Source organism: Vidua macroura, chromosome Z, assembly GCF_024509145.1.
Source record: "Vidua macroura isolate BioBank_ID:100142 chromosome Z, ASM2450914v1, whole genome shotgun sequence".
Classification (NCBI taxonomy): domain Eukaryota; kingdom Metazoa; phylum Chordata; class Aves; order Passeriformes; family Viduidae; genus Vidua; species Vidua macroura.
Genome location: NC_071611.1, coordinates 55,596,167 through 55,740,345, shown reverse-complemented (window position 1 = coordinate 55,740,345; position 144,179 = coordinate 55,596,167). Strand labels below are relative to the sequence as shown.

Genomic DNA, 144,179 nt, shown 5'->3' with positions numbered 1-144,179 from the left:
CCTCACTTCTGCCCAGGCCCCCGCCCTGCCGCTGCCCCTGCCGACCTGCCTCCGGCCGCGGCCCCCACCGCCCACCTCTGCTTCGGCTACTCGGTGCTTCCCTCACGGAGAGCAGGGGGCTTCTGCTGCCAAGAGAAGTTCAAAACTCTTTTCTCCAAGTACCGCCGTTTTCCCTTATTTTACCCTCTTCTTGTGCTGCCAGGGAAATTATTCTCACCTTACCTCTTTCCAGTTTCGCTGGGGTATGTGTGCGTGGGTGTGTGTGTCTTCGCCTTAGACTTTGAGTGGATTAATAACGACCCATTTTTTTTGTTTGGCCTCTTTCCGAGGCTTCACTCAGTTTCAGTTTCCGAATCTTGTAGGAACTTATTTGTCTCTGAGGTTTCTTGCAAGGGAGCCGACGCAGTGCTGGTCTGCGGCGGCTGCTGGGACCTGCTGGGAAAGAAGCACGAGAAGACATGAGAAACACTTATGTGTTCATTCGTTGTAGTGGGAGCCTTTTTGGCACGTTGTTATGGTCACGTTCCACCTACGTGTCTTGCCAGTATCTTCTGGAAGAACTTGATTCTTATTGTGCATAGATTTATAAAGCAAATTGTTCTGTTCCTCTTTTCCTGAAGAGTTTTCTGTCCCTGACTTTTACAGAAATAGTATTGGTGCATATTTCTTTGATTTTACTCTGGCTGTTGTCTATCCTTAACAAAAAACCCTGCAGTATACAAAAAGGGTTTTGTATTTGTCCTGTTCAGGGCAAGTCTGGGGAAAGAATTCCGTCCTACCCTAGGACAACATGTATTTTAAAGTCACTTTTCTCAAGCTACTTTCTTTTTTTCTTTTTATAGATGTGTAATCTGTGCATTGGTAGGAAAAGATCTGTGGAAAAAATGCACTGAAGGAATAAGAAATTATGTGAATCTGCACTTGAGAAGAATTGCATGAGTAGACTTCTGTGCATCTCTGTGTTACACGTTATATATTACTGGAGTCTTTTTCAGTGCACAGAGAAAGGCTGCAGTGTAACACAAACAATGTTTTTATTGATGTTGTCTGGAACTAAAACTGCAGGAGATAAGATAGATGTAGTGTCCAAATCACAATTACCATGAGATAAAAAAGTTACTGAAACTCCTCTAACTGCAAACATTGGCAAAGAAATGGGCCTTGTATCAATTGCTGACAATTCCACTGTGCTGCTTTGTTTGTGTACACTGTTTGGGATAGAGTCTCTGAGTGGAAAGGGGAAGCCTTGTTGCTTAAAGAGAAGCTTAAAAGCTGTGTCAGTAAGCTTTTTCTGACATCAGCATTTAGGGCACTGCCTTAATCTTGTGATTTTCTTGCAGATTTGGAAGAAAGAGGTAATGAAAATTGACTTTGGACTTCTTACTAGCTTGAATATAAATTGGTGGATTCAGTGTATAGAGTACCATAGTCCAGAGAAAAATGATTGTCTGATGATGCAGGCCTAGTTAAACTTTTGTCTTGAGTGTTACTTTAATCTAGTAAATATTCACGGACAAACTGATTATAAATGGCAGTGGGAGTTGTATAGTAAGAACAGAATAGTGTCACACTTTTTGTAGTTAATAATGTATTTGGTTGCTGATACCAGAAGTGAGAGTGTAGCAAAAGACACTGTGGTCCAAACCCAACTTACTTGAGAGCTTTGGTACTTTGAAAGGGTTCCCAACTGGTTTATCTTGGAGCTGTCTGTTTGCTTTTAGCATGATTAATTTCAGTTCCTTCCTATTTTATCTTGCTTTCATTCTCTTGGCAGTTCACAAAACGCGTGCTGCGCCTTTCCTGTCTAGAATTCTATTGTAGAGTGGAAAAGCTGTGTGTTTTCTAATGCATCTTTCAAATACCTTCCCTATTAACAAAGTTTCCATTTGGAAAACACAGGCTAAATTGCCTTTGAAAAAAATATGCATTCAGTGTAAATTGTGAATGGCAAATATGTAGCATTTATGTACAGAGGCTTAGTTACTTCAGTGGATTCGAATGGAGAATATTTTCTCTGTGCATGTTGTAAAAAAGTTAATGTCTTGAATTTAACACTCCCAATTATAGAAAATAAAACATTAGAAGGATCTCACTGGGGTGTAACAACTGGGATTTCTGGGGTGCACTGGAAACACGTTTTAGGACTTGAAAATTGGCTATATGGCAGAGAATGAGAACTCTTCCTTCCTGTGGTCTTAGGACTCCAATGAGCTGGGAACGAGGTTGGGCAGCAGCTTGTCTGAGCTGGTGGGATGCTGATTTTATTGTCAGATATCCGCAGTGCTTATGAGTAGTAGAATGAGAATGATTATTTTGTTTTCATTGTGCCAGCTGTATTGTGAGTGTGGACAACTGCCTCTCTTACATTCAAGGTTACTGAGAGGTTTTCCTTTAGCTGCCAGAGTAGCTTTCATTAGTGAAAACAGCCAGGATGAATCATGTAAATGGTTTAAGCCAAAATTGCATTTGCAGTGATAATCTGTAGTGAGTCCCATGTGAATAATATTGCTGGTTATTATATATATGTGCAGGTTGGCATCTGCACTGCTCTCATAGGTATCAGGTTTTTGTAGCTCGGTGTCTTCCTGAGGTCTAGGTAGACTTATCTACTTGCTAAAATTTCAAGTGCATGGATTTTGGTGGGGTTTTGTTTTGGTGTTTTTGTGGTTTTGGTGTTGGTTTTTTTTGGTGTGGTTTTTGTTTTTGGGGTTTTTTTTGGGTGTTTTGTTTTTTAGTTGGGTTTGGTTTTGTTTTTGTTTGGTTTTTTTTTTTTTGTGATGTGGTGTTTTTGTTTTTTGGTTGTTGTTTAGTTTTGTTTTTATTAAAGGGTGTCCATGATTTGCACAGCAAGAAGTTCTGGAAGTTACTTGTGATTTATGAGAAGAATCACTCCCTATTATAAGTTTAATCAACAAACTGCTAATTTGCTGTCTGTGTACTCTGCTCCCATTAGAAGGGTCCACAAACAATTGCATGATAGTCAAATTTGGTGACATATGTGTAAGATATACATTAGATTTTCTGAAAAAATGGTCACTGCTACTCTCTTTTCACCATTTCTACCTTCTTTGTCCTTCATGCACCAGTCTGTGTCTTTGTAATCTTCCTTTTTTATATGTTGCACCATTTCTTATTTCATTTTCCCTAAACTTCTCACTTATCTCTGTATTGCCAGTCTGTCTTTCATGAAGGTGCCATGTGAACACAGGAACCTAGGCTGCCATCTACTCATTAAAACATACATTTGCATTCCCATACTTCCGTTTGTTGGTGGGTTTTTTTAATGGAAAAATACATGGAGGAACTTGAAAATAATCAGTAAGCAGTAGATGTGGTAATTTATCAAGGACTGTCATTTAGGGCAGGATGTGTAATAATCTCATTGCCAGTTGATGAGTTTATGTTAAAGATCTGCAGTATCTATTTGGTTTTTGTACATGAAGCAAAGCACTAGATAGCCACAGAAGTCCAGATGGCTTTATTAATATCCACTCAGTTTAACAGTGGCCATTACTGTGGAAGCAGTAACGCTCCCACTGGAATATCAGACAGGAAAGCACTAAGTCCTTCAATACTGTACTATACCTTTGCAGAAAGCTAGGTATGTATCCAAGATTGATTGGTGTAATTCTGCTGAAAATGTGTGTCTCTTTGCTTGATCTTAAATCCAGGCTGTAATGGAAGTTTGTGGAAATTCATTCCAATGTGGCTGCTTGTATCATCTTTCTGCTACAAATGACACTGTCCTGCCATTGAGTTTATTATCTCTGCCCACACTGTGATTTGTGAGCTCCAGTAACCCTGTTTCAGACAGTGAGCTGGGTTAACCTAAACAACTACAATATTATGATGGCCACCTTTTGTCATGCCTCTGTGTTTTGACTGAGGGGAGCTAGGAGGGGCTCATGCAAGCAGGACTAGTTTGGTGGGTACCCTACTATTAAGAGAAAGGAGGATGTCCTAATGTCTAGAGCTATAATTTCAGCCAGCAGAAAATGCAAGATCTTGTTCTTGTTTCTTCATAAGTTAGAGCTGTAAAATACTTGGTTATTGCCTCCAGGTTTAATGGACAATAAAAGAACAGAAAATAGAGCTTGTTATTGACATTGTAAACTGGAATAGGCCCATGAGCATCTTACCAGAAACTTGTTCTCAAGAAAAACATGGGAGGATCCTGACTGTCCTGCATACCTGGATGTCCTGGCCATTGAGAATCTCGATTATTGGAGGCTTCACCAAACCTTCAGCTCAGGACTTGTTCAGAAATTTCACAGCTATGTACCTTTCAGGAAATGGATGTGTTTGTGACATTTTGTGAATCCTTGGCATTGAGTAAGTTTAAAGTTTCTAAATGGCTGTGCTATTTGTCTGAGCCATGAGGTTTTTGTTAGTCTCATCTCCATGTCTTGTCTGATAAAGAGATTTTTACTGCATTAACTACTGACTCCTTCGACAGGCATTTTCATTGGCCATTTTAGCTGTATTTTGTAGAGATAAAGAAGCAAAGCTGGGGTCCTGTCTTCTAGCTCTCATCCATAGAAGACTGTAACTGAAACAGCTTAATATATTGTTCGCAGACATTGGTGCTTTTTTTGGTTTTTGAGAGGCTGGATGGCACTTTCTGACCCACTGGCTGTGCAAAATAATCAAGTTATTAGAAATTATTGACTCAGTTTTTGATACCTAAGGGTTGTGCCTTGCTGGGTTTTTGTAGTTCCCTGAGAACTATGCCCATTTTGAAGAGAAGAAACTATACTTAATTTGAAAACTCTTAAACAAGCTGATGCAGTGTTCAGACCATGAATAATTTTTAAGATGCTTCTACACATTGTCTTTTTCTTATAAAGTCACAACTCTTAGTGAATATATTTAATCCCATTCTTAATTCATCTTGTCTGAGAACACAGCTGTTTAAAAGACCAAAGACCTGCAGAAAGATTAATAGACAAGTAGGGACCTTATTCACCTGTCAGCTTGTTGAAGTTTATTTCTGTCTGGCATTCATGACTCCCCCTGGCATGGGAGAGAAGAATTGGAAAGGAAAAAATGAGAAGACTAGTGGACAGAGATGAAGAGAATTTAACAGGTAGAATAAAAGTTGCATTTATTCACCTCTTCCATGGGCAGGCTTGTGCTTAGCCATCTCCAGGAAGAGAGAAGTGTAATGGTGACTTAGACAAATGTTCTAACTCCAGGTATCCTTTCCGTCCTTCTTCGCCATAGCTTTGCTGAGCATGGTTATGGTATGGAATATCCATCTGGTCAGCTTTGCTCTTCAGATTTCTGAGGTTCCCATAAGGTCTGTTTAAGTCTTCACTGTTTGCAAATATTCTCATGTGGAGTTTGGAGAGAGCTGCCTGTAACTGCTCTACTAACTACAGCTATGAAGCCTGGTATCCAGTGCAGAAATACTGGCTTTAACTGTGCCATTGGACAGGATCTTTCCCGGCTCGGTAACAGAAAGAGATTTGGTGGCATGTATTTATAGCCATTCTTAGAGGAATTTCTATCTTTATCTACAGTGGGAATACCTCTGTATTGACCTTTGGTTAACTTGTAACTTTAGGCATGCAGATATTTTCCATGGGTTGATCAGATTTAAGTGTTCAAAGTGAATTTTGTGTCTGATTGAACAGTTTTGTGATTAGAAGCCAGGTATAGTCAAAAATAATCATTAGTAACTGAAATAGCTACTTCCAATAAAACTAAGATAGACTGAGTGAATAGCTTGAAGGTATAAGCATTCTCCAAGGGCTCTCTTCCACCATTCATTAAGCAAGAGCATAATTAAGTGATAAAGCAGAAAGCTCTCTGCTTTATGTGCTATAAAGGTTCAGGAAGGCTTTTCTTCGCTATGTCTGTTTTTCATGGCAATGACTTGACAAGCACAAACCTACATGCATTCTGCGTCTGTGGCAATGTGGGATTCCCACTGTGTCCTAAAACTCCAGTCTATCAAAATGTAAATGGATTGCTGTTCAAAGCTGAATAGCAGCAAAACTGGTTTGGAATGAGTACCTATGATGTTTCAGTGAAGAACTGCTTTTGCTGATAAAACTTTTAGACTCTTGAACCTCAAGCATTGAGAAATCAAGTATTTCCATGCTTTTCTGTTCTAGCTGGAATGCAAGGTTTTGAACTTGCCCTTCTACACAGCACTGGTGGGAGAGACAGAACATTTCTTCTGAAGTATGCTACTTCTGAGTTGTGAAATTGCTTAAAACCTTCGGCTGTTAGGTGTAACACATACTTATTTGTGGACCAGTTTCAATATTGCTTTAGTTTTCCTTAGTGTCTTCAACAGGGCAAGTTCTAGTCTTCAGTGAATTAAAAATTTGTATCTGTGGCAAGCCCAGCTTCCATGTACAATACATTGTGATCCTCTGATCCTCTGTGGCAGTAATCCTATTGCATAGCTAACAAAATTTCTCACAAAATTCTCGCAGAAAAGGTCCAAGCAGCCTTTAATTGTTTGGGTGGCATTAATACGTTCTTTTCAATCACAGAGCACTTGGAGATTTCTTGATTGATTTTAGGCTATGTACAAATCCAGATTTAAATCCAAGCCTTCCCAGGAGGAACATAATAATCAAATTACATTTGGCATTAGTAATAAACTCATTCTAGATCATTCTGTAGCAGCTTTTGTTTCACATTAATTAAACCTGAAGAAACTGTTGACTGTTTTTTCTCTCAAACAAAGAAATTAAGAGCTGTTGACTAGCTCATATCTTTTATTTGTTGTTTCTATGCTAGGGATGGGAAATGGAAATAGCTGACAGAGTTCCCTTTCTGTACATCTTCTTTTGTTTCTTTGCAATGAAACAATGTTGCAATAATTCTTATATACTGACACATGGCAACTGGTTCTCTGGTTCTCTTATAATTACTGCACTTTTTTTTTTTTTTTTTAAACACAGTCAAGTCCTTCGTCTCCAGAGCCAGCAAGTCTTCCTGCAGAAGACCTCAGCACAAACTCCAATGGTCCAAAGCCAGCAGAAATCATGCTGGATGGTGACAGAGAAGACCTCTTTGCTGGTAATGATTATTTTCTTGTAGCATGCCTTCACAAACCCTTTCATCCTTGGACTGAAAGAAGTGTGCTTTTCTGAGAGGGAGAATTGAAACCTTATAAGTAGTTTGACAGTGTTGTACAGGTTTTTTCTTGTGAAGAATGTTGTTAGTTGAGTTTGTTTATAAGTTTCTCTGTGGTGTGTAGTGTGGGAGCATTAAGCTGGTCACTAACATGTTCTGCTGACAGTAAGAATAGTCTTTATAATTTTGTCATTCAAAATATTCAAATCTGTTTGTGTGGAAATGCATGACTTAAGTTAGTTTCTTGTTTTCTACTTAATAATCATGCATAAGCTGTCCCAATCTTTTTTCCTGTTCTAAAGAGAGATAATTCAGATTCTATTGCAAGTATTTCCTTCTTAATACTCTTGTTTTAATGGAAAGGTAACAAACTGGCACATAGGACCAGTCCTGTCACTTCACTAGTGCATGGTTGTGTCTCTGACAGTTGACAGTATTACATGCTTAGAAAAAGATGTGAAAGTTCTGATAAGTGATCTGTTAATAGACAGAATGTTTCTAAAGGTCCATAAATCAGTTGCTACTTCAGTGTCAGTTTTCAACTATCCTAACATGGGCTATTGTTGCTATCAATTACAGTTGTAGGAGCATTACCTATTCAAGAAAGGAGCTGGAATATTTGGAATATATTATGTGCAAAGATGATTCTGAATATTACATCTCAATGCTATCGTTTTCCCTATTACTTCATATTGAGTTAGTCAGCTGACAGTCTGCTTTGAATACAGTCATCTCATCCTCATTGATTACCTGATGTAATCATTCCAAAAGAAACTTTATAATCTTTAGTTCTGGGTTATTTTGTATAAATGCATATATACACAAGATATGTTCTTCAGGCACTTCGGAACAGAAAAGCTTCTAGGTGATGGTGTCTGTCAGACCGTTGTCATGTAATGTGTCTGATATGAAGAGGTTGTGCAAATGCTTGCTGCTTTTTAGAATCTGCTTGTTCAGTTATTTTGCAAGAAATAAATGCATGAAAGCATGTGAACCTACAGTTTTGAAGTCAGAAGGTGGTCATATTAATGTGTAACTGTTGCATTAAAACTACATCTGTTCTCATTAAGGTTATGTTTAGTACTTCTGATATAATAATAAGGACCATGGGCTATGACTTTGGTGTAGTAATTTTTAGAGTCAGTTCAGTTCAGTAAAGTCTCTGAAATACTGCAGTGCCCAGAGAAGCCTTTTTTAATAGCTTGTCCTATGTTCTACATAACAGCTTCTGCTTAAGTTTACTTCCAATTTTATGTGTACACATGGACAAATTTTCAAAGATAATAAGCCAATTTAATCATTCAAGCTATGTCAGAATGTTAAAGGTCTGACATTTGGAAGTGTGACTAGTAAAAATAACTTGTGGCCAAAGTGAGATGCTAATGAAGAATTACAAACTTGCATTTTCTAAGATGATATTTCACAAAAACTGCTGGTGAAAAATAAAGAAACAAGCTCTGTGTATTGCTGAGATTAAGGCCTGTGCTTGAGTGTTGATAGAAACTTGTTGTGGTTGGCTGTAGAATGTTAATTAAGCATATGTAGTTGTCTCCTACAGCAGAAAGACCTATCTTCATGTTCTTTTGGAGTTAAGCAACTTGACAGTGATCCCTAACAAAGACTGTTTATAGATTGTAAAGTATGTATTTAGGTCTAGCAAGCTCCAAATAGAATGGAGATAGACTAAAGATAATGTCTCACCTGCTAATACTGCTTCTTTACAGTTAGTGGGGTACTTGGCAGGGGTGGGGGTGTGTAACTTCAATTGTTATATGGCTTAGTTACCATCCTATATGACTAAATCAGCTGTTGTTCAGAGTGCAAAACAGGTGATGAAAAAGTGCTGCTCCTGTGGTAAAAAAAATTAATTAACAAAATGTCATACAGAAATAAATTATTTGTAGCTTGTGACTGCTTTAAAATACTCTTACTGAACAGTATACAAAAAAAAAGGCAATATTAGTCTTAATTTAACCCATTCTGCATTACAAGCCCAAATGCCATATCTGTTTTTAGCTATATATTGAAAAACATTATCCTTCACAAATGGGTGCTATTTATTTTGTCATCATTCTGTATCATGCATGTTTGTTGTCTTTGTGATGCATATCCAATTGTGTTGCACAGGAAATTTATTGCTAACTCAATATGTTTATCTAGAAGCAACAGAAGAAGTTTCATTGGACAGTCCGGAGAGGGATCCAATACTTTCACCAGAATCTACTCCTGCAGTCACTCCTGTAACACCTACCACATTGATAGCTCCCAGAATGGAATCGAAAAGCGTAACATCCCCAGTGATTTTTGATAGATCCAGAGAAGAGGTATGCTGTAAACTCTAAACTAGGGAAATGTTTCATTTGGATTTTTAAGTTTTACCTTGTTTTAAAATGCCCGTTCCTAAATGTTGGCACATGGCATTATACCTTGCCTTGTTTTGCAAAAGAAGTTTAGTGTGAATTTGAACAATTCACTACTGAGGTGATTATATTTGAGATATGTAGTCTTAGGAGAACAAAGTTCTATTCCTTCAGAATAGGTACTTTAAAAGTGTGTGTAGGAGTAAGCTGTGAACTTGATACAAGGAAATTATATCAATGTAAAATAACATGTTACAGTTTCACCTTGTATTTCTGAAGCTGTTCCTAATGGGGAAATTGAACAAGCAGTTTTTAGCATTATCTTGCATGTAACAAACAGCTGAGGGTAATTGTAGTCTTAACATTTCTATTTACTTTTGATGTTCCAGTCAAAGCATGGACATTGCTGAATGCCATTCATTCTAGTGAGTTCTCTAACCAGACAGTGACTTTGCAAACAAGACTTACCTGTGACTCAAAGATGCTTGCTTCCCTAGATACCACATGATGGCATTTGATTCTGATTTTGCCCCCTTCAGCCCTGGTATTGTCCCTTCTACCACGGCATTTCTTAAGATCTCTCTTTTTAGGTATAGTACGTGAAGGATTATGAAATTCTGGAAGAACAGAACTCAGAGAAGTATCAGAAATTTTTTTATCTACTGCTTTTCCCTTCCCAAGCTCTTCCGCTACAGATACTGTTAATGAAAAGGAATGTCTGTTCTTTGATTACAGACACATGGAAGCATTGCAAATGAGAATTGTTGGGAACCACAATGCCTGCTGGCATTGTAGGTGATACAATGAACAGACCCCTAAGTTTCCTGTACTGAGAGGTTTTGCAGGAAGTCTTAAAACTGAAATCACAGGACCATTTAGTTTGGAAAAGACCTTTAGGATCATTTGAATCCAGCTGTAGACTTAGCACTACCAGGTTTACCCTAAGAACTTTGATTGCAGTCACAGTCAGTGTTGGAAAGTATATTAACATTGGGGACTGGAAATGTTTCATAATTACACAAACATACTGACTTTTTCTCCTCCTTCCTCTATATCCTTATCCTTGTACCCATAGGTAATATGGATGTCCATTACCTTGTTAAATGTGGTATATATTTTTTTCCTAGATTGAAGAGGAAGCAAATGGAGATTTGTTTGATATAGAAATCAATGTATCAGACCCAGAGAAAGTAGGTAAGTTCCTTAAGCCTAAAAATTCAGATTGTAGACTGTCTTATTCCTTGAAGACTATTCCTAGATTTTAGCATGATTTCCTCTTTAGTATTCCTTTGGCAATTTTTAGTATCTAAATGGAAATCTATTTAATGTATTTTTTGGACTAAAAAGTGTATGGCAGGATTACACTACCTTGCCCTGGAATAAGTATTTTAATTTTCTTACAGGAGATGGCATGAATGCTTATATGGCATACAGAGTAACAACAAAGGTAGGCAGTGCAACAAAAATTTGTCAATACTTTGTATTGTAGCTGTGATGGGTCAGTAATTTTATTTTTTTTTAGACATCACTTTCAGTATTCCACAAAAATGAATTCTCTGTGAAAAGAAGATTCAGTGATTTTCTTGGCCTGCACAGCAAATTAGCAACAAAATACATGCATATTGGTTGTATTGTGCCTCCAGCTCCAGAAAAAAGTATTGTAGGTAAGTGCAGTTCCAGTAAGGTGACATTTAAGTAACTGAATACAAATTACTCTGCTGCATAAATACTGCTTTTTTCTCAGGTGGTCCAAATATTCTTCATGTTCTATATTTTCCAAAAGTTCATGTTAAATTGGAAAGATATGTATTGGCCTCTTCCAAACTCAGACTAGTGTTGATAATGAGAAGGATGTCTCTTAATGCGTGGCCTTGTGTTTCTTATCTGTGATTCCTTCTTTGCTGTTGCCTTTCAAGAGCTGATTAACCTACCAAAACATGGATGTTAAAAGAAAGTTTATTTTTAAGTTGATCTGTTATCAATTGCTTGCCAATTGAGCTTCATATACACTTCATATATATAGAGCTTCATACATACTTCAGATCTCTGATACTTCTTTTTGTTTCTTTTGATCATGGTGAATGCAAAATCTCTCATAAATTTTGCAAGGTTTTAATGCAAAAAACGACTTCTGGGTTGAATACCTTAAAGGATCAGATCCTTTCTCCATGAGCTAAGAAGCATGCCTGATACATTAATACAGTCTTCAGTTTTGTGATCTCTAAGCAGGAGAGGTTCTTTCAAAATAGGTAAATATTTAAAACAGTAAAGCCTGTTAAAGACTTTTGTGTTATTCATATAAATAAGTGATTTGAATCTAGAATGTTGTTTGATATGGAGGCAATAGCAGAACTTCTTTTCAGTAGTTTAGTCCGTAAAGATAATCAGAGCAGCAGTTTTTCATGTAAGTAGGAGTAGGCAGATTGAGTAGACGTAGGCAGCCAGAGGCTTGGAAAATTCATGATTTTACTTCTGTGGAAAAGCACTGTGCTTTTAAGCCTGTGAGACTGAAAAGTTGACCTGAATTTTTGGTAGTTCTTGAAATTTATGGGTAATTCCATAATAATCAGTTTTTCCTGTAACAAAAATAAGTTTAATTCCAAATGCTAACAGGGCTTATGGAAATGGAATGAGGTTTCTGATCATGTCCTTTGGATTATACAACATTTAAGGGATTTATGACAGTGTGCATTTACATGAAAATGTAGTAGTTGCACCACAGTCGAATTCAGCTTAGACTGGATTTCAGCTACCACTTGAATAAAGCCAGCATAAAAATTGATATACCTGGAAGACGGTAAAATGGCGGGACATACTGTAGCACAAGCAAGCACTGGCTAGCGCTTCAAAGCCTTGTGTAGAGACTTTAAGCTACAGGTAGGTTGGGAAAACTCAAACTATAGAATATTTTCAAAAGAGCATGAAACTCCCTCTTTAAAGTTGAACTTCACAGGTGTTACTTAGTTCAAGAGCATATAGTCAGTACATTTCCAGTTCTGGAGAAAAGAAGGAGTTGATTCTGGTGTTTTTTGAAATAATGCATCTTAAAGCAGAGAGCTGACAAAACAGCTGAAAGTAAGATTATAGTCTTTACATTATGCATGTTTATATTTAAAGTCTTAATACATAATGTCATACATTCAGTGTTATGCAGTGTGTGTTGTAACGAAGTCCATGTCTGTTCATTCTGTTATACTGTTGGTAACACCTGGAGTTTAAAGCTACAGTTTTATTGTGGTGATGAGTGGTAGGGGCTGGAATTTTAGATCTTAGCTACAAATTCAAGTCCATCATTACTGACTGTGGAACAAAAGGAGAAAAATTAATCAATTGTGAACTGGAATTGGACATTCATTAAGGTACCTCACTATTTACGTAAGTGTGTATGAAAATCACATTTTCTAAAGAAAATAATCTGTTATGTCATGAATTTTTTCCTGTGAAGAAATAGTGCTTGGTCTACAGGAACAGTCTTTACACTGGCATTTAAATAGGCTTATATTAGCAGAGAAAGAAATGTGGCAAGATGTTTAGAAACAACTGTCATTTTTACAGGGTAGGAATTCCTCATATGGGTCATTTGTTTGTGTATTCAGTTTTTCCCTATGAACTTCTGTTCAAAGTTCATCTATGAAGGCTCTTTTGTATTAAGCCACAGGATTTCCTTCTTTCTACAATAAAATATTATTGTATAGTAATACTGTAATGTAAAAAGATGAGGCATATGAATTACCTCAGTTTCTCTTGAATACTTTAATCATTTCTATTTGCAGACATACTCAATTTTACTGACAAATTTATGGGTTTTTTACATTGCACTGTGTAGAATACTTTTGGAAAAAAAATCTTTATCAGATTTATTTTCATCATGTTGCAGAGTAGGGAAAAAACTAAGGCTGAGAGGTTAAGGGTTCCTTCTTGTTCCTGTAAGGCTTTGCTGTTTGTCTCCTCCAGGGGTTACTATGTGAAACTTAAATCCGGAAGGGAGATTGGGTGAGGAACTTAGCGAACTGTTGACCTGACAGATCAGTGGGTACATCATCAGAATCTCAAAACTTAGCTAAAGAGACACAAAAGTAACGGATAAGAAATATACTAAAGCTAGAAATCAGACAGCTATCTGGACTGTATAATAAAATACCTTTCCTGTTTTTCAGGAAATAATAATAATTATTGATGGCCAGTGTTTCATGGTGTTTTTGATGGGACTCAGATTGCCAAACTCCAAGTTTAGATCTTTAGCATAACAAATAGTGAGTTCAGTCTGACTGTTTTAGAGCTCTTCTGTTGCTGAGGTTGAATTTATTTCCTGTGCTATGGCACATCAATAACTGGTTGCTACTCTTGTCTTGGTCAGAGAAAGCACTGTAAGGCTACATATATTTTATTCTGCTGATTCTGTTCTCCATGCAGTTCAGTTCAGAATTTTCAGAACTTGTTAGTTTGCATTAGTTAATTAAAAAACGATTAGTTTTAGAAATTAAAAGAAAAAATAGTAGAATGAAAATAATGGTAATAAGCTTACCAGTGACTAGGCTTATAATCTGAGAACATTTTTGTATTCTACTTTATATGGCTAACTGTTTTCTTTTTCTGGATGTGAGTTGCCAGTCAGACTCTGATCAGCATTTACATTGTTTTCATAAATGCAACTTGAGCTAGTTTTGCTTACCTATTAGTCGCAATTAATATGTCACAGGAAATTGATTATTTCACAGAGCTACTTCCACAAAACCATGCAGCATGTAGTTGATTTTTTTTATGTTCCTATGTAGTGTTTTTCACTGTAATTTGATTTAAATATGTAAACTTAGGTGAGCCTTATATTCTAATCACATCAGTTATGTTAATGATTTATCTGTGATAAAATAAAATCAATATGATGCTGTTTCCTTCAAGGCATGACCAAGGTTAAAGTAGGCAAAGAAGATTCTTCATCTACTGAATTTGTGGAGAAAAGAAGAGCAGCTCTAGAAAGGTAATGTGTGTATCTAAAATTTATTTAGGCTCAGAATTGCTTGTACTACACTATATGGGTTCTGTAATTGCAGCACTGGTGATCTGTACTTACGTGAATTCTGGAGACTGTATACAACTGTCAAATTTTTGTGTAGAAATTGACTAATTCCCATTAATAACAGGAAGAGTAGCCTTATTCATAAAAATGATTACAGATGACTTGTTTCAGGCTTAAAATTAAGATTGCAGAGGTTCAGTAAGTAAAACTACCATTACCAGCTTCTGTAAACATTTTGGGTTGAAAGAATTAAGACAATTACAGTAATATATTTATTCCATAGCCAATCAGCTGTTGGGCAGGAAGGCAGGTGAAGAGGCCTTCAATCACTTGAAAGTAAAATGGGCTTCTGATGATGTGCATTGATGATATTGATGTGACTTGCTGAATTTTGGCATAAGAGATACTGGATCTCTGTCACCCAGTACTGATACACAGCTGATGCTGTCCAAGTATCTTTGTCGGGGAAAGGTCCTATCCCTGGTAGAGTGCCACCTTAACCTTAACTTGTACTTCATACAGAGTATGGAACAAGGAAAAAAAGTTGAGCAATCTAATGTGTAAAATAGTTTAATTGCAATCCTTACCTTCTTCAGGAAAAAACAGATGAGGATCTGGTGGTCGTACCTAATGAAGGGTGGATAAAAAATTGCACTTGAGGTCTAAGCAGAAGTGCAGAAAAATAAAAGGAATGTGTTACATTCAATTGTACTTGTGCATGTATGACAACTAAATGGATTGAAGACTCTCATCTATCCAGCACATAAATAGTTTATACCTAGACCAGAATCAACTAACTTGTCCAAGATTTCCTATAACTCTAAAATAAATCAGCCAGAATTACCTATAACAAGAAGCCTTTCCAGTGCAGTTTACAAAAATGTTTAAAGTTCATTTTTTTTCTGGCATAAACTGTTTAATAAAGGAGTCTTCACTCAGCTGTTTGAAGTAAGACGCGTATTATTTTACCACTGTGCAACATACAGATATGGCAGTCCCCACATTAAGTAGTTTCTGGTGTAAATAAACTGTGCTGTGAAAACTTTACCAAACTTTGAAAACTACCCAAACTTTAGTATGTTATGTTGTAGTATGGAGTGCATGGCACTGCATTATGTGCAGTCAGGGACATTAAATCTGTTCTATTTCCTGATATTTTAATTTTTAAAATCATAGGTATCTACAACGAACAGTAAAGCACCCAACCTTGCTACAGGATCCAGATTTGAGACAGTTCTTGGAAAGTTCTGAGGTATTTATGTTCTTTTAACTTCTCTTATTTATTTCTACATATGATAACCTACCAAGCAATATATTCACTTTGTATTGAGACCTAATCCCCTGAATTAATATGAAGTCAAGTGGACCATACCCTTCATGGGCTATAACGGCAGAGGCTACTTAGGTAATGGTGTGCCTCAGGCTCTGGTAAAACTTAAAATGGTAGTGACAAAAAGCTATTTGCTGTATAGTGACTTTTCAAGTGAGTAGGTCTTTTCAGTTCTGATGTTACTGCTTGTTAAGTAAGATCTAAAATTAAACTGGCTTGGAAGCAGCTCTCTTGCCTCTAGGAATTCAGCTTGAGGTATATTGGTATGATAATGTGAAAATGCTGGCAGTGCTGCTGACCAGGCTAGGTATTTTTGTGAATAAGGATTTCAGTCGCCTGTACTATTCTGGTACCTTTCACAATATTAAATACATTGTTAAAGATACAACGTATCTCTTTATAAATGTGCATAATGGTTTCACTCTAATACTGAATTATGTTTTGGCTAATGTCAGTATTTTAGTAATACTAATAAGTCACAGAGGCCTCTGTACTGACAAAAGCATCAATAGATAACTTACAGTAGGTTTGTCAATGCTGCTGACAGACAAAACATCACATGAAGGGTAAATGGTCTGACATATGGGCCACCTTGTATAGCATATTCAATCTAACCTGAATAATAATATCAATTAAATTTAAAGCTTGTTAATTTAACTCCAAGGGCTTCTCAATACCTAAGCAGATAACATGTTCTCTTGATACTTGAGGTACATTTATAATCTTATATTGAAAAGCAAAAAGTCATCAACCTTTTATTATCAGCATGCAGTGTATGTGTTGCATTACAATTAAATGTGTAACAGAATTTCCTTTGTCTAATCTGTTATAAATATAAGCTTTTCTGTTCCTGTAGTGGCAGTTTGTTCATTGTAGCATATAGGTGGCCATTTAGGACATTTGGCTAGTTCATAACAGCTTTGGACAAGTGGTTTGTTTGTTCCATTTAAATGTAAAGATGTAGAAGAAAAGTAAATAGTCTATATTTTTAAGTTTTCCTCTTGAGAATGTAGAAGTAGTAAATTTGAGAAATTAGATTCCACTATATTGAAACACATAGGACAAAAGAAAACACTATATCCTTTTCTTTCCCCTTGTGCCCCGTTAAACCTCCATCCTTTTAACCAGTCTTTTTGCCCTTATTTGTCATTCAATTCCAGCTGCCGAGAGCAGTTAACACCCAGGCTCTGAGTGGAGCAGGAATATTGAGAATGGTGAACAAGGCTGCCGACGCTGTCAACAAAATGACAATCAAGATGAATGAATCGGATGCAGTAAGAGCTGATTTTTCAGCTTGAATAATGCGATGAATTAATGAGCCTCAACAATTGCATTTTAAAGCTGTAGAAGTGAAAATGGGTTATTAATTTCCTTATTGGCTTGAATTCTTAGCTGTATCAGTTGACCACCCTGGAAGCACCTGGATAATTTGCTTCTTTAGAACCAGAAATGTTGTTGGTAATCTAATTTGTAATGCTTGACTCCTTCATCTTTTGTCAGTGGTTTGAAGAAAAACAGCAGCAATTTGAGAATCTGGATCAGCAACTTAGGAAGCTTCATGCCAGTGTTGAAGCATTAGTCTGCCACAGAAAAGGTAACTTTACTTTTACATGAACCTTAGGACATAATGATGAGACAAGAGCTCAGCATGTCAGAACTCTTAACTAAAATAGTTACACAATGTATTTTAGTGCAAGAATTTTTTAGTTGTATCTTCTATTTTAAACTGCTCTCGTATTTTTGTATACCTGCCTTTAATTTTAAATTTAACCCGGGTATCTGTCATTCCTAGAGTCACTAGGATGATCCAGCATATTTTTTTTTCCCTTGCACAGTTTCTTTATCACACCTAGCAAGTGATTCTACTACAGTAGACATCCATAAATTTATCTTTAGGTCTCATGGCAAGAGTAATATTTTCTGAACAAAAAGTGACTGCATAAATCCATTTAAACATCTTTTGGTTCAGTATTGCTCTGTTAACTGAGTTTAAGTGCTTACACAGGATTTTCTTATTCTTAATTTAGTCTGCATAATGATATACCCTCAAGCTACTGTTAAGGTAAACTTTTCTGGGAAGATAAGTAGTCACAGAATATCAGCTTTTTGTTTGCTTATTTTAGATATAAGCAAAACCTGTACATTTATATTGTAATAACCTGTGCTGCTCTTTGTCAGATGGATTTCTATCAGATTATTAAAAAAACCAAGCATAATAAAAAACATACCAAACCAGACAAAACTCCAGACAAACCACAATTTTGAATTTGTAGCTCAAGAAGACCATTAAGTGTGCTGATAATATTGTACTATGCTAAAATATGGTGTCACCTCTGAGTGTTTCCAAAAGTGCATGAAAATGTCGTAAGTTGCTTTCTCATAATTCTAATCAAAATTTTCTTTCTGCAGTAAAAATATCTTTAGCCACCTATCCTCAAGGCTAAGGAGTATTTAAGAAGTAATGGAAAATGGAAATCTTTATTTACGGTTGATTTGACATCTTACAGATTTGAAGAAGTACTGATTCATTGGGTTTTTTCTAAGAGTTGTGTTTAAATTGTAAAAGTTTTAAATATCTGAAGACAGCTTCCTTCTGTAATCACTTCTGGTGTTCTGATGGTTCTGCAGGAGCAGCAAAATTGCAAACTAACCTGAAGTAATTTGGACCAAACATTTGTTCAAAGGTCCTTCATGGAACTAAACTTTGTACATTACTTACATGGAATTTGAGACAATTGCACCAGTATTTGTTAATAAATAAGCTCAAAACTTCACTTCCACAGATGTTGATGATATGTGAGCTTTGGTTGTTTTTTATTTTAAAGGCATAGCAGAATATGACAATTCATTACAGTATGCACATATAAAAGTTACTTAAAGTCAGTAAAACAGCCCAACAGAAATAAATTCCACTCATGGGAGTGGTGATTTTGTGAAAGGTGATTTTTCCTTTTGTTTTGTGGGTTTGCATTTTCTCTAAAGTAGGCAACTGGATAATACTGAAGTGACTTTTTTCATATTTTTGCTGAACAGAGTAAGCATGACATTAACAGACTTGGCAAAGCATTTACTGATTGAGACTTTTTTTGCACAGGAGTCTTTCTCTTAAATGTGGTTTCATTATGATGTCCTTGTGTATCGTACTGTGATCTTTACCTTATTTTCAGTTGGTGAAGTTAAACCTCTACTCCACTGATTAAATTAACTAAATCATGCTGAACATTACTCCTGTGTTTCAGAGCTTTCAGCCAACACCGCTGCCTTTGCTAAAAGTGCTGCCATGTTAGGTAACTCGGAGGACCACACTGCTCTATCTAGAGCTTTGTCTCAGCTTGCAGAGGTTGAGGAGAAGATAGACCAGTTGCATCAAGAACAAGCTTTTGCTGATTTCTATGTGTTCTCAGAACTGCTTGGTGATTACATTCGTCTGATTGCTGCAGTAAAAGTGAGTACTACTAGGAAAAATACTGATTTAGCATTTAAAGTCACATTCTTCAGCATATAGGTTTAGGGTAAATGAATGTGTGCATTTGCTCATATAACACAATTAGGTTTTTGCCTGATCTAGCAGGGTAAAGTGAAAGCATTCATGAGTTACTCCAATTATATAAATGGTTGTGATCAAAGATGTGAATGGAGTGGTTAGATCCGGAGAAAATGCAAATCTACTTTGAGCAATATTGATTGTGTACAGTATTTGGCATACATAAAGCATACAGCATACATAAATGTAGAAGAACATAATTTGGTATTCTATATTTAGTAGACAGCTGGTAATGTCTTTAAATAAGAAAAAAACTCAATTTGTGGATCTGTATCTCATTAAAGAAAATATTCAATTTAAGTGTAAGCTATGCTGCACAGCATGATTAGGTTTAGACATGAGAACAGGTATCTGTGAATTCTGTCCAGAAATACCTTTGAACTTATCAGGTTGTTGGAAGTACATATTTTTCTTTTGACTTTTTTTTTTTTTTTTGATATGTGTACTTCACTTCTGCTGCCTCAGTTCATTGCTAACATAAACGTGTTGCTGAAAATGCATGCAATACATATGCATGAACAGTTTGCTAGTATCTGCAGTTAGAGAATTGTCTGCATGATAGAGCACTTCATTGTGGTTGTTTTGGTAGTGTTTTGATAAAACGAGGGGCATAAAATGATTTGGAGCACTGAAGTGTGTGCCTCTGAAAAGGGTTCTTGAACAGCCTATAATTTGTGTAAGGTGTTGAACTGTGCAAGCATGATGTCAAGCGAAATGCAATACATGGTAGTGCAATACTTGTTTCAGCTTTATCCTAGGATTATTTTTTCCTACTGGGACTTTAGATAGCTCTAACAATTCCAGTTGTTTATAAGTTTGTCTATTCTCACAGGGTGTATTTGACCATCGAATGAAATGCTGGCAGAAGTGGCAAGATGCTCAGGTCACTTTACAAAAAAAACGTGAAGCTGAAGCAAAGCTCCAACTAGCCAACAAACCTGATAAATTACAGCAAGCTAAAGATGAGATAAAAGAGGTAATGTTATTAAACATTATTTTGGAGGTCAGACTTTCTGCATTGGCTCATTCGTTCTGCATTAATGCTGCTTTATACCATTTTTGTTTACAAATCACTTACTTGCTGTTTCCCATATTTACTGAAATTTTTTAGGAATTTACTTAAAACACTACATGTGTGCAATTTTTACTCATTGTAAGATCAGTAAGACAGTTAATACTGTCTCTACAGAGTCTGGGAGATGGGAGGGAGGGAACATGGACAAGTTAATGCTTTTAACTGCTAACAGCTCACTTGGATAGGCAGAGGAGCATTTCTTGGTTTCTAAAGCTAAGATGACTTGGGTAAATCCAGCAAAGACAACTAACAGAGAGCTACTCTCATGTTTTGCTTAAATATGCAGCTTTTCTACCCATATATATGTGCATGTATATATGGTGTAATTTCAGTAAAAATAAATCTAACATTTTGAAGTGTCATAATTTATACACTTTCTCTATCATGCTTCACTAAGGAAATTGAAGAGGTAGGACAACTTAATTATTTAACACTAATGCATTCTGAATATGCTCTAGTGCTCTCCCATTAAATAATGGAAGAATGTTATTGCAGATTTCAAGCTCTTTTACCCAATTGCTTTGTTTGGCTTCCTCATTGGTCACTAACCACATGCTCCTTTGGTTTTTTTTTTTTTTTTTTTTGCCCTTTGATATATTTCACATGCAGTATTTAAATTACTCATTAACTTGATTTTCTTTTCCTTAAAGAAGTCCTTTGTTTACTGAGAAAACCTACCATTACTCTTGTGTGACCACATTATTGTTGATTGCCTCTACTGATGTCAGCATGCACAATAAATTTCCTGGTTACTGGTAGTGGGAAATAGTGGTCCTTTCCCAGTCCCAATATTAAAGCAATTGCTTTCTTCTCAAGGAATTCTTTTTCCTGCATTATTGGATAACTAGACAACATTTTTAGTAAACCCACAGTTTAAGTGTGCCAATTGAAAATTCTCACTGCCACTGAAATGTGTTCGGAGCTGCTGAAATCTGTAATAGTGGACCCTCTGGCAGAGGAATTGCGAAGTGGAAGCCTAAGCAGCTTGAGCATCATCCATGACTTGGTTGTTTTTTGTGGATAAGGGGACAATGGACTGTCCTAGAGATACCTTATTGAATGAGGAAATTTCTCCTTGTTAGATACTATAAAATGGCAAACTGTTACCCAATGATAATTCACATAGGACCTGGGCATGATGAAACTGAAATGTTGAATTCATTAGGCCTGTAGAAGCTTTTGCAGATATCTCAGACACCTCTGTTTGATGTGGTAGGAAGGTATGGGCAATCCTAATCTTCCTTAGCCGTGTTTTATAATATTTCAGTTATTAGCTAACTGTTCAGGCTGATCTTCCATGAAGAAGATACTATTATGACTTAATAAAAAGCTTCATAATGTAAATCTGAAAGGGCAGTCAGGGAACTGTGAATAAATATATACTAAAAATATAAATATGGAGATGTTTATTGGAACATAGATGATGTTTATCTCATACCACAGTAGAAACTTGACATTGCATCACAAAATGCTTTTGTGAAATAAGTAGGACCTCTGGATTGCCAACAGCAAGATGTTATATTGAAGCATGTTGCTTCCCTGCTGATTTTTTCTGAGGAAGATAAATGTTACTGAATGTATTTGTTCTCAGTTAATATGTTGATATGAACAGATACAGTTGCATTTCAAAGAACTGCTAGCCTTCTGTGGTTCTCTCAGTTTATCTACACAACTACCTTAATTTTAATAATGTAATAGGTGTGTAAAAGCAGTTACAGGGCAAGGTAGATACTGATGATCCCTTCTTGTCTAGCTGGATGTCTTTTCAGAGAAACTAAGGAGAATATTGTTACACGAATGCAATGCTCCCAATATGGCATAACCCCATAAGAAACATCTCTTTCTCTGAATTTTCCTCTAGTAACCTCTTAGTCCAGCTTTCTGTGAAAACAGTTGCCACTGAAAAAGAAGGCTTGTGCTTTGGAAAGCAGATAAACAAATCCTCGGTAGCTTGTCATTTGCAACAGAAATATGATAGCAATAATCAAATACTTGACCAGAGGCAGAGATGAAGGTCTACTTATCTCTTCTGGAATTAGGAAAGTATGGGGAACTAACTTGAGACTCTTCCAAGCTTGATTGAACAGGTTTAGGTTCCTTTTTATGGAGTTTGTAAAGGGAATAGTAAGTAAAGCCTTTGAGATCCATTTTGTTTTCTAAAGAATATTTTTAAATGTTGTTAAATATTCTTAATAGTAGTACTAAGATACTTTTACATTTTATCTACAGATAGCATTGCCTTAAAAATACCTTTGTTGTAATTGATCTGATGACATCCTATAACACAAATTTGAAATTGTTATTGTAAGATTTTCTTTTAAATAGGCCAAAACAATCAAATAGGTCCTTTTAGCTCTTAAGTGACTATCAATGTGCTAAAAAAATTCAGATACAGATAGACTGAGTGGACAACACAAAATCTTACCTCTGTATATTTTTCCTTTGCCAGTGGGAGACAAAAGTTCAGCAAGGGGAAAAAGATTTTGAACAGATCTCCAAAACCATTCGCAAGGAAGTGGGAAGATTTGAGGCATGTATAATTTTTTCCAAGTAAATGACAGTTCTATTGTACATAATATTGACATTATAAGTAAAATTTGTGAAGAAGTTAATATGCCATAATTTATTTATTAACAGAAGGAACGAGTGAAAGACTTTAAAACTGTTATTATCGAGTACTTAGAGTCGTTAGTGCAAACACAACAGCAGGTAAGATAAATATTAAGCTTTGAAGAAGTTAATAAATAATACATTCCGTACTAGGTTACTTAGAAAAATATGGGCTTTAAGCACAGCTGTTTCTAAAGTATAAAGAGCTGCTAGTCCGTGCTGTATTGGTGAATGACATGATGACTGCAGTTTCCCAGCCCATGCAGAACTGTAATTCAGGGAAGCAACGGAGAAGTTCCCTTAGGGATATGGGCAAGCAGAGGGTCTTGTTATCTTCTCAAACTGAATGAGTACTTTCACTTAGAGATTAGAGTAAATTGTAATCAGTATGTACTTACACTTACTGAAGAGACTTGGATTCTTAAATGTTTGTTGCTCTTTTTAAAAAGTACAGAATATTATTGAATACTGGAAAGCAGTAAAACAGTATTCAGTGTCTGAGAAGTAGGTCTTGTTACTAGAAAAAGTCTGGGATCTTTCCTCTGCTAATGGCAGGAATAGAACCCTCTAGCTTTGTTTAATTTAAAAAATCCGAAAAAACAGTATCTTTAGTGGTAAGAGTAAGTGACTGATCTTTAAAAAAATCTGTATCATTTTATTCTATAACATTGTGTTCAACTTATGGCAAGATATCTATAGTTATGAGCAGATTTGTGTATTTATTACTTGCGTTTTTTTCTTGCACTATCTAAAAATATTAATGAATAAGTACCTACATTCTTACTTTGAATAAGTACCTACATTCTTACTTGTGGAGGCAAGTTTACTGCAAGAGGAGGTAGGTATGCATTATGGTTTTCAACATTTAGTACCTAATGAGTGATTTTTCTCTTCTCTTCAAGCTAATAAAATACTGGGAGGCATTCCTACCTGAAGCCAAAGCCATTGCCTAGAAGAAGAATATTCCAAATGACAAGACACTCTGGATGTTTGTCCTGGATAAAACTAAATTCCACAGTGAAATCACTTTAAATCATCCAAATAAACCACTATATATTTTATGAATTAACATGTGGCTTTTTTTATATACCACAGCATTTTATTAACAAGCTGCATGTCCTGACCCTCTTTTAAGTGGACTGTGGCATGATGTTCTGGAATACATTGCTGAATTAAACACTATTGTGTCTTAATACTTGCACTAAAACGTGCGCTGCAAGGTCAGAAAGCTGATATTTTTGTTCTCTACAACACGATGTTCTGTAGTATGTTTACCTGATCTTTATGAAACAAATTTAATTGCATTGATTAATGTTCACTTAAACATTCCTGTACAAAATCATGTTTTTGTGATTATAATAATAAAGGGGTGTACCTTGTGAAACATAAAACACTCTGGGCTTGTGTCTGTCGATACTTACTGATGTTCTTAGGAGTACTGTTTAGAACAAACTAAGATGTATCCAGGGCAAACCCAACATTTTGTGAAGAGTGCTGGAGAAGGTGTTAAAGATCCACAAACAATTATCTGTGGTAACTGTTATGGTTTCCAATTCTGAATCTCTTCATTACAGGTGTTCTTTTCACTTGAAGTTATCACTGCCTTGGCAAAGTCTACTGTGTTAGTACTTACAGGGTCAAAAGACATGCTTGGGCAACAGACAGATGTAAACTGAAATCTTCAAGTTTTTACAAAGCTTCTGCAGAATTAAAATCATCTGCATGGTCAAATACTGATGTCCTACTGGACTGACACATTGCATCAGTTGTATTCAGTGGTCTCGGGATACAGAAATAAAAAAAAATCTTGCAGTAATTCTGGTAATAGTTGGGGAAGAAAAGTGGGTAATTCAGCTCAGTGCTTGTTGTAAGAGCTAGTATTCTGTTTGTATTTTCTTCAGTAGAAAATACATTTGAAAGGACTGGTTATACCTTTTGCAGGAAGTCAGAGCATGTAAACATTTTTCTGAAATACACAAGATTAACATGTGTTGTCCTATCATTTTAGTGACATACTGTTTGTTGATATATTAGTATTAATGGAAAGTATTAATGTTAACACATTTTAGGCAAATATTAATCACATAAAAAAGCAAGAGAAGCTGTTGCTTTCAGCTAATCATAAGACTGCAGGATAAACCCATGAATTTGTATTGTTTGGGGTCAAATCTAAAAGAGCACATAATACCATTTCTGAAGAGAATGGAAACCTCCATTCAATTGGAAGGTCATACTCTATTTTTACTACAAAGTTAGTGTAAACTTGACAGATTAGTGTTTGCTATTGTTTCTCTACATACCTCTCTTAACTCAGTATTTGTAGTAGTTTTCAAGGAAATTAGACCAGAAAAACAATCACCAAAGTTTATCAAGCCAAATCAAGCTTCTTTTTAAATGCTTAAGGCTTTAGCACTTAAGCACTTAAAATAATACCTTATGCATCAGTGTTTGTTCTGTCATTGATCTTAAAACTGCCTTTTGAAGAGCTCAAGTATGCAGGAGATTTATGATGAAGAAACTAGGCATGATGATCTAGGCATAAGACTCTGTAAAGTGTTGCAATGTACGTAATGTTGGCTTGCTTGCTGCTAATTAAAATTGACCGACAGCTCAGTATTAAACTTCAGATATATACTGCTCACACTGAAATTGGTATTTCCAGAACTAAAAGACTCAGTTTGGACATGCAGAGGTCAAAATGGGTGAACATATCCTTTCATGATCTTTTTTCTGTAAGTGGTTTGTCCAGCTATCTTAGCTCTTGATGTCTTTTTGCTTCTATCAGGGTTAGAATTCATTTGAATAATGGATCAGTTTTCTTCTCTTGTGACAAGACAATGAGAAAGTCTGCTAGCAAAGGTTAGTGTGGCCATCCATACCAGTCACTGAAAACAAGAATGAGTTGTGCAAGTTTTTTCTCAAAACTGGAAGCCTTTTGAGGAACAAAAGGATAATGGCATTTCTGGAGTTTGTTGTCACACAGGGTTGGCTGCTAATACAAAAGATTCTAAGGGTTTTTTTGTGTCACAAGGTTAGCTTGAGCAGAATATCCAGATCAGCTGTCACATTTGGTTAGCATACAATTCTTGCTGTTTCAAGAAGCCGTTAATGATCCTGAGATTGGCTCAGCTGGCTGATAATGCTGAGGCTCTGGGTTCAAGTCCCAGATGGGTGATTCATTTAAGAGTTGGACTTGATGATCTTTGTGGGTCCCTTTCAACTCAGAATATCCTATGATCTGGAAATGTATTTTGTTTATCTTCCCCTGCATTGTGAGGATTGGAGATTTGGTTACTGTCTTTCCTTATGTGATTAACATCCACATTAGCAGATGTATCTCAAACCAAGTGAATGGAGGTATTACTGAACTCTTTCCTCTGTAGACCTCACACTAGGTATTGTACTAAATTTAAGTGTGTATTTCATTAAAACTACAAGCCAATGCACTGCTGAAGAATCACTAGCATAAGCAAAAAGTAAATGTTTGCAAAATGATGAACTGCATTTGGAATACTGTATGAAAGACAAGGTGCTACTGAATTCTAGTTTATTTTTTAGGTTGCAGATATTTGCAACAAATTCTTCTGTTCATCATGTCCATGGTCCTTTTTAAATTAAATATACCAACATTAAGTGGCTCAAATTGAAGACATTGTTATTTCTTTCCTAAGCTGATGTTCAGTGTACACTAAGTCTGTAATTCTTTAGTCACTGTCCCTTTCAAAACAGAATATTCTGCTTCCCTATCAATTATTCTTTCTTCTACCTTTCCTTATTTTCCTCTGAAAGGCTCATATGGGAGTTTGTTTCACCATCTGTCCAGTTCAAGCCCCAAATATGTCAGTTTCTTTCAAATTGTGGAAATGAGCTGCTGGCTGGTAGGCCCTGTACATTTAAGTGAACAGCCAACATCCACTAAAATTATGTGTACAGTGAAATGATTGTCCCAAGGGATTTTTTTTTAATTTAAAAAAATGGTGTTATTTTTTTTTCTCTCCTTCCAGTTTAGCGTAGAATAGGCTATGTAATAATCTTGTGGCAAAAAATGTGACAATATATGTGGCAAAATATGAGTCCATTACAAACGTGAGGAAAAAAAGGCAATATTTTTACAGGTTGGAAGCTGAATTTTCAGGTTGTTCAGAATGTTACTTGTTACCTGCTAAGATGATTTTCTTTTTTTTTTTTATTTTTTTTCTTCCATAGTTGAATCAAGTATATAATTGCAGTGGTTGTAACTTGCTAGTAATCTTTTGACTTTACTGGTGAAGTCATTCCTTCCCTTCCCCCTCCCCCACCCCAAATCAATGAGGAAATGATTAACAAAGGGGAGGGGTATAAAATAATCCAAGTCTTTTTTCTCTCATTAAGAAAGAACAATACACAAAGCAGTGTAGGCAGACATGTCCTAGGATATTCATTTGCAAACTACAGTTAAAGAAATATGCAATGGAAGTGGAAGGGCAAGAATAGACTAGAGATAAACAATTTATCTGTGATTGAATTTTGTGAGTTGACTTAAAAATGAGTTTTGTAGCAATTGAAAAATTGATAATTGATATTAGATTGTGATCTAATTAATGACTCTTTTTTTGATCTAGCCTCTTGTTTTCATGTGTATTTTACTTATCACTTAGATTAGCATTTTTTGTATGGGTTTCTTTGCCTACTTCTATTCTGGAAATTACCCATTCAGAAGGTTCTTGAATCATGAGAATTAGTGGAATGTGATCTTTCAGATTTGCCTGCAATTACTGCTTTTTCTCTCCTGTGAATCATTCTAACATGATGGATGTTAAATTCCACTTCCCTGTATGAGGAATTGCACAGTGATTATTTTGGGAAAAAAAAGAATCATAGAAGTGGCCAGTAAAGGGGCAGATTGATGATTCCTAGTTTCTGTAATTATGGACAGTTTGGTAGAATCTGATGACAGGGAACAGTTACAGCTGGAGTTACAGTATATTATTAATTAATTTTATATTCTGGATCAATTCAAGTATAAAACCCAAGATATTGATAGGTGCAACAACACCCAGCACTGAAGACCAACACTTCCTAGAGTACTTTTGAGAGTCTGCTCAACAGAGGAATTTGAAGACAGTCTATGTCACTGTTAGCAGTAGAGTTCAACCATTTTACAGTTTTGCTTTTAGGATTACTAACATAATTTTAATACGTGTTATGCCAGTTCAAGTCAAGCTACATTTGAAGTATTTTCACCTTGCTTTGAGTTTTGTGGGAAGAATTATTGTAACATCTGTGCAGTTAGCTTTCAAAGACCTGGATGATTTTGAACACACTTTGATAGCATTCTATGAACTAATGTTTCTTAAATTTTTGATCTGTGTGTTAGACAGAAAGACAATCTTGGCCAGCTAGCCATGGGGAGAAATCCTTTTTCTTTCTTCAGATGTAACTTTAAAGATTAGCCAACTAATGATGTTATATTGTGTAAATTAAGTATTTAACATCCCAAAACATATTGATGTATTTGAATTCAGCTCACCACGTAATCTTCCTTGTTTCTCTTGGCTGATGCACAGTCAAAAGTTCCATTATATTCGATTGAATTTGAAACCAGATTAATGTTTAAAACTTTTCTTCGTTAATAGGTTATATGATACTAAAGAGAAAAGTAGCTTTTTGAAATTACTGCTTTTTAGGTTACAAACAGCCACAAACAGTGCTCCTATGAAATTCTTCTACTGACTTCTCAGCATAAATGCATTATGGCACAAGTGGTGCCCTAAGACTTATCCCTCTGTTTTTTATTAGAGGGAGAACAGAAACTACGTCTAAAGACTGGATTCTTAACCAAGAAGTAACAGTAATGATAGCATGGTAATTTTTACCTAGTGTGACCACATTTACTAGAGTGATAAGACTATTATTATATGGCTAATTTTTCCCTGGGATTATTGTAATATCTTTATCAGAGGGTGCTTTGTGGGGGAACGGGATTTCATACACACCTTTCAGTAAAAGGGCATGATGGAGAGCACACAGGGGCTGGAAACATTGCTTTTGTCACTACTACACAGAGCAGTGCTGGGACTGTCCTGCTGGTTGTCAGCAGTTGAGGACATTGGCCCAGAAGCAATGTTGTGCAGAAACAGATGCTTGAGAAATATCTGACTTTGATTTCAGGTAATTTTTTAAAATTTTGTTTGTTACTTTACTTTAGCTTAGCAAAGTAAAATTGTATTAGTTTACTTAAGTCTTCTTGTTTTAAGTCAAATGATGTCTACTTAGTATTGTATCCTTCAAGTCACAGTTCTTTGCTTTAGAGCAAAATATAATTAAATTAACCTTTCAGTTAACTTTTCAAAATAAATTAAATTTACCTTTCAGTAAAATAAAGAGAAATGGAGGGAAAATGAAGTTGTAATGTGTTGCTGTGGTGCTTGATAAAGATGCAGGACACGCTTTTATGGTGCAAAGAAGAAAAGGATCAATCTTGGCTTATTTTGCGCACCTCTTTTTATAGGGTTTTTAAAGAACATGCCATGTCTATCCCCTGCTGACCAGTAACAAGTTGTTACCCTGTATTTATTGATTACTCAAACTCCTAGTCTGTATGTGTAGGAAAAGTTCTTTGTGAGAGATAGTTTTCATTTTTCTATCTAATGGCGTAAAAACAGTTTACACAGGTGGCTAGTGTTTATCACAGTCGTAGAGTTCTTTCTCAGGGAAAGCAGGTTGTTTTCCACAGTCTTAGAGCTCTTTCTCAGGGAAGACAAGTTGTTTTTCACTGCTGCAGAACTCTGTTCTCAAAAAGAGCTGTCAGCTTTCTCATGGCTTCTGTCAGCTCAAGTCAGGATTCAGTTTGTAGGCCTTTGGACTGCTGTTTCACCACTACAGTAATGTTCCCCTTTCCATCTCCCCCTCCTTCTCCCTCTTTAGTGCTATTAATCTAGAAAGAAACAAGTTCATTTTCCAAAAAAATTTCAAAAAGCTAATAGCATAAACCACAGACATCAAATAAATTTGTTTTCTGCCCATTTTTGAGGTATGTTTTTGTACTTGAATCTACTTATGAAGATCAAACCCTCTATGGTCATGAATTTATCATTATAGCTAGTCTAAAAAACCAGTGAGAGTGTGAGGTTATCTCAGGTAGTGCCTAAGACTCTCCAAACTCACAAAGTGAGTTTTAAGATATGACTGTCTAATACAGTGGCAGTTCATTGAAATTTTGCAGTGCTTTCAAATGGTTGTAAGCTTCGAAGTGGCAAATTTGTGTGAAGTCAAAGCAGTTCCTGTGCCAAAAGCCTAGCCTCCTAAATGCACTTGGTATTACACATTCTGTTTCTGCCTCCATTACTCTTTAAGCCATCAAAACAGCTGCCTATTTTGGAGTCTTATTTAATTTCTCCAGTGGCGAGCAATCACCTACAGTTCTCTGAAATGATTTTCTTCTATGGTCTTCTCTGCCAAATAACAAAGTTAAGAGGTGGCTTCTTGGGAACACACACAACATAGGGAACCTTCCTGAGTGCCATGGATTTTTCCCCTCTTAATTTCATGTCTGTTCACAACAGGCACTACTAAAGGTGCTGCATTGGTTTATTGACTGACCTAGTCATAGCAGAAGGCTGTGCTGCCATTCAGTGGGCTTGGTAGTGGCAAGAAGTGGTATGAGGTTCAGTAAGGGCAAATGTAGGGTCCTGCACCTGGAGAGGAATAACCCCAAGTACCAGCACAGGTTTGGGGGCTGACCTACTGGAGAGCAGCTCTGTGGAGAAACACCTGGGAGTCTTCGTGGATGACAAGTTGACCATGAGCTGGCAGTGCCCTTGTGGCCAGGAGGGCCAGTGGCATCCTGGAGTGCATTGGGAAGAGTGTGGCCAGCAGGTGGAGGGAGCTCCAGTGACACCACATGAGGAGTGTTGTGTTCTAGTCTTGGTACTAAAGGACAAGGTACTACTGAAGAGGGCCTGGAGGAGGCCAAAAAATGAAGGAAATGGAGCATCTATCTTATGAGGAGAGACTGCAGGAGTTCAGCCTATTTTGTCTGGAGAAGACTGAGAGGATCTCAACAATGCATACAAATATCTCAATGTCAGGTGCCAAGAGGATGGTGCCAGATTCTTTTCAGTAGTGCCCAGTAGTATCAGGAGTAATGACCATAAACTACAACCCAAGAAATTCCACCTCAACCTAAGAACTGAGGGGGACAGAGCACTGCAACAGACTGCTCAGGGGGCCCTGGAGTCTATCTCTCTTCCCTCTCTCCAAACCCATCTGGATGTGTTCCTGTGTTACCTGCTCTAGGTGACCCTGCCTTGGCATGGGATTGGTCTTGATGATCTCCAGAGGTCCCTTCAACCCTAACGATTCTGTGATTCAGGTTTGAGCTGTGGTGTGAATTTAGGTGTGTATTAACAATCCTCTAGAAGTTAATTTTTTTCCCTTCCGTTTTTTGTGTGCTCCGCAGTAGTGCTGCAGCTCTGGCTGAACCAGAAGCCAACGCTGTCGAGCACCGTTCGTTTTAAACCACGTTTTTTCCACGGGAAGCTTCTCCCGCCTCGTCCCGGCAGCGCGAAGGGACGCGGGGGCGGGGCCGAGCCTGACTCCCGCCCCGCCCTGTCACGTGATGTATGGTCACGTGACGGGCGCGCAGATGGCGGCGGCGCTGCCGCCGCGCTGAGGAGAGGCGGCATGGAGGTGTTCATCCCGTCCTTCCGATACGAGGAGAGCGAGCTGGAGCGGGGATACACGGTGAGGTGCGCCGGGGCGGGGCACGCCCGCGCCTCGGGGTGGACATGTGCCGACAGCCAGCGGGGGCTGCGCTGGGGCGCTTGGCAGACGTTAGCGTGCCGGGGCCGTCCTGCCCTCCCTGCCCCGGCTTGCTCTGCCCAGCCTTGCCCCGACCAGCGCAGCCCGTCCTTGCCCCGCCAGCTTTCTCCAGGTCTGCCCAGCCTTGCCCTGTTCTCCCTATCTCTGCCCTGCGCTTGCCCCGCCCTGCTCTTTCCAGCATTGCCCTGACTAACCGTGTCCTGTAGAGCCGTCCCAGCCCTGCTCTGTACACGCCTTGTCCAGGCTGACCTTTCCCCGCCCAGCATGCACTGCCCAGCGCAGCCCATCCCTGCTCGGCCCCTCTCGGCGCGGGAAGGATGGTGTCAGCCCGCCAGACACCTGCTGCCTCACACGAGCTCTGTTCTGCGGGGCGGGGCAGCAGCGACAGAGGCTGGTGCAGCGTGACCAGCAAGGGAGAAGAGGCAGCTGCTCCCTCGCCGCTCAGCCCTGCGGGGTCCAGCTCCCGTGCAGGGCCAAACACGGTGAAATGGCTGGAGTATCTCTTGCATGTGGAAAGGCTGAGAGAGCCAGGACTGCTCATCCTCGAGAAGAAAAGGGGCAGGAGTGTCTCTTCAATGTGTACAGATGATCTGAATAGCCAGAGTGAGGTGGCCAGACTCTTGGTGTTGGTGCCCAGTGACAGGAGAGTTGGCAGTGGGCAAACGTCAGAACACAGGGAATGCTCTTTATACATAAGGCAAGACTGGTTTGTTATCATGAGGGTGGTCAAGCACTGGCATAGGTGCAGAGGACTGTGAAGTCTCCATCCTTGCCTGGACACTATCCTGGGTAGCCAGCTGTGTAGCTGGCTCTCCTTGAACAGGCAGATTAGTTTGCACAGTTTTTAGAGGTCCTTTTTGTTCTCAGTAGTTTTCTCACCCCACAAAACTGTTGGACAGTAGCACATTCACATGGTGCGGGGTGGAGACAGGTGGAATAAAACCCAGGGTATTTATCTGAAAGTGGATATTCAAAGCTTGCTTCCCCTATTAAATAAATTCAGTTAGTAGCTTAGAAAAAAAAAACTGAATCTTGCAGAACTTCAAGAAGATTAATCCATGTAGGCATAGTTCCATGAAGCAAGTTCATATTCCTTATGCTTAATGCTGTATATTATTTGGCCCTCACTACTAGCAAGTGTTTGCAGGCCTTGCAAAAGATAAACCACTTTAGCTGTATTAATGTGGTAGTGTAGCAGCATAAATATTTTTGCCTCGTGGGTGAACTTGAATGTAAGTCACTCTCTACAAGACACCTGTGTGATTTTGGGTGCTTGGCTTTCAAACATTTTGACTGAATGTGATTGAGTGTAATTACAATAGCACCACAATTCCGCCACATCCTAGTTGAGCAGGTTAATTGAAGTGACAGTGATTTCTAACATGTGCATATTACACAAATAGGATTTATCATAGTAATGTTTATTTTTAGTATTTGTGTTTAATGAGTTTCTTTTTCTTTAAATGTAATACTGTCTATGACTCCTGCTATCTAGGGTTTTTTTAAATTTCATGAATATTAAGCTGTGTAAACTTCAAAGAAATCAGAAACGAAACTATATGATTCTAGGAGTCTTCCAAGAAAATGGTCCTGAGAGCAAACACATTCTATGACAACACTGTTGATTGTTACAGCATTTTTCCTCTCTAGTCATTTACTGGTGGTGAGTCAGTCTCATGGATCTGAAAGCTGCTGTAGTTCAGTAGATTTTGGTAGTTTTTCCTGCATGATTATTTTGCCATTTCAATCAGGTGAGGAGATTCTATTCTACATCCCATACAAAACATGGTCATACTTTATGCTGACTGTGAAACTGTACAAGGAATTGTAGCTAAAATTCATCTGAGTCGGTCATACTTGTAGGAGAGTATATGGAAAACTGCCCTGATAATAACATTGCATCTTTCCTTTGTGTTTTAGAGGGCTTATGGACTATTCATGAGAATAACTTATGCCAGTCTAATTGCCAGTTTGTGATTATGTAAATAATTTGCATAAGTATTGTTCCAAGTACAGAAATTCAAAGAGGTACACTATATGTCCTCCTTACAACAAAACTGAGGTTAATGAACGCTTACCATTGCTCTGTACTAGCTATGAAATTATACAGGCAATCCACTTTAAGCTAATTTTCATCAGCAGCTTTACAATATTAGCATTTAAAACTGTTTGGTTTAAAGGTCAAAGAAAGTGTACTCCCAATGAACACTACTGGCAAACTGGTAACAAAAGACAAGAAAAGGCTGAGCTACTTAACTTTTTTTGCTTCAGTCTTCATTTGCAGTCTCTTTTCCCCACAGTTCTTGAGTAGATGGACTGCAAGGCAGGGAATGGGGAAATAAGTTGTAAGAGACGATAAGGGTCATGAAGAACCTGAACATACCTAAGTCTATGGATGCTGATAAGATGCATGCCAAAGTCCTGAGGAAGTTGGCTGATGGAGTTGCCAAGCCACTCTCCTTGATACTTAAAAAGCCGTGTGAAATCCCAGGTGACTGGAAAAAAGTTTACCATCTTTAAAGAGCATAGAAAGGAGGACCTTTCCAACTACCAACCTGTCAATGTCACCTGCTGGAAAGATCACAGGACAGATCCTCCTAGAAGCTCTGCTAAGGCACAGGGAGGCCAGGGAGCCAGTACGGCTGCACCAAGGGTGAGTCCTGCCCGACCAGCCTGGTGGCCTTCTGTCATGGTGTGGCTACACCAGTATGTAAGGGAAGGGTTACAGGGGTCCTTTATCTGCACTTCAGTAAGGCCTTTGACATGGTCCCCCATAACATCCTTCTCTCTAAATTGGAGAGAGATGAATTCTGCAGATCAGCTGTTAGATGGACAAGGATTTGTTGGGGGGTCACATCCAGAGGGTGATGGCCAAGGGCTCAGAGTCCCAGTGGACATCAGTGGCAAGTGGTGCCCTCAGGGGTTTGTACTGGGACCAGTATTATTTAATATCTTCATTAATGACATAGACAAAAGGGTCGAGTGCACCCTCAGCGAATTTGTAGATGACACCAAGCTGAGTGGTGCGGTGACTCTACTGAAGACAGGATGCCATCCGGAGGGACCTGGATAAGCTCCAGAAGTGTGTCTGTGGGACCTTAATGAGATTCAGAAAGGCCAAGTGCAAGGTGCTGCACCTGGTTTGGGATAACCTCCGTTATCAGTCTAGGCTGGGGTATGAAGGGATCGAGAGCAGCCCTGTGAGAAGGACTTGGGGGTGCTGGTTGATGAGAGCCTGGACATGACCCAGCCATGGGCACTCACTGCACACAAAGCCAAACATGTCCTGGGCTGCAACCAAAGCAGCGGACCAGCAGGGTGAGGGAGGGGATTCTGCCCCTCTGCTCTGCTCAGGTGAGACCCCACATGGAAGGGGTATATAGAGCTGCATACAGCTCTGGGGTCCCTAATACAAGAAAGAGGACTGTTGGAATCAGTCCAGAAAAGGGCCACAAAAAATAGATCAGAGGCATGGAGTAGCTCTGCTTTCCTCTTCCAGTGAGGAAAGGCTGAGAGAGTTTGTGTGTCCAACCTGAAGAAGAGAGGACTCCAGTGCTCCACTTTTTGCAATAAATGGGGCTTTTAAGAAAGATGAGGACATGCTTTGTAGTAGGCCTTTTCAATGGAACAAGGAAAGTGCTTTTAAACTAAAAGAGGGTAGATTCAGATTAGACATAAGAAACACAGTTTTTACAGTGAGGATAGTGAAACCCTGCACAGATTGCCCAGAGAGGTTTCAAATGGCCAGTCCCTGGAAATACTCAGGGCCAGTCTGGATGGGACTCTCAGCAACCAGACCTAGATGAAGATGTCTCTGCTCCTTGCAGAAGGAGTGGATTAGATGACCTTTAAAAGTCCCTTCCTACCCAAACTATTACACAATTCTGTGATCACAAAAGTACCACTTTGCGCAGTTGATCATTTTACTGTTGTCTTTCCCACAAATGCTAACTTGCTCAAAAATAAAGTGCTTTGTTGGACTGGAGTAGCTGGAACAAGGAACTATCAGAGGTTATGCATCTAATAGCAGAAAAGGATGATGGAAGCAGATAGAAGATTGCTGACTTGCAGACTGCCCTCCAGTCCAGTCACATACCAGTGGGTTACAGAGGGTGCCTTCTCTGTGACTCCTGGGGCCATTGCAGACAAGCAGCAGTCAAGGATGGTTTTTAGAGAAGAGTGGTGATAGTTGTCCTAGTGTCTTTGCTAGAAACAGTGATGGTGGTGACCTCCTGCATGAAATGAGAGACTGAAGGGAGAGTTGTTCCTCTCTATGGTGGCTCTGCATTGCAGCCATAGCACGCTTCCCTGACATCCCTGTATTTCCTTATCTTTGGTGGAACAGAATCCAGTTGCCCTGGATGCAGGCTGCTACTGTGTGTTCTTACTTCATGGAAAGAAAAGACACAAAAGGGGTATTCATTACCAATTTACTGGTTTGTTTTCAGCTTAAGCCGGTTGTTTTAGATTATTTTCTTTTCTTCCCTGTTGTGGCTAGGTAGCACTTGGAAAGTGGAATGGTCAGACATCCATCAGTTCTGCGGAGAGGGAGGAAATGACTTGCCATGGAAAGTGGAAATTTCTCTCTAGCTTCAGAGGGAAAACTACAGTGCAATAATGAAAGCGAAAGGAAGATATTGACCAGAGAGATAAAATATGAGGGATTTAAAAGATTAGAAAGAAAAATTAGGAAAAAATATTATACAATGCTTGAGATTGAGTTCTGTCAATAAAGTAAATGGGAAACACTCTTCTTTCAAAAGTGTTTGTTTTAGGAGCTCAGCTTTTCTAAAGCACTATTCCTCTGATATAAAATCTTGAAAGTCTTTTTCCCTCATCCCCTACACAAAAAAAAAAAAAACAAACAAAGATCCCAGAGTAAACTTGCACTTGTTCCAGTTCTGTTAGGTGTGTACATAAAATGATGAAACACAGAGTATGGGAAATGTCAGTTTTCTTGGTGGACAATTAAATTTCATTGTCAGTTTAAATTGATGACACTAGCTTCTAAACTATTGAGCCTGTGCTAATAAATGCAACAGTTGTTCATAATTTGGCAGTGAATGACCTTTAAATGTAGGCGCTTACTAAGTATGTCTCTAGAGAACAATTCAACTTCGAAATGACACCCACGTGTTCTTGTTGTCATTTAAATATGCTCCCTTTGTCAATAACAGAATAATAAATACTAGTTAGATTTCTAATGTTGATTCAGATCCCAGGAAAGTTACTGAATAAATTAGTGTACATTTGATTTATATTGACCAAAAAAATTTTACAGTGCTATGTTTTAGGTCAAGGTGACATACATTTAAATATGTTGTAGAGCAGAGGGCATACTTGACTGACACAAGTGCTTACTGCATTTTTAATTAACACTTCCAATACTACTCTCCAAATTGCTCCTGGAGTTGCAAATGTAGAAGCAAGATCTGACATGTAAGATCATAAACTAATGTGGGTTTTTTGAAAGTTCATTTGCTTTACCTCCAGAGAAGCAGCAGTTTAATTACAAGGCTGTACTTCTCTTTATGGAAGTATAAAATCACAAGGATCTAAAGTTTTGTATACTTTATGTATTTTAGCATTCTTTGCTCTTAAAATTAATGTACATTGAGTCAAAAAGGGAAGTTTTTAGTTGTGCTTCCATGAAGATCTAGAATAAGCCACTACAGCAAGTTATAAAGGGATAATATTTATTAGTTTTGTTAATTACAAAATATGGAGGGAATATTTATGAGTTTATGTAAAAAGATATCAAAGTATTTCTGTTCTAGCCCTTTCACTTCCACTTTTCTAGACTGTGTAAGCTTGGTAGTTATAAAAAATCTGAACATATTTTAAGTGCCTTGAGTATAAAATCTGCCAGTGTGAAGACTACTTACTCACCAGTCGGGCTTTTGTAAGCGCACCATGTATTGACCTTGTGTCACAAGTTGAAATCTGTGACACGGCAGTCACTCCAAGTTCAAGGAAATTAAACAGAAGTATTCAATCTATTGGATCAAATTAGTCTTTTACAGTTTTAGTGTCTTCATAGAGGTTTTCAAATTTCCTGGTTTCTCTACAGGAGAGTCAGAGTAGGTCTGTACGGATGCATTTCTCTCCTACAAGGATGGTGAAGACGATAAAATTTGACAGATGTCAGTGATTCTGTAATGTCAGAAAAATGCTATTTTGATTATTGGGTTTGATGTTCCAATGAAGGTGCATATATTAGGGGAGGAAATAGGCTAGGTAATTTAAGCCAGATTGCTGTTTCTAAAAATACTTTTTTTTTCTTTTTTTTTTTTTTAGTGGGTAACTTCTGCATTTGTCAGCAGTTTTCCTGTTTGACAGACTTTGTCAGTGGTATGAAACTGACCACTTGGTATGCAGTGGTAACTTGAAGAGTATAAAGGACGACACAAAGGATTTTGCAGTACGCACAATGGCAGCTAAAGCAGAAAATAGGAAAAGGTAAAACCAAAATGAAAACTGGTTGAATTTGTATACAGCAATCAGAGCTGTGGACTGATCAGACAGACACATGTAGCTCCAGTTGTCTCCAGCTGCATGAAGGCCCCTGATTCAGTCATGGAATCTTATTGGAAAAGGGCCATGTAAGATTTCCCTGAGCAGGAAATACCTTATGCTTTATTTGTGATGAGAGGGTTGACAGCTGAGTAGAGATGCAGCAGCATGATTACCTCTATCAATTTTCCATCTGAAAGAGCAAAAGTTGACACCTTCTATCAGTACACTGTAACTGCAAAGCATCCATTATCCATTCATCTTCCAGTATCCACTGGTTTGCAGTTTTAATGAGGAATTTACATTTTCAGAAAGATTGGTGGTAGCTGGGCATTCAGACATGCATCACAATAAAGATATATTTGAATTCCACTGTATCTTTTGGAGATATCGGTGGCAAAATTTTGTTTTATATACTATCAGTGGAATTATTTCATCAGGGGATTCATGCTCCTAGTGATGTTTCCAGATAGCATAAAGTCATGTTAATTGTAAAATCTTGTCCACAAAGATAATGTTAAACAAGTACATAGTACACAGTACATTCTTCATTAGCCAGGAGTGAGAACACACCAGGCTTTAAAATGCAACATGAGGGAAGATGGAATAGATTTCTCCCTTTTTCTTACTGCAGTGCAATTTTAATTGGTCTTTGAAATATTTAACACCTGATGTAATTCGTTCCAGGTTTAATTGATAGTTAGTCACCATTGTTATGGGATTTATTAAGTTATCTTGGAATTTCACTTGGAATATGATACCTTAGAGGTGCTTCTGTGCAGAGCGCTTGGTGGGATAACTTCAGTGCTGCATTTGGGTGTAGTGGAAATACTTGGTTTAGGTATGCTCCATGGAAGTGTGCTAATGGAGGCTTTGAAGCCACTATATTATGAATACTCTTGCTATCAGTAGCCATTATATTTTTGTGTTTACAGGAATTATATGAGGACTCATATCAACTTTTCATTTTCAGTTTTCTGTAAGCCTGAAATTTTTGTGGTTTGGGGAAGACTAAAATAGCATTTTGGATAATATTCTGTGAGAGGATTTTAAAGACAGAAGAGATGTGTTGTAATTCCCTTTGAAAGCGGCGTTGTATTTTTAATAGAAAATGAAAGGAGAAGTGTATGTTGTCTGTTAATAAACTTATTCTGAGATGTTGTGATAAGTCTTGCAGCTAGAGCATGAATACCCTCTTCATGTAAACAGTCTTTTAAAAATTATTATTTCAACCTATATATTGTGTTATAAATTTCACATTTCATAAACCAATAAATGTTGTAGGGTTTTGGTTTTGGTATTTTTTTTTTTAATAAAGTATTTGGGGCACAGCACAGGCTTGGATACCTTCAAGCGTTGAAATAAGATGAGACAGAAGGAGTATATAATGAGTAAGGAGTTCCATGTCCATGCCATGTTCGAAATAAAGTATATTTCTTCTCTTTCCTCCTCTGTTGGTGCAGTGAGAGTTCCACCTCTTGTTCAAAAAACCTCCTGTTCTAGGAGTATATAAATAAGAGATCTGAGAAGATTATTTTGGATGTTGAATTTGCCCTCAGTGTAGGGTACTGATTATGGCAAGTAATTTATGAGAAGTGACAGCCAAACCTCCATTGCAACCTCCATCTAGTGTATTTTTTATTTAGATGTCACAGTGTTTGTGGATCCCAGTTAAGTCCAGGGCCTCTATGACACAGCTGGGGAATGCTGCACAGAGTTTCTAAAGTCACTCTTGAAAGGAGTTGCCTACACTTGATAATAGTTGTTTCCTGATGAGTTGCTGTGAAAGTATTGCATATCCAAAAAGATATTCTTACTATTTAATTATTTAATTATTTAACAGAGTGAAAACACTATAAAACTTCCATGAAAGTCTTCTGTCCCACTAGGTTGCCTTGAAAATGGTAAAATAAGAATTACCAATCTTCATTATTTTATTTTTTTATATTTCTTGTCTCTCTTGCAATTGATTCATTTTTAAAAAATGGAACCCCTATTTATACCAGAGCAAAGGTATTCAAGTGTGGCAGTATCTTCAGATTGGAAAATAATGAAATCTAAAGCTTTCCTTATAATCTTTTACAAAAGGATAAACAAAATCTTGATTAGATAATGAAATAATAAATTGTTCAGCAGCAAGTCTGCATTGATTACAATACACTGCTTTTATGAAAAAGGACCATATGTGTTGAGAAATACAGCTAACTGCCTCTACTTTTGGTTTTGCACAGGACTCTTTCTTTGTGTATAGATTCACTTTTCTACTCTTTATTTAGTAATCAAGCTCTTACCAAGAATAGGACTCCTGATCATGTGTCTTCCATGCAGTTGAGCTGCAAGGATGGTAATTACAGTCTGACTTTCTTGTTCTTTCAAGATGTGGAGAAAAAAAAAAAAGCAGTATGTCTTCAGTTTAATAGTAAATTAATGGACTAGTAAATTTATGGTAATGTCAGGGAATGTAATAAAAATATTAGCTTTGCTTTCAATATGTGAAGAAATGGATATTCAGGAAAAAATGCACATCAACATTGGATTTGAAAGTTGTGCCATTATAAAATCAAAAAACATATTATTATTTTTCTGATTTGTTCCAAATTCTAAGAAAAATTATCTCCTGTGATGACATACTTCCTATAAAATTTTGAAATGCTTCATTCTTACAAACAAGATTGAGAACATTTGAAAACGGATTTCTAATTAGAGATTCATTCTCTCACTAAAAGCCAAAGACCTCCCTTCTGGGTTTATGTTCTAATGAGAGGCATAAAAAGTCAGTGATTAGTGACAATATCTATTTTTGGTGTTGAATAGAAAATGTTGAATAGAAAATGCCAAAGGCCTTTCCTTTTGCTGAGTGCTCAGAATGTGGATGTGATTGTGTGATTGGTAGGAACAGCATCTTTGCACCATTGCCTCTGACATGGTGACTAGAAAGCTCAAGTAGATTCTGAAGTATGGCTCAGTTTGGGGTGGATTTTTTTGTTTTGTTTGGTTTAGTGTTTATTGTTTGGTTTTTTTTTTTGGTGGGGTTTGTTGTTTTTTTTAAATTAATTTCCTTTTCGTATTTGTCCTCTCTATCAAAATCAGTTCCTAATTTTGGTTTTACCTTCCCTTGTCAGAAATGTTTCAATATCAGACAAGTTTTGCCATGGATTCCTTTTTCCATTTGGGAAGAAGGAGATAATATTTTTTGAAACAATTCCGTAAGAGCTTGATGAGAGTGTTATTTTGAGGTAGTAATTTTCTTCTCTCAAATAACGCAGTCCTTATCTTGGTCTGAATTAGAGGCAAAGTAGAAAAATATACTTTGCAAGAAGTTCAGCACTTGCAGCTAAGAAGTCTTTTGACATTTTATCTTCTGCTACCTACTTGCTACTACATATTTATCTGGAAAAAAAAGGAGAATATGATAATAGGGATCAGAAACAGTTTGAGGGTTCTTGGTAGAATAATTTTTTTTCTATGTACATTTAGTCTTCATATTTGAATTTTTCCTTTCCTGGCTTGTGTCTAATTGCAGCTTTAGGAAACCTCTAAACATAGTTTTAAGGGTGAAAAAAACTGGTACCATCTGGTTCATAGTATAGAACACTAAATTAAAAGAGTAATTTTTTGTCTAACCAGGGGAAAATAAGGAAATTTCTCCTGAAAATTGTTCTGTGTGCTAAGAAAAGATTACTTGAAGTTAGTTACTTAAATCATGAAAGTCAGTGCTGTTTGCTTTTCCTTCTTTTTTTTGTTTTTTTTTTTTTTTTTTTGTTTTTTTTTTTTTTTTTTTTTTGTTTTGTTTTGTTTTGTTTTTATAAATTGTGAATGTTAGCATTACTCTCCGTGAATGCATTAGCCAGGATAATACCTCTAACACAAAACTTTCCTAATTGACGTATTTAAACAATACGTTTTGAGAACTGATAAAGAAAAGGTTAGTTTTGAAGTGTGTTTGCTGTCTGGGAAAGAAATGGTAACATGCTGCGCATTCAAAGCTTTCTTGTGCTACTGTAAATTGTCAAAAATTGCTGATTTGAAAGGGGGTAAAAACCTGCTTAAACTAATCACAGATACAACTGTTATCTGTTACAGGCTAAGAACTTAATGCCCTGTTGCTCAAATGAGTTTTACAGTAACGAGATATCTATATCACACTCCTAAGTGAAAAGCTCATGAACTTTCCTGCATGGTTATTTCTAACCTCCACTCTTCTAACAAGCTCCCAAAGTTGTTGTTGCTTATAAAAGTGGAAAATGGACCTGATAAAAATGTTTAGTCGGCAGGGCTGTATTTTATTTATCATATCAGAAAAGAACAATGTTTTGTTGCATCATGGTCAAAATAGAAGCGACCTTGCTTGTTCATGAGTGCTCAAAGCCTAGAGATAAGAGGTAAAGTAATAGAGTACAATAGAACGAGTGTAGTGTAATTATTTGTGGCTTGTCAAGTGAAGCCCTTTCAGGCCCCAAGTGATTCAAATCTGGGAACTCTGCACAATTCTGTACACTAACCATAGCCAGCATCAGAGAAATCTCACCCAGCTTCTCCGACAGTACTGAAATTGCATCAGTTTGTCATGCACTGAGCATGCCAGCTTCTCACAATATCATTTGCTTGCAAATGGGGCTGGCCCCAATGCCCTGAGACACATTCTTTGGTATCTGACTCTTGGCCTGTGATTTGTCATGTCTCTAGTGCTATCAGCGTAAAGTAATTTTAATAGATTCTGATGGTTTGCTTGTGGAAGGTAAAGAATGCACTACAGATTGTGTCAGGTAGCTTTCTATGACATGTAGTTTGGTGGAGGCCCTCATGATGATGATAGCCAAACAAAGAGTATGGAGAAATGAGAACCCTATTTTGAACAGGATTTAACACTGCCCTTCTCAACACCCTGCTGTGGACATCCTTGCTAACTCAGCAGGCCAAGAACTTAGCAGCTCAGCAAAGCAGTGTTATTTGTGCTTCAGAGTTATTTATGGATGATTGATACAGCAAAAAAACCAGTGGTTTTTTTGTCCCTATTCAAAAAGTGTGTAAAACGTGTAAAAATGTTAATTATTTTTGAAGAAGTAAACTGGATATATATTTGTCTTGGTGTTTACCTTTTTATTATTTCTTTCTACATTTTATTATTTTTTGTTAATTTTATTATTTGTCTCTGAATAAAAATACCTGGTTTTTTTAGCAAGTATGTTATATAATACCATAAAAAATCTTAAAAGGCTTCTGCAATTATACTAACATGTATCTGTTATAAAATTACATAAATATGGCCCAAAATATAGTTTCCTGAAGAATTTCGTCATAGATTTTAATTGATGTATTTATTTGACAATGATTTGATTACTAAATCTTTGTTTGAAGTTGTTTTCTTACACTGTGAAGTAAGTATGTGGCATTTTTTTACTCTTCCTTTGACACCACTGAGATGAGATTATTTTGCCATTGACAACTCTGATATTTACATCATTTTTTTCAGCTGACTTCCTTAATTGATTACTACTTCGGTGTTGGACCCTGCAGCATAGCTGTCCAGAATTCTGCTGACACCAATCGATTAATGTGAAGGTGTTAGTTAGTGATTTCATCTAAGAAACATTCAAAACCATGTCAGTAATCAGTTCTTAAAAACTGCCAGATCATTGGATTTTGTTATTTTGAACATGTTAGTTTGGGTTAACAAAGATTTCTCTGGAGAGACAACAACAACCAAAAAAACAGCAAAACAAAAAACCAACCAAAAAAAACAACAAAAAACCCAAAACCAACCCCTCCCATCAAAAAAAACAAAAAAAAATCCCCACACCTTGAAGTGACTCTTGTGGAAAGAACAGATTTTATTCAATCATACATTAATATAGTATACATGCACGTGCCTTAATATTTAAAAGACTGTTTTAAAATATGTTCTTATTAATATTTAAGGTATCTCTGAGGAATTTTTAAAAATGCTTCAGCACAAACTATTTCTTTTTATGTTTACCTAGAGAATTTTTGACAGCAGTATAACTCTGAGCACCCCGCTAGCAAGTCTGTGCAAGTCTGACACTTTCTTTTCTGCAGTAACTTCCACATTTGCTTAGCAACTTTGCATAGCTAAGCAAATTTTTTAAATTAGTGTGCAATTTTTTCCCTGTTTTCTTCTAAATATGTTCAGAAAAATAGTGTTGCTTTATACAATTCACTAGAGTAATTCTGTGTTATGACCAGAACTCATTGTTCAACAGTGCACATAAGAAGAAAGAAGTAAAGTTTCTTTTTAAGCTTCATATTAACTTTTGAAAGCATGTTTTGCTTTTATTTCTTGGTGGAGTTTTTTGTAGGAGGACTTTTTAAAATAACATAGAACTTTGCAGTGTGCTGGGCTTTGTGTATGCTACTGTGCATACTAATCACAGATACAACTGTTATCTGTTACAGGCTAAGAACTTAATGCCCTGTTGCTCAACAGTAGAAGAGAAGTAAAACTTCTCTACTTGATTTCCTAGGGGTGGTTGTGGAGTGTACAAGTCAGTTAAGTCCAGTGAGCATGCTGTGTTCACAGGCTTTGTTTGTACAGAAGGCAACCTGAATCAATTGCCTCTACACCAACATCAAAACCAGCAAAGTTTTGTGATCAGTGTAATATGCTTATATTCAGAATGTAGATGGGCATGCACACACAGACATGTTCATGGGTGCAGATACACAGAAGCACATGCATATGTCAGCATTGGAAGGATTTGTTGGGTTGTGTTGCTGAAGGGTCTGTTCAAATTCCAGTATGACTTGATGTTTTAATGATGTGCATGATAGAATGAGAATGTCCTTATTTAAATTTGCCATCAACACCAAGGTGGTAGTGACTGTGATCATGCTGGAGAGACAGACTAGAGTTTAAAATAATTTTCATAAGTTGGAAAGTTTATTTAAGAAAGGAGAATGAGGTGCTAACTCAATAGGAATTGCTGCCAAGTGTTATATTTATCAAAAAAGAATAAGCTAACATCAAAAAAGAATAAGCAACATCCAAAAGATTAGGCAATATATTCCTGAAGGGATCTGGGGGTTATCATGCATCACAAGGTGGCAATGTCACAAGGCAAATGCCTATTGGGGTTTCAAAAGATGAATGTAACAAAAAAGTCAGTGATGTGAAGTGTATACTAAGCGTGGAGTACCATGTCTAGTTTAGGTACTGCATGCTAAGAAACATGAATGTATGAGAAAAATTGTTGGCAAAAGAAGGCAATGTAGGAGCACTTACAACAAGTTACATTGCTTTCTGGATCTCTGATCAATGTGAAGGAGCTCTTTAGATCAGGAGCTCTTTAGATTGAAAACAAAACGGTAGGTAGGAACCACGTGACAATCCCCAGCAACAAAAAGCTGTTGAATAACAGAAGCAGTTGGTCTGCGTATTGACAGTGTTGTGGTCTACTGCTGTGCAGTTATCTGTCCTATCCACCAGAAGTACAGGGCTAATTATGAAATGGTCCTGAATCCTAAAGATACTACAGCACCAGAACACTCTTCAGGAGCAGAGTATGGGAGCTTTGTCTGTACGAGGCTTAGAAGTTTCTGTAAGAATAAGAAGTACAGTTGGTAAGAAGTACAGCCTGGAGACAGCAGGAAGAGGCAGGTAACTCCAGGAAACATAGAGCCAGATTAGACCTCAAGCTCCTTTTTGTGAGCCCCCCCCTTGACACTTGGCTGTCATCCTTTGCATTATTTCAAAATTTTTGTTTGTATCTATGCCCTAATCTTTTATCTCTTACAAATTCAGTGGCTTTCTAAAACTCTTAAATAAGAGTTCACACAGACTAGTTCTATCTCTTTTCCTGGGGAATGTGGAAGCATCTCATAATGGAACAGCTGCTGAAACAATCATGAAGTTCTCCAACTCTGTTTCTTCATGCAAGAGAAAAAATGTAATTTGTGAATTTGCCCAGGTAAGCCTTTTTCAAGGTCTTCCTGGGAGGTAAAAATTCAAGATTCCCCCCTCCCCCCCCCCATTTTTAGCTATGATTTTTCAGTAAATTAAATTTGTAAATAAATTAAATTCAGTAAATTAAATTTGTGTTTGGTATTTATCCTGTTTCATGCTTCAGAATTGGACTACATGTATCTGATTCTATGACTGTAAATATACATAGCAATGAAGGGAGGTGCAGAACATCAGGGCTGACATCTATCTCCCTCTACAAGCTAGTCAAGAAAATGCAAAAATTCAGTGCTACTGTTACTTCAGTCAGTATGCCTCTTCCTGTATAGTATTTATCACAGAATGAAAGCTTTCTAAGTGTTTAAATTGCTGGATGTGTGGCATTCTAAGAGGTGACTAGATTGGTGGTTTAGCTGTGAAGCAGAAAGTAGCGTGGAAACAGGAGAGTTAGGAGTCCAGTCAGAGGTCTGAGTCTCTAATCCCTGTCCTGCTCGCAAGTATGTTTCACCTCAATCCTGTCTCATCTGAAGGGCATGAAGGTAGACTGTACAAGATAGAAGACTCTTCAGCTTTACTAAATGACAGAAATAATAGAAGAGCAAGCAATTTTTGCCATTTACTCCCAAGTGTTTTAAGGAGCTGATGAAAAAATTGTATTTTTAAAATATTATTTCAGAGGGATTTGTAGGGCAACAATTTTTATCCAAATTATGTACCTTATCTGCAGAACTTGCTGTAGGTATCACCTAGTCTTTCATTTGATTAATGAATTATGTACTATTTTTAATTTTGTTGTAAGGGTTGCTGCTTTGTCAGTGTGTGCTCAAACATTATCTCCATTTCCTGATGTTTCTTGCATGTGCAGTGGTAATGCGGACCTTGTCTCTGCCCTGGTGCAGGAGTGTCCTAGAGTGACATTATGGTGCTTGTATCCCCAATCGTGTGTTCTGTTTATGCTTGATATTATGTTCTGTGCCTTCAGGACTGGCTCTGAAAAGTGAAGGTTTGTTTTGCCTTGTTATCAGCCGGCTCACCTCCCCCCACGGTTGGTGTCTTAGGAGAGAGGCTAGTGCTTGCTGGCTTGCTTGCTTTCGCTTTGCTCCCGTCCTGCTTTTTGCTTTTGCCCTGGCTTTTGTTTTTGCTTATTAGTTAGTTTAGCTAGGCAGTCGAATTTTTTCCCTGGACTGTTTTTTCTTTCCCTTTCCTGAATACCATTCGAACCTGCTCTGGACTGGGACCTGGGAAACACCAAGAAACACCAAGAGCCTGCATTTTGTGACCTGCAGCAGCCATCCCCAGTGCCGGAGACCTATAACTGGGCGATCACTCCCAGGAGAGACTTTCTGAATTTGTCATCTCTTCAGAGTGGTGAAAGAGTTTTTGTCATCTGGTGTTGTTCGTTTTTGTGCTGGGGAGTGCTTTGCCTGTTCAATAAACAGGTTTTTCCCACTACTCTCTGAGGAAATTCTTCCTGAACCAGGTGGAGGAGGGACCATGGGGGTTTGCTTTCTGGGGGCTCCTTCTGGAGGTTTTCTCCCAAATTTGCCTGAAACCAGGACAAGGAGGCGTGATGTGATGACTCTCAGTAGTAAGTTCTTATTTGCCTGTTCTCATGTCCTTTCTGTTAGGCACTGCTGTGATCCATTCCATGGTGTGATCATGTGCCTTGCCAGAAGTCCAAGTCAGAGCAAAGCCAAAGAACAGTGCTCTGCTACTTGCCATTCTAGTTCTCTCTTGCTACTCTTAGCCAAGGACATACACAGATAGTTCAGCTTCACTTAATTCTTGATGTATGTAATCCATTTATTGTTCATGTGTAGATGTAGCTTTTTACCCTTCATACCATGGAAATCATCAAATATTTTGCTTGGTGCAAAATACTGGATGCACAGCAGTATGGTGATGTACCATTGTCTTGAACACTAAATAGAAACCTTTCATATTTCACTGCTGTCTTTCTCAATAGTCAGGGATTCTTGCATATCCCTAGTATGCAAGAATCATGGTCACTGACAAGGAATATGATTACAAGGATATATTTTTGTTTACTCCTCATAGCTCAAATAGGCTATTTCTATACTTCTCAAGGTAACGGGGTGGGGTTATGCTGGGCAGCATGATAAGTAGGCAACATGAATCGGCATTTACTCACTCCCCAGTTATAAACCTATTTTTACCTCCTACATTACAAAAGTTTTTAATTGCTTGTTTGTAGACAGTAAAACATTATTCCATTTGCAAATTGTGAGCAAACTTGCAGAAGAGCATTGAGAACTAATTTTTCATTCCCCAGAGAATGAAAGTTTGTAGCCAGGTAAGCTGTTTTATGACTGGCATATGTTGACTGTCAGCCTTTCAGAGGCCCCAGTGCTGGATCCTGCAAGCACCGGAGACACAAGATTTAACTTTGATTACTGACCAACCTCCTTCTGGGTGTTTTTAACCCGAGAGCTCTGTGCATGCATGGACTGCTTAGCTGCTAGTGGAGAGCAGATGAGACAAGGTGCCATGAGAGCATAGTCAGAAAAGCAGCTGAAGAAGGAAATCCCAAGTCAGCTAAATTTGGTTTTGTACTCATGCAGTCAAACCATAGCTTTGCACTGCTGTACAGAGGTCAGAGGTTTGAAACTAAAACAGGTGAAAAGCTGTAGTTCCATCAGATAACCTTCTGTCCTGGTAGTATGTTTGGTACTGAAGCTGGCTTGGCAATAGCTTTGGCATTGCAGTACTTTTTACTACCACAGAAAGGGAGTCGAGGTTCCCAATAGACTTAGGTCCCTTTTCTCTTAGAGACAGCTTGGAAATGTAAAATGTGTTCTTGCATAGAATCATGAAGTGGTTTGGATTGGAAAAATTGGATTTAAAAATCTAATCCAACTCTTTACCATGGGCACAGACACCTTTCACTAGATCACATTCCTGGTTAGATTCAGCCTGACCTTTGGCACTTCCAGTGGTGGCATATCCACAGCTTCTCTGGGCAACTTGTTCCAGTGTCTCACCACCCTCATCACAAAATCCAGTTTCCAGTCTAAATCTACCCTCTTAAGAGTTAACTACAAATCTTGGTAAAAATTAGCCTGTCTCCATCTTCCCTGTAAGCCCCGATTATGTATTGGAAGGCCACAAAATCTCCCTGGACCCTTCTCATCTTGGGCTGAACAACTACCACTATTTTCCTTTTACAGCTCTTCACAGCAGGGATGTTTCAGCTCTCTCTCTGTCCCTTCTCTGGATTTGCTCCAACAGATCCATGTCTTTCATGTCACTGAGGACCCAAGCATTTCAGGTGAAATTTCACCAGAGCAGAGAGGGAGAATCTCCTCCTTCTCTCTGCTACCCATGGTGTTTTTGATGCTGCCCAGAATGCAATTGGCTTTCCAGGCTGTGGGCAGACATTGCTGCGTCGTGCCCAACTTTTCATTCACCAGTAGCCCAAATCCTTTTCTGCCAGCCTGCCCCTGACCCATTCATACTGTAGCCTATGTTGATACTGAGGGTTAACCAAACCCATGTTTTCTCTTGATCATGTTGAATTTCATGACATTCATATGGGCTCACTTGTCAAGTCTGTGAAGGTCCCTCTGGATGACATCCCTTCTCTTCAGCAAATGAACTGCACTGCTCAGCTTAGTGTTTGGTTCAGTTTTGTGTTTGGAGGGCAGTTAAAAGGCCTGGGATCAAATGAGCAAGACCAGCTACAACAAAGGTAGATCAGTTGCTTGATGAATAATGCAAAGATCTTGAGGAATGAGTTTTTGATTATCACTTGAGGCAAGCCCAGTGGGATTGTTTAAATTGTATATGGACAGAATTTTTTCGTCAATTCTGTGACTTTGGAGTTCTTGACTTTTAATCTCAATGGTTTTGTTGTATTTCTTTTGATGGAATAATGTCCAAATTTATACTTTATTGTAGTGATTTATACTTTACTGTAGTAATATTTACTCAATATTTCAGTGAAAACAATAGGAAAGTTCACTGTATAGTTTGGGGAAAAATAGCTGAGTTACAGGCTTCTTAAATGTTTTATAATATGTCATTGTTGGTTTCTTTTTTTTTTTTCTTTTTATTCTCCTTTGTGTAACACTGTAAATATTTAAATATGGCTCCCAAAAATAAAATCTCACTAAAATGCTCAGCTTCTGTTGAAGGCTCTAGGGATTTGGTGTACTAAGTTAGAACTGGTTGAATGCATTTTAAAAATAACTTGTGGCTGTAATTATTTGCTTCAACAGCTTGACTAGTGGTTAGAAGAGCCAGGGTACAGGTCAGCCTGCTGGTCGCCACTGAAACCACTGGAGGTCCAGTTTTTGCCTCTGGACCTGGAGGCTAACTCAGCTACTTTTGAAGCAGAGAAATTGCTTAAGCTTTTTAAGCAAAGGTTTTCCTCAGAAGAGGAAATCAGCCCTGTTTTGTCTTACTAGGTTGTTGGGATTACTCCTAGATGAAGTCAGAAGCAAATATTTGTTCTGTTTGTTTTGTCTCCTGCACTTCATGTTGTAATCCTGTGTTTGTTACTAAAAAGTTCAATGGTCAAAGAAATGGATTTAGAATTCATACTTAGCTTAATTTTGTTGTTTTCGAGTTCATGATTCTAGCTGGGTTCTGATCCAAGTATGTGTATGTGTGTCTAATATGTCTATTTAGAAATATAGGAGAACATTCATCAGTTCAAATAAACAGTCATACCCTTCTTTTACTTTCTGGTTAATGTATTCATCTTGAATAGATTCTCTGACAGCATTAAAATAACAAAAGAATGTATTAGTTGATAAAATGCGTGTGTTATGGAGCATTATTGGTTACCTCACTCATTAGCTGGGCATTAAAGCAGACAGTATTTAGACAAATAATGAAATGCTCTTGTGATTGCTTTTTATGTATAAAATAAAAGAGTAGCAAGCAAAATCTGAATCATGGGGGCTTGTTGTAATTCACATTAATGTTCAATTGTGAAAGTACATTTTTCTCATTTAGAAACATCTAGTACACTAAAGTTTGTTTCTTCTGGGTGGTTTTTTAAGTTGCTTTTCTTCTTTAATTAAAATTCTTCATAATAATATGGTTTTCAGCTATCGATACTGGTATATAGGTGGTGTTCTTTATAAGCCATCTACTTGATCATTTGGGTATTTATAATTGCAAAAGGAATTAAAGGAAGCACTGGAATATTTTTTGCCTCTACTAAGTTGCTAGTATTAGTCATTCTGTAGCTTGAATAAGGTATGTGTGCTCAGCTTGAGTTTTGTCCATTTAAGTTAGCTCAGGTTCTTGTCAGTTTATATCTTTGCTGGGGTGCTTAACAGACCAGTAGGGGTCACTCTATGCATTGAATTTAGGGAACATGTTGGTAATTTTAATTACTCTTTTTAATTGCATATGCTAGCACTCTTGGAAAGAAGAAATACTAGAGGAGAATTCTACTCATTGTTTATTAAATTACGTTTTTTTCTTTGAGCTGGGAGTATCTGTACAAAGCATGTACAATAGTTAATGTTTTATAAACTAACTATGAAGCATGGCTATATCACAGACTGGATATCTCATGATAAAATTTCAGAAGAGTTTTTGAAAGAGTCTTCACAGTTTGCTGAAAGAGAGTGTGCTGAAAAGAAAGTGATTCTGGTTGGGGTTGCTGTATTTCCATGCCCTAACTCAATAAAAAATGCTGGAAAGTCTGGTGAGGCAGGTCAATGTGCCACATAAATGTTTCAGTGATGTTTTCTCCATTTCTCTCAAAGTCAAACTTTAAGGCTGGTTTTAAAACTGTAGCAGAAGGATATCAAGCATGTATGTATCTGTTAAATGAAATAGATAGGTAAAGATATCCTGGTCTTCTAAGTCAGGCAGTTAATTGTGCAACTAGTTGATGATCAATGCAGTCACTGAAAATCAATATATAAAATCCATCTGTTTCCAGTTTTTCTGTAATAGCAGTGTTGTGAAATATATCTTTCTCTCCTGCTCTCTTCTAAAATCTATATCTTAAGATTTAAAATGTTTTCCATACAAGATTGGAGAAAGCTGAAAGCATCTTAATGCTTGTGAAAGGACTAATCCTTTCTTAAATGGGGCATTTATCCAGTTTTAAATTAAAGACTAAGATTTGTACTTCATAATACTTTCTTTACTAAGATTTCTTAATGACATTGCACAATGTCATTGCACATGGCAATGCATTGCACATTTTGATGAAACTAGCTATGCTATTTATATTCCTATCCTTTCCGTGACCTCCTCTTCCACACTTAACTACAGTTGTTTATGTACTTGTGTTTTTCTGTGCCACAGTTGTACACAGGAGCTCAGCTCTTATTTCAAAAGAGTTGGAAGCCACAGAGAATCTTCAGTGTAAATAGTCTGTGGAAAAAACCCAGTAAAAATCACTCCAGTGTGGTAGCTTAGCTGAAATCCATACCTGAGAGTTCTGTTTCTGACTCAGGCAAGTCCCAGTAGTCAGGTAGTTTGCTTCATAAAAGCATGGATAACACGTGGAGTCAGGTGAAACACACAGAGAGGAAGAGCATATTTGTAATATTCATGATCTTTGCTTCAGAGGCTGCGTGTAAGGATAAAGTGATTAATTTCAGTAACACTGACACAAGAACAGATGGGTGCAGAAAAAGTAATAGCAAGGTAGTCAGGACCAGCATTTGCTTGTTTTTCTGTGCCTGATGAGATTTGCTTAATTTGACTGATAAGGGTATCTGAAAACTTGTGCTGATCACTTTTGCATACATTGCACTTTGATGAGAAAACAAAAGATCAGCTCCGGTGTGTGTCTGTCTCTGTCTTTCAGTGAAGTGGTTGAAATTCTTTTTATGCTGGCAATTTTTTTATTATATTAAAGATTATAGTTTCTTCTTTTTGTAAACTGTTGTCTCTTTACTTAGAAGTGTGTAGCAGGGAAGAAAGAGAAAGGTGAAGAAATAAGAGTATTGATCTTTTCCTTGTATTCTTAGTTCATAAAAATGATATTTTGTTTCTTTAAGTAGTCCAAAAATTTGTATCTTACAAGCAGACAAATGTTTTTAAATTATGATGCTGCATTTTTAATTGGAATGGAATAATAAATTTTGTAATCCCGTAACATAAAAACTATTAGCATCTTTCCAGCAAATGTTACTTGAATTTACAAAATTAATTCAACTTTAATGTACTTTTTTCAGTGAGACTGCTTGTTTTTCCTTCTTGCAGTATTTTTTCCCTGCATTTCCAGTGAAGTCATTATGGCTTAAATAAATCATAGCTTTTCTTTATTCTCTCTGCCTCCAGGCATACTGGTTGTTCTGGTCATCTAAGCGTAACATATTTTAACACCTTTATATGTAGCCCTTACTTCTCCAAAACTGATCTTTGAAAGAAAAGACTGCCCTCCATTTCACAGAATCAGAAATCGTTTAAGGTTGGAAGGGACCACTGGAGGTAACTTTCGCCAATCTCCCTATTTAAGGAAGGCCCCATAGAGTGCATTATTCAGTGACTTTTGAATATCCTGCAGTGAGGGAGACTCCAAAACCTCTCTGGGCCATTTCTCCAGTGCTCAGTCACTGTCACAGTGGAATTCTTCCAACGTTTTCAGGTGGAACTTCCAGTGCATGAGTTTCTGCCTGTTGCTTCATTCTGTTGCTTGGCAGCACCAAGAAGAGCCTGGTCCATCCGCTTGGCACCCTCTGTTCAGATACTCATAGGCATTGATAAGGTCCCCTCTTAGCTGTCTCTTCTCAAGGCTAAACAGTCCCAGTTCTCTCAGCCTTCCTCGTAAGAGACATTCTCCAGTCCCCTAAAAACCTTTGAAGCCCTCTGTTAGCCCTACCCCAGGAATTTCATGTGTCTGTTATGCTGAGGATTCTGGAGGTAGTAGTGGGGATCAAGCACACTTCCTTTTGGTCCAGTGTACCATAACATGGCTTCTTTCTAACTCCAGATCCCCACCAAAATTAATTTCAGATTAATTGCAAATACTTCATTATGTTTTATTATGTTTATTGTAACTTTAAAAGAATTAACATGTGAGTATTTCCACCTCTTCAGTTGATGCATGTAGCAAAATTCTACAGTAGCTTTACAGTATTGTTGCTAACATGATAGCACAGAGATTATTAGCTTCAGTTAGGTAATGCTAATACTTACCACACTATATTATTTAACATGACCACAGATTATTTATTTTAATAGTTAATGATAAATAAGTAGTGATAATTGGGAGACGATAGAATTTTGGGGGATTTTTGGGTGGGTTTTTTTGGTTTGTTTTGTTTTTTAGTTTGTTTGATTGGGGTTTTTTTTAGGTAGTATTTGGTTACAGCAAGTGGTTGTATCAGTGATTACTTCTATTAGTTTATGCACCTTTTTCTTGAAAAAAGCTATCTATTTGGAGTCAGAGTGAAATAACACTTGTAGAGTTCAGGGGTTTGATATGAATTAGGAATATGACAAATATCAACATATTGTACTATATTTTCACACAGCAACCTGATTAATGACATAACAGAAAAAAACTAACCAAGCCACTCCTTTGCTTCTTCATCGATAGAGAAAAGATGGATTTTCTTCAAAATATATCCAAAAAAATGTTTTTTAAGGAATGTTGACAAAATCACCAGATTTGAATGTTCGGACCAGATAAAGGGAACAGGTTATAAGATCTGAGAAGATAAAAATACTTTATCACTTGTTGACTGAAACAGTATTTATATGGTTTCTTTTAAACATGTGATTCTTTTTTTTTTTCTATGTGCTGTTTTTCTGTTGGTACATTATAAAGTTTGATTCTATTTAGGCTTTTCTTAAATCACAGATGTATCAATTTACCTTTTTTAAACTCAATCTCATTTTCAAGTATACTTGTATTTAACATAAAAAGCTTAAAACTTAACTTTAAAAAGTAGTAAAAAATAGTACCAAAAAATGTTAAAAGGAAAAAGATTTCAAAGCCCAAGCAGTAATATAACTGAGAATTGGTCAGTCAAGACACCTAAAAATGGTGAAAAAACATGTTACATCATATAGTAGTAAATGTCATACTGGTTTTGAAAGTTATTTCATGTACACTGAAATTTGTACAGAACAAAAATTGATAATTTTGTCAAGGAGCAGAGAAAGAAGACTGATCCTGAAGGAGACATCAGAAAGTGGCACTGCTGAAGCTGTCATAGATGCTCAATGTGGATTCCTTTTGAGTGGTGTGCCTTCAGTGCAAAGATGAATCCCTGCTTAAAAGAGTCCTCCTGAGTGATGTTTGTCAATAGAAAGATGTGATTATATGGTTGATGCAGGTTGTACTGCTTCATGCTCTGGAATTCAAAATTACAGTGAGAACTGTAAATTATTGCAAAGTAGTAAATATTGTAATGTTTGTGACTACATGCATTTGTTTTCCTTAGGCTTTCAGGATCCTTTTAGAAATGTTGGGTTCTTGGTGTATTGTGAACCTTTCATAAGACAACAGTCTATGGCACTACAATCTATACTTATTCACTAACAAAGGAAGAAGCCTGTAATGCATAATGAATCCAAGTATTAGTTTTTTTTTTCTTTTGACTTTGACTTTAACTCCACCGAGTTTAACTAAGAAAACAGAAAAGTCATTGCTTCACCTAAGTGTGCCTGTCCAGGAAGACATGATGATACTGCTACAGGCATGCTTTGAGCAATGGCTTGGGCATTTACCCAGTTCATATATCCCTGTCATAAAGAGTCAGTTTCTGTTCTTTTGAAGTGATGTGGCTTTCTGTAAATTATTCACAGGGAAGAGAGAAGGTCTTCTGTGCCATCTAAAACAGAAACAAATGCCTGTGATATATGATTTTGTGTAAGGAAATCAAGAAATATTAGAATGGTGCCCTAAATGTGAGCAAGTCATTTGTATTATTGCATGATACAGTTAGGATTTTTGGCCATAAAAAAAAAAAGCTGAATCTAAAAGAAATTAAATAATTGCATTATCAGATGTAAAGTTGTTTTAGATTATCTAAAGACTGAAAGAGTAAAGTGTGTTCATCGTAATTCACTTTCAAATTCTGCACATCCTCTATACATCCTTATGTCAGCAGCCTATTATACAATTTTTCTTGGCATTTCTCTTAGCTCCTGCTCTAATAGGGTGGACATGTATGGCTTCTTATTTTTCCTGAGGGAACTGACTCCAAGGTACTAATGCAGTTTGGAATAGTGTTTCCTTAATTTTCAGGGTGACTTCATTGAAGGAAGATAGATGTTTCTTGCGCTTTGGACAGATACTTTGCATTTCAAATAAAACAAATAGTTTTAGATCCAGGGTTAAATTAGCAGTAGGTTCACATAGGGATTTTTGTTTTTCATAATTGGTTAAGAATTGCTGCTGTCACCAGTATCAGTGTCAAGGCTTTCAGCCCAGATATTTATGCATATCTGACAACTCAGATGAAGAGAATTTCCTGTTTTCTGTATACGCACAAAGTACAAAGACCAGACTTGGAAAGAACAAAATGTAATTTGTCTTCAACTTCTTGTTTAAAGATACTCTTCTATTTTTCTTGATAACTTTTAGTCCTTATGAATAAAAGCTCATGCAGTAGAAGATTTTACAGAAAAAAACAGAACACATCTTTGTTTTCTTTGTTAAAAAAAAACTCAGGGCTAAAGTAAGTTTCATAAATATACCTAAAATAGCATCCTGTCTATACTTTTCCATTATCTGGGGTAGTTCCTCTTTTCTTCCCACTGTCTTCAAGATTATAGGCAGCTTGCTTTTTAGACATTTGGCATCATATGCATTGAATGTGTGACTGTTTCTTTGTCTTGCATTTCCCCCTTAGATCTGTATATATTAAATATGCATGATTTTGTGTATGTGCAAATAAATGCCACAGCATCTGAGATGACAGTTTCTTTTAGATGCAGACTGAGCTAGCTGTGAAAAAATGTTAAAGATATATTTGAAAGCTGGTTGCTGTGAATCAGTTCTTGGTTTCACTTTCCTGAATAATTGTAAATACTGGTTTCTGGGCTGAAATCTTCCATCACAAATAATTAGTACACATTGAAATTCTTAAGGTTCAGTGAGATAATGCATCTGCTTCTGAGAGAAAAAAATAAACAAAAACCCCCAACAAAGGAGGAAATTGTTTTGCCAGAATTAATAAAATAAATTTGATCAGGTAACTACTGTTTTACCTTATTTTTTCCCCTCTTTGGAGTGAGAATTAGAAAGTTTTATTGGGGTGGGAAAAGTAATTGCTCTGTACCAGTCTTAGCCAGATGACCTCTGAAAATGTCAGGTTACCCCAAGGTTTTTTGACTCTGAAAGCAAAATTTTTCTAGGTTTTTGTAGAAAGTGCATTACAAGAACCCCAAGAAAAGAAGAAAACACTTCTAACCCCATTATTGTTTTTGTCTGAACGAAGTTTTGGTGATAACACCTGGACTGAAAATTAGCAAGACTGCTTTCACATTTTTCCTTTGTTGTTAATTAGTTTGTACAGATTAGTCTATATTGTTTCTACTGTAGAATAACAGAAAATATATTCTGCTTGTTTAAGACATTATTCACATGCATTTCTCTGTTATTTTCAAAGCTTGGATTTCTCTAGTTGTGTGAGATTTGGATTTAGTCAACCCTGGTTTCATGCTGCTTGCCTAAATCAAAGTATAGGAAATGCTTTCTCTGAGAACTGAGTATTTTATTTCTTTCCCCTTGAAATGGAAAGAAATTTCTCTGTTTGAGGTGGTGAATAATTTTGTTTTGAATCAGAAGACTGATTCATTTACATTCACTATATTCATTTATAAGCAGTTAGGCTAAATGCAAGGCTTAACTTCTAAAGGTTGATCATCACTTACCTACTGTAAAGAGCAACTTTTGGACCATCAGCATCTTTTCTCCTTCTGGATTTTTATTGGAAAGAAAAACCTACTGCTGCTGCCTTCTGTAAGACATGAAATGGAAAGCAAGTTCTGATGTTTGTGCTGTACCCCTAGAAATTTCATGATTTCAAGCCCTTCCAGGTACTACTTGTAACATATGGGCTTTTTTTGAATCACTGCAGTTTACTTAGTGCTAGCATTGTCCTGAGTTTTCCAGTTAGACTGATAATGTAAACATAGATTCTGTAAGAAATGGTTGTATAGTGTAATTATACTCTGACAGGTTACTCCGTGGAAAATGAGTTTTCTGTCCAAGATAACAAAAGAAGAAAGTAATGAAAATAAGAAAATTAATATTTTAGCTGCAGGACATTTTGTATGGAGAGCCTCTGCTCATGAATGTCTCAGCATTTAAATCAATACAGTTTGAAAGACTCTCATACAAGTTGATATAATAACCTCTGAAATACTAATGATGAGTTATCACTTCCACTGGGAAGCTGTACCAGTCCCAAGCATAAGAGTGGTCATTTAAAATGTCTTTACTAAGCAGCACAGTATTCTGCAGAACTAAATCTCAAGTAGATCTGGCTTCCTAAATGGTAATTCCATCTTTTTTTAAAAGGTCAGCTCAATTAGATTTTGGCAAGATTGAGTCTTCAGTGTCTCTTATTATATTCATCAAGACACATTGGCTGGTAGTTTGCAAGTGTTCATGAGCAAAACAGGTCACTATTATATTGGTACCAGTACAAATAGATTGTCCTCATCACCACATAGACAAAACACTCATGAGAACTGTGGAATTCCTTAAACACTAGTGGCATGATATAATGAAGTTGTATTCCATTAAGCACTTGTATACAAGGGAGCAAAATGTCATCACCTGAGTGTGGCTGCATTTCTGTGATACAACCTCATCTGTTCCGTCAACTAGTTTTGCTCTGATCAATAAGCAGTTTTCTGTGGCCTTTCACTACTGTCAGATGTCATTGAGTGTTGTAAATACACATCAGAAACTAGAAACTTGACAGCTCACCTAGACTAAAGAGTGAAGTGTGGGAGGGGGTGTACTGCTGGGATAGACAGAAATGACAGTTGATGTCTGCTGTGTATAAATGATTTGATATTGCTACAGACAAGATTTTACATTTTCCATAAGCGTGCAACAAAATGGTTCTGGCTTGCACAAGTCAAATCAAAAAGACCAAAGAGAATAAAAAGGATTTTTATATTGCAGGACAGCACTGAATAGCATGGCCCACTTACAAATTACCTTTATTTTTATGCTTGCCTTTTGGTACTAAATCTTGGGTCCTACTTGATGCTAAAATGAAGGAAGAATAAATAAATATTCAAAATATTTGCCTAGGCAGCATACAATAAGTAAAATATCTTCATGCTGGCATAATCTTTCAAAGCATTAGAGAACTCCAATATTTTACTACAGAATCAAAAAACTGGAGATATTTTGGTTGCTTGTGTTTTTCAGTTGTGAAGAAGCTTAAAAATGCTTTCAAAAATGGCAGTAGAGGACTAACTATGAAAACAGTTCTATTCCATAGTGGGGAATTGTAGCTGGAATATGCAGGGCTTTTTCTAGTTTCAAGTATTTTTGGGATGCTTCATGATTCCAGTGAAGATCAACTGCCTGAAGTTAAGATGAAGAGGAAAGAGTTTAGCACTATTCAGTGTTTAATTTATACTTGCTGTGTTACGGGTCTTGCACTGTGGAACATACTTGCTCCTATTTTACCATAAGAAATTTACAATATGAGTTCCAGAGCAGAGTTTTCTGTGCAGAGAGGAAGCTTCTGTAACAGATGGTTGGAGGTAGATAAGCACTTAAGATTTTTGAACAGGGGCATGGTATTTGGCCTTTCATCTTGAGGGTTGGTTTAATCCTTCCTATACAGTATATATGTATATATATGTGTATATATATATATCCTGACATATATATTTCTTTACTGTATTTGCTGCTATATGAGAAGCAAAATATGAAAGTCATTATTTTGAAGAGGAACTAAATATGATAGTAAAATAAAATCTGTTTCTAGAAAAATCTATAGGTTTTGTAACTTAAAGTAACACATGCTGATGTGTTGATCTGATCTGACATTATAACAGCAATGTCACTGATACCAGCTTGCACTCTACCTTGCTTTCCTGGCCACTGGCAAAACTGCTGAGAAAGCGGGAGTATTATCTCTGTGTGATGGTGTCTGTGTGTACTGGTGTCTGCATGTGCATACAGGAATGTAATGGGAGTTCACAGTCTGCACCTCCGCTCCATTCCAGGGAGACCCCCACCTGCAGTGCTGCATCCAGTTCTGGGGTCCCCAGCACAGCAGGGACAACAGCATGTTGGAGTAAGTCCAGGGGAATGATACAAAGATGATCAGAGGGATGGAGCACTGCTTCTCTGAGGAAAGGCTGAGAGAATCGGAGATTGTTTGGTCTAGAGAAGAAAAGATTCTGGAGTGACCTTCTAGCGACATTTCAGTACCTAAGGGGAGTCTACAAGAAAGATGAAGAGGGACTTTTAACAAGGGTGTATAGTGATAAAACAAGGGGCAATGGAATTAAACTGGAAAAGAGTTGATTTAAATTAGACATAAGAAAGAATTTTTTTGTTGTTAGTGTGGTAAGGTACAGAACAGGTTGTCCAGAGAGGCTATGAATGCCCTGTCCCTGGAATATTCAAGGCCAGGTTGAATGGGGCTCTGAGCAGCCTGGGCTAGTGGAAGGTGTCCCTGCCTATGGCAGAGGAGTTAGAACTGCATGATATTTATGCTGCTTTCCAACTCAAACCTCTTTTATATTTCTTCAATATCTTTGCTCCTTAATAATGTTGTCATGTGTTCTTATCCACTATACTGAAGTATAATTTGTATGGAGAAAAGCCCGTGCTTCTGCTGTGCCAGGTTTTGGGCATGTGCCAAAACATGTATTGGAGTGTTTATGTATTGGAGAAAAGCCCCTGCTGTGCCAGGTTTTGGGCATGTGCCAAAACATGTATTGGAGTGTTTATGTATTGGAGATTGGGTCTTCAACAGTCACTGGCCATACTGTTCATATATACCTAGATGTCTCAGCTAAGAAGCCTGCATTCAGAGCAGGTGTCATGATTCCCATCGACTTCTGGAGTTCTTAGTTTGGGCTCTCAGATTTCCATCACCTCTCTCTCCAAGAGGTTTTCTGCAGGGCTTTTGTCCTCATCTGGACCGTTTAGAACAGGTTTCTTGAGACTGGCATGAAACTTGGTTAAGAATAGCCAAGCATAACCACTCTAAATTACATGCATTCCCTGTTTTCTCAGATATCAGATCATAGCCCTACCTTTTCTTTATATTGTCAATTATTTGGTGCTTTGTGTTGTATACCAAGTACTCATCTGCCATTATAAATTTGTAAGGAGCACAATGAAATGCAAAGTATGTGATGCTAAGTTATCAATTGTTACTCTGCTAACATATTTCAGTTAATTTACTGTATATTACAAACTATTGCTGTGAAAGAGACGCTGCTGGACAGCTCTGTGTAGGCTGATGTTTATTTTAAATAAGAAAATTATTTTAAGCTTATTTCTAATTTATCTCATGAAGTCACTCAGAACCAGTAGTGTGGTCTTGCAAATAAAAAATGTCACTTTTTCCTCATACAAAACCAACCAAACAGTATTAGTGTGCATACAATAATGGTAACAAGAAGAGTAATGTCAATTGTAGCTGTTGAGCAGGACTTTGGTAACTAAATTAATTGTGACCAGGATATTATCCACTTTTTTGGGGGTGTAGAAAGGGAAGTGATTGACTTGTGGAGTGGAGGAAGTCATTACACAGCAGGAAGATATTCTATATCTTAGGGTATTCTTTTATCTTACCTATATGGTCTTTTATGTCTGGACTTGAGAATTATTCAAGTTCTCTAGAAACTAGCAAGAGGGCTCTAGGGATCTGCTTCAACTTAGCACCTGCCTGTGCTTTAGGATACTTTATAGGTTTAGCCTAACATAATGTAATTGTCTCCTTTTTTTTTACTTAGTTCCTTATACTGGCAAGTGAGATTAGATATCTCATAGGCCAGTACAACACCTCCAAATACTGTAACCTCCAGAACACATTGAAAATTTCCCCAAAAAGACAGTATAAAATGCTACTTTCCATTGTTCACAGTCCCATTCTGGATCTGATATTTTTAAGATTCTTTCTAGAACTATTTCTGCTGTAGTTTTGAAATACACTTCTAATTCTAATTATATATAATGTATATATATATATATACATTATAATTATAATGTATAACCCAGTGATAAAAAAGATTAAAACTCATTTGTGGTAACAATTGGTTGTGTGGTTGCCTCAAACATATAGCAATTTTCCATACTATTATTTTTGTCTCTGTTGTATTGTACATAATAAAGTTCGCACATAACCTCCTGGTTTGGTTTGGTTTGGCTTTTTTTTTTTTTTTTTTTTTTTTTTTTTTTTTTTTTTTTTTTTTTTTTTTATTTACAGATTTTGCAGTGTTTCTGTCACTTCAACTTCTTGTTCCTTATTAAGACTTCAGAGATACAAACCAGTAGCTCAGTAATTGCTTTCTTGAATCTGCCTTTAATAATTACATTTAGTAAAGCTGTATCGAAAATTAGAAAGGCAGAGACTAATGGAAAACTAGATTTTTCACTGAATTAGAGAGCAAGACAATCCATATATTGACAACATTTCAAGTTGAAACAGATCAGGAAAACTGTTTTGGACTGTCTGTGCAAAGAGGCAAACACAGGCCTGATGTGCAGTGGCATCTGCATTTTATACCGGCAGAGAAACTATAAGAGATTTCATGTAAATAGGTGTCTTGAGAGGGGACAGTAGAAATCTGGTTTGGAAGCAAGTCACCTGAGGTTTTTTCAGTCAGAGAACCTTTTTCTTCACATTAACAAAAGTGTAGAAAGTAGTAACTTTTCACTGATTAAAATACCTTATAGGCAAGGTGGGAAAAGAGGAAACATGTCTTAATTTCTTGTTTTAGATGTGTGGAAGAATACTTATTGAGGGTGATATCACAGCACTGTGAGTCAGCTTGTATAAAGGGGGTAGAGGAGAGGAGGTATTGTGTCAGTGTTTAGTCAGTAGTGGGACTTTTCACTAAAAATTTGAATTTTGAATTCCCATTTTAAGAACAAGGGAAAATATGAAAACTGTTTTCAGGCTTCTATCCCTGATATGCTAATATTTTAAGCCTCTTATTACAAGCAGGCAGGGGATTGCATGATTGATTGATTGATATGTTAAGCTCAATGTGTTCATTAATTACTAGGTTATTTGTGCTACCTCAAAATTTAAAAAATGCCCCAAAACCTAAACAACTTGGAAATGTATATAGATCTGGCAGTGTAAAAAGATTATTTCTTGGTTGTGTATTGTTAGTCAGATGTAAAAGCTTGTGCTTACAAGATTTGTTTTTTCCTGTTTTTTTTTTACTGTTCTGTCTCTTACATGCTTTCGTTTTTCATTTAGTAACTGAGCTGGTTTTCATTGATAAAGATAATTTTTGGTATTTTTGGGTCTTTTGTAACATTTTGAGATTGGTCTTTCTTTCAGTTATCTGCTAAATAGACACCGGGCTTAAAAAAAGGTTGACACTTTCAATATTTTTGGAGACCCTTGTTTTTAATCAACAGTACAATTCCTCTCACATGCTGCACATTAAATAATAGTTTGCTTTGACAGCATAATGCTTTCTTGTGCTGCATTTTAGAATGCAAATGCAGAATTAGGCACATTTTGCACGTATGATTTGGATTGGTGTAAATTAATGCAGCATAGATCTTGTGATTTTTATTACACTGTGGATCAGTTTTGATAAACATGAAAAAAGTGTTTTGATTACGTAAATTCATACAGTTCATTGGATGTTAAATTCAGAGAATTTTACGGAGAAATGTTACTAAACTTTGAATTTTTATTAAGTCTCATTGAACATAGGTTGATGGTTTGCATGTTTCTGAATGTAGAAAAAGCTTCTTCAGCTAGAATCTTCACCTTAAATCCTAATCACATAGCACAGGATTAAATAGTAACTTCCATTGTGTTATACATGTATCTTAATCAGTGTGTAATTTTAAGTTAATTGATAGTATCTGTTGGTAATCCGATAGACTTCATCACTAATCCAGCAACTTTTACGACATATGGAAGGCTCCAGTTTTTGCTAGTGTTACAGGCAGTGTACTATAGTGTGTAGTGATAACAGCAGTGAAGCCACTGTTAGATCACTAGCAACCTGACATATTTAATTTCTGTTTGTAGAACCCATAAAAGCTAATATTTTCCTTGTTTGGAATGGAAATAATAAATGGATAAGAAAGCACTTCAGAAGTCACAGAGGAAATGGAAGGAACCAGAAAGGTGAAGCATGCTTGAGATTCCTTCCTGTGTCACTAGAATTCCCATAAGAACAAGCCAGCATTCTTTATAATTTGGAAGGAATTTGTCAGTTGCCAATAAATTGCTGCTTTTGGTAGTAACTTTTGGACCTAAAGGGGTTTTTTTACTGTACCTAGTGGGAAAGATTAAAGACTCTTAAAAAGAGAGATATCATGAAGCTAATGGTTATATCTGTCATCTTCTATCCTATTCACCTTCTTCAGAATATTGCCCCAGGATCTTCAGAGAAACTTTGCAAACCTGAAGAGCAAATTGTTGCTCGATAACAAAAAACCCAAAAAACTCTAAAATTTGTGACAATTGTGAATGTATAACTGGGTCTTCTCAGTGTCTTCCAAAAAATGAGCATAGAAAAAGAAACAATTTTTAAAATCTTTTTTCTTTTCCTCTTGCCTTGGAAGGAAATCCAATAGGATCATAGGCTCATTTGGGTTGGCAGGGGCCCATGGAGGTCCAGACACACCTCCCACCACCCCTGTTCCACACAGGGCCAATGTAGATCAGATTCGACAGGGTTATGTCCTATCATGTTTTGGCTTTCTCCACTACTTCTCTGGGCCCCAGCTCCAGTGTTTATCTAATATACATTTTCCAATGAAACTATTAAATAAGCCAGATTTGGCTCTAGGTCTGGTCTTATTTTTCCAGAAAAATTGAGTGATCTTTGCGTGCAGTAATTTTTCATTGATTCTTTAAAAGAATGGATTGAAGATTTGATAGAAAATGTTTTCAGTGGAAAGAAAGATGTGGGAATAGAATTATAACAGAATATCATAATATAATAGAAAGATATGTGTTTAGGGCTTGGACTTCTAACTTCAGGCCTCTGAATTGTGCCCAATCTGGATGCTTCTAGTAACTTTTTGTAAGAACAAACATGAAATAAGTTGTTCAGCATTTCAGAAGCACTTGAATTTTAGATCTAAAGTTTTCAAAGTAACTATTTGCCATACTTTTCTGTATGTGTGGTTTTCTTTGTTAAATGTTTTTTTTTTTTTTTTAGTTCTTACATGGAAGAACGCCATGAGGACATTGTCCTTTGTTCATTTGTTCCCACCACAGTTGGTCATGCATGCTGAGCCAAGTGGATACTCAGTGGGGAAAAAGAGGCATGTGGTTGAGTGCTGCAAGTAGCTATGTGCAGCAGTGTGGGTTGCATTATGTGAAAAGCTTGAACGGCACTGTAAGCATTTAAATTCACAACCCTTTTTTCTTATCAGTTTACTTCTTTTACTTACCCTTTTACTCCTTTCATCCCTGAGCAGGTAACTGGGAATTAAGGGAAGGGAATATATCGTTTGTGTAGGTGCTACCCCAGACATACGTCAACCTTTGAGGTCCCTAATACAGACCTCTTGACTAAGAGACACTTGGGTTTTTGTCATCCAGCTGCCTCACCAGCTGTGAAGGGAGGGAGAGGAGTACCATGTGTTACCAGTGGGTTTTCAGAGCAAGCAGGTGCAGTGACATATACTTCTGATTCATACACAGTGGAATTGTGTATTCCCTTTAAAAATACAAGAGTGGGAGTATTTCAGACTACAGACCCCTTCTCCTACTCTTCCTTGGCCACCTCATTTTAACAATAATGCAGTATGATGTTCTTAGGTGTCGCTTCCCTGTGCCATAGATTCCTGTCCAGTATCTCTTACACAAAACTTTAAAATGTCCTCCAATTGTTTTTCTGCTTCCTAACATTATAGCTGCTTCTGAATAGAAAAGTGTTCTACAGGCCTGAAATTCATCCTAACTTTGTGAAGAAGCCATGAGCTTTCAATCAGATCAGACATGCTGTGAAAATAACAGAGCACCAGGAGTGCCTATCCTGTTGGAAAAACTACATTATGAACATACTCAGTGCAAAGTTTTGTTAGTAGTTAGGCAGTTTTCCAGAAGTTTATGACTTGGCCAAATTTTCTTCCCAGATGTCTTCCTGGTCTTCTTGTCCACATCTTGGAGAAATTTGAGTGAAGCAGTTTGAGTTTTGTTTTGGATTGGGTTTTAGTGTTTTGATTGGGTTTTTTGGCATGGATAATGTAAAATGTATTTTTCTTTAAGTATGTGTTTGGACTGTCTCAGCTATAACTTTCTAAAAATATTTTCTTTCTGAATCACATACCTGATACAGAAAATCTAAGCCCAAAAATTAAAGGTTGGCAAAACTATAAGTAACCGAGAACAGTCTTGTAATGGAAAATATTAAATTATTCCATTTGCTCCTGGCTCTGCCATTGAATTCTATAATGCATTTTATTAAGTTACTTCCATCTCAGGTCCCCTTCAGATGTTACTGAGATTGTAAAAAGAAAAATAACAGCAGTGTGTCTGAGCTGCAGCATGAAACAAGAGTGTGAGGAATTAGTTGGTGCAAGATGAATGTCTCCCTTCATTACCCCTTTTAGAATTCTTACCCATTAAAAACATGCAAATGAAAGAAAAGGTAAGTAAGGACAGAGGCTGTACAGAAAGATGAGTATTATCTTGCTGAGTCAGTTGGAGATGACTTCTCAGTCACATGTAGAATAGGGTAGGTTGCATCTTTTTTTTGCCCTGTAAATAGAAAAGTGACACTTTCTCTAAATTTGTAGAAGAATCAACTTTTGCTGCAAATAAAAACTTTGAGTTAACTAGGCATTTGCATGCCTTCTGAAGGGGCACAATGCAGTTTCTTAGTAACAGAGCCTTTGTAACAGAAAAAAAATATTAAAAAAAGCTATTTATGGCAGCATTTTGTGTGAATAAAAATGACAGAAGTTTTTTGTATTCAGTACAAAAGGTAAAACCCAGGAAAATGGCAAAGAGGTTTGGATAGGTGAGTAAAGTTTTCACTAAGTACCTAATAAAGCAAGAAGAAAATTTGAAGCCTCAGAATGAAGGAAGGAGTGATACCTGTGACAGTATCATGTTGTACCTGTAAGACTTCTTAGTGGCATCTCTAATATTTTCTTGGTAGTATTTTTGTCCAACTGAATTTAGGGTTTTAAGTCTGGGAACTTAACCTTTAACCAAGGGAACTTGGTTGGTATCTGCTGGTGATGAACATCAAGTTGTCTAGTAAAATAAATGAAGATTTCTTTCACACCCAAGAATCCAGGACATGAAATGTGACTCATATTTGAGCTTAAACGAGTGTATGGATTCTGTTTCGTCATAATGCTGTTTTTAGGTAGATACTAGCTTTTGATATGAAAGTGTTCAAGTCAAGTTAGTTCTTTGGTAGTCTGTGCTTGGCTGTGTCTTCTGTTTTTGTCTTCATTGAGGAAAAGGCAACTGTGGATTTTTAGGCCTGTGAATAGTACTGTTTGATGCTTTAAGTTAACATTTGAGAAGACTGCTACATTGTATTATCAATTCAAGCAACAGACAGCAGTTAAAAACAGCACAATTTTCAGTCATCCACATCCCATTGCTTTGTTTGCACTATGTATGCTGGCTTTTATTTACACATTTCCTGCATCAGACTCAATTTATAAGTTATTTAAAATCTCACAGAAATGTGCTGGATACATAAAACCTTATCTGACTGAATACTTGTGCAGGCATGTAATTAGCTGATATTTGCCTCACAATCTTCCAAGTGTTTGAGAGACCAGTTGCAAAATAATATAATATTCACTGAATCAATTTTCATGTCTTTGAAATGGTGAATACATGACTATATAGCCAGTATTCTTGGATAGCTTCAATCTTACATCACAAAATTACTAATAGGATACTATTATTATATATATTATGGTGGATATTGGTTTGTATTAGTATTTCTATTGCCTTTGAAGCTATAGAATCTGTTCACACAATTGTACTGGAAGTAGTTCCCATAATTGCTTTAGATGTTGCCTTTTCTCAGGCATGGCTGTTTGAATCAAAATCTGTGCTGCCTAAGCTCTTCTGCTAATGTCAATGTAGTTTGAAGTATCTTGGATTTACATGTTTTCTATTGTAAGGAAAGCAAGTTAGGAAATATTTGCTTCTCTATTATTATTTATTATTTATTTATGTTCAAGTAAAATCCATACCCTGCTCTGAGCTTCATGCTCACCTGATCCCGTTTCTGGTGTGCCTGAGCCTTGCTGACTGCAGTTCCCATAGACATACCTTGAACAGACCTAGGCTGGCCCTCTTGTCACTGAGCTTTGTCCAAACTTTACAATGAGTTCTGCAGTGTGTGCTCCCCATGCTGCTGCTCCTGTTAATGCTGTCACCAGTCCCTGAGCCAGTTTGAATCTGACTCAGGAATATTTTCATTTACTGTCTCCAACAAGCCAACTATATAAATACTCTGTTAGTCACAGCATGTGAATTCAGAAGCTCAAGAACTTAAATATCAATTTGGGTGCAATATTTTACTATTTCTGAGCACTGTGGTAGCTGGTGTTGCATTTTATTCAGTAGTTGTGCAGAGTTTGTCATTTCCATTCTCTCTACCTTCTTTGCACATGAAGAAGCATTTGATTTTCTGCAGCTGGATACATTGATAACCACATCCTGGTAACCTGTTTCAGGTTTTGTCTCAGTCACAGCAGGCTTAGTCCAGTAACAAAACTGTCATATATCTCTTTGAGCTTATTTCTTTGCCCCACTTTGAATTACCATTCCAAAGAGATTGACCCGGCAAGGGAAACCTTTGGTGAGCAGGATGCCATTCTTTAATAAATTGATGCAGTGACTTGTCTTTCCAGGAATGAGTGCTGATGTTTGAACCAGTGTTGTCAGTTGTGTGTAAGAGTAATACAAGTGGCAGGCAATTGCAGAGGTAATGAGGTTTCCATTTTGGAAGACAGGGCAATGCCAATTTAGTTGAAGTTTGGATGATTTAACTCTGTGGAAGTAACTGCCTGAAGGTGTTACATGGATCCTGACTGCTTATCTTCTTATTAGCAGAATAACATTTGAATCATCCATTTTGGATCTGAAAATATCATAATCACAGTATTTAAATGTAATACATGAAGGATATTTGCTGAGTTGCACAGACATTTAGGAAAAACAACCTACTTTGACTACTGCTCTTAAAAATTTGCTTGGATGAACTACTTGTGTGGTAAAGAGAAACAGAGACTTCTCAGACTGATTACTGCAGAGACCCTAATAAGAAATGATGAAAAGTGGATATACATTGTTTTTTCCCCTGGTATTTAATCACCATGATGAAATGTGGAGTTGATTTTAATAGCTTGTTTGTATGGTATCTTGACTAAATCCTGTTGTGTTTTATATTCATATGTGTTTTGTTAGTCACCAAGAGAGAAAAAGACTAAATTCATGTACTCTGATAGACATACCATGGAAAATGAGACAGTAGGAAGTCAGTTCCTTTGAAATGCTTATTACCCTGCTGCTAGTATATATTTTTATGTGCTCTTTGGCACTATTTACATTTCTGTTTGTAAACAAAATATCTGTGTTTTTAAGGCATTAGGTCACCCAGGTACATTCACTCCAGACAGCAAATTCAAGTGCAAACAGAATAACACAGACTTAATGTTTCTAGGAAAAAAAATAATATTGTGTGTAACCTCTCACAAAAAGGAGCTTCTTGCTGCTAGTTGGCTGCAATATGAGGGTGCTTTCATTGTGGTTAGGAATTGCATCCTGCATGGGGAAGTGAGAGGATTCATTACAGACTCTCCAGAGAAAATAGCAAAGGATTTTGTGGCAAAATAGAAGATTCCTTATATTTTATCCAATTTCAATTTAATCTGTTTCTTGTAAATACACTTCTGGCATCAGTTATTTTTTGCAGCATTCAAGTGTTTTATCCCAATTTACTGTTTCTGTTGGAAAGAGGCTCATAGTTTTTCTATTAGTAGAACATCTATAATAAGAGGCATTGAGATGATCCAGATGAGCAAATAGAGCAGATCAGGCTAATTTTATTTTTTGTTGCATAACTATAGGCTTTAGCATGGATTGTAAAACTTTTTCCTTTTTCAGTAAACGATCAACACATTTTTCCTTAAGTCTGATTGTAAGGAAGTTAGCCAAATAGGTAACCACAGTGACAATGTGATTTTGGAAGGATGTCTGTCATCTATGTAGAGATGACATCTATTTAGCCTCAAGTACAATATACAATATTATTGTATATTGTTATATAAACAGTTGTCCTCTGCAGGGCCAAAAAAGAAAAATGCCAGAAACCAGTCAGATCTTGTTGCATCTTGGTTTGGTTACAAATTAGATTTCCATAGCCAGTGTATCATTGGCAAGGGGTAGGTTTTTTAGTTTAGAAAGCCAAGTAAGTTATTTTTCAGGAAATGACAGAGAGGTTCCTATGGCATTTTATGAACCATGTGTTTGAAAAAGATTGGTTTAAAGAGAGTTGAAAAAATCAGAAAACTACTTACTCTTATATGTCAGCTACTCTTTCATTCAACAGTGACAGCTCCGTAGAAGCCTCCCTTGAGCTTCCCATGTTTTAAGAATTACAAAACTGCCTGACTGGGTTGCAGTATAAATTGTTTTAGTATCTCTTCCTCCAAACCCTAAGAAATATGACAGACACCTCTAAAAAGCCATCTTCAGGAAGAATATCCCTGAATCTTGTGCATGCCTTTTGTACATTATTCCTACTAACACTGCCATTTTACAACTGGAGAAGCCTCATACTGCAAAAGAGTGTAGGTGAAATGTAAGGAAATAATCCTTAACTATTTTATATTGTTGGTGGAAAATACGAACTGCACGCTGGAAGGTTCTTGAAAAGACTGTAATCTGATTTAGGTAGATACTGGTACCAGTAAAACTGGTAACTGTTAGGAAAGAGAAGACTTTTTAAGTAAACAAGTGTCTGAAGGTTGTATAAATTGGTAAGGAGGCATTTGAATTAGGAGTCACATTCATAAGAACAAGTGATTTTTCTAACGTACACATCTTTATTTATTCTTTTTAGCAATGAAAGCCCAAGTTAGATTGCAGTAACATGAGATTTAACAGAAGGAGTCAGTGAAACAACAGACATGTTCTCTTATGTCACAGTAGAAAATCTATTTTCGTAAATTAAAAACAGTAAGCCTGTTTTCCCAGGCCAGAATGGGTCATGTAACTGCTTCACACAGGCTGGAGCTATTGGGAATACTCCCTGGAAATCCTACAGTGAACATTTCACTTCTCTGTCATGGTTTTTCTCCTTCACAAACTCTGGACAAAGCAGTGTCGTAATTGGATAATATCAAGCTTTCAGTTCCATAGTCAATAAAAATTTGTATGCTTTTTTCCTTGTGCAATAACTTAATATTGTATATTGTACTTGAGGCTAAATGCAACAGTCTGATTTCATATAACAGACATGACAGTGCTTGGGGTGAGGGAAGGGACTCTGAGTTTAACCCAACTCATGAGCTGACTTAAGGTGAGATAAGTAAATCTTGTAACTGATAATGCAGTGGGTCTGAGTCTTTTCGGGGTCCCTCAGTAGAAGTGAAACATGTGTTGAGCAGAGCTGTACTGCTAGAGGGGCGAGGTGCAGGCACAAGGAGCACCTGCACCAGGCGAGCAGGGAGGTGGAAGAAGCTGTGAGGACCAGTGCCCAAATGTCTGTGCCAGCTGAGTTGCCCCACTGCAGCTCTAGTGTTCTGCCTGCTCTCATAGACATTCAGGAAAACGTTCAGCATGTGTGAGGATGATACCAAGGAAGGGTGGGTGACTGTTAGCTCTGTGCCTGTTTATACTCTCTCCCAACACTCTCAATTCCTTAGGCAGACATATCATCCTTCTCATCCTTTACGGCAGACACTGTCATCTCTTCTTTGGGGCCCAAAGCAGAACCACATGCAGCAAACTGTTTTCATTGTGGCTGTATTGCTTCTTTCTTTACTGTGCCCCAACTCCTTCTCCAGTTATACAGCAGAAAGGGGGCCCTTTCCTTATGGGCAGACTGCAGGAGCTCATGTAAGGGCTGCTTATGCAGAAGAGCAGTTTCTAAAGAGAGGAATCAACAGATGTGACTATAAGTAACCCAGCCAAGGAACAGAAGGTCTTAAGACTCAGTAACTTGAAATGGTGATGATAACCAGAGTAAACACTGGGTGCTCGACAAAAGAGAACTGGAACTGGGGGGACTATATTTGGAGAGCCAAGGGGAGATTTGCCTTACCTCATGCCTCTGTGGCCCATGTCAGCCTCCATGCCCTTGAGCTGCCCTGTGCCCGCTGCAGAGCTGAATTTTGCTGCCCTGCTTTCCAAAAGATGAAGTCAGAATAAATTAATGTGTTTTCATTTGGGGAAATAGTGATTCAGTTTTATCAAGACTACTCTGACATTTGAGTTGGCTCTGAATACTGTCCTCTTCTCCACCTCTGCTGTGGAGGGCATTCAGAAGCATGGAGCATTGCCACGAGGCACTGACACTCCTAAGACGCAGAGCTGCTGTTGCAGCTGCATGCAGCTCTGGTTACCACCACCACCCAGGTGCTCTTACTGATCATGTAGAATTTGTTTTCCCCTGAAACAGTAGGGTGGAAATAGGCTTAAAGTTATCTTTTGATCTCTACTATTTTCTGTGGTCTTCTAGTCGTAGTCGTAATTGTAGCACAACCAAGACAGAAAATGTGCCATTGTCTGAGCAATAATGAAACAGTAAACATGTGGAAATACTATTAGTGTTTTATGGACCGTAGCTATCATTTCATTTGCTCTGGAATTCCTTCCATATGGCCATGACAAAGGTTTAAGGTTGAGTTTTCTTGACACTTTGAATGCATTAGCTGTTCCTCAGACAAAAGTGTGTCAAGTATACTGAAGCATCTGAAGGGTTGTATTTATTTCTGTAAGTAATATATTAAATAGAATTAGGATCAGTAAGCTTGGTCTTGAGAGATAAAAACATGACAATAGAATTTTGTAGAGTCTTCTTTCCTGGTGAATGTTAGACAGAAGTATCTACTTTTTGTAAATTTATCTTCTTCTGCTTCTGTTTTTTGTATCTCTTTATTCTAAATGACACTGTCCCAAATCTCTTTTTCAACTGTAATTTTTCAAAAGTATTGCAATTCAATTTTTCATGTATAAGTATGCACAATGTGTTAGGATTAATCTACCATAATAGTAAACTATATTTACTATACATACTTACCTATGTCACATACTTTAGTATGTAGTTTACTACTACATACTAAAGTATGTGACATAGGTAGGAACTGAAGGGGGGCAGTGTCAGTGTTACCCCACAATACATGATATGCACTTGTGGGCACCTTGAGCAGTTTTTGTACATCTTATTAGTTTCTGTTTTCTTCCATTTGTGCTTTCAGTCTTCAAAATTTACAGTGATACAGTACCAATTTTTTGCCCATACAATCCAATTTAGTTGCTATGTAGGACTGTCAAGTTTCTGCAACAAAAAGAGAAATGTATATGTTCTTCTTGAAAGTATCAAAAAAGGACAATTCATTTAGAGGTTTAGTAATGATCAGAAACAGATAAATTCAGGAAAATGGCAAAATCAGGCATAGTTGCTAACAATAAGAAAAGAAAATGGTTTCCAGGATCTGAATATAATCCATATAATTGGAACAAAGTGAAGAGGAAAAAAAATTCTGTGTAAATTTGTTTTATACTCAGATCTGAAAGTTTTTACTATTTTATTAACAAAGACCTTAGGAATTCTTTTTTTGAAATTTTCATCACAAGTTTGATGGTTATGAATTACAGTGGCAGAGTTCTTCTGCTAGTTTAAGAAATCAGCATTATTCATACTGATATCCAGTTCAGAGATTTTTGCCCTGTACATTGTTAATGTGTGTTAAAGACTTTTGGAAGAATGGTTTGAATGGGTAATAATCTTCTAGCTGTATGCAGACATTGCTGATAACTATTGTGGCAGTAACCAAGAACAGTGAGATGTTTCTAGTTTCAAAGTACTCTTGGAATTTTCTAATTGGTGTCTTAAAATCTATGGTCCCTTGTGTCCTAGTCAGGGTGAACTGCAAATCGTTCAGTGCAGTGTAATTTCTGGTCTTTCAGTGACTATGGGAAATGTATTTTGCTTGTCTAGTTCAGCGGTTCATTCTTGCATTTTTCATTTAACTATCTGTCACTTATAAAAAGTCATATATTCTTTCAGTTATCTGTTCAAGGAACATGAATATTTTTACTAGAAAAGTAATTTCCTAGCACTGTTGTATTTTCCCCCCATAGTTCTTCCATCTTTATTTTGGTACTTTCATCTATGTTCACCAGTTTCCTTATATTGTTTTTATGCCAGGGCCTGCAATTGCACAGTTAAATCTGTGCAAGATTTGCTTATAGCTATTTTTTATCCATTAAGAAGTCCTGTCTCTCTCTCAACTTAATGTATTTTTTGTCTTTCACAGAAAGCCATGTCATTTTATGAAACAGTGTCACAGAAACTAATTTATATGTTTTTAATTTTCTCTTATGAAGTGTGATCTAGTAAATAGTGAGGAGGCAAACCTGGAACTTATGCAGTCGGAGTAAAGTCATGTAATCATACAAGTTTATAAACATAATTGTGTTATTTCTTGCATTTCTGCTTTACAAGTTACTTTGTAAATCAGTTTAATATTTAGATTTAAATAAAGCAAAAACATTTCTGAGTTGTCCACTTATTTATCACAAATTTCTGTATATTTCTGAAGTCCAGGTGCTACAGCAAGTAGATTAGAAACATCATTTGCACGTTTTTGTTTTCAAACAGTGATATTCAACTTCAAGCATAGCGGAGTTGTTGTTGGTTTTGTAATTTTAGGTGTTTCCTAAAGCTGGATCTGAGGCCTCGGGATGGTGAGGGGCAAGTTAAAGCCTTTACACTGGTGCAAAGAGTTGAGGGTATAATGGTGGCAGTGTCTGTATTTTGAAATAACATTACTTTGCATGCGAAGCTATGCTTCTTCTGGGGGTGCTGGTCGACAGCCGGTTGGATATGAGCCAGCAATGTGCCTTGGTGGCCAAGAAAGCCAATGGCATCCTGGCCCGCATTAGGAATTGTGTGACCAGCAGGAGTAGGGAGGTCATTCTTCCCCTTTACTCAGCGCTGGTGAGACCGCATCTTGAGTACTGTGTCCAGTTCTGGGCCCCTCAGTTTAGGAAGGACATTGAGATGCTTGAGCGTGTCCAGAGGAGGGCAACAAGGCTGGTGACGGGCTTGGAACACAAGCCCTATGAGGAACGTTTGAAGGAGCTGGGGTTGTTTAGCCTGGAGAACAGGAGACTTAGAGGTGACCTTATGCTCTCTACAGCTTTCTGAAGGGAGGTTGTAGACAGGTGGGGGTTGGTCTCTTCCACCGGGCAGCAACTGACAGAACAAGAGGACACAGTCTCAAGCTACATCAGGTTGGATATTAGGAAAAAAAAATTCACTGAAAGAATAATAAAGTACTAAAATTGTCTTCCCAGGGAGGTGGTAGAATCACCATCTCTGGATGTGTTTACAAAAAGACTGGACATGGCACTTGGTGCTATAGTCTAGTTGAGGTGTTAGGGCTTAGGTTGGACTTGATGATCTTAGAGGTCTCTTCCAACCTCATTATTCTGTGATTCTGTGATTCTCTCGTTCACCTTCTGTGAAAGTAACAGTCAAATATATTGTTCAATGTCATGATAGCAAAAATTATGAAACTGTTATTAAAACAGGAGGAAGAATAAATGTAGCATAGTTTTTGGTGTTCTGAAACCATTTATGTGGTTCCTTAACCTATGATGAAACACAGAACAAAATAGATACGTGCTTTGAAAAGAAGGTCCACATAGAGATCTATATTTCATTTCACATAATCCAACTATTCTCCATTATGAAAAGATGAGTGTTTAGATTTCAGAGGGACAGCTACTTCTCTGAAGACACACATATGAATAAAATCAAAATGGAACTGCACATGCCAACGTGTGATTTGCAAGCAAGTTACCTGGGAATTACCAAGGGAGTGCTTGTAGCTGAGGCAGGAGTCCCTTAGACTTCTCCAAATTGCTTGGCAAATCCTATAACCAGCAGAAGTGCTAAACTTAAAGTGGTGAGTGGCTCTTAGCTGACTGAGGTGTAAGTGGGTGTTATAAGTTCCTCGTAATTCCTGGAGATTTAATATCAAGTAAATACAAAACTGTTGCAACACCTTAGCTAGAGACCCATGATCACTTTTCATTTAACTACTTTCATATTTTGTTATCCATTCCTTCTAAGAAGTTATCCTTAAAACTCCTTTGTTCTTGTGCAATCCAAAACAAATTGTTCCTTGCAGAAGTATTTCTTTCATGTAGTGTATAGAATATGAAATGTAAATTTTCCTCTCATTTAATTAGTATGTTAAGTCTTAACTAAAGAAAAATGTCTACATTGAATTTCCTTTGCATATTATTCTCTTTACAACTCTAAACTTAAAATTGTATGGGTGCCTTGGATTTTTTTCATGTGTGGAGGAAAATTGTTTAATAGCCACTGGCTGTTCTTCCAAAGTAGTCCAAATAGATGAGGGCGGGAGTGAAATCAGTGCACCCAAATAAGATCATCTGCTTGTACTGTTAGGACACAGACATAGTCCTATTCAAAGATGTAGAATGTAGCACAGGTTATTACAGCAACCCAAACAAATTTTGGTAATGTAAATATTGGTGTGAAATGACTATGGTCCTATCCATACTGCATTCAAACAAAGGTTAAAGCATTTCAGTCTGGATTAAATAAAATTCTGTCTGTTTTTATTGTTGTTTGGCTAGCCAGTGGAAACCATAGCATTTTGACCTGTTTGAAAGGCAGGTTCTAGTGGACAATAGAAAGTGTTTATCCAGTATGGTATGTCAGTGTTTGCACTGATCAGTGCTAGCTGGGCTTGTTGTGACAGAAAACCCTTTTTTCTGCATTCAGGCATAAACACTGTTTGCAAATTTATTTCAAAGAACATTTTATTTGGCTAAGTTTTGGGTCTTGATGTGATCATCTGTGCTGAACATTGTTTCTCATTGTCCTGAAAATAATTATTTCCAGCATTTTCTGGGCAAAACAGAAAACAAAGAACTCCTAGATAGAACAGGCACCTTTTCTGTATTACTTCTCTGCCGATTTTGTCTTCATTTAATAGACCATATTTTCTTGAGTGCCTCAAAATATTTCTCGTCACTCGCCCTCAAAACTGACCTGCTGACCTGAGAATCAAGAAAATGTCATGTTAGTGACTGCTAATTAGTGGATTCAGAGAGTTGCTTCTCCTGGCCTTTCAACCTTCCAGAGGCAGCAACAAAAGCTGTCATATGTATCATACAAAGAAAACAAGCATCTGCCATGTGTGCGTTTTGTTTTGTTTTTTCATAGAGCATACATAGCACAAGTTCAATTGAGACTAGAGATGAATTTGTAGTTTAGGAGGAAATTAGCCTAGAATATAGTGCTTGCATTTATTTCTCTATTTCCATGCATAACATAATGCATATATTGTCCAGCTCTTACTGAACATGTGTGAATGTATTAGTACTCTGCATTGTAAGAAGGGGAAAAGAATTAAACTCTATTATTTTTCCTCCCTGTTTTCTCCCCGTTTTTTTTTTTTCTGTTCGTATCATTCTTTTTTATTTTGATTAGTTCAAAGCATGTTACATCTTTCTGAAAGGAGATCTTTTAATGCTTAGTTTTTAATGTAAAGCATATAGTCCATGCTTAAGCTGTTTTTTTATATGTTTGTTGAACTGACAGGTTAACAGAAGATTCAGCCATATTTACCATTAATCACTGTTGTGCTTCTGCAACTCATGAGGCACATAGGGTTTTTTGGGACTACTTAGAAGGACGACTGTGGTAAAATGTGCAGTCACAGCCATATCACTGAATTGTTTTTTGCAAGTAACATAACCCTCTTTTTTATCATTTATAAATTTCAGGTCTTTAAAATAGAAGTGCTGGTGAGTGGAAGGAAACATTTTGTGGAGAAGAGGTATAGTGAATTCCATGCACTTCATAAAAAGGTACTGATCTTCTTCTTTGTAATATGTAGCTTTGTTTTGCCTCAGTGATGTTTTCCTCTCTCTTGTAATTGTTACTATACATGGTTTATCTTAAATACATCCTGTGATTCATGCCTCTGGAAATTAATTCCTTACTAACTCAATTTCTTCTTTGTTTTATAGAAGGGAGTGATGATTTCTCACATGTTACTAAGTCTCCTTTTCTTTTTGATTCTTGTTTACATGCTGTATGGCTAAAATGCTGTCTGTAGCATGTTTTTGTCTTCTTGTAAAGTCACAAAATAAGTCCCATGCAAACCACAAATAAATAGGGTGGATTTTTTCCCAGTTAGGCAATTAATTTGTTAGTTCTCTAAATTTTATTGCTAACCTGCCCTATGTAAAGATGAGGAAACAGCTTTTGTACATGAGGAAACCAGATACGAAAATTACTGAGTAAAGCATCTCAATTAAAATAATATAAAATATCTGCTAAGCTTGTCTACTGAATCATCTTAGTAATATATAAAAGGGAGCTCGGTACTTTCAAGGCTGGTTATCCACTAATACTTCTTTAAATTGCTTTGACCATTGTTAAAGTATTAAATTTTCTCTCCAAACTGAAATGAAAGGCTGCTGAAAGGCAAGCTTTTTTTTTTTTCTCTGCTTTATGGAGGACAAGCATTGTGAAGGAGAATTCTGGAGGAGCATTGCAGCCCATTACTAGCAGTGGGACTGTACTGAAGAGCTTCAGTCCCAGTATTTGGGTCAACTAAATGTCTCTTGGTTTGTAGGTCTGAGTGGCAGTGGAGTGTGGGCACAATCAGCTACTACGACTGATGCTGCTTGCCTTCATTGTGGAAAAGCTTGCTCTGCAAACAACAAAGACCAGCATGGGTATTTACAGCTCCTGTCAGTGCAATGTTGGAAGAGTTTAGTTTCACCAGTATGTTTGCTGGTGGTCCTGAATTAGCTCTGGAAAGAAGCATTAACCTGAGGATGATTTTGCCAGGCTTGTAAGGAGTATAGGTTTAAGCAAACTTGTCTGAGCAAAAGCTGCCTATTGACCCATCAAAGTCTAAAGCCAAGACCCATTTGCTTTACTGCACCATAATTAAGATGTGCTAGTGCGTCTTGCCTCAGTAATGGTATCATCTGCCACTTATTAATACTCATTTTCTTGTTTATTGTTTTAGTACAGATATGTCTCAGATACCGTCATATGTTCATATTAAATATGAAACCAAATAAGCAACGACGTCAGAAACACCCACCCACCCACCACTAAGCCTTGCAGTATATGAATGCTTTGTTTGAGAATAATTCTGAGAGTGATTCTGAGAATAATTCTGCAGTTGAAGGTAAAGCAGATGAATATAGTTTATACAGTGAAATAGGCTAGGAGACATTAAGAGGGAAAAATCAGGATTTATATCCTTAAAATGCACCCTATCCAAGCAGGCAGTCCAGCTATTTTTAGAATAGTATAGTATTGTATAATGCAATGTAGTACAGAATTAGAATTAAAAATATAATTGAATATTTTCAATTGGAAAATATGTACAACAATTTTATAGTCAAACTGCCTAAGCAATGCAGGGATGACCAGAAATTACAGCATTATATTAAGGGCATTGTTCAAATGTCCCTGACAGGCTTGGGACATCCACCACCTCTTGAGGAAGCCTCTTTCAGTGTTTGATCACCCTCTTGGTAAAGAAATGTTTCCTGTTGTTCACTGTGAACCTCACCTGGCATAGCTATGAGTCATTCCCACATGTCCTGTTACTGGATCCCAGGGAGAAGTACCTCCTGCTCTACTTCCCCTCTTCAGGAAATAATGAGATCATGCCTCATCATACTTTTCTGCAAACTAAGCAAACTCTGTGTCCTCAGCCACTTGGCATCTATCTGCTGAGCAACTACAGGTGGGTCTTTTGCAAGCAGACAAGAAGAAAAGCCAGCATCAAGGCTGGATCTGGAAAAGGGAGAAGAAAGCCTGTGGTTGTGGGCAGAAGCCTTTCCCAGGCTGCTCACCATCTGGGCAGCTGCCCCATGTGCAGCTGATCCTTCACAGGGGCAGGACTTTGAACTTCCCCTTCTTAGGCTCCTGCTCTGGCAGGGTATGACTCTGGCATGATGTAGAAAGCAGCACCAAATTGTGACTCCAGGCAAGAGGAGAGATTTGGGCACCACCATAGAAAGGCTGCACCAGGCAGTGCAGGCTGGTAGCGGAGCAGAGCCCAGGGACATGGAGCAGGAGGTATAGAGAAGAGGAAACAGGCCTGGGGTGATGAGCAGTGGGGTCAGGGGCTGGCTCTGGAGAGCCCCATCACCTGTCCCAGGATCAGCTGCAAGTATGCAGGCATGGAGCAAGCTGGTGCCTGCCTTTAGAGGAACAATAATACAGTACCTGGCACAAGTAGAAGGACCCATTAGGATTAACATTCCCTCCTACCTAGTAAAAACACAAAAAAGAGTGAGGATAGAATCTATACTGTCAATAACACTGAGACTTTTCCTATAGATTTGTGCATTTATTTTATTTCAGTAGTTGGGGCTGGGAGCTTTTGAGGGCTGGCACATGCCACAGCTGATGCCCAGTCCTGCTTTAGCCATGTTCCAAGGCACCTTCCAACATCACTGATGTGGTGCTGGGTTCTTGTTTGGTGGAGGAGCCTTGGGGGTCTCTTTCCCTTCTCTTCAGGAGTTGCTGTGACCTGTCAGGGGAGCATTTACTGTGCTGTCTGGAAGTTGCAGCCCTGGGCACAGCCTTACCTGACTCAATCTGGGGCTCTTCTTTCTCTGTGGAGTGGCAATGGGAGCCGAGGGGTGACTGCCAGGATCCCCACCAGCAGCAGTGGAGGAGGTGGCCTTTCTGCTGCTGCATTGCACAGCAACACACACGTGCTGCTGCATGAATGTCACTATGCAGTTTTGGAGGGACATCCCCAGCATCCCCAGCAGCTCTGCATTCATCCTGTGTTTGGTTGGGATAGTTGTGATGGTGTCTTCCACCATGGCTCATCCAACACTGTTGCCAAATATCTCCATCCCCTGGTGGATCCATGGTTGCAGTGTCTGGAGGAGCATAGCATGGTTCTGAAAGCAGTACAGGCAGCACATGGAGGCTGGATGCCACCCACAGGACACCTAAGCATTCCTTCTTGAAGCCCACCTTTGTGGTGCTCCACAGTAATGGAGATCCTGGTTAGCTGGATGTCCCTGAGCCACTCTCAACTGGTGGATGACTCATAGGGGGTGTGGTGACATGCTCCAAGCAGTCATTGTCCAGCTGAAATGATTGCAAGACTGACAGTATCCTCCTCTTGTAGAGGGGGTACTTGGACTTGTCCTCAGCCCATTGCAGGATGGACAGGTAGTAGAACTGATGGAGGGTCCACATCACATAACTGTGGACATCTAGCTGTCCAGAGAGATGGCACAGCAGGTTTAACTTCACTGTAATTTCTGGAGCTGCACAGTTACTCCACATAAAAGTCATGGATGACTGCAGTCTCACTCATTTGTCTTCTTGTACACCATTTTCACTGCAATAACTCATTTTGCAGAGATTTCTTATAACACCAGAAAAATCATAAATGATGCCCCTTTACCTCTCTGCAAAAAATAGCAGCAAAACAAACAAATCTGAAAAACAGATATTCTAACCAGGCACTTCACACCACGTTTCAATTTGTTTCATTTTCTCATTCACTTGCTGTCTGTTTATATTATTCTGCAAATATAGCATATTTTGTCAACCATATACCTTTTTAATAAGTCTGACTTTTTGAAGTTGTAAAGTTTTGGTTAGTATTGTTGAACAGCTCATACTGTGAGCCTTAGTGCTTTCAGTGTTACAGAAATCCTAGAGGAAGTATTTGCATCAGTTTGCTATCAGCATGCCAATATGGTATTTATCTTCCTCTCTTCCCCTTTAATTTAAAATGTATATTTCATTCTAAATTCCTGTGAGTACATGGCAGTTGGAAAGGTCTCTTTAGACTTGCTGCATATTCTAGGTGGCCTTAGTGTTGGAGATGTCTGTAGAGCGTAGGAGAAACAAAGCTTCTGTAGAGAACATCTGTGGTAGAAGATGGACGTAGATTGTGCCTTTCGCTGGGGAACAGCGTGTCTCGCCGGCACTGTGTGGAGGAAGGAGGACTGTTGCTCATTGTTCATTCATCAGAATGCCAATCACAGTTTTGATTCATTATATTTTTTAAACAAAGCTGTTTCCAAGAACATGTTTAGATTTCTGTCTTGGGTTCAATCTTTCATAGATTCCAGTTGTGTAAAAGAGTAAAGCCCCACTTCCTGTGCAATCTGGCTGTAGTGGAAAAGGTTTAAAATATTTTCAAGACTTCCATGTTACACCAGGAGTACAATTTATTCTTTTCACAGAAACGACCCACAGATATTGGCTTCTATGAAATAGTTTGCATAGACCATTATGCTTTGCCCTGATTATGAACAACAAACCTTGCTTGTCAGGCTATGCATCATTCCCATTACAGTATTATATATAAGTCTGAACAAAAGTTTTATTATTCTGATGTGGAAAGGTTTTTTAGCAAGAATTGAATTATTTCTACATGTATAATGTAGTTTAAAATACAACCATTTGTTCATATTTATTCCCAAATATCTTTTTATACTTCTTTCCCTATATGTTAATAAATATTGGTAGTTCTTTTTAAGTACAATAATGCTAGAAGCTCACAGTGTTAAAACTACTGCAGTGAAATTTCCAAAAATTTAAAGTGTAAAACCTCTTGTTTTGCACGTTGTCTATAATTTTAGAATAACTAGTGTATACTCTATGTCATGGCTTCTTTTCACAATTGGACAAATAACTCTTTACTTGATAATGTTCACCATCTTTAAGTCTTTCAAGAAGTAGAGACTACAGTATGTCAATAGGCATTAGGTCAGTGTCACAGACAGGAAGGTACTATGGGCAGTAATAGTCCTCAGATAAATATGTTTTGTTTTGTGTTGGGACAAGTCTAAAGCAATACAGCTAATGCATATGTAGTTTTGCTTAATATTCCTTGATATTGTTATAATTATTTATAGCAATATATATGACTGCATTATTGTAAGCATAAGAAAGTGGGCTTTTAATATATCTTTTGTATATCTGTATAATGTTGACTTTAAACTTAGAACCAGTATCTATGCCAGCACATTAAATAGTTGGGTTTTGGATGTTTTATATGTAACAGGGCCACAGAGCACAAGGGGATTGTTAATCATCAGCTGAGTTACCAGCCACAGAGTATTTATCTTGTAAGCAGCTAGGTCTTGGTGGACGCTTGTATAGTTTCAGATTTGTCTGCACTCATCTGGAGCATTCTCCTCATTTGTTGCTCCCTTGCAGGTGCTGTTGTAGTTCACAACAGCGGTGACCATGTTTCTTCAACATCCCAAATCAATTTAGAGGGGAAAATGGGAGGTTATATTCTGTTTTTAAGATCTATTAGTAAATGTGGCTGGGTTTGGAGTTTTATTTAAGAGTGTTGTTTTTCTCACTTCACGTTTAATTTTAATTTAGCACTGTTAAGAAATAAGGAAGTTGCAAAATGTTTCCAGAGCAATTGAGGTTTCCCAGCTGCAGCTTCGATACTTGTGACTGCAGAGACGTTGATACGTTGCCACTGCTTTTTCCTGTAGTGACATCCCAGCAAGCTCAAAGATGAAATGTAAATTCTCAGTCTCCCATGGGTATGCATGTCAAAGTCAGTTTTGAATTTCTTTCCTTGCATTCTTTGCTTCAGATTTACTCAGAGGCAATATCCAACAGAAAGAATGCCACCTTCTATTAAAATGCAGTGGAGTCTATTTCAGTTATTATTTTTGCTCTGTAGTTTTGAGGAAAACATTAATATTTTTTGATTTCAAATAAATATGTTGCTCCAGCAAGAGGATTTTTAGTACTGTCAGGTTGCATGTTTTTGTCTACCTATATACAATCATATGTATGCATATATAAATATATATATATGGTATGTGTGTATATAGATCTATATAGATACACTTTATATATAGATCTATGTAGATGCATGTATAAGATTTCCTGTGAGAATCTTTAGAGGAATAGTTATGGAGTTCTCTTTGAAATATAATCAGTGACAATCTTGTTATTTCTCTGTGTAAGATATTAAACACAGACTGTCAATCCATTGGTACACTTTGAGAGCATCAATATTCTTGATTGTCAGCTCTCTAGAGAAATGGTTAGCATTCCTCCCTGTTCATGTTTCACACCTGTTCATAATTGCCTATATCTGGAGTTAAAAGCCATCATCATGTGTTCGCTGCACTTAGCAAGGTAATTTCTGGTTATGTTGTGGTAATGTTGTGAGGTATTGTCCCAGGTAGACCAATGGGAAATTCCAATTTCAAATATTCTCATGTAGTGGTTGCCATTTTATTTTCAGGCTATTAGTTACAAAAAATTGTTAGTAGGGCTACTCTTTACTGTCCAGGGCAACTGGATATGAAGATTTTTAACCACATTCTGTAAGTATGACATCTCCTATTATTTCAGGGAGATGACTGTAAGTAACTTCGTTTCCATACTATTGTCCTTAATGCATAGGCTTTTATGCCTTTTTTTTTTTTTTTCCTTTGCAGCTCAAGAAGTTCATAAGAACACCAGAGATCCCTTCAAAGCATGTGAGAAATTGGGTCCCCAAGGTCCTGGAGCAGCGACGACAAGGCTTGGAGTTGTACTTGCAGGTGTGTCTCCTTGCAGACTGGTGAAAGTAAAAGCAGCATTTGTTTCCACAGCATTAGAAAGTATGAAGTGCAGCGTTTTACTGATAAGCAATTTTAGAGGTGGGAAGTGACCTGTGTACTTACCAGCAGCAGTGATTTCTGTTCACTTAGCAGTGATTTCTGTTCACTTAGACCTACCAGCTAAAAATCCAGACTGTTTTGCATTTTTTTACCTGATTTTCCAAAGGCTGCTCAGTGGCTTTGGTGAACCTTCATTTTCTTCTGCCTAAAATGGGGAAAATAATGTTATTCGTTCCAAAGTTGTTCTGACTTGTGTTGTAGAAAAACTGTAAGACTTTATTTATCTCACTTCTATTTAGACAGACTAGGGAAGCATCAGCTCATCATATTCATATCACTCTGCTACACATGCCTGTATATTAATTGTTCCTCTAGCTGAAATAGGCACCTGTCATCTCAATTGGTTTGGACATTTGCCTTAAGTCTTAGGTTCTACCTAGATGGGTCATGATTTTGATAAGACTGCAGGAATGATGCAGTTGTATAGACATCTATATATATCAGGAATAAATCCCATTCATTTTTAATAAATTGAATTTCTATTGTCACCATGATTGCTTTAAAAAATGGCCCGTGGTGTACGTTCACAGCTGTTTCTCTAGTGGCAAAGCCAGATGATGGTGTTCCTCTAAACATGTTCTGAGTTCACTGCACTTTCAGCTACAGTAATGCAAGTGCTGTTTTACTGAAGGGGTTCACAGAAATAAGGTGTCAAAACATAATTGTTTTGGGAGGAAAGGCAGAATAATGGTCTTCTATTTTTACTCACATTGACCACTTCCAGTGAATTTTTGGTTTTTCTGATTTCCATACAACTTTCTTTTGGACATAATCACTACCAAGGTACATGTACCAGTTAGTCTTAAGCAGTTGATTTCATTGAAAAGGTAGAGAGGTAATCTGGTTATCACTTTTAATTGCTGATAAACTGTAAAAGAACATCCCCCCCTACTGGAAGAGTTAGTCAATTCTTGTTCTTTTGCAGTCTTGCACATTTAATTAACTCTTCCTCTAATCTATTGCTGTTGGCTGTCATAGGAACATGCAATGGTTTCAGTTGGAAGGGACTGCTGGGCATCATCTGTTTAAAACATGACAAGCCTCTTAAGTTATATCCATACTAATGTGCATACTAATTTAAACAAGAAGTAAAGTCGTTAATACTTTTGTCAAAGTACTTAATTTCTGTTTCCACTAATAGAAAGCAGAATTAATCATCAGTGAAATTTTAACTTTTAAGATAATTAGAGCCTGGTTCTAGACAATGAAAATTTGGTAATAAGGCACTTAAGTTATGAGACTCTTTTTAATAGTGCCAAGCATTTGCCAAAGCACAGTGTAGAAATATACTACAATTTCAGAACACATGATCAGTTTTTTATTCACGCCATGTATGTCAAATATTGTAAACATGTTTTCAGGTGGTACTACTGACAGTTTATCTGTAAGAGTTGTTTGGCTACTACTGTCATTAGTCAGTGGTAGTGCTTGTAGCCAGACATTTGTGCAGCCGATAAACTTTTATGAAGACATACCAGTCATTAATTGTTTTGTATAAAACCAACCAGAACCATATGCAAATACTGAGCTATTTACACAGATGTAATGTTCATTCAATGAATTTGTTTTGGCAGATGGCCATGGAACACAGACCTGTACCTGACAAGGTACATATTGGGTTCTTAAGATATTTTTAATTAAGTAGTTGTCTGTAATTAAATGTAGATAAAAATATTGACATTAAATGAGGGTAGTAGAATCACTCTCTACTAAATAGTAAAGAAAGCAAGACATTCCCCTAAGACAGAAGGTGCTGCAGTTGCCAGGACCTTGTTACTTTTTGTGACCTTTTCATTATGAAACCGCTCTTTTAAATCCTTTCAGCACAGGTTGTTTCTTTCTTGGAATGGATGGACAGGAGCTCAGAAACATTTCATTATATCTTTCTGAAGAGTAGCAAAATTACAAATAAATGAAGTATTATTAAATTTTGAGCTACAAAAAGTATTTATTTATTATTTTTTAATGTATAAGTAGCCACTGGCAGCTAATTGTCATAAGACTGCTTATTTTACATCTGTTTTTGAAAGGTTGGGTCAGGACTTTTTCTTGTTATAGTAGACAAATCTTAATGGAATTTTGAAATTATGTTCTACCTTACACTATTTTTAAGTAAGACTTTTACAAGTTTGACTGGAATGTGCTACTTTTGTTTTCTATACTGTGAAACAATTGACTAGAGCACTAATATGCTTAGTAATTCAACTGCATGTATAATAATATTTACAGAGTCCTTGTGAATACTGAGAACAATCAACTGACTGACAAGAGTCAAGAAGGATTATGTGTAATTTATTAATGAGGAAACAGATGCAAAGATAAGTGAATGACAGATTGTGGCCCCAAACGTTCAAGCAAATTAGTATGAAGAAATAAGCTATTGCTACTCTGCTTATCATGGTAAATGTCTCTGTGCATGAGCTTAAACTACAGCACAAAGCACTTAGGCTGAACTGATTTAGTCTTTGCTAAATAAGAAAAATCACAGAATAAACTGAATTGGAAGGGACCCACAAGGATCATCGAGTCCAACTCCTGGTCTGCACAGCACAACCCCAAGAGTCAACCCATGTGCCCAGGAGCACTGTCCTAACACTTCTTGAGCTCTCTCAAGAAGTGTTGTGATCACTTTCCTGCGGAGTCTGTTCAGTGCCCAGCCACCCTCTGGGTGAAGAACTTTTCCTGATATCCAGCCTAAACCTCCCTTGACATAAATTCAGGCCATTACCTTGGGTCCTGTCACTGGTCACCACAGAGAAGAGATCAGTGCCTGCCCCTCCTCTTTCCCTCCTGAGGATGTTGAAAATGAGGCCTCCCCTTGGTCTCCTTTAAATCTCAAAACACCTGTTACTGCCAGTAGAAGAGCAATTAACCAGCTTTTACTACCTTGTGGTGGCCATCAACTAAGAAACTTTATAGTTACTTACTTGTATATCTGAGCTTGTAGCTTGCAGTAGAGCAGAGAGGAGAATTCAGGTGCTTTTGATTTTAAATTTGTAAAATGAATCACTGGGTTACACTATTACTCACAAAAATCTCTCTTGATAGTAGTTTTAGTCTGCAGTAAGATTTGAACTTAATATTTATTTATGGTTAGAAATACATTCTCTTGATGAGCTTCATGAGGAGCTTTGTGTTGAAGAAATGTAGAACATAAGGATTTTAAGTAGCTGGTTGTATAAGGCGCCTATAATTTGAGAAGGACTGCCAAAAGGATCTACCCTGAAAGCCTGTGACTCCTCATAGTAGTGAGTGCAGATAAATGTATTTGCTTTATAGTACCAGAAGGTGAAGGTAAGTGTGGAAGATGATGAAGCAGGCTTCATTGTAGCTTCTGGATGGTGTTTGTTTGGTTTGGGTTTTTTTACATCCACTGTCCAGTCTTGGATTAACTGTTACATAAAGCAATACAGAAATATAATTTGGTTTGTATGTGTATTTAAATAAGATATAAATCATTTGAAAACTCCTTTTTCCATAGTTTTTACTGTGTCTGAATTTAGTAAGTAATTTTGTAGATGGACCAAGTGAACGGTAGTTGGGATCTTATTTTGAACATTGAGAGGTGGCACTGGAGGGACCTTATCTAACTGGCTATCAGAGCAGCTGCAGCTGCTTTGGATCAAATCAGTATTTGTTACAAATACGTTTAATATGATATACTATTGGAGGAGCAGTTTTTACAGTGCTTATTTCCTCTGAATTGGTAATGGGGAAGAATTTGATCTAGCCACCTGCTCATTTGGAATTAGGTCATATCCTTGTCCCAGTAAGCTGACACTGGATGTTATTGCCATCCAGTCTGTCTGCCCCAGGGACTTGCCCTTTGACAGGTCTGCCTTTTAAAGTTCAATGGAATAGATATTTTCAACCCCCTTGGGCTAAAGAAATCTCATCATTTGCTGATATCATCAGTCCAACAAGATAACAAGCATCATTAACAGAATTCACTTTGAAGTAGCACCCACACCTCAGCATGAGACTTGGTAGCTGCTGCTAGTCCTCACTGAAATAATTTGCTTATAGGGAGAGATTTTGAAGGAGGCCCATATTTTTTATAAGTTTCAGGGTACTAACTCATTTCATGTGGTCTGGGTGACCTGAAGAAATTCTTCTTGTGACTAGCAAGGCTCTAATATAAAACAGAGAGTTGTAGACCTTCTGAAGTGCTCTGTATATATGTAGGGTCTCTATGTACATACATCTCCAACGAGAATTAATATGTAGAGTTAATATTTCTCTCATGGCTGAGGTCAAGAAAACATACTTGTCTTTTATTTATTCTTGAATTTTTTATGAAGAGAACAATCCTGATTCCTGGAGATAAGATTGGTTAAAAAGCTCCTTGGCTGTAAGACGTGAAGACTTGATGAACTTCAACATTCCAGTAGTTTCAGGAATCCAAATCTTAAAAATGAATTATAGCATTTATGAAACTGGACTAGAGAAACTGGACTTGTTTTCCGTTTAAGGAAATAATCTGGAGATCTGAGAAGTACTTTGACCTATATTTCTGTATTCTTCAGAATGCAATTCTCTTCAAAAATATTTTAACTACCAATCTTTCCTGAAAAATATAAATAAAACCATATCTGTTATGGTTTTTCTCTTAAGAAATTAAAATTCAATTCTATACTCCTTAGCTGTCATGATTTCCAGCAGGGTGAAGTTAGGAAAACAGTGAATGTAATAATGTAATGAATAATATGTAGTTGCTTTATGAGTAAGCTCATCACAAATATAAAGAAGAAAAGCACGCATTATTATATTGCTTTTTTAAATTCTTTTTGGGGGAACAGTTCAACCGCAACTGCAAAAAATGAGGATAAATGTGCTATTTCTGTAGTTAGTTAGACTGCAGAGGACAAACTGTCAATATAGAATATTTGGCTCAAGGTGTCTTTTCTTCATAGGCCACTATGGTTTTCTTTAATTACTTCAATAAGCATTGATAGAAAATTCCTTGTGGTAAAGTTTAAGTAAGTAAATAACCTTTCCTGACTGGACAGTGGATATAAACAAAATTTTTGTACTATTTTCTTTTAAGTTGATCTAATTTTATTATGTTACTTTATAAAAGTTTTAGATTCAGTTAAAACTACTGTAAGGTTCTTTTTGTTTATTTGAAAACTCTGTTGCAGAGCATTTCAGACCTAATACAGCATTTCATATTCAGCTGGGGACAAGAATTGTGCTTTCCTTGAGCTTCAGTCATTGTCCCTGTTAATGTGATTTCTCAGGGTTTTTTATCAAACTGTGAAGAAAAAAGAGTTTTCCATCACCTCGTGAGGAGTTTCATTAGTTCTTCACTGCTTAACTGCTTCAATTTCTGTTGTGACCTCTTGCTATTCTAACAAGAAGGAATGCAAACTCAGCCATTTATAACCTTGTCCATTGTCAAGAAGACTGGAGAGATCTCTGCTCTAAAATGAGGAATTTAGGCTCCTGATGCCAGTGTGCAAGTACTCCATATAGTGTGTTTGCTAGAGCTTTGCCTTTCAATAGCCAAATACACTTGTTCTGTAATTGCAGCTGAAATCCTGCTTCAGAACTCTGGAGTAGGAGTAGGACCAGAAAAGAAAAGAAATCTATTTGGAGAAAAGAAATGCTTAGTGATGTACATGGTTTTTCATTGTTTTCTCTTTGAAGTAAAGGTAAAAATGGTCCCATGGTAGTACATAAAAGCTATCTGAGCTCTCTTAAGCAGAACAAAAACTAGGACTTCATATAAAGACAGGAAGGTCTTGATTGTGGCTTATGCTGATATGGATGTCTACGATCAGATATAATCTGTAAGTGCTTCCTAAGTGGAACAGTTTTTGATGTTACATATGTAATGTCTGTAGAGGTGACTGGTGCTGTTGGAGATGTTTAGAATTATTGAGATCACTGTATGTGATACATGCACTTTTATGGGACATTTTATTTTCTTTGCTCAATAAAAATGAATCAAGTTGCTTACTATTTAATTATGGAAATGCAGGAGCAAAATTATCTTAGAAATATTCAACCATCATTCAACTATTTAAATTTTATTTCTGTGCAATTCACATTCATCACATTTATCCATTCTGTCCATGTTCATTCATCACATTTATCCATTCATTACAATTTTTCTTCCTTTATATTTTCAAAAATCCATTCTGTATCAAGCATTTAATTGTTCCCACATGCCTGTGTACTTTCACCAAAGGGTGTTGTGAACACAAAATTTTGAGTTAGTTCAATTGGAAGGCTGGAAAGGTATATGAAAGTACAGCCTATATCAAGCATAGAAGGTCCTCTAGTTGAAAATAACTTTTGAAGCTGATTTTGTTTTGAAGAAAAATGTCTTATATGGTAGTCTTGTGCATTTATACTCTTCCTTGATATCGATTCATAGCCATTTTGGGATATAGGATACAGTGCTAACTGGATCTTTGGTCTGAAGCAATGACCTTTCTTATGTAATCCTTAAAGTAGTTAGAGACATGCTTGTGTTTCAGCTTGTTACTATATTTGTTTAAACATTAACATGTTTTCAGGAACTGAGCCCTGTATATGTCATGACCACTATCTAAAAAGAAAAAGGAGTTAATTATGTGGTTGAGAAGACATATTTGAATAATTGAGATGTATCTATAGAGATAGATAGATAGATAGATAGATAGATAGATACATACATACATACATACATACATACATACATACCTAAAGAATAGGCATGCAGGTGATGTGACTGTGAAAAACCACTTGTCAAGTCTTTTTCAGACCAAATGCTTTATATATGGGACATAATTGGTTATAAACTTAAAAGTTGAATTCAGAGGTTGAAATTTTAAGCTATAAAAGTTTTGTGCAAAATATGGGCTTATTTTTTTTTCTTCTCCACCTTATTCTGTGTGTTCCTCATCTCATTCTCTGTGGGTTTTTTTCCACTAGGCTTCTGCTTAACCATTCCCCTTGTCTGAGAGGAGCAGTGGATAGAAATGACTTTGACTTCCTTGTATCATTCATTAGGTGCCACAAACAGGTGGTGCAGAGGCTGTCCTTCCCTTTGTCCTATGTACACATTCACTATTAGGATCTATTTCTAACTAATTTAAGATCAAATTGGCTTATTTGCAGAAAAAAAAAATGCCCAGCAAGTCCAGAACAGATGCTTATCTTCCTGATTGCTGTTTCTGGAAACCAGTTTTATTTTAAATGCAGGAGAATATGCTGAGAAGAAAGGGTCTAGCATTAGAAAGTTGCAAAAAAAAAAGTTGGATTCAGTGAAATAAGATTTAACTGATGTTTTGCTAGAAAGTCTGTTGAATCACCCACATCTATTAATCACATTGAAAATTCTCTCCAGCATCCAAAATTATTCAGTGTCTTCCATCTCTAACTCCATTTAGTGTGCAGTAATCAAGGCTGAACAGCTCCTGTAAGGAATTCAAAAAGCAATGGTATGATAAGTATAAAAAGACAAAATGTTTTTTGTCCTCATTAAAGATTGTGAGCAGAGTGTTAAATAATATTAATGGCTGGGATTGTCAGTACTTAACAGTACTTTCCTAGTACAAGTGATTTTATTGATCGATACAGTCTCAATGTAACAGGGCAGATTATTCTACTGATTTTATCGAAACCTTAACTAAGTTTGTTAGTGTACCACATATCCTTAAATAGATCTAGATGATGATGTAGATTAAGAAAAGCAGACCACCATCCATCTTTTTTTGATTGGTTAATAACTTAAATCCATCATTGCTGTGACCAGCTTTTTTAAGATTCTGTTGTGCATACGTGTTTCTTTGGTGGTAAAGATACATAGCTGGGTTTAGATGGCTGTGGATTTTAAAGGAGTGTGCCTGACACATGCAGGATTGCATATTTTTGTTAAGAGGAAGCAGAAAGCCAAAGAAAACAGGGAAGTAAAACAATTCTGTAGGTAATTTAAAGGAGACACTTTTTTAAAAAATGTCTGTCTGCAGAGATTTATGAAGAATTATTTAAAGCATTTTTCAAGCATGCTCAGAAAATTACCTGGTTTGTGTTTTAGGAGTTAAATTTTTGCTTTTCAATTTTGCTATGTTGTGATTTATGATTAATATTTTTTTCCTTCATCTTCAATAATCTGTTTGGTTTTGCTGTATAGAATTGTGCTGCATGAACTCTCTCATTTTACTCTTATATGTTAGAGGTGATCAAAATAAATTTTACTCAGTTAAGCACAGAATTTACATTAGTTGTTGTGACAGGTTTAGAAACCATGTCTAAGTGCTTGTTCTCTTTTCATTGTACTGTTTATCATAATGATATTGTATTACATCCTTTTCCCCAAGTTAAGATGAACATCAAAGTGTACTAACCATGTATTTCCATACAGTGAGAAATGGTCTCTGTCATGACTATACATGCTCAGAATAAGTGGAAAATATTTAAGATGAAAGAAAAAGAATTTAAGTTCTCTGTCTAAGTCACAGTCTATGAAAGCAGAGCTAGGGGTATTAAAAGCACACTCCTGTAGTCTGCTGATGACTGTGCTAACAGCCCTGATTCCTTCTAAATCCATACAAAGTATAAGATACTTAATTCATTTAGCTGTGGTGAAAGAAAATGTGGTCATCTTCCTTATCCTGAATGCAGCTCCACATTTGATGTATAGGCAGTAAATTTTTCTTTTTCCTTAATACATATTTAATAGATTTGCTTGACATCTTTGGCAAAGGTGGAGGGAAGTCAAAAAATGTTTCTAATAAAGAAGGAAGGAAGGGGCAGTAATTCCTGCAGTCTTTTTATCACAACCTGAAGTTCGGTAGAAAGACTTAAGTTTCCCCCATCTTTTTAATAAATCCATAGCATTTTAAAAACATTTTCAGTTCCTTTTCTGTGCTGTTTTACATAAGGTAATTCTTATATTTAGGTATACAAATTCTTATATTTAGGTATACAATTTGGACTTTCAAAGCAAATTAAATCTTAAGGGCTTTTTTGTCAAAATTAGTCCATAAAGTTAATGAATTGCTAATAAAGGGATAAACTTACTTTCTACTGAAGGAGTATTTTATTATTGCATGTGTAGTGTAATACACTATGCTTTGTTAACGTTGTTCAGTAGTATACAGCACTAAATTAGAATGTAGTTTACATTTACAATGTAGATTACATTGACCTTATACAATCTAGCAGCATTCTTCTGCATACACTCTTTGTGTGAATGAAGATCCACCACTAATATTCTTTACACATTTATAAATTGCACATGAAGGCAGGGGAAAAATGTTCATGAAGAAGCAAATAATTCTTTTTTTACATCAGGATTTGAATCTGCACATAAGGTACAGCCTGTGTTCTGAAGCCAGAGGAAGAAAACAAAATATGGAATAACTGAACCATTTATTATATGCTTTGAATAAAGAACTCCTTCTGGGGGGAAAAGTAGTGTAGGATCATGCTACATGTGTAAGCAATGTTAAATAAATCCTTATACATAAGGAAGCTTAATTACAGCTTGATCCTAGTGTGCCATAATAACTTTATTGTCCAATATTGTTTGTATCATTTAACATAGACCATTCTGAAACCCAAAAAACAAAAAACAAACAAAAAAACACCCAAAAAACAAAAACAAAACAAAACAAAAAAAAAAAAAAAAAAAAACAACAAAAAAAAAAGGCAAACAAAACCCAACAAGCTGTGGAACTAATCACAGGGGGTTACCAGAAAGATACTGAAATAAATAAGCAGTAATTCTTTAACTTCTGGTTTAGATGTTGAAAGGAAGGAGCATAGGAACAGAATTCTTTGCTAAAAGGACTGCTCAGCAAAACATGAGAGCTGGTCTATCGGTAGCTAAGAGAGGTGAGCGGAGAAAGAGGCAAGTAGTCTTCCTCAGACAGGCTGTGTCATGGTGGTCAGTGAGCCTTCTCCTTTGGTTCTGTAGTAAATTGAATGCTCCTGAATTAGGTGTAATTCCCATGTGTCTATGCATGCTGCCTTTTCTTGGCTTTTATGCAGTCTTAGATGACTCCTTTCTGAAAGATGTTGAAGGATTTCAGGGTGAAGTAAGGGGGGAAGGTCCTGTGGTCAGGGTAGCTTAGAAGAACAACAAATGGTTGTTATCTTCTCTAATATTGTCTATGTCTACCCACATCACTATTGATTGACCTTTTTTTTGCCTCCTGTTTATTGTCTCTGTTGTCCAAATATAATACAGATTTAGTTACATGTAAAAAAGCTCATTTTACTAAACCCATTCATTACAAAATTTTTTGACTGAGATAGGCTTGGATTTCTGTGAAGGTACATTTGCAAACAAATACACATTATTGAATGATGCCTAAATTTATAACTCTGATATGCATTTTTCCTATAGACTTTGAAAATAGGGACATTAATTTAAGAAACTTCCAGGGCTACTTACGATAAATACTGTGAGTTATATATAAGAAAATTTTCAAGTATTGATGTAAAAATTGAGGCTTGTGGTGCAGTTTCTTCTTTTTAATTTCTTATAATTATAATTGTCTTTATCTAATATACTTTTTCTTCTGTAGATGAAAAAAGTTTGCAGAAACAAAGCATGAAGCAGAAGTAGAACCTTTAATTTCATTAGGCATGTTGTAACTGGCAAAGATTAATGTATATATCTCTTGCTAATTCTTTTCAATTACTCAGTTCATATAAATTCCCAAACCTTGTTAATTATGCTGAAGTCAGGTGGTAATTTTTAACAGTGTTTCCACAGCAAGGGAATTTTCCTGGTCTAACCTTGCCCTCCTGTAGAAACTCTCAGCAGATTAGGCATTCTGACTCTAGTCCATTCATTTTCAGCACAAGCCTAATTGCTGCCGACTGCCTGCCACAGGTACCCTGGTTATTGTACATTTAAGGGATGCAGGTTCTTCTGAGAACAAATAAGGAAAGATTAATTGTTTGTTTTGTTTCATCCCAAGAGAAATGTGGGAGCTTAATCAAGAAAAATAATTTCTTCTGTTGATTTGGCTTATTTGTGGAAAGGGATAATTGTATAGAGGCAGGCATAGAGCTATGCATTTTGAAAGAAATTTTACCATTTACCTACTTGGTAGGCAAAGATACAGCAAAACGAATGTAACACAGCATTGGAATTGATGGGGATGGTTCACATTTCTCATAGTAAGTAATTTGGCTGCTGGGCTTTTATTTTAACCAATATTGCTAGGTGGTGGTGTCATTTGTTTTGTCTACTTCTTTGGATACCTAATCAAGTAGGGGGAAAAACACTTTTCCAAATTGTCCTTAATTGCCAGAGCACGAAGTGAGCTAAGCACCCAGGTATTTCCAATTAAATAACTTGTATCCAGCAAGCACCATTAAATCTATCTTTCCCAATCTGATAAATAAGCTATCAAAGAGTGGAACAGATTAATTGAGAGCAATTAGTTCAAAGCTCTGTATAACAGTTAGACTGAACAAACATTATCAATGAATGCAAATTTTACATAAAGCAGTAAGAAGCAGTGATGCAACAAATCAGAGTTGAGAGTAGCCACTAAGCACAAAGGAAAATTTTATATGTGATACAGAAATAAAAGACATGGGAGAATCACAGATCATACAATTCAGAACCATCACAAGATTTATTCCAATTGCATCTAAAGCATAAGAAAGCCCTGCATATACTTCAGTACTTGTGTTTGTAGACACAGTAATCTCCAAGTGAGCTTTGCTTATGTTAATAATCAGTAACCCCTGTGTTTGGTAGAGACTTAACCTACACACTGTATTTTGATTCTCTTTTAGTACAGGTTTGTGTTCCTATATATCTAGACCTTTTGGATGGGTGTTCCTTTCTTCCAGCTGCCTGTGCATGCCAAATTGCCTTGGTCCACACGGTGTAAACATCATCCTGCATGTGAGTCCTCTGGATAGTTCTCCTAATGACAAAACAGAAAAAGCACCTGGATGCTGTCCCTACATGTCAGCATTTTGACAGTGCATCATGAGGAAAATGCCTCTCTGTCACCTTAGATATTGAAATAAACTTATAGGCTCCAAGTATAAATTATGTTTAAAAAAAGTTTTACAAGTTTGTTCACTTGTTGATAATTGTTTTGTATACTCTGGAGTAATGTACTCCATCAAGAAGGTAGCACATGAAATAGACTAATTTCTTCAGTTTTTGTAGCACTGCCTTGGCTAGGTAAGTTGTAATGCTGCTCTGTGTCTTGGCATCATTCCTGTAAATTGACACAAATATACCAGCTGCCACAACTTTTAAAACTGCTCTCTTAGAGCATCAGTTTGTGTGATGCATCTCTGGCCTTTACCACAGCAATGTGGCTGGAGTCTACTTTTGGAGAATTACAGTTTTAAAATGGTTGGATAAAAATCTTATTTCTTATGCTGTTGCAACCGACCGGTACATCTATTCCAGGAAAATGAAAAGGTCAGTGATAACTTCCCCAATAAAACCTTCTGAGAAAATGTCATTCCAGTTATCTGTATCTGACTGGGAGAGTTCATCCTCCATTTTTTGAGCTTCATATTTTTTTATTTATGGAATATCATCATCATTGGAGGAATTCAGCATTCATAACCATGATAGTATGGTGTTATATCAGCACATGAACTGATGATAACAGACATGCTTTAACAGACATAGGACTTTGAATACAGGTACTTTACAGTATTTTCTTTGTATCTTTGCTGACAAGTCACACCTGAATAAGATCACAGTTGTATTCTGTGTAACCATAGTCTTCTGACCAGCTTCCCCTTAATGTTGGCTTCTGAAAAATACTCAGATTATCTCCCAAAAATCATGAGGAAATTGGACAGGTAAAACTTCTCTTAGTTTCTTCAGATGTCGAGGCATCCAGATCTTCAAGTGCACTTTCACTCTGGGATCCAGCTGTCACACATAGTTCAGTGGGAAGGGTTCCTGATGTAACACTCATAAAGCAAAGCACTCACAAAACCACAGGAAAGTATGGAGGAGCAAAGACCATGCACAGAATTCAGAGTCTACAGTCTTACAACCAGGAGCATTTAAGCAGCCATCTCCACATTATCCCATCAGATGTTTCTCAATGTATTTGGACTCAGTCAAGGTCAAGCAGTGATATGTGCTAATAGTTTTGAACAGCAGCAGTTGTATAACTTCACAGTTAAGAAGCAATTTGTGTTTCTGTAATGATATTGTATTTAAATGCCATGCAGTAGTGCTTACCTGCTTTACAGGGGGATTTTTTTATAATTAATCAAATTCAGGCAAGTTTAATTATGTGACCTGAATTAGTTATCCAGTTTTAAGTGCTGGAATTACAAGAACAGGTAGTGCAAGAATAAGTTACCACAGAATACTGGGGTCTTTTCATAGTACTAGAAATAAAGATTAGTGGGTTTTATGATGAATTTGCCTTTTAATGTTGTAGGAGGCTCTTGATAACTGGGTTCAATGCAGAAATTCAGGGACTGTATTATTAATGTAAAAGTACAGACAACATTTCAGTGAAGAGGTCCAGCAGCCAGGCTTGACATCTCAACCCAAATTTTAAGTGGCAAAAAATTCCAAAAATAATCAAAATTTCTCTAGTTTGTCAATTAAACAATTGCCCAATTTTACAGAACAGTGATGTTCACCAAGGAAGTCAGAGAGAAGTCTATCATCAGGCAAGACTGATGGGTTTGTTACTGTGTGTATGGAGACATTATTTTCCCTGTAGCATATTTACCAGTTATAACCACCATATTATCTTTTCTTATATCTATTACAGATTCTTTCAACTTCAGATTCTTTCAGCTCTCCATCCTACAGCCTTTTCTTGCTCTGTTTTTTTTCCCTGAAATTTAATTTTGTCCCTTTGACTGTACTCAATCTTACTCAATTCAATCTACATATCAGTTATAGTATTATTTTCTGATGATCATGTATTGAAGATCGTCTCTGTGGCCAGTCGACAGACAATGATAGTTGTTTTGTGGATTTCAGTTCTACTATAAATCCTTCCTGAACTGTTACACTACATCCACATCTGGTGGCATACCCGCTTTTATTCATCGTAGAGTCTAGAGTCTGATTAATCTCTCTGTACCACTGTATATAGTATTGTGTTGCCTTTTCATTGAAGGACCAAGAAATGTGACTTAAATAACACTTTTACCTAGCTTCAGATGCTAAAGCTTTGTTATAAAGTAAACCAGAGCCTTCGGAGAAAGAGTAACCACTGGGAAGAAGAGGTGCAATACAGTGGTTTTTTAAGAATTCTTCTTGTGTGGGAAACACGGAGACCAAATATTTGTGCCAAAGTGAGTAATAGAAATAAGGAAGATTGCTGTCTAAAATGCCAGAATATATGATTCATTAATCTGTGATACTCTATTTCAACCTAATTTGTGGAGTTTACTGACCATAATTAAGTAGTTCTCTTGTTGCTGAGTGAGGAACATCAAGTAATTGCTAAGTGAGAATCTAACATCAAAAATACAGGATTCATAGAGAACATCTTGGCATTCTTGCAGCATTCTAATGTTATGATAATTTTAACAGAAATACAGATAACTTTTCCGCTTCTGTTAGCAGGCTAAATTGCAATATTTTTTCTCTGTTTTGGAGAAGTCATCCGTCTTTGACTAACAAGAACATGGAGAGTTTTTAGCCAAATCAGAGCATTGTCCACAGAATTGCTATGGTGTGACAAGTGCAGCCTTCAAGCTGATGCTGCTTGTGTACCATCAGCACAGAAAAGGTAAATAAGCATTCACTGACCAAGTTAGGATGGTCTCTTTTCACAAGTAATTGCATCGTTCCTCACTTTTATGAAGGATTCCCTTGCTGGTGAGTTTTGGGAGGGATAAGTGTCAAAAAATAGAATCATGATCAAATACCTGTGATTGAGCAAGGATTACATTGCTCTGTTAATTCTGTAAAAACTTGTCAGTTTGCCACCCAAATAAATGCCTAGACTGCGTAAAACATGGAGCAGAGTGACCTCTAGAAGAAAAATCAATGGCAATTCATATTTCATATGTCTATAATTGCTTGTGAGAGCATGGCAGCTGTTTGTTTATAGAGCAGCTTGTTCTACCAGGGATTATTTCCTGAATTTTTCTTCTTTCTAGTGGTGATGCCTTGCATGGACTGTGAATTACTGCTAGACACAGCAATAGACAAGTTTTATTGGTGGTGATTTTTTATTATTGTTTTCACATTACTGTCTTCAGAATTGCTGCAATGTGTTCTGTTCCAACCAGTGCACTAATCTATAGTTACATGTAAATTGTGTTCACAACTGTTTCCTTGAAAGACTCATGAAGCTGTTTTTACCTTCTCTTTAGTAGGCAAGGCTCTGTCCTCCATGAAGTCATCCATTTGCTAGTATTTTAGCCATCAAACTGATTCTATTTTATGGCCATCATTTTTAAGCAATTTGTCAGAGAAGCAAGGCATTCTCACAGTCTGCTAATTTAAAGACAGAATTTTGAAAATATCTTTTTTCCCCCTGCTTTGCTTTGTTTTTTTTTTTTTTCTTTTTGAGAAGCTGTTGTAAGATTTGTATCCCCACTGAGGACCGAGATGTCATAGGGATAGAGAAAATGCCGCTCACTTTATGGATTACTGTTAGGTCAACAAAACTTTGGCAGCATTGATTAACTTGACAGTGAGTACAGCAGTACATTTATCACTTATGGCTGTGCTGTAGAAAATCTAATAAGAGGCAAACAATTCCCTTTAGAGCAGTAACAGGTTCACTGTGGCTAACGGTGCATGCACTGGAAATTTCTGACTTCAAATTATACCCTTGCTGCTAGTTGGGTCATTGACTCCAAGCTACTGCACTTTCACTACTATGTTCTGTATTATTAATTTGATCAAAGTTGTTTTGGCTTCTATAAATGTGTGCAAGCCATATATTGAAGTTCATGTAAACTCATAAGCATTTTTGAAGAAATGATGCCGGAGGAACATGATCCAAGCTACATTATACAGAAGGGGCAGTTGCTTGTTACCACTACAAATATTTGGGGTCTTAAAAGGTAATAGAAAAATTTTGAACTGTCGCTTACAAACATGCCTCTAATTCACAGATTTAAATAAATCCTAAACCCAAATCTATCTTACATTCAGTAAGTTTCATTGATTGTTCAGAAGGACTTTTTCCACATGTGCAAATATGTACTAGTGATTTCCTTTAAAATTCTATACATGCTGATTTACAGACATGTTCTTCCAGTTGCCTTCTTTTTGCGATAATAATGAGAACCGAACTGCTAAGAAGAGATTTTTTTTTTTTGCCTTTCCTGTGTAGAAGCACTGCTACTTGACTACAAGTTACTGTTTGCTTATAATCTTATGGTGAAATTGGGTTTTATTCAGTATTTTTTGGTTTTGTTTTAAAAGAACTTTTCTCAAAGCCTGTGCCTTGGAAAATGTCTTTACATTGCAAATATTTTAAAAATCAAGGTTTTTTGGGTTTTGTTTTTTTTTAAAAAAAATGTTCTGATTAATTCTCTTAAATGGAAGCCCTGCATAAGGTACTCTTCTACAGAAGAATATCAAGCTTTTTTTTTTGCAGTTCAAATAACCAAATGTATGTAAAGGTCACATACCCAAATAATTGTGTTTCTAGAAACATGCAGGAAAGAAGACTGAAGAGAATTTGGTGTGGAGTGCAGATCAGAGTATAGAGTGTGCAGCTTAACTTGTGGCTTTGTGATACAATCTGAAAAATTGCTGTTCAAATGAGAGAGTAGTAATTTCAATATTTTTTTAATATTAGAATATCTGGTACACTAGACGATACAGCATTTGTGGGTAGCAGCTGTTATTTCAAGTATTTTAGGTTATTTTAGGAAACTGTTTAAATTGGAGGTTTTGTTCTGCAGTATCTGTAAAAATGATGTTGTTTTCATTGTTGGGGGAGAGGTATTCTACTTGAATCAATTGTCAAGAGGCTTAATGTAATAAGGCAGTTTGTGGTCTGACTAAAAGAAACACTGTGCAGAAGAAATTCCCATAGCAGTGTGTTTTTAACAGAAAAACTGAGTTCACCTGAACCATAAATACATTGAAAACTGAGGTTTAATAAGGTAAAGCAGCTTCAGAAGGAAGAGGGATTGTTATCCAATTGTAATGCCTACAATTTAACCAAATATCTGTTTAATGATAGTGGAGCTCTATCAACACCATAACAGCAGATTATTTGCAAGAAATTATCAAGCAAGTTGACATTAGTAACCTTTGCATAGTTGGGGGGTAAACACAACTAAAATAGTGGCTCCCCTTTCCTCTTTTTTTTTTTTTTTTTTTAAAATTTCCAGGATAGAAGTTGTGGTTTTCACTCTCTTATTACAGTTTATAGGTAACAAGACACATTTCCACACTTTCTCCTAGTTCATACAATAAAGGAGTTACCCTACTAGCTGCCTTACTGAATAGAGACCTGGTATTGATTACCTATCACACTGGCATCAGAACTACTCTTAGGATTCAATTTTTTTGTTGTTTTGCATATTTTATTGATCAAAAGTGGTAAATGAGCATCAAGCGTGCAAGAAGACGATGAATTGTTTACTTGCATAAAATAACCTTTCAATAAGGGAAGATGCATTGCTCAGACTTTTGGTGCTGTTCTGCTGCCCGAAGCAGATGGCATTCAGCTGCTATTGATTTGCTCCTATAGTTACAGAGCAGCATGTAACAAGGCATGCTCATTTCTCTGAAAGAGAGGTGAGGTTTTTTTGCCAGGGTGGTGGGAGTGAAAAAAGGCAGGATGGGGGGTTATGAGGGTTGTTTTGGGGTTGTGGATTTTTTACAAGAAAAACATTGAAGTCCTGTGCAAACAAAAAGTAGGATTTCTGTGTTTGCAGAGGAAGGGAATTACTTTGCCAGTTCTGGCACTTCTGATGACATTAATTCCTAATGCAGATTGAATTCATGAGCAAGCAAGTACTTAGGATTTTAAAAATAGCCAGAATTTAGCATCACAGGCTCCACAAAACGAGTCTTAATTGCTGTGTTTTTTTGATTTATATATGTTTGGTCCTACTTTTGTAAAGACTGTTGATTCGTTAGCAAGAAAAATCATACTGCAATATGTTGGGCTTGATTATGCAAACAGTTAATTTCACTGAAGAATACAGAATTTAATAATTTGCTGCTGGATCTCTCCTGTAATGGAGGACATGCAACATAACAAAGTCAGCTTTCTCTGAAAATGTATGTGGAAGGATGTTTAATGCAGAATTTTGGCATGAATAAAATCGGCAGATTTTAAGAAAATGCAGATATGTGATAGAAGAGAGTGTCAGCAAATGTAGTATAGGCATGTTTGTTCTAAAACAAAACATTTTAGTTAATTTATAGTCTTATTCCTGAAAGAGTAGTTTAGTGGGTGGTACTGAGGTGCAGGGTATAGTCCTTGATCAATCTGTTTTCACATAGAAAGAACCCATCTGTCAGGATTCACAAGTGTTGTAGTATGATAGTTAAATTCAAACTCTTGGTGACAAAAACTGGATGAGTTAAGTGTTACATATTAAAGCCTTTTTTGCTCACCTGACTGTTCTGCAATGACTTACTACAGGAAATGGTTACTCTTGCTTTTGGACAGTCTTGAGCATCTTCCTGTTCTTATTTAGGAAAATAAAATTAAATTATTTACTCCTTTATGATTTCTCTACTGTCCTCTATTTCTTTTATATTGTGTTTCTTTTTAATGACAATAATGACGGAGTTATGACCCCTGGCAAAACATTGTCACGGCGTAGTTAGTAGCTAATTATTTATCAAGAATTTAATTTAAACATGCATATCAGTATCCATTAAAAATGTACTACTTCATCTATTCAAATTTCTGTTCTCTCTCACATTGATTTCAGTTTGCTTGTGTAATTTATGAAATGCTATCTTATGCTTTTTTATATCCATACGGTTAAGTGTCACTACATCTTGACTATTTCTTACGATGTTTCTATAGGATAATCGGGCGAGAAGACATTGTCTGAATCTTTGACTTTAACCTGTTGGTTCCATTACATAGTAGACATTTCTTATGAGTGTTTTTCAAAGCAAATCTTTGTGATTTTTTTCAGAAAACAGATGTTTTTAATCAATTGCTTATGCTATCAGCACAGCACTTATTGCATTGTTCTGTGTTGATTTGGTCTTGCTCTCCTGTGGGGCTAAGGAAATGTTTGAAACATATGAATGTTTACAAACAGAAGGTAATATAAAGAACATGTATAAGTGTGTGTTTTAAAATAGGGTTTTCTCTTGCTATGAGAGAGCCCTTTGCTTTCACAAATTTAAACAAATACATTCATATTCATGTTCTGTACTTCTGATATCTATCTGTACTGTTAGGACTGACTCCAGCTTTCATTTTCTGCATTTCTGAGTTTGTCAGTGGTCAAAATATATTTTGTGCTTCTTTGCCATTGTGCTAGCAACCACCCCTCAAGTACAGAATCAAGATATCAAATTGTTAGTATATTAACTATTCAGGTGAAAAAAAACTCAACCAAAAAAAATCAGTCCTGCACACACATTTTTTACCTTTCTTTTGCCGATTAAGGTAAGTAAATGTCTAGCACACAATATGTATTTTCTTGTTGACTAAAATTTAAGTAAGCTTCAGAATTTTTAAAATAAAGCTTGCCAATTTCATTGTAACTACACTTCCAACACTACAAAATAGTCTGGAGTATTTATTCAACATTGTATTTTGTGCTGAAAGGGCTACCAACACTCAAAACTAATGAACAAAATCCAAAAACCACCAGTATATAAATCTAAATAAATTTCGTCAGCTATGTTACCCCTGTTATACCTCTACAAAAATGACACAATTGAGTTCATTAACCCCAGGTGCAGTGAATTCCCTGGGCTTTCTACATTCTCTTGTTTGGACTTTGAAGTGGGTACCTGCTGCTTAGTCTAATTAGTTTCAAAGGGAATGTAGAATCATTTCTCAAGAGTTTACTCTGACCCGAAACATCTGACAAGAAAATGTCAGAGATACAAAATAAGAAGTTATTGTAGAGTTGAATAGTATTTTTGTTACAGTATCTTGTAGAAATAATGCAGATGAGGAAATCATGCTCAGATGACTTCTAAATTTTGATACAAGATTTGCACAAAATTGTCATTCTTGTGGAAAGCAAGACTTGTTTTCATAGGTAAGTTCCTCAGACCTTACCAAACATCTGGCTCTTTCCTTGTTCTGAGCAAAGCCAGCAAAATGAGGTAGAGCTGTGGGAGATTCCTCATGAAGCTAAAAAGAAGTGAAAATGCTATTATAGCCATCAGCAACTCACTCCCCCAATCACTAATGGCCATTCTAAGGTCCGTTCTATGTGTTCTCCTAACCTATCTTATAACAATTTATTTATTTTTGCAAGGATCTTGTAACAACTTACTTATCTTTACTGAGTTTGCCTTAAGGCTTTTGGGAAGGGGGAGGTTTGTCAAAAGCTTTTTAGAAACGAAAGTAGACTCTATCCTTTCAGGGGTTGCAGTACGTATTGAAACAGTCTCATTCCTTTGTTGTAATATATTGTCAGTAACCATCTATCCAAAGTCTCTCTCTTTCAGTCACAGCAGTTCTGTGATATGTTTCCATTCAGATGCGTATATCTTTGTTGTCAATAATTCTACGTCTTATTGTAGTTAATAACTTCCTGGTACAGGTATATCACTTTAATGCCCAGTTCTCTCTTAGTACTCTATTGCCATTATTATTATTATTACTATTGTTATTGTTCTTACTATCATCATCATCATGATCATCATTATTACTGTAATTTTTTTTAATTCTCTGGTTCTAAAGCAGCTATAAACAAGAATTTATACACCATTGTTAATCCAGAAAATGAATAAGTTGAGTTTTCCTTGAAGGAATACTGTGCTCCTGCTGATGTATTACTGTAACAAGCAGATACTTTTCTGTGGGTTTTATGATCTCAACTATGGAAATGCTTTGACGAGGATCCAAAAAAAAGGGAAAATGGAAATTTATGGTGGGTATTCTGAGTTTAAAACTGAGAGTGATAAACGCTGATGGCTTCACAATGGCCACTCATGTCTTAGACGGACATACTCTTTGCTGGATGGCCAGGCCCAGGGAGTGGAGGTGAATGGAGTTACATCCAGCTTGTGGCCAGTCATAAGTGCTGTTCCCCAGGGCTCAGTGTTGGGGACAGCCTTGTTTAAAATCTTTATCCATGATCTGGATGTGGGGATCAAGTGCACCCTCTGTCAGTTTGCAGATGACACTAAGTTGGGTAGCAGTGTTGATCTGCGGGAAGGTAGGAAGGCTCTGCAGAGGGATCTGGATAGGCTGGATTGATGGGCTGAGGCCAACTGGATGAGGCTCAATAAGGCAAAGAGTTGTGTCCTGCCCTGGGGTTGTAACAGCCCCCTGTAGTGCTACAGGCTGGGGGCAGAGAGGCTGGAAAGCTACACAGCAGAAAAGGACCTGGGGGTGCTGGTTGACAGCAGCTGAACATGAGCCAACTGTGCCCAGGTCGCCAAGAAGACCAGTGGCATCCTGGCCTGTATCAGCATTAGTGTGACCAGCAGGGCCAGGGCAGGGATTGTCCCCCTGTACTGGGCACTGATGAGGTCACACCTTGAATCCTGGATTCAGATCTGGGTCCCTAAATTCAAGAAGGATATGCTTCTCTGGAGCATGTCCAGAGAAGGGCAGTGGAGCTGGTGAAGGGTCTGGAGCATAAGTCCTGTGGGGAACAGCTGAGAGAGCTGGGGGTGTTTAGCATGGAGAAAGTTTTTCTCATGGGGGACCTGATCACTATACAACTACATGAAAGAGGTTGTGGCAGAATGGGGGTTGGTCTCCAATCAGATATGAAGTGACAGGATAAGAGGAAATGTCCTCTACTTGGGCAGGGGAGGTTTAGATCTTATGTGAGCGAAAATTCCTTCAAGGAACGGGTTGTTAAGCATTGGAACAACCTGTCCAGGGAAGTAGTTGAGTCACTATCCCTGGAGATATTTAAAAGACATATAGGCATGGCACTTAGGGACTTGATTTAGTGATGGATTCAGCAGTGCTGGGTTAAGGGTGGGTCTTAAAGACCTTTTCCCACCTAAATAATTCTACAATTCTAAGAAAGGGTTGTCACACACTAAGTAGACAGGAATGTAGATTTAACCCTGATATTTAGAGGAAGAAGTTTAGGATTTGCAAATTTGGAAAATGTAGAACTGACATTTCCACTTTGAAGTAGATTATGTATTTATGATAGTATTTAATTACCTGGTCAAATCTGTTGCAGAGTTTTGCTTCTTTTTCCCATGCAACCTTCTCCCTGATGCACAAGGATCAGCATAGAAGGAGGGCAGTACCTGACTGACAGAATACAAAAGCCTATCAATTTTGAAATTTTCCAGGTGTTATTTGCAACTACATTTCTTAAACTTATTCTTCTATTTCTTTGTTTTTCTATTTGTCTTGGTGGTCTCTTTCCTTGATGTTTCTCCAAATGTAATTTATTGGTAACTAGTGTCTCATAAAGCTCTGGTAGTGGACAGCAGAAACTTCCTGAAGAGGGAAAATAAATGTGCTTCTGGTGATATGAATTGTGCTGTGTGCAGGCAGTTCTTGTGGCTGGTTTGTACCTAGAGTGTTTTATGAGGAAATTCTGGCATTTACCAGTGACTCTGTTGGTCTAGGGGGTTGTGTAAGAGGACTCCGATGCTACCTGTCTCAGGTGAGCATCCTGGTGCTCCACGGCACTGCCAGTTGGTGCTTGCTCTGGGAGAGGGACTGGCAGAGGGCAGGGTAAATGAGGCACCTTGCTCCTCCTTTATGTTCAGTGGTTTTTTTTACTATAGCATATTTGTCTTTAGTTCTTTTAAGCTTTTAGTAAACAGTACTGCAATCTAGTGTGTATTGTAATTGTAAATATGGTTGCTTTTTTACAACACTTCTTCCCCTATACTCTTGAGAAAACTTTTCCAAGCCTAACTACCTAATTTCTGTGTCTTCCTAGAATGTGTATTTTCTGGATCTACTGATTTTTGTATAGAGAGAGGGAGGGAGGGAGAGAGAGAGGGAGAGAGAGAGGGAGAGTGTTATCTAAGGTATTACTGCACCTGTTTGTTATCACCACCACTATTCACATCGTCTTAATTACTTGTTAATGTTCCATGTTTCCAGTGGTCTGTTACTTCTGAAAAATATTTCAATTTACATATTTTGAAATCAGCATCTAATTTTGTGTCTGTCATTAGTAGATGTATTTATTCTTTGTATTACTTCTTCCTGTTACTTATTTTTAAAAGCCTTTCTTGTTCCTGCTAAGTTTTTATCATGTCATTAACTTGTCTTGCCCTTTTTTTCCTTTCTGACTGTTCCTGTTCCTTTTGCTCTGTTGATTTCTTCATTTCTTATTCAGCGATGTCTTAACCTCCAATCCTTTGAGCAGTGTTTCAGGAAATTGTATTGACTGCTTTCTTTCATTTGTATTTTTCAAAGGAACTGTTCCTGCACTTTGTTTCTAATTTTTCAAGGACTCGTTTCCTCTTCTACTGAAGAGAAGTTCACTGTTTGCTCCCACTAAATTATGTTCCCAGTTTTCTGGAAACAAAAATTGAATATTTTATTTTTCACATGAAATGGGTTATATATGTAAATTTAGACACAAGTCTACACTTAGTAGTTAAATATTAGTTGGAACTGTAACTGTGTTTCAACTAGCTTTCTAACTGAAGTGCTCTCATCTTTAGACCTATGTGGTAATATTTTTAATTAAAATCAGTTAACTGCCTTGCAGTTATAGACATTGTCATGAATTTCTGCATACACATTTTCTCTGATGATCCAGTAGTCATTTAAACTATTGGGCTTCCCTTTCATTTAATTTATCCTTTGCATAGCTTGATATTACTATGATAGATGGATTTGTCACTCATGAGATACCGGGGGAGTTTTAAGTTCACAGGAAGTATCCTCCTGTCTTGAGGCTCAGAGGTGCAATTCCTCTCTGTCCTTTTTTTTTTTTTAAACTCTTGTGATTTACATTAACTTTCAGATAATTCAGTTGGAACTTCTGAATCTTCGTTGGATGTATTTTGTCTTATAATACCTATAGTCAGTATTTGTTCCCTTTCAAGCTCCACTGCATGGATGTCACTCTTACTGTTGACTTCCCTTTGATACATAGTGTGGGAGTGTTAAGTAGCTGGTGCTTCATATGGAACATCACCTCTGCGTTGTTGTACATGTGTTTGCATGCTTCTTGCAACTTTATACAGGTTTTTAAGCACATTTGATGCCCTTGTTCTGTTCTTATATATGTGAATACTTGTGGTAGTAATGAAAAGTGGAAATTCTTTTTAGAATTAATCCCAGTTAATAACCTCTAACAAGCCTCACTGAACAAGGGAGTGAGTTTCTTCATAGTTCTTCACAATGGATATTATAATGATTGTATCTGCTATTACTTTAACAAAGAAAAGCTTAATCTTACAAGTCTGGTTCCTTTGTCTACTTGTTTTTTAGCTAATGTGTTCTTTTGATACCTTTGTATCATTTCATGGGACTTTGTAAAGCAGTTCAGGAAAAGCAGGTTAATAGAAGAATATAGACTCTAAAATGTTCTAAAAGATGTGGATTTTGGTCCCAGTGGAGACTGACACTCTAGCCTACTTACTGTAGCTGGAATGTATTGATTTTCTTTTCCCCCATTTTAGCTGCACCACTGAATTAGGTATTGTGAAGCATCTTTCCCTGTGAAGAGAGGAAAAACTGTCATGAACTTTTTCACCCTAACAGTACAGCCTTTCAAACGAAACCCGATTGAATAGAAAAGTCTGTAAAAACCCTGTAACTTAGCTCCCACTCTCTTTTCTCCCTTTCCAACAGTTCTTCCAGCAACCTCAAGAAAGTGTGATAGGTGACTGTAAGAAATTGATTTTTAAATCTTTCTTCATTAAAAACAGCAATAATAATAATAATAATAATAATAATAATAATAATAGAAAATTACGCATTTCTGTGGCATGATCTCTGAAGGTTAGTGAAGTGGTCTCGTTCAGGTTTTCAGCAAGATGTTCAGTTCCTGTTATAATTGGCTGATGAGTAGGTTTGGGCCTAACTAGAATGCCAGTGTTCGATTTCACAGTGTCCTCTGTGAGGATATGTCACCATTTACCCTGGCTTTAGTGACAATTTTCTAAAAAAGAAACTCATGGGAAATCATTATTCTGTTTATATGTCTCCCTTGTTGGAGAGTATTATCCTGTGATATTTTAGCACTGTTTTCCACTGCATGATGGCATCTAGCTAAGGTTAAGGCAGAACAAGTCCCTTTGCAATTTTGTGACTATATTTTACTTACTGAAGGAGAAGAGATAACCGACAATTAAGTATTTCAGATGTCACTGAAAGAACATGTGCAACTAATCAATGACATCCTTAGGGAACAGGATTTTATGAAACTGATAAGGTAGAAAAAGCTGGGATTTTATGATTTGTCTTACATAATAATAATTGCACCCTTCCAATGAAAAATACATTTCTACTGATGTAAACATCAGACTTTCCCTTGTGTTGTGTTGCGGGTTTTTCTCCTGAAGCACAGAGTAGTTCATTAAAGTGTGACAGTAACAGATAAATACCCTTTACAATTTTCTAATAAAATATGGCACTTTTAGTTCAGCTGAAATCAATGAGTTGAAAAATGTATTTCTGGAGTCACTTCCCAAATCACTTGCTAGAGGTTGTAGTAGCTGGTTTAGTTTCGAGGGAAGAGGGAGTTTTATTTACTTTAGGAAGGAAATACACATCCTGGGGTTTTTTCTTAAATTATCTTAACTTAGCACTCTGGGACCCATATTGAAATTCATTGCTATGATCTTGATAGAAATTGGATGCAACAAAAATTCACATTACAAAGAACTAAGTGTGAGTTTTTATTTATTTGAAAATATTTATCTTTCAGTTTCTGATGGCAGAGCAAACAAGGTAGCTAGTCATGCTTACAAGCCAATGTCATATATTCACTTGAACAAATGCTGCAGTTGAGCATATTACATCACAAAGTATAGGTGGTGGTTGAGAAGACTTCACCTGCTGGTTCCTTTTCTGCACACCTATCATGTAAAGATGGTCAGGTTTGCAAAATATTAATTTCTTACAAGCCTTCAGACAGAATTAAAAAATCTGTTGTGTTATGGGTTGTTCCAGGTAAATTAAGCCAATTATAATAATATTTCTAATTTAAGAGTAATTTCTTTTAACTTAAATAGGAAGCTGAGAATGCTTAGATTTATTTTTTTCTAGATCCACACACCTAATCCATTGTGGCTGGTTGGTGCTTGTAGAGGTTTTGTTTTGGTATTGGTTGTTTGGTCTGTCTGGGGTTTGTATGTTTTTTGTTGGTTTTTCTTTGTTTTGGTTTACTTTTATTATTGTTGTTGTTATCAGGCTTTTCTTTTTCTCCTTTCTGTTGGTGTCTACTGTGTATTTTAAATAGCAAGATTATGTCCTTACCCCTTGTTGAATCCAAGCCAATGAAGCCAAGCCAGAAGATAATTTGCTCCCTATTAGTACAATTAACTTGTAAACTTCATATTTTTATTTTTAATGCTTAAAAATCTGTGTCACATTACATTACATCAGTTACAAAATGCAGTCATTCCTTCCTTCATCAAATTCTCAAAATGACAAAATTCCCAATCAGCAGAGGTGGTGTACAAATACAGTGCAGGGCAAATTGCCTTTGCTTCTCTGCAAATTCTACATTTTCAAGTTTAGTAATCAGCAAAGCAGAGTTATTGATGGCTAACAAACTGTATGGCTTAACACACTAAAATGGTATTATTTGCTTACATCTTTTTGTGAAAGGTATTTGGTTAGGCCAGGATTAGCAGGGCTTGGGTTGACTTGATACATGTTGTGGGGGGGAAAAAAAACCCGAACAAAATAGAATGAGATATTAATCTCAAGTGAGTGGAAGTAGAAGCAAATAGGCTTGTAAGAGCTGTCAATTGTTTTCCTTTTATAAAATGGTGTATCCTTCTGTTCTTCCCTACTCCATTCAGCAGCCTCAGCAGGCAGCTCAGCTTTTAGAATAAGCTGTCAAGAGTTGTATGTATGAAGTTGCACATAAGCTCCGGATGCCCTTAAACATTTTTCTACAAATTTTTGTGGTTCCTCATTGCATATAATTAGCAAGATGGTTTTATTTGAGCCAGTCATACACATTTCTATGCAATTCACACACTCTCTGACTATGCATCCACCTACACACCTTCTTTTGAGCATAACGTGAATGCAGAATGGGATAAATTTTTCAGCAGCAGAGTGCTGATTTTGCAGAATGCAAACAGAGTGGCATTTTTTAATGCAGCATCTTCATATAGAGGTGAACTGAAAGGCTTAACACTTACAAACATCTTGGACCTCCTTGTTTGTTTCATGCCTTAAAATCTAGAACAGAAAAGTTCAAAAGCTACATTTTTCCCTTATCTTTTTTTTCAAACATTTTAGTGATGGCCTCAGCTGTTAAGAAAGTGTAGCCTCTGAATTCAGATTTGCAAATGTAACATAAAAAGAAGATCCAGTTCTCAAATACCTTTGTTTTTAAATGTTTTTAAGTCCATTCACATCTTATGCAATTTTAATATCAAGCAGGTTTTCCTTACACAAATAACCAAATCATTTGCTATAAAATCTAGATGACTTCTAGATGTCTCTTCCAACCTTTTTTTTGGGTGGGTTTTTTTTGGGGTTTTTTGGGGGGTTTTTTTTGTGGTTTTTTTTTGTTTGTTTGTTTGTTTTGTTTTGTTTTGTTTTTTTTGTTGTTTGTTTTTGGTTTTTGTGTGTTTTTTTTTGTTTTTTTTTTTTTTGCAATCCTGCTATCCTCTATATACGATTGTGTCTCCCTTGTGATACTGTAATGTAAAAGAATACACATGCAGGAGTAAGTTACCTTCTGAATGTAAGAGTAATGTGTCTTTCCAGACTTGTTTCTTCTCTATATTTATTTCTTCTATCACAGGTGGGAAAGTGAACAGGATGAACATGGAAAGCTTTGCTTCTAGGAGTCAATTTAATTTTAAATCCAGTGAAGTTTCTTCCATACGTACATTCACTTCAGATCAGGCTTTTATGAAGGAAATCTCTTTAAGAAAGCTAATGGCTTCCTTTCTATTGTGAAGTACACATGTCTTCAGAATGCATGTTAGTATGAACAGTAAAGAAATAGGGGCTTTATCTTTCAGGTGAGACATTGGTTGAATTTATGAACTGTTTTTCTTTGCCTTGTGAAAACTATAGATCATCTCATCAAAGGAAAAAACAGAGGATGTAGTCTGGCCATTATGTGGCTATTGTATCTGGAAGAATGTGGCAAGTCTGGCCAGCAGTATGGTCAGAGCTTTGTTATTCGGAGCCGTACTGCAGATACATGGAATATGTTGTAAGCTGATCTGTCAAGCCAAGCAAGGAGTTTCCCTTGTTGTCATTTACCAAGACGTGCATTAATAAAACTGCACAGAATGAAGACTTCTTCTGCTTATAAGCTAGATGGTAGTCTTCTGTGAGGTGAACATGAAAGCACTAAGCTGAGGCTGTTTTATTTTATATTTTAAATAAACAGAATTTTATTCACAAATGAGGATGCCAGTAACTTAGTTCCAGAATTAGACATCTCTGCTTGAGAGGCATATAGGTTGGCACCAGTGATGGCAGGTGAAAAACAATGTAGTAACATAAGCTGAATGTATTTCTGAGTGATTAATCAAGAACTGTGGTTTTCCTATTGAAATGAGGCATTCCAAAATAGGTGTAAAAATTGGAGAACTGAAAAGTATTGCGAGAGAAATGTTCTAGTAGCTTGAATGGAACTGTGCAACATCTAAAATATTTTTAAAACTTGGGTTTCTATTGTGCCTTTTTTTTTTTTTTTTGACAGACAGTCATTTTAGAAAATGAAGAGCTCCCTAAGATATTTCTTGATTTTCTGAATGTTCGTCATGTACCTACCTTGCCAAAAGCAGAAAGCTGTGGGTAAGCTCTCCTTTACTGAAAAATACATGCAGGTCAAAAGGCCCATATCCCCTCAGTGCTGATGCAATTCCATTGACTTAAAATGGTCTTGCTGCCAACTCTAACACTGTAAAATAAATGGACATTAGGTTCATGTTAAGTATGTTTATATATCCCCAAAAGGTCATAAAATAAATCCAGCATGTTCAGTGACAGAAGGGAAGTTTAATGTAATATTCTTGGAATGCAAAGTAGAGCTTAGATGAGAAAAATATTACTTTCTTGTAGATTGTGAAGAATCTAAAATGTAAGATATTCATAAATATTTTATTCATAAATAAAATATTCTCAGCAAAATTGCATAAAAAGCCTTTGCATGTGTTTTATGATCATAGTATCTGCACAAAATAGTGCATCATTCCATGATAATTTTATGATCTCACTCTGTGTGTTCAAAAATGAGGTTCTTTCACCTTTCTGATAACATGACCCAATTGCCCATCCCCTGGGAAGGGATCCTGACAAGAGTGGCAGGAGAGAATCTTAGTATGATGAGTGTAATGGCTACAGAAATACCCAAACCAGTGTAACTGGAAGCTCTGTAACCATCTGCAGCTGTGAGCATAGTAGGCAGAATTTCTTTTGCTATGTAAGATGACATGGTTGATAGTGCAGATGCATTACCAGAATGTGCTCCCCAGAAAGCCACATGGCTGTTTTCCACTTTGGGGCAGGCTCTTTGGATCCACAGTAGTGAGAAGGCGAATTTACCTGATAATAATTTTGAGGCCCTCTTATCCTTGGAGATCTCTATGGCACAGGGCAGTGTCCAGAGTGATTCAGAAGCTATCAGACTTACAGTTTTCACTTGCAGTTAATGACATCAGCCAGTATCCTCAGTGGAACTACACCTCAGCACTTCACAGATAGATAGATGGAAATTAATCTGTTACAGTATGTTGTCATTATGTTACAGGATTCTGTCATTTTCAAGTAGTGATGGTTATAAAATGACACAATCTCCCATGTGTATTTCCTTATGTGGTATTATGTGGCCACTGACAAGAAGATGATTGTTCCATTTGGTGATTCTTAAAGAATTTGGGGGTTTTAATTTTAAAATTAATTTTGTTGTAACCAAAGCTTCCTGTCACTTTACTTGCAGCTCTTTTGATGAAACAGAATCTGAAGAATCAAGGTGAGCTTGATTTCTACTCTTTTTAGGGCACCTAATTAATAAACTACTTAAATTATTGTTATTTACTTCATTTGTTCCTTGCAGTTAACAAATTAGAAGTAGTTTAGCATTAAAATTGTATTTGTTAAATATTACCATCAGCTGTGCTGTATCTATATATTTTTAGTGTGGCTTGAACATCCTTATGCTAGTGTTGAGAAATTCCTCACAAAACTGACAGAACACTGCCAGCTCTGAAATATATCTGGGAATGTATTTTTTGTGGCAAGAAGATTTAGCAGAAGAAATTTGAGGTCTGGGTTCTTCCCCACTAATTTGATAGAGCTTCGTCTGCATCTGGTTGCACTACTTGGAATGTATATGTACAGAGCAGAGAGGAGAGGGCTGGGGGGGCTTCCAAGGGCTTCTCTCCATGGGTGATGGGTACAGCAACTGCTTTGGGGGCTGTAAGAACATGGTGACATTTTGAGTTAACTCGGTGGCCTGGAGAGCCTATGGATTGTAGATGGTCTTGTAGCCTGCATGACACCACGTGCTAGGGAGCAGAGCAGCATCAGGGAGTCTCAGAGCTGCAAGCCACTCCTCCTGGATGCAGCTCCTTCACTTTGGCTTGACATGGAGGGTTTTGCTGTATGGCTGAGGAGCAGCAAGCTTTGCTTCCCAGAGATGCAGCCTGCCCTTCTGGGCAACGCTGGTGTGTGGAACCGCGCTGTATGGCTCCTGGCAGCTCGACCACCTCACTTTATCAAAGCTAGTTTGTAGAACAGTCTGTTTGCTGTCCCTTGATACTGACATCCCTGTTCTTGACCTTTCCAGCAAACTGTCCCACCAGCCTGTGCTGCTGTTCCTAAGGGATCCATATGTCTTGCCTAAAGCCAACGGTAATCAAACCTGTCATCTGTTAACAGCACTTTACTGATCTGACCCTGCACTGCATAAACCACATTATTATTAATACCAGCCTAGTCAAATGACACTGGTCCAAAATCTAATAACCTGCCAATAAAATGATAAGAAACCATTAAAACAGTAAGTGGGGTGGGTGATTTGTAAAAGGGTGGAATTTTCCCCCCAGTTGTTCTCTCAGGCAAACTTACTGAGAATTCAAATCAAAAGAAGAACACTGCTTTGCTTTTCTTGTTGTTGACCCTTTGGCTGTTTTGCCTGAAGGATTTGAATATGGAGGCCCAGTCCTTTGTAAGTTCTTTTTCCCTAAACACCAGCTGATCTACTGCAAGCATGTTTGTATTTCCATTTGGATTATTTTTATTATTTCTTATCATTTGTAACCTCTGGAGTTCTTTATCAGGAAAAAAAGTGTACTTTAAGTGTAAGTGATGTATTTCACAGGACATTTACATTAGACTTACATGGTTAAAAAAGCATTGAAAATTGGTAGAAACTCTTCTTTTTAATATAAAAAGTTATTTGAATTAATAATTCAAAGAATTTACCCTGTCTCAAATTCAATGTGTGCAGGGAAAAAATGTACCATTTTCAGAGTGGGCTCCTCTTGGCTTTGTCATTTTACTTGTTTGAACTTGTTGTTTCTAATAAATGTTTTATTAGAAAATGTAATATGATTTCAGAAGAGAATTTTCTCCCTGAGCTGCACATAAATTCTTTTTTAATGTGGCATTTTGTTTCATTTTACAAAATACTGTATCGAAATCAGATTCTCACACTGCCTTAAAATTCATTAAATTTTTAGGAATAAATTTAGGAAAGAACACTTTTTTGCTTTTCCTAGACAATGGAGTGTACTTCCTTGATACTTTCTCAAGGTGTTTATAAATACTTGAGGGGAAGGAATAGGGAAGACAAAGCCAATCTCTTTTCAGTGCTGCCCAGTGATAGGACTAGAACATAAGGAACATTTTCCCAAGCCCAGACACAGGTTGTCCAGAGTTGTGTTGGGTCTCCACTCTTGGAGACACTCGGAAGCTGCCTGGCAATGGTCCTGGGTGACTGCCTGCAGGTGCTCCTTCTTGAAAAGGGGTTTGGACCAGATCACCTCCAGTCATCTCCAAGCTGCAGATGTTCTGTGGTTCTGCTGTTTTTTCACCAAAACCATAGGGACAAGCTCATATATTTTGAGAAGGTTAAGTAGTCTCTCTTGCAGGCAATGTCCATGCTAGCTATTAGTGGGGCCAAACACTATTGACCCTATGAAATCTTACTGAACTCCATTGTGTAACTAGAGTGAAACACAGACAGCAGAGGTCCAGTGTGATTCAGGTCCACATCAGAAGACACATTACAAGGTTGTTTAGCTTTTACTTTGACTTAGCACTAGTCTGATTTCACAGACTGAATGTTTATTTGAGGCTGAAGTGCAGATCACAAAATCGATGAACCAAAGCATGGTAAGGGGAGAGGGTCACTGCACAGGGTCACATCTGACCCAAGTGACAACAGTAATGAAGAATCACCCACAGAGTAACCTCTGTTTAAAATTTGGTCCTGATGCTGCCTGTACTAATATTTCGAGTGAGCCACATTGCATGTCTTAATCTTAGTGTTTAATGCTCCTCCTAATTGTATACTTGATCCTCAAAATTACAATCAAAATACTTGATCCTGGTATAAATTACAAACATCATGTAACTTCGTACCATTCTGAAGAGAGAAAATGGATTTCATATACAGTTATCCCAAAAAACTGAGATGGTGCTTAGTATTTCCAGCCCACAGGTAACATTTTGCTGTAAGACTTCGAGATTCTGCAGTTCTGGGACGGTATTTATCTCCCTTCCATAATGTGTACTCTGAGTAAGGCTAAGGTTCCTTTTTGTGAAATCATTAGGAACTTTCCAATGAATTTTGTAACTGTCCTTTGAAGTAATGCAAAAAAGCATAAAGTCATCTTCTAATGAATAACATGTTTAAATATTGAGTAGGCCTCATTAATGACATATGATATAAAGGACATTTCAGACTTTAGCACCAAGACATTTTCTGACCTTGATCCACAGTATTTAGAATTTTATATGGCAGGGAATATTCTTTGTATTTGAAAACCCTAAAACATCAAATTCACTGCAAGTCATTCTTTAACTAAATGAATTAAAACACAAATTAGAATGTGAATTGTGGTTTAAAAAAGGAAGAAGAAAACCAAGTCCTGAGTCTAGAGCCTCTACTAGTTGACTCCAGTCTAGTTAGAAAGAAACAAAGTTTTTACAAAACTACCATTACCTTTAATTCTTGTTTTTAGTTTGCAGCACAGAAAATATAGATGAGCTTTCTAAAATTTTCCCTCTCAGATCAGTTCTAACATTGATAGACTCTGATTCCTTTGTAAAAACAGCCAAAGTTGTTCAACCTATGACCAAAAGTAAGTGTCCATTAACAAATAACTATTTATTGTATGTTTTCTTTTAAGATGGTGAATTTCAATTAGAAGTCTTCCCTGGATACAGGAATGCCTGTGTTAACATACTTCAATAAATAGGAAATAGTGTGAGTTTTAAACAAAATAAATATTTCTGGAATATAATATTCAAAAATTTTAACCTTGTCATCACACTGTGACTTGTCTTTATAAAATACAATCTTGCCATTATTCTAGTGACTGGGCTTTAAGCACTGTTGAGTTGCAAGACAGTTTTTCCAGAGATAAGATCCACAGTTACAAACCTCATTGATTTTCAGATTCCCTTTTTCATGATGTATTTAACACTATGAGGGTCTAAGTGCATTACTTTTTGTGTAAGGGTATGGGGAGAAAGAAAAAAATTAATGTTCTCAAGAAAAATAAAGGAAAAACCTAATATGCTTCGAGATGATACTTTGGAAGCTAAAAAAGTGGTAACTTAGATTTACTGTCAGTTGTTTGAAAATTGTTCGAATGATTCTTTAAGCCATGCAAGTGTTACAGATCTGCAAGACTGTGCTTTGTTGTTTTTAAAGTTATATATATACTTTAGTTGTATTTAACTTAAATTGAAATGCTTGATTTTTTAAGCAGAAAAGGCTCACACTAAATCTAATGTTGTGAGGTTGTATAATTTTGAAAATTAATCCTTATTTTCCTATATATAGTGTGTGTTATAGAAGAACAATAAAAACTTGTTACTGGAACTGCATCATTTAATTTACAAGGAAAGCATCAGATCACTTTTACGAGTATATTTTGGTAACATTAATGACAACTGCATAGGGTTATTCTGCCAGGGTAACTTGGGATGATCTTACAGGATATGAGGAAACACTACTGGATACAAAATATTAGCAAGTCATTTATAATTATGACTTACTATGAGAAGCTGGGTAGAATTATGCATATATTGTTTACAGTGGACGTTACCAACCGTTCATAAAAACATCCTAAACTATTTATGTTCATAGCATCTGTAATATTCTGAAATCACTTTATTAATTAAACAATGAAATAACACATTTATGACAACAAGGATTGCTTTTATAGGGTCCAAATCTACCTTTGTTCAGTATTTTTACTTCCAAAATAATTTATGTGAAAGAATAGGGCAAACCCTAATTCCCACCCACATTAGGTGATCTAATTTATCAAGTACTAATGATCTTTATAAAAGTTGCATCTCCCCTTTGTGAATACCTGTAGGCTGATAGTTGAAGGTTTGTTTTGTGTGGAAAGTTCCACATCAGGAACTATCTGCTCTGAGCAGGAAATCCAGTACTAGTATACTAACAATTTTAGGGTTGTAAGATATGATCAGAAATTCTTTGTTTTAGTGCCTGGTGATTTAAATAGACCCTTCATTAAAAACTCAGGTGTTGGTGCATTTCAAAAATCTTTTCAATTCAACAGTGTACCTCCATGTACATGGATCTGTTATTGTCTTCTATCAGGCAATTCTTTCATGCCGAATGGAATGTGAAAATTAACTGGCAGTTTCCTCTGCATCCGTGACAACAAAGTAATGGGGATTTTTTCATTCAAGTACTGTAGGATGACATTTTGTAACATGACATTTTATGTTGATTGGACAACCTGAAAATTTCTTGCTTCAAATAATCATTTTTGTACAGGCATCCTCAAATCTTCTCAGTCTAAACATTGCTGTAAACCACAATACAAAAAACAGCTTTGAAGTATTCCCAGTAGTAATCTAGAAATTTCTTCAAGTATATTGAGATTTTGTTAGAAACTGAATAGCCAGTGTAATCCATCTTCCTTTTGAGAAAAGATTCAGATAAAGAGCTGGAGCCTAGCAGCCTTAAGTATTAGAACATCCCTTTAAATCAATAAGCTACAAATCTGGCAGCGCATTCATGCAATGCCCAGTGCTACCCTAAAGTGGCTTTAGTGCTGAAACAGCATTACTAATAGCACATCCTCAACATGGATAAACAGTTGAGTGATGCAGTAACCCGAAGTTAATAAGGCCTTACCTAGTTAATTTTCACAAAAACATTTTTATTGTACTGACATGGATAAGAAAGTAAGTTTCTTTCTTTTTTTTTTTCCTTTTCAGATGACTTTCCAAATGTAGTGATAGACGGCATTCTACATGGAATATTTTATCCTCACTTACTGCCCAGGTAGAAGGTAATACAAGGCAAGAAGAAGCCGAAGTCATGGTTAATAGAATTAACAGGAATAAAATTCTGTGATGTGAAAATTATGCTCAGAAACAAGAGACACAAGCTCAGATTAAGTTCAAGCATTGTATCTTTTTAAATGAAATCACTGTCATTACAGTTGCTGCTTTTAAAAAAAGATGTGGAAACAACAGTATTGACATTATTTATACTTTCTATATATTGACATGCTCTATTTAACACTAAATGTTCTAAGTCATACACTGAATTATACTAACCTTTGAAGAGAAAAGTTTTACTCATTATTTCTATAATATCTCTTAAAGCAAACACTAAATCATTTTGCACCAGGATATTTCCCAGCACATTACCCATTGCTAGCACTGGATGGATTAAAAGTGCTGAAGAGAGTGTGTGCAGAACTGGAAACATGCTTTCACATTCTGAAACACATAGCTCTCTCTGAGGAAATTTTCTAAATTTCATTGAAATTATTTTACTTACCAGGAGCTTTTATGTGGCTTTTGCACATCTCCATTCAGTTATGACATTTAACCTGTGTGTTTGTTTACTCTCCACACCAACTTGCTGACTGTATTCCGTATATTAACATTTTATAAGTCACAGAACATACAACTCTGTGGTAAAACTAAAGCAAGAATATTATTATGATCAAACTAAAACTGATAGATATGTATGTATGTTCAGATTTAACTGGAAATTTGTATGTGTGCTACTGGACATTGCAAAATAAATTACAGGGACATGAATGTGGTTTTTTTGTGAAATTTTTCTGTTGAAATTTTTCTGAGATTCTGTCATCTGAGATGGGTCTCACAGATGTCTATCTCCCCATGAAGTGTAAGAAAATATCTGTGTGTCAGCTCATTTAAAGCTCTTAACTCTTAGCTTAGCTGAACATGGTAGCCTTACAAAAATTAAGGTTAATGGAACACTGGGCTCATCAGCAGAAGGGAGTGTTACATAAAAGGAGCAATGGCAAATCTGGGCACAAACGTAAGTCAAGTCCTGGAGACACACAGGTTGCCTGCTCTAACTACTATATGCGTTTGGAAGCATTTGGGGAGAGTGGAAAGCTGGGACTTCAAAAAAAGGTAGGCTGTGACTGCAGCACTTATTCAGGTAGCATAACTTTATGAGGTCTGTAGGCTCAGCCTTCAGGAGGGCTTTCAGCTGAAAGACTGAGGCATTCTCACTCCTGCTTGCTAACCCTGCTCCCAGAACTGCTTTTCAGAGAACTTTACTTTAAAGAGGTAGTAGAAAGAAAAGTGATCAGGGGTAAAATGGAAACCTGATTGCCTAGCACTAGGCAAATTTAGAGGCCCTTGCCAAGTTCTCCTCCAGTTCTGTTTGCAGAGGACGGTAATTCTTTCACAGGTCTCTGAAAAGAAGTGTCAGTATTTACCTTCAGGAGAGGTCCCAGGGCTGTGGATGAAGAACCAATAGGAGCATCCTCTAACTGCAAATGACATGTCAGAAGAACCCAGGATAAATCTCTGCCCACAGTTTTTTCCTGTTTCCTTGTGCCAGTAGGTACCTACGAGCTCTGTGCTGTAGCAGCCTCTTCTACCCTGAATCACTTTGGCTCTGGATACCTCAGAGCTCCTTCAAGACACCTTTCAGGAAACGAGTCACTACAAAGAGGAGTGGTGTGCTGTCTGCCCGTGGTACAGGTGGATGAGCCCTTCATCAGATCTTGGTACTACCTCTTCCATCTTGAGTTGTAAAACAGTCAACTCAAAAGGAAAAAATCCACATATCTGCCCTGAACTTAACACAGCTGTCTCTTAAGTGTTACCCTACACTGACCTTCTCTGAAATCTACTAGTTGTCAGCTTAAGAGTATTTATAAAGCATCACAACAAAAATGAACCTGAAGTTCTCAAACTTACAGCAAAACGTAAAGAAAAAGCATTTGAGCTTTAAAATAAGTAACATTAGTTAAGTGTTACAAAATTCACCATGCTGTAAAACAAAAATTCTTCTGTTTTAATCAGTTTCTAACTGATTACCTGATTCAATAATAGACAGAAAAGCTGCTTGTTCTTGATCACAGAATGGTATCTGAATACTGTGCTCCTCTGAAAGACAGTAGGGACTTTATCTGACATGTTTAGATTAGGAAAATTTACCATCTCTACTCTAACCTTACGACCTTATCTCCTGAAAAGCAAAAACCCCTACATATTTTGTGGAATCAACTGAGGTAAGAAAAAAGACCTTGGGGGGGGTGGAGTAAAAAATGCTCTGAAGTATTTATCTGAAAGCAAAGTTTATTTATTCAAAACACTTCTATATTTTACTTTTTTTTTAAGCTTTTAGAAATGCTGGTAATGTTACAGTAAATATTTTCTGTTGGAAAGACAAAATTTTCAGTTGAAAAGACAAAAACAAATATCGCTAAAATTTCCAAACAGAACAAAATTACTGTATTTTAAACCCTGGAAAAATAGAATTACTGCTATAATTTTTCATTAAAGACTTTTTCTGCAAGATCTGGAAATTGGTGGGATATATCTTGAATTTCAAGGAGTGGCAGCTCCAACAAGTTATTATAGAAATAGTCGTATCTCTTCTGTATTTGGCAAATTTTAAGTATTGCCTAAATGTAACTTCATATGTTTAGAGAAGAAAATTCAATGGATCATTGAGATTGGTCAAAAAATGGCATTAAAGAGAAGTGATTAAGTTTTACTTTCCATGCTGACTATTGGTCTCACCAGTCACCAACTTCAACTACAAATGGTTCCTTTACAGCTATTTTGCCACTGTTCACAATCACACAATCTTGAAGGGGCCGATCATGTTCATCTGTCTGCTGGAGTTCTATCGAGTGCACCACAGACTGTCAAAAAAAGAAAAAAAAAGAAAGGATCATTTTAGCCAAACAAACTCCAGTGGCTGAAGTCTGGAGCCACAGAAACAACAAAGTGCACCTAACATCACTGCTTATTAACCAGCTTGTGAACAAAGACTTTTACCCTGTCAACGTCCTTTTCTTCCCACACTGGCAACTGTGCCACTCTGTAAATCACACACAGCTGACAGAAGCACAGGGAAGGCTGTTTGCCCTCCTAGAAAATCCTTCAGCCAACAAAAACATTTTGAAGGGGCAATTGAAAATGTACATTCAGCTGATTAAGCTAGCACATACAGGATTCTATTTGTGGCCTATGAGCAGAAAGTGAATCCAGAGAAGAGAAAAGGCAAGCATTATTATTTTTCTAATTGTACAGCATAACTATGCTTCCAGAAATCTGGTTACTGCTTTTACCTTTAGCATATAACACACACATACATATTTTTAGTATGGTACCAATATTTTTAAGGGACAAAATTAATTTAGGTATATTGATAACTTGGTTTTTGATATTTGTCCATTAATCTAACTAAACTGAAACTTAAGTCTAAATAACTTCTCAAAAATTTACAGCTACTACTGTAGATCATGAAAATGGAATTCAGTATGAATGTGGGAGTGAGGGGCAAGTATTCCGATGAAATTTTCAAACCCCTCCAAGTCCATCCAGCAGCTCACGTTTTCCCCAATAATTTCAAAACACGGATTAAAAAGGAATAATAAGGAGAACCAGACTAAAAAAAGTATAATCACTTGAAAATATCATTTTTTAGTTTAAAATTCTGTTTGGCCTCTCATCAGTATGTGTTTGCCTGCTTTACATTCACATGCTTCTAAAAACAGTGAAAGTGTTACCCATCACTAGCATGTGCTACGAAATTTGATTTTAGCCTGTAGAAAAATAATTATTTCATGGGTAACAGTGTTACTGAAAGGAGGAGCTGACCTTTCTCCGTTTGTAATTTGCAAAGGTGTCAGTGCTTAGCAGTCTGAAATAAGGGCTATGAAAGCCAAAAGCGTGGTACAGGTTTCCATTTCTGCTATTTCAGTTCTAAATTGTCCAGCTGGAGCTCTTCACAATCATCTTCTACCATGTACATATTAGATGAATACTCAATTGTTTCTGAACCATGGTAACAGGGGTATAATGGGGCACAATTTGTCCAGATCAACGAATACTTTAAACTTACCATTCCAACAAGGACTTTGCCAAATACTACGTGTTTTCCATCTAACCAGGAAGGCTTTGTCACACTGATGAAAAACTGGGATCCATTGGTGTCTGGGCCAGAATTAGCCATGCTAACCCATCCAATTCCATAGTGTTTGAGCTTGAAGTTCTCATCAGGAAACCTTTCTCCATAGATGCTTCTTCCTATGACAAAAAAATAAGAAAACAAACTTTAAAAAAATAAATCAAACAAAGCCCCTTTTTGTTCAAAAATGAAAAATGAAGTATGAATTCAGGACTTGAAGATTCACTGTTTGAGTAAACACAGCAGCATCACTGTTCAACCATCAGCAACTCCATAACTAAAATCATTTTGTGTGTAAAGGTAAGCTAAACCACCACACATAAGGAAAAAACAGTAAAAGCTGATGATGCTTTATCCCTTGAATTTAAAAAAGCTGAATACCTTCAAAGGTCTGGTTTACAGACACCACTGAACAATAGTATACTTCATCCTGTTGAGCAAATTAAAGCACATACTTATGGCCACTAACAATAAGACTGCCATGTTTTGTGACAATTTCAGTATTTAAACCTTTCCCTTATAGTAAGAAATTGCTTTAGGCATGCTTAGAAGCATATAAAGACCAAATGGAAGTTAGACTAAAATACTTGGTGTGTATCTGTACAATCACGACATAAAGATTCTGATGTTTCTAATAGTTAAGAGTGAAAACACATCAGTCATGGTTAAACCACCATCACTCTGAAAAGTGGAGGCTGTCTGCCTCATTCTTTACTTGTGCAGTGCCTAGCACAATGAGGACACTGTTCCCAACACCACCAGATGCTATCCCAATAAACAACATCAGCAGGCAAATAAATGCCACCTACCTTTAATGTTAAAACTATGTCTTTGGTATTATGGTCTTCCCCATTGTTGCCTGCTAGGGAAAGGAACGTGTGTTTTCCATTCTATCCCAGCAGGGAAATCACTAACAGTTCATGCAGACAGTTCAAATCACAGCATGTCAAGAACGTGCATGTAAAGGAAGAGAAGAAATCTGCAGCCAGAATGAGTGCAGTGCAAGAGATGCTGTGCTGGCATTGCCCCCCTGGGTGTACTGAACTGTTCTTCTGGAGGCTCAGGAGGGAGAAGTGATACATACAGCCAGGACTCTCAGCACCAGCAAGTTTATGGTTTCAGTTTTAGTAAGAGAAGAATGAGGAGAGGGCATGACTTTCCTGATTTCTTTCTCTCTCCCTGTTAAGAAATTCCTTCTCACAGCACATTTCAGAAGTTCCTCAGAACAGACTGAGCTGAGGCCAGAGAGGACAGCCTTCTCCTTCCCTACCTGCCTTCCCTCTACATGCTTTCACTGTTTCATCATGGATTAGACTTCTTCTGGATTACTTGAATTGGTTCACCTATACATGCAATCAGTGAATGCCTCAGGGAAAGAGCGCTGTCACAAAGCCAGAGCAGGGGAAGGGTGGAGACATCCATCTTTTGGAGACGGTAAGTTGTAGGAGCAGCTCAGCTGGTCACGTGGCTCCAGCCCAGCACACAAAGCCATGCTTCTTGAATGGGGACAAGTCACAAAGAGAAAAGAGCTATCTGCAAAAATTGAGGATAAAGGAAGAGCTACACATATTTATAAATCAGATAATCCAAAGAGCTGCATCTTAGACTACAAGACACTTGGAAAAGTACTAGATGATCTAAAACAAATGTGGGTTGGTTTGGTGTTTTTTCATTTATATGAGCAGACACCATGAAGGAATATGCTAGTTTACCCATACTTTCAGCAGATATTTGAACCTGGAAGATACTAAGTATGTTACCTCCTGATCCATCTCCAGCTGTAAAGTCTCCTCCTTGAATCATGAAGTCTTTGATCACACGATGAAATTTACTTCCTTTGTATCCATATCCTCTCTAAGAAAATGAAATAATTCTTTAAATGAATATAACATCCAGCTCTATATACAATCATATGGAAATACACAAGTTGTGAACAGCTAGATTTCACAGAATATACCACCAAGGGATATAATACTGTCCAGAAACACATTAAACTGAGGTGCATGTAAACACAGCTGGACTGCACTACCACAAAGGTGGTATTTATTCAGGTGATCAAAGCCATTGTCTTTATTTGACTGGTATCTGACCACAGTAACTCCACATGCTAGATCTAAAAGGCAGGGACAATTGAGGTGCTCATATCCAGCATCTCGTAATTACATCTTGTGAACCAAGGACCTGAGAAGACACACACTAGTGCACATCCTTGGGGATGCACTTGTGCACAGGCTCCAGTGAACGAACATTGACAGTTCACAACTGAAACAGCATTAAACAGACACTGCCTTCCCAAGCCAAACTTGAGTACACAGTGGAAGAAAACTGCAAACGTACTTCTCCAGTTGCCAATGCAATGAAGTTCTCCACAGTCTTTGGGACAACTTTTCCAAACAATCCAATTACAATTCTGCCAACATCTTTGTCTCCAATCTTCACATCAAAGAACACCTGAATATTTTTATGAAGGGAACAAAAGTGATAAAGATGTGAGCAAACAGCCAAGCTTTTCAAAGAGTAAGGTGGTAAGAAATTACTTCTGGCTGGTCTGTATTAATAGTATCCTGCAATTCCTAAGGGTGCTGTTTCAGAGAAATCCTTTCAGAGCCAACAAAATCAGGTTATGCAGGAAACTGTTTGAGAACCGGTGATTATATGTTTTGATTCTTACTGCTTTTAATTGGCTTGGTGAGACTGCTGTATCTCAAGTTTGAAGATAGTGTTCAAGAAGATTTTTCCCAAACATGCACATCTTTAAAGCTGAATGGAAAAAATGAAATATGAAAGTAAGGAAGAGCAACAATTCTATTCCCATATGGGGGAAAAAAACAAAGAACTATAGTACTGATACTCCCTACAAATGACCATTTGCTATCCACTCATAATCTTCACTGTTTTAGGCATCAGTACGTATACACAAAAGCCTAAATTCCGTTGAACTGACAAACAGTGAGAAGAAAATCCTATGGCTCAAGCAAGCAGTTGTCTTCCTAAACATTAATTCAAACCCAGCAGAGAAATAACCAGGCCAGATTATTCAGCTGATTGCCTAAATCTTCAATGTATATGTCACTGAAAAACAACTTCAAAAAGACAAATGAGTTACAAGACATTTTAATATAGTTTAGAATCTATGAATGCATATTTGAGCGTGCAAAAATGTTCCAGTAATTACTGAAAATAGGAACAGCTGTCAGGAAATGAGGCATTTTGGAGTTCTGAAGAAGTTACATAAAGGCTATTACAACTTCTAGGAAACAGCAATGTGTATTCCTATGATGTGGTATTTGCTGTTCCTTGTGGCACTCAACCAAGTATTACTTGTCTGTAATGCTAAGAAATTAGTCCAATAATGATAATAAATGACCACAGTCTCTCCAATGTGAATGCCTCTTTCACGCTCTCCTACTAAACATTTCTACCATTTTTTGATCTTCTATGTGGTTTTGACTGTTGAACTTTTGGCTAACACTATAAAAGCGCTATAAAGGAAATAAAATTCCTTTTGATACACCTCATTCGTTTCCTTGGCACTTGGCACTGAATAATATGCCTCTGAGATGTGTGGCTCCCAAAGTATTAACAGCACCCTTTCACTAACATTTAAACGGTTTTATAAACAAAGCTCTCGGAATTGTGCCGCCAGGGTTATCTAGGTAAGGAGTATTGCCTACCAGTGTTTTCTAAACTCATTGCCTGTCTATTTTGCCTGGAAATGTTGTTCTAGTAGGACTGCCTGAAATACATAGGCATATATAAGTAACAAGACCAAGGCAACCAAACAATCACCCCACAGATCAGGAACATCATACACTTTGTTGACAGCACAAGGAGACAATTTCGTTATACGCTGTAAGCCTAGCACAGCCACAGGGCTTCATACGTGGCACTGCTGCTTGCCTAAGCAGCAAACCCAGTACTTTTAAAAATGTGTCTCTGCATATTTTTGGCCACAAAATCAAGTACAGAAATATTTGGTAGCCCTTTACACTATTTCTGTATAGAAAAGCCATGTTCTTATGAGTGTATTTCCACAGGTTCTCTGGAAATTCAGTAAGCATGTAGACATTTGTGACCTGGTTGATACAGCACTTTTAAATCTCAAAAAACATCTGGCCAAATTCTTCTCCAAAAACTCTGAAATAAATATTATAAATTTTCAGTCTTATTAATATTTTTATAAATATTTAATCGTATTTACAGTCTACAGTTAAGTGTTTTAAGACTGAAATGAAAAAAGAAAACACCAGTAAGAGTGGCTGGTTCTCATAAAAATATTCACATATAATTTACACAAGATGCTGTACATCTAACTGAAAAAATGGACAAGAGCATTTAATTATTCAGGGACACTAAAGTGACTTTGAAAGGAAGATCTCATGATTCTTAGAGACCAGGTAATGTAATAACCTCATTAATGCAAAAATCCTGTATATGGTGTAGAGCCACAACAAGGGCCCCAACAAGGGGGCCAAAATACATCTGGAATCATTCTGAGTAGTTTAGTGAAAGGTTTGGCTTTGGGCTTGTGAAGGTCAGAGAAGGAAAACAAATACTAGAAATAATTAAAATGGATATAGTAAAGAGATGGGCATAGCTACATCTGTACTGTGAGTTCACACCCTGAGTGCTGCATGTAATTCTGACCTCTCTATCACAGAATGATAAAACCAACCTAAAAAAATGCAGAAAAATGGGCAGAACAGATGCTCAACAGGTGTGGAATATCTTTTATATGAAGAAAGGTTACAGAAAACTACTTAAACTGGAAGAGAGAAAAATGGTGTGATTTCATGAGTCTTGTAAAGTTATTACTGCCTAGGACACGAAAAATTGGCAATGCAATTCTTTATGTGCCACAACAATCAGAGAAGGGCATAAAATTATAGTCCAGACAGAAGGAATGAAGAAGGAAAGTACTTTATGCATAATTAAATGGGAATATATTTCCAGAAGATTATTTGGACGTCAAATTTACCCTCCCTCCAAAAAAAATCAAATCTGTGGTCTAGAAGTCCATGGCAATGCAACTATAAGGAGTTGCAGACAACAGTGGCAATGAAGTACAGAGACAAAGGAACAGTCAATGGCTTAGGATGCTGAAGCCATGCTAGAGGAAGCAGTTCTGCCCCTGCCCTTCCCTGTCACACTTCCATCAGTGTAGGTTTCTTTCCCAGCATGTGTGCATTCTCTCCTGAATGCAGGTGGAAAACACTTGGGGGCTGAAACATGGAATTCAAAAGCTGGGCTAAACACCCCATCTCCTGCACCTAACAAACATTTTTTGGAAAGAGATGCTGTCCTGCTGCTGTAGTTAGGTGCATCCCTATGCCACCAGCCAGCCCCACAGCCCACAAGTCCATCTCCTGGGCAGTGCCATTGCAATGTCCACGTGTGCCACAGGCACACAGCCCACGCATCCTGCCTGCCCAGGGGCCCTGCAGCACTGAGCCCCATGGATCCTGGATCCACAGATCTCTGCTGGCAGCGCCTCGCACGCACCACGTACACCTCCTACGGGGCTAACAAAGGGACTGCTCTGAATACCAAGAGCTTCATACAATGACAGAATGGGTCAAAGTGGAAAGGACACAGCAAATCATCTGGCCCAACCTCCCCGCTCAACCAGGGCCATCCCAGAGCACACGGCAGAGAATTGTGTCCAGATGGTTCCTGGATATCTCCTGTGAGGGAAACTCCACAGCCTCTCTAGGCAATCTGTTCCAGTGCTCAGTCACCTGCACAGTAAAGTTCTTCCTCATATTCAGGTGGAACTTCCTGCGCATCAGCTTGGTACCACCGAGCAGAGCCTGGTCCGTCCTCTTGGCACCTTCCCCTCACACACTCATAGACATTGATAAGGCCCCTTCTCAGTCCTTTCTTCTCCAGGCTGAACAAGCCCAGCTCCCCCAGCCTTCCCGGCAAGAGAGATGCTTCACTCCCCTGACCAACTCAGTAGCCCTCGGTTGGATCCTCTCCAGGAGTTATAGCAGAGAGAGCAGGGAGGAATGAATTAAACCCATGGCACAGGCGAGCCGCAGCGCAGTTAAACCCTGCCCTGCTCGGGGCAACCTGGCAGCACCAGCAGCCACAAACTGCCCTGGCAGCAGCAGAGGCTGCAGCAGCGCTGGGGGGGTGAGGAATTTAAAAGTTGCCACTTCTGCAAGCCAGAGGGAGGCTTTGCTGGCCCGAACTCTGCGGTACGCCAGCGCCTACAGAAAGGCGGCATGCCCAAAGGGGTTAAAAACCAAGTAACCAACCAGCCAAGAAAACCTATTAAAACGGTGAAGTTCTGGCGTTGGACCAAGCCCGCCCCAAGCCCTCTGTGCCCGGGATTCGGCGCGGGGTCGGCAGGGCAGAGGCCGGCCGGCTTCTCCCGGCACCGCCGCCACGGCCCCGAGACATCCCGGCCGCGGAACAACCCAGCCGCGGGCCCCGCCCGACGCGTCCCAAGGCTTCCCGGCGGCGGAGACACCGTCCCGGCCGCGGGCGAGAGTCACCTTGGCTGTCACGCTGGGTCCCCTCCTCTTGAAGGCCTCGGCCGCGGGGGCTAGGAAGCACAGACAGGCCACGGCGCCCAGCAGCGCCCCGCGGGCCATGGCGGCGGCCGACCTCTGCGGCGCCTGCGCCGGGGAAGGGCGGCTCCTCCTGCGCCGGGGCGGGGGACTCCGGGGAGCGGCCCCCACCCCATGGAGCGGTCATCCATACCAGGGGAGAGGCCACCAATCTCGGGGGAAAGGTCACCCATCCGGAGGAGATGCTACCCATCCCGGGGAAAGGTCATCCGTCCTGAGGAGCCATCATCTACCTCGGGGAATGGCCATCCATGCCAGAGAGCGATCACTCATCCCGGGAAGTGGTCAAGCATGCCAGGGATCGGTCACCCATCCTGGAGAAACCGTCACCCATCCCGGCAGGAGCGGTGACACGCCCGCTCCCGGCGCTGCCCGGGTGCGGGGGCTCCCAGGACGGGCCCGGCGCCCTGGCTGGATTTGGGGCGGGTGCAGGGGCGGAGGGCTCGGTGGTGCAGGTTCCTGATGGGCGGCGGGGAGCCGTGTGCCCTCCCCCGGGCCAGTCTCGCCCAACAGGAACTGCAGTACCTGAGAGGGGCACGATCGCCCAGTCTTCGGCTTCGGCCAGGCTGTGCACCCAGCAGGGTCCCACATGTGGGTGAAGTAGCAAAAACAGTAAACGCTTAAGAGATTGAGCCAGCAGTGTGCCCTTGTGGGAAAGGGCAGTGGTATCCTGGGCTGCAATCGAAAGAGTGTTTGCCAGCAAGTGGAGGGAGGTGATGCTGCTCCTCAGCCCTGGTGAGGACACATCTGGAGTGCTCTCTCCTCAGCATAAGAGAAGTGTGGAGCTCCTGGAGCAGGTCCAGCACAGGGCAAGAAAGGGACTGGAGCATGTCTCTTATGAGGAAAGGCTGAGAGAGCTGGCCCTGTTCAGCCTGGAGAAAGGATGACTGAGGTGGGACCATATCAGTGTCTATGAGTATCTGAAGGGAGAGTGTCAAGAGGATGGACCAGGCTCTGCTTGGTAGTGCCCAGCAAAAGGATAAGAGGCAACAGGCAGAAACTGATGCACAGGATGGTCCACCTGAATACAAGCAAGTACTTCTTTACTGTGCAGATGACTGTACATTGAAACAGATTGCCCAGAGAGATTGCAGAGTCTCCCTTACTGGAAATACTGAAAAACCATCTGGGTGCAATCCTGTGCCATGTGCTCTAGGACAACCAACATGACAACCCTGTGGTCCCTTCCAACCTGACCAGTTCTCTGATACTGTGAGTTTGAGAGGGGGTCATTGGTCTTTTGTATTTGCTGTATTTAATGTGCTGAGTAGAAACAGGAGCCTGTGAGGCACTTGTAATACTTTTGGGTTCATTTGTCTTAGCAGTGGTGGTGCACTGCTTGGCACCCATGCCAGCTCACACCTCTGGCTTTGGACAATAAACAGCATTCATCAAACACAAACATTTCTCCCAAGCCATTATGTGCTAAAAAGTCATTTGCATTCAGGACCTGTTTCAAATGGTGCTGCTGCTGCAGTCCCTAGAAAATTTGTAAATTATAGTACACACTGAAATTTTGTGGCCTCTCAGCTGCCAGCACATGAAAGTTAAAACAGATGCCAATACACTGCAAGCAGGAAGCTGTCAGTGACTGATGTAAACACACTCAGGCTTAAAGCCAGCAGCGCTGTGGTTCTGGGTGTATGGCATAGCACTTAGACAATTGCAAAGCCAGCCCAGAGCTCAGGTGCAGTGCCCAAGGGAGAATGTGCTCTACACCATTGCACGTGCACTGCATGTCTGCCAAACCCCTCAGCTTGAGACTGTGCCTCAGCTGACAAGTAGTAGAGACAATAGCCACAGCCTCATAGAATTGATTAGGATCATTGAATCCAGGCATTAACCCAGCACCGCTAAGCCCAGCACTTAACTATGTCCTTAGGCACCACATCCAAGTGTCTTTTAAATACCTCCAGAGTTGGTAATTCTACCAGTTCCCTGGACAGCCTGTTTGGTGCTTAACAGCCCTTTTCATGAAAGAATTTTTCATAATAACCAACTTAAGCCTCCAGTTTAGGGATATTTGCTCTTGTCCTAAGGCTTTCTACTTGAGAGAAAGAGGCTAATGCCCTCGCTACAGTCTCCTTTCAGGTTGTTGTAAAGAGTGATCAGGTCTCCCCCTGGTTATCATTTTCTCCAGGCTGAATGAACATCCCCTCAGCTCCCTCAGCTGCTCCTCATCAGACCTGAGCAACCGACTGTTCCCCACCTTTGCTGACCTTCACTGGACACACTTCAGCACTTCAACATCTTTCTTGTAGTGAGGGGCCCAAAACTTAACCCACATTTTGAGGTGGCCTCCCCACTGCCCAATACAGGGTGACAGTCTCTTTTTTGGTCGTGTTGGTCACACCATTTTTGATACAGGATAGGATATCATTGGCCTTTCTGGCCACCTGGGCACAGTTGGCTCATGTTCAGCCTCTGTTGACCAGCACACCCAGGTTCTTTTCTGCTGGGCCATTTTCCAGCCTCTCTGCCCCCAGCCTGTAGCACTGCTTGGGTTTGTTGTGACCAAAGTGCACAACCTGGCACTTCCTCTGTTAAACCTTATAATCTTGGCTTCAGCCCATCAATCCAGCCTATCCAGATCCCTCTGCAGAGCCTTCCTACCTTCCCGCAGATCAACACTGCTACCCAACTTAGTGTCATCTGCAAACTGACAGAGGGTGCACTTGATCCCCACATCCAGATCATGGATAAAGATTTTAAACAAGGCTGTCCCCAACACTGAGCCCTGGGGAACAGCACTTATGACTGGCCACAAGCTGGATGTAACTCCATTCACCTCCACTCCCTGGGCCTGGTCATCCAGCTGGTTTTGGGCAGCAAAGGGTGCACTTTTGCATGAGCAGAGAATGTCTTCAGTGTGTGTTTTCGGGTGGCTTGTGCAGCTGACCAAATGCCTTCAACACTTGAAGAGTTCAGGCATACTTGTGGAACATGTTCTCTCATGTAGACACTTGTCAGTCATCTCGTTCGTGTATGGCAAGGCTTCTCTGAAACAAACACAGTAAGCTGGTACATTGGAAAGATCCACTTCAAAAGTCATTCCTCATCCAATCCAAAACATAGCATACCCTGATGCTCATTTTTGACTCTATGGGGTGATCACAGACAATTTTTCATAGGCGATGTAACTTTTCTGCTCTTTTCCATTCTGCCCACATGCTGCCTGCACAAGTCTATCTGAGTGTAACAAGATTTCTCATCAGGCGACTACAGTAAAAATTAATTTCACAGGCACAGCAGAGGGCATGGTTACAGATTCCACATTACATAGCACATGAGCAGAAACACCAAATCCTCATTTTGCTTAATTGATGACTGACACAAATAGATCCTTTTTCCTCAAGAGGTGTAAAACATACTTGTAGCTCCTAAGTCAAAGAGTGATCTGGACTAATCTAGGACTTAACTTTGACATCTGAATTATGTGTTAGCATTTTGTACAACTGATGGTTTTACCAAAGCCCTGCCCCTGGGACCTGCCTTCAGCACTAGGGGATATGGGGCTTCAGGACATGGTTCAAGACATTGAAGACATCCTGTAGCTATCTAGATCTGTTCATTTTAGTAAACCAAAACTAGTTCATGTGTATGTAGGTGCTTATGGCACTTCTCTGATCCCATTGCTAATGAGCACAATATTGCACAGTAATATCCTTTAAATATCAAAGCAGGCCCAAAAGGAAACATGTCTCATATGGTATATTCTTTAATATGTCACTGCTTTTTCAGCAGGTATGCTAATATAAGTGTTTACTCAGAGTAAACTGCATATGTGTTTATATTCTCTGCCAATTTGATAAGGTACTGAGAATTTAATATTATGATTCAGCTACATTCCTTGTGCTGCAAACACATAGCAATAGTGCTCAACTAACTCTGGCATTAAGATTTACTGCAGAAATATAACAATCCAAAAGTCCGAAGGCTTAGTAGTTTGTTCCAGTAGTTGGATATAAACTTTAAAAAATCTGTATTGCTGTATCAAAGCATTAGACAATAGTTAAGGATTCTGTCAAATAGTGACAGAAACATTTTCAGTCTACATATGTATCTAATCACATAAGTCTCTATATTTAAAGGTGTGAACTTACCATTTCCATCTCTGTTTAGAAAATCATAGAAACATAGAATGATTTGAGTTGGAAGGAACCTTAAAGATCATCTAGTTCCAATTCACTTGCCATGAGCAGGTACACCTTTCACTAGACCAAGTTGCTCAAAGCCCATCCAACCTGGCCATGAACTCTTCCAGGGATGGGGCAGCCACAGCTTCTCTGGGCAGCCTGCTCCAGTGCCTCACCACCTCCCCCATAAAGAATTTTCTTAATATCTGACCTAAACCTTTTAGTCTTTTAATTTGAAGTATTTTTAATTTGGTTTTGAATTTGAAAGAAGACCACAGCTGGCTGATGAGACTGTATTGTCTCCGAGCAATTCAGAGTAGTACATTGACTCAAACCAGGAGGTGCAGAAGAATGAGCAAGGAGCTGGAAAGACACAGAAAAGATGATCTGGCTGAGAGGCTCTTTGATTTAATATTCCTTTGTACAGAGTGTATGTAGGTGTAGGTATGTTGAATGACACTATCAAGTCACAGTACTCCCAAGAGTTCCCGTTCACTCTCCCTCAATAAAAATATTGGTGTTTGCAAGGATGACTTCCCTGTTTATTGACGTGTAAATATGTTTCATCCATGTACAAGAGGGCAGTATGAGGCAGAAAGAATGAAAGGAGTGCTTGATAGCACTGAAGATATTTAAAAAACAGCAAGATGAGGAGATGAGATGGGATCTGGTTTATATTATCTTGGAAACTTTATGTATACTGGTGATGCTGCTAAATAATTTTTGGAAGAAGATAAAACAATGTTTAGAGAGGAAATCTTGAAAAGAGGCAGAAACTTAATATGTTCAGTGAAAAGTCAATTTTACACAGCAAATCTCTTCCTGATGCTAAAAGAAGTACATGTTCTTTTTGTAGGGGTTTGATGTCATGACTATCAAACTGGATGTACACAAAAGCGAGACTTGACAGTAAACTTTGTGCTAGCTGTGAAAAGAAAGGAATCCTTTCAATGAAGCTAGACAATGTGTAAAAACTTGTTATGAAGTCTTTTTTTTTTTTTTTTTTTTTTTTGCCTTAATTATTCATTGCTTTCTTGAAGAATTTGGAGATCTTTGCAAACTCTTTATACCAGCTGAATACAGTGTGCTGAGAACTACACTGAATGCACTGTGGCTTTGCACAGAGACAGCTTCTCCGTATTAAAAATTTTTAAAAAGGTGCAAAATCAAGAGAGGGTCTACAACAGAAAACCATCTTTCCATCTTTCCTAGCCATGAACAATTTGTTCACCTCTTCAGTGAAGCTGATTTGAAAGAACTGTTATCATTTCTTCCCTCAGTTTTCTTTCCTGTAGACTAAACAACCCCAATTCCTTCTATCTTTCCACATGGGTCAAGTATAGAGTAGGTGTCATCTGGATGTATAGCTTTTAGTCGAAATATTACCTTTGTCCTTACACATGAGTAGAAGCTACAGATAAGCACATTTTGTCATTTCTTGCCTTTTTTTTTTTTTCCTTTATTTTTAAGTATTCAAGTGACATAAGGCTGTTGTGGCAAAGATTGTGTAGCCTATTCAAAGAATATGCTTAGGCTATCTTGTGTTTGTATTATGGTGTACAGAACATGTTGCGTTTTAGAGCTAGCTGATGTGTTATTTGGGTGCTTGTCTCTTGAAGTCACCAACCTTTTAAAAGAATAATTTGCTACTGTTTGACAGTCTTTGATTTAAGTAGTGTCTGTAATGAGATGTTTCATTATTTCTTACAGGCTCTCTATAATTTAAAATGGCCACAGAAGAGAGAACTATTGAGCGTATAGAATCTGACAGATTTTGATTTCTAGTAGTACTAGCATTGGCAGTAATTCTAGTCATCCCTTCAGCACTATGGCATGATATGAGCTACGATTTGTTGTCATTATATAGAAATATTTAATATCCAAATTGCTGTAGTATATCATGTTATACAGGTAAAGGAATTCTGGTACATGTAACAATGCTTTATGGTTCTGTAGGCGCTTTCATCGGTGTTAACTGCTTGATAGCTGCCAAGATAAAACCTGGAGTAGGCATTGTGTTCTGTAAGACTGCTGTAACTGAGCTTTTATTTTTATTTTCTCACTTTTATTTTCTCACAAAATGGGTTTTTGATTCTCAAGGCTGAATCACTGAAAGTGTGTCATCTCTTCCAGGACTGATCTTTGTCCATAAAGTTTCACACTGACATATTGTTACTTGTCTTGTTTATTTAATGTATCACTGGCAGAATAAAATCATAAGTTTAAAGCCAAGCTTTAATCCCATAAAGACTAAGAAATGCCACAGTACATATATATACCAGCTGAATTATAAAATGGTTAAAGTGTTAAAAGATCAGAGCCATTGTGACCTGACATATGATTCTGAGATGCAACAGTTAAAAAAAAAAACAGCTTAAGGTCTGCAAATTGTAAGTCACTGTATATTGCCCTCATGAATAATGAAGAAAGAGGTTTATGGGAAGTTTTGTTTGTGTTTTTTTGTCTTTTCCTTTATGTGACTTCAGAAAGATGGAGTGTTTTGTATGTGCTGTCTCTTCTATTAAACCACTTGTAAAATGGCTTAGACTGCTCCTGTCATCTGATGCACTTATGCAAAATAAATGTGTCCTGTGCCCCGGATAAGTGTCTTCCTTCTGGTGAATAGTTTTTAAGCTTTTTAAATTTTGTATCCAAACACAATTTTAAGTGTCACCCTTTCCACTCTAATGGTCAAAGCATTTATTTAGGTGATACCAGCAATGTGTTTTCAAAATAGTGCAGCTGGAGGCAGAACCATTTTGAGCCTATATGTTTATAGGATATCAGAGCTATCTGTAATTGCACATCTCATTTAGCATATAGTCATTCATTTAAGTTCTGTTTTTCATAGCATCTGTGGTTGCATCCCTTAGGGCAAAACTGAATTTTTTTTTTTTCAGTAAAGCATGGCTGTGAGGAAATGTACAGTAAGATTTCTTTGTTTTCAAGGCAAAAAAACCCCTAAAACTTAGGGGAAAAAAAAGCTGAAACTGAATAGGATCCTATTTTTTTTCCCCTTCCCCAAATATTATTTCCAATTATAGTAAGTTGTTCATTCCAGTTCTCCAAACACTATTGCATGTCCATAAATTATGGCTGCAATCTGTTTTCCATGGAACTACTTACACCTAAAGGTAAGTACATAGCTGTTTGAAAAGTATGTCTTTGTCATTAAATTTAAATTCCAGAAATCTACACTTCCAGCCTGATAATGCCCAGAGGTGCAAATCAGAATATATAGTCTGTGTTTCTACGCTCTTAAGAAAAAAAGATAATTCCTTCCTCAAATATGGAAATGGGAAACTGAAAAAGTAGCATTCCATCACATGTCTGTGGTGAATATTAGGCACAGGTTTGTTCTTTTCATTGTGATATTTTCAATTATTATTACTGTTGTTCTTGGTGGTGGAGCAGGAGAAAGGTAGGGAAAGAAGGATGTAGGAAGAGTGAAACAGTGAAAGCTCATTAATTGTCCAGGAGGTAAATGAAAACCCCGGAGTAACACTCAGAAAAAAACAAACATAATCAGCAGTGCTAAGGCATATGAATGGGTTTGGCCCTGACCTTCCAAATACTAGATGAGGTTGTAGTAATAAAAAGGAAAATGAAACTTGAAGCTGTTCAAAAGGAAAGTGAAAATTGCAAGAGTTTTTCTTTACAAATCATAACAAAAGCATTGGATATCTAGAGAGATTTTGTATGAAAACTGATCATTTTAGAAAAGACCTGAGCTTCTAGAACAAGTGAAGATCTGCTGCCAGGATAGTTTTAAATGGAAGGAAAATATGTCATTTGTTTCAAGATGAGTGAAAGGTACATATACATGATATTTCTCTCTCCAACTCACTCTGGAGCCTTCTGGGCTGACAGAAGTACAAAGCTAGCCTCATTAGTACAGGAAATATGGGTTAGAAGATACAGGGGAAGAGACAGGGGAAAAAAATAGGTGTAATTTCAGTATCCCTGAAGTTCTGCATTGTTATTACCATGTTAAAAGTAGTGTCTGGTCAAGGACTTCATCTGTCTAGTTTCTTTCTAATTTCTATTCAGTAAGATGCAGTGTTTCTGAAAAGATGTATTAATTTGCTATCTGACAGATAGCACAATGTAAAAAAGATATCTTAATCTATCTTAAGAAAGAGTTGTGTCTAGTTCTTCACCTCTATATTTACTTTAACTTTTATTAAGATTTTATTCGTATGCATATATAGGTAACTGCATACACTTGACTTAGATACCACCCTATTTGTTGCATGTTTTAGGTCTTTCAGAAAATATACACTGAAGTAAACAAAGTATTTAATTAGCGCTGTAATATTCTTCTTGGAGATCTTGCCAGTCAGAGATCAAATTTCTGAGAAATACCTACCATGAGCCTTTGTCTATATGAAATAATTTTGTATGCATTTTTGTATATTAAACCTGTGCAACAGCTAGAGGAACTCTATCAAGATTGTGTAAGGATCAAGGAAAGGACAATAGTCCTGCACACAAGGTGGCCATTAATTGGTCAGCTGTTAGCCAATATATATAGTTGGTGTTTTTACTTAATATCTTTTATTTGAACAGCATTACAGTCAGTCAGTCACAGGTAAAATTCTCTACACTAATGTTCATTAAGAATTTCCATGTCACATTATCTAGGAAAAAGTAATGATTTCTCATACTTAAAAGAAAAAGAAACTATTCTCATGAGCACAATACAATAACTCTGCATGTATTGGCATTTTAGTGGCATTTGCTGTGTATGTTCAAACAAACACCATTGAAACTATTCCTCTTTCTCTTACCATTGTCTGTGTTAAGTCGATTATCTCTTTTCTAAGTGATTCTTTTCAATAAAAATCCTATTCTCAAGTGCTTTGTAAATGCTACATTTTCTGCTCATTAACTTATTCCAGCAGTCAACCTTGCATTTCGTCATTGTAGTGCTTGTAATGAATGGAAGTGTGTTATTTTTGAGAAAGGAATTGTGGGTAATTAGGAAATAATTCTCTCTCTCAGCTTTGGAGAGCTGCACTGATGGGAGCAGGACCTCTCTGTGGGGGAGAGCCTTGGCTGCATACAAGATGCCACCAAGTTGCTCTATCACTCTTCTCAGCAGAATGAGGGGGAAGAAAATAAAATGGAGAAAGCAGCAATGAGTTAAGAAGAGGGAAGTTAAAAAAAAAAAAAAAAAAAAAAAAAAAAAAGCAAAGGAAAGTGAAAGATTTATTGTCCACTTCCCATCTGCAGGTGATATCCAGCCACTTCCCAGGAATTAGGGCTTCAGTACACCTACCAGTTGCTGAGGTGAGGGAGGAGGCAGAATGTTGAGGAGACAATGCTGGTTCTGTGCCAGTGCTGCTCAGCAGCAGCCAGAGCACAATCAGCACCCCTCCAGCCATCAGCTCACAGCGCAGCAAGGTGACGGCTGTTGTGAGGAAAAGAATCTGTCCCAGCCAGACCCACTACACCTCTATATTCATAGTTCTGGTGTTCAGAGGTACGTGGAGGATCTCAGCATTGAATTCCCATTGTCAAAAGAGGAACCAGGAGGTCTGACATGAAAGTTGGGGATTTTAAATACCTTGTTCACTTTTGGGAAAGGAGCTTTCAGCCATGGTGGAACTTTTCAGTACTGCTTTTAGATTTTACAGTTAAGCTAGTGAAAAAATGGTAACATTCTAATGCTTTTTTTAGTGTCATCAACCCCCTAAGCCCTGAAGATTGCACAAAACATTTTAAAACAAGAATTTCTTACAACATATATAGAATATGCATAATGTTTGGAAATGCAATTGTCTGGAATGAAAATTTGCTCATACAGCTGTCACTTCTCAATATTTAATTTATCAGAAACTGATGCTGATGGCAATTTACCACTTGCCATTTGTGTTCTCTGTATTTCCTGTGAAGCAAGACTGCTAAGCCATAAATGTCAGTACTTTTTCTTAGTATATTGTCATTAAATGTTTTAATGACAAAACTGATTTTCAGTTTTGTCACCCATTGATATGAAGAACTGTAAGAAAAAAGTAGGAACAGTCTGGGAAATTTCAATTGGTCTGAGCAAACAGCAGATTTCTGAGCAACCTAGTCTAGTCTAAGATGTCCCTGCTCATGGCAGGCATTTGGTCTAGCTGATCTTTGAAGGCCCCTTCCAACACAAATTACTCTATGATTCTATGAAGATGATAAAATTTGTGACTGCAAGCAAAGGAACCTGGGATAAATAGCTAAAAGATCAGATGTGTTAATAGCACCTCACTGGGAAATGCTCTCAGAAATATAATTTCACATTGTATTTTATGTGCCATATTACTTAGTGTAATTGTTAACACCATTGAAAGCATTGCTTTTCCTTCAGTTTTTAGATTCCATATACTTTGCTGGATGCCATATTTTCTCTGCTTCTGGAAGCATATGCTGGTATCATGATGCTTTAGATGGTATATCCCACAGTTTTGGTTGACAAACTAATGCTTTGGATGGTGAAACAGATTGGAGAGTCACCCTTATTTAACCCATTAAATTCTAGATAATCTTCATTAGAGGCCCCAAAGACTGCATTGAGTACTGGTTTTCAGTTCAAAATAGACCTTGATGGATTTAAATGTAATCCCACAACAGCTACCTGGAAGCTGACTTATTTTTATGTCAGCTTTTACATATCTTAAAATACAGCCCTGGTTTCTAGCAGAAGCAGCATCAGAGTAGAAACAAAGCAGATGTTTCTCTGATTGTATCTAAGGATATGTCAATGGTATCCTTAGAAATAGAGAAATTTTGGCTTGGCAAGCTAGTGGTGGCATTTTTGTTCTCATTAAAACATCAGATTGATAAAGTCCATGTACTGCTTTGTTCCAAAATGTTCAGGCTTCTTTAAACATTAGCATTCTTATGATTTCATTGGCATTGCAGGCTTCTAGGAAACTCACTTTTTAACAGATCTCTTTCTTCACATCTTTCCTTCCATCAATCTGATAAGTGCGAAAAAAGTCAGCCCTAAGACTGCCAGCTGTAGCTGCTGCTGAAGACACAGGTTTACAATGAATACTTAAAATTTGTTTCTAGGAAAGCTTTTTCCTGTTCAGGGCTCTGTCTCTCTCCCCATTGACAGAAAAGCCAGGACTTCTTTAGAGTCAGCAATGTTCTGTGTCAAAATTCTCTAACTTCAGACAACATAGTCATGGAAATGACAGCTTTATATGTATCTCTTTGTGGAAGACCTCAGTAGTGTTGTAAATCCAGAGTATATTCACAACTGTTGTGCTTATACAGCGCTGTAAAAGCAGATGGATATATCATGTGACGTGCAAACTACTGTTTTCACACTTAGGACACAAATCTGTAAATTTGAACCAGTAAACCTTTCTGAACATGAAGACAAAGTTGGTACTCATAAACACATTGGCTATGTATATTATGGCTAATGCAGCAAATGTTCTCCTAAAGGATAAACAATGTCATACACAGCTAAAGTGTTGTCTTTTAATAGCGTGGTTCATACATTACAATGTCATTAAAAAATTAAATTCAAACTATTTACAAAAGCAAAATAAGTTCACTGAGAAAGTGAGTGAAATGTAAATTAGAACTTGGATCAGAGTAAACTCAGTTCTAACGAAGTGGTGTTTGCCTCTATCAGAGCAGGATATTACAAAGCACAGGAACAGTGCGCTGGTGAAGCATTCCAGCAGGAGCGTCCTTTTTGGCTGACCTCTTCTTTCTGTCTTCTGTCTGTGATGCTTCCCCATTAATTGCATTTTCTGTCTGAGTAGGATTTTTACATTTGCTGGTTTAAGATTTATATATTTGGCAGCCTTTAAGGATCATCTTGGCTAAGGATGTTTTTCTAGTGAGACTAAAGTGTTCACATGTGGTCTTTTCTTCCAGAAGATATGAGTGGTAGAAGAGACATTACACAGCTATGATCTGATTAAATGAAGCTTATCCATAGTTGTGTCTGTCTTACCAGTTCAAAGATAGAGGTGTGATTCATGCTTCTCCCTTCAGCCATAGAATAGGACTGTGTGACTACAGATACTATCACAAGCTGTATTTTAGCCATGAACTGATTAAGAAAAATTGTAAGGTGTCCCAGTCCTGATTTCTGGAGGAAAATAAGATAACCATGGATTTCAGATCAAATAATTAGAAAGAATTCCTCTGTGAACGCTGGAACAGGAGCAGACCATCTGTGAAGAACATCTAAGATGACAGGCACAAGTTCATACTGTGGCAAACCAGGAAAACATTAAGTAAGGCCTTCACATTCCCTTTCCTTCCCTCTCTTCTTTTCCCACTGACATTTTCAGAGATTTACAAAAAAATGTAG

General features: G+C 37.5%; 3 protein-coding genes across 5 annotated transcripts in view; 2 read left to right on the top strand and 1 right to left on the bottom strand.

Moving 5' to 3' along the window:
* The window catches only part of SNX2 (sorting nexin 2), a 24,385-nt gene extending 285 nt beyond the window's left edge, over positions 1–24,100 (top strand). Inside the window, exons 2-15 of one of the 2 annotated variants that reach the window (XM_054003142.1) lie at positions 6,921–7,038; positions 9,256–9,419; positions 10,583–10,649; positions 10,859–10,902; positions 10,978–11,119; positions 14,355–14,433; positions 15,649–15,724; positions 16,963–17,076; positions 17,303–17,396; positions 19,042–19,247; positions 20,179–20,322; positions 22,871–22,951; positions 23,059–23,130; positions 23,934–24,100. In XM_054003142.1, the coding sequence (XP_053859117.1) occupies positions 6,921–7,038; positions 9,256–9,419; positions 10,583–10,649; positions 10,859–10,902; positions 10,978–11,119; positions 14,355–14,433; positions 15,649–15,724; positions 16,963–17,076; positions 17,303–17,396; positions 19,042–19,247; positions 20,179–20,322; positions 22,871–22,951; positions 23,059–23,130; positions 23,934–23,984 (1,452 nt within the window). In that variant the 3' untranslated portion in view covers positions 23,985–24,100. The remainder of the gene's footprint in view (positions 1–6,920; positions 7,039–9,255; positions 9,420–10,582; positions 10,650–10,858; positions 10,903–10,977; positions 11,120–14,354; positions 14,434–15,648; positions 15,725–16,962; positions 17,077–17,302; positions 17,397–19,041; positions 19,248–20,178; positions 20,323–22,870; positions 22,952–23,058; positions 23,131–23,933) is intronic. The other variant, XM_054003143.1, reaches the window with a different exon arrangement.
* A 7,542-nt stretch (positions 24,101–31,642) lies between these two features.
* On the top strand, positions 31,643–121,781 carry SNX24 (sorting nexin 24). Of its 2 annotated transcripts, XM_054002800.1 has the most exons (7): positions 31,643–31,755; positions 78,391–78,474; positions 85,096–85,200; positions 114,214–114,308; positions 115,453–115,485; positions 116,302–116,366; positions 120,945–121,781. In XM_054002800.1, exons 1-7 carry the CDS (start codon positions 31,696–31,698, stop codon positions 121,013–121,015), a joined length of 513 nt encoding a protein of 170 aa, XP_053858775.1. In that variant the 5' UTR covers positions 31,643–31,695; the 3' UTR covers positions 121,016–121,781. The 2 variants fall into 2 exon arrangements, with proteins under 2 accessions (XP_053858775.1, XP_053858776.1); XM_054002801.1 differs by lacking the exons at positions 31,643–31,755; positions 78,391–78,474 and adding an exon at positions 79,733–79,814.
* Positions 121,782–123,285: 1,504 nt separating this feature from the next.
* On the bottom strand, positions 123,286–131,795 carry PPIC (peptidylprolyl isomerase C). Its single transcript, XM_054002798.1, has 5 exons — positions 131,649–131,795; positions 127,486–127,599; positions 126,909–127,002; positions 125,083–125,267; positions 123,286–123,877 (listed from the first exon to the last, which is right to left on the bottom strand). The coding sequence occupies exons 1-5, from the start codon at positions 131,745–131,747 to the stop codon at positions 123,749–123,751; spliced, it is 621 nt and encodes a 206-aa protein (XP_053858773.1). The 5' UTR covers positions 131,748–131,795; the 3' UTR covers positions 123,286–123,748.
* Positions 131,796–144,179: the final 12,384 nt, after the last annotated feature.

Bases quoted from the DNA above. Each gene is read 5' to 3' on its own strand.
- SNX24 (XM_054002800.1), top strand. From the start codon at position 31,696: ATGGAGGTGTTCATCCCGTCCTTCCGATACGAGGAGAGCGAGCTGGAG. The intron at 114,309-115,452 runs GTAAGCTCTCCT...CTTTACTTGCAG, and splicing joins CCAAAAGCAGAAAGCTGTGG to CTCTTTTGATGAAACAGAAT. The intron at 115,486-116,301 runs GTGAGCTTGATT...TGACCTTTCCAG, and splicing joins ACAGAATCTGAAGAATCAAG to CAAACTGTCCCACCAGCCTG.
- PPIC (XM_054002798.1), bottom strand. From the start codon at position 131,747: ATGGCCCGCGGGGCGCTGCTGGGCGCCGTGGCCTGTCTGTGCTTCCTA. The intron at 127,600-131,648 runs GTGACTCTCGCC...AAAAATATTCAG, and splicing joins GACCCAGCGTGACAGCCAAG to GTGTTCTTTGATGTGAAGAT. The intron at 123,878-125,082 runs GTAAGTTTAAAG...TTTTTTTGACAG, and splicing joins GCAAAGTCCTTGTTGGAATG to TCTGTGGTGCACTCGATAGA.